The 144,179-nt window shown below is 40.2% G+C and overlaps 1 protein-coding gene across 2 annotated transcripts; it reads right to left on the bottom strand.

Moving 5' to 3' along the window:
* Positions 1–77,049: 77,049 nt before the first annotated feature.
* On the bottom strand, positions 77,050–142,604 carry GPAT3 (glycerol-3-phosphate acyltransferase 3). 2 transcript variants are annotated; one of them, XM_058547428.1, is made up of 13 exons: positions 142,569–142,604; positions 142,132–142,418; positions 133,214–133,280; positions 96,181–96,451; positions 93,017–93,091; positions 92,406–92,495; positions 90,560–90,653; positions 86,628–86,743; positions 85,173–85,228; positions 84,308–84,393; positions 83,645–83,773; positions 83,060–83,139; positions 77,050–78,357 (listed from the first exon to the last, which is right to left on the bottom strand). In XM_058547428.1, the coding sequence occupies exons 2-13, from the start codon at positions 142,270–142,272 to the stop codon at positions 78,246–78,248; spliced, it is 1,317 nt and encodes a 438-aa protein (XP_058403411.1). In that variant the 5' UTR covers positions 142,273–142,418; positions 142,569–142,604; the 3' UTR covers positions 77,050–78,245. The 2 variants fall into 2 exon arrangements, with proteins under 2 accessions (XP_058403411.1, XP_058403410.1); XM_058547427.1 differs by lacking the exon at positions 142,569–142,604 and having other exon boundaries at positions 142,132–142,559.
* Positions 142,605–144,179: the final 1,575 nt, after the last annotated feature.

Genomic DNA, 144,179 nt, shown 5'->3' with positions numbered 1-144,179 from the left:
CAATCCTGGAACCTTTGGTTCAGAGCTACGATAACACACATGCATTCAAATAATCCTTCTTTGACTATCTTTTGGGCTGGAATTGTCATTTTATTTGTCAATGATCTATGTGGTAACCTACACAAAAAATCATACAGAGCATTGTTATGTTTTCCCAATTTAAGTACTAAAAATACTTATATGCTCTGCTTGTTGTTTTTCATAGTTTTCACCACACTCTATTGGCTTACACTTGGCATTCTATGTAACAGAGATTGCAACCTTGGAAATGCCAAAAAAGGAAAAGGGGGTACAAGAAAAAGGAAAAGATGAGGGAGAGAGAGAGAAATTATAATTTCTCAACATTTACATAGTGTTAGGAGAAAGACTGTTATTTTGTTAATGTGATGTATCACATTGACTAATTTGTGGATGTTGAACCATCCCTGCGTCCCTGGAATAAATCCCAATTCATTGTGGTGTATGATCCTCATAATGTTTTGTTGTATCTGATTTGCTAATATTTTGTTGAGGATTTTCACATCTATGTTCAGCAGTGATATTGGCCTGTAATTTTCCTTTTCTGTGTTGTCCTTGTCTGGTTTTGGTATCAAGGTAATGTTGGCCTTGTAAAATGAGCTAGGAAGCATGCTGTCCTCTTCAATTTTTCAGAAGAGTTTGAGAAGACAGGTATAAAATCTTCGAACGTTTGGTGGAATTCACCAGGGAAGCCGTCTGGTCTTGGACTTTTGTTTTTTGGCAGGTTTTTGATTACTGTTTCAATCTCTTCACTTGGGATTGGTCTATTCAGATTCTCTACTTCTTCTTGATTCAGTTTTGGGAGGTTGTATGATTCTAAAAATTTATCCATTTCTTCTAGTTTATCCAAATTGTTGCCGTATAGTTTTTCATAGTACTCTCTTATAATCCTTTGTATTTTTGTGGTATCTATTGTAATTTCTCCTCCTTAATTTCTGATTTTATTTACTTGAGCCTTATTTCTTTTTTTCTTAGTGAGTCTAGCTAAGGGTTTGTCAAATTTGTTTATCTTTTCAAAGAACCAGCTCTTAGTTTTATTGATCTTTGCTCTTGTCTTTTTGGTTTCTATTTCATTTATTTCTGCTCTGATTTTTATTATTTCCTTCCTTCTACTGACTTGGAGCTTCAATTGTTCTTCTCTTTCTAAGTCTTTCCTGTGTAGTGTTAGATTGTTTATGTGAGATTTTTCTTGTTTCTTCAGGTAGGTCTGTATTGCTATATACTTCATTCTTAGTACTGCTTTTGTTGCATCCCACAGGTTTTGGTATGTTGTGTTTTCATTTTTATTTGTCTCCAGGTATTTTTTGATTTCTCCTTTGATTTCTTCATTGATCCAATAGTTGTTCAGTAGCATGTTGTTTAGTCTTCACATATTTATGACTTTTCTAGCTTTCTTCCTGTAGTTCATTTCTAGTTTCATACTGTTGTGGTCAGAAAAGATGCTTGATATAATTTCAATCTTCTTAAATTTATTGAGACTTCTTTTATTTCCCAACATATGATCTATCTTTGAGAATGTTCCATGTGCATTTGAGAAGAATGTGTATTCTGCTGCTTTTGGGTAGAATATTCTACATATATCTATTAATTCCATCTGATCTAGTGTTTCATTTAAGACCAATGTTGACTCTGTCTGAATGACCTATCCGTTGATGTTAGTGGGGTATTAAAGTCCCCTACTATTATTGTGTTGCTGTCGATTTCTCCCTTTAGGTCTGTTAATAGTTGCTTTATATACTTTGGTCCTCCTATATATATATATTAATATTAATTCATAAATGTTATGTCTTCTTCGTGTAATGTCCCCTTTATCATTGTATAATGTCCATCTTGTCTCTTATCTTTTTTGGCTTAAAGTCTGTTTTGTATGATATAAGTACGGCTATACCCTCTTTCTTTTGTTGCCATTTGCTCGGAGTATCATCTTCCGTCCCTTCACTCTGAGCCTATGTTTGTCTCTAGAGCTGAGATGTGTCTCCTGGAGGCAGCACATTGTTGGGTCTTGTTTTTTTAATCCATCCACTCTGTGTGTGTGATTATTGATATATGAGGGCTTAATACTGTCATTTTATCTCTTGTTTTCTGGTTGTTCTATATTTCCATTGTTTCTTTTTCCTTGTGTTTCTGTCTGCCATTTCAGTTTGTTGGTTTTCCATGACGTGTTTCTCAGTTTCCTCTTTTTTTACGTTTTGTGACTGCTCTGAGTGTTTGTTTTTTGGTTACCATGAGGTTTGTATAACAGATCTCATAAATAAGATAGTCCTTTTTCAGCTGATAGCATGTTATCTTCATTTGCCTAAGCAGGTTCTGTCCTTTTCCTCTTCCCCTTCTATTATTTTTTTCTGATAAATTATCCCTTTTTGTATTGTGAGTTTGTGACCAAATTGAAGTGGTTATAGTTATTTTTAATGTTTTCTTTCTCTTTAGTTTTTGTGTTATAATTATGTGTTTACTAATCTAGTCAAATGTAGAGTTGCAATTTTCTGATTCTGTCTGTCTATTTATCATCTTGCTCAAAGCTTTATATACCTTTGTTTTTTTGTTTCAAGTTGGAGGGCTCCTTTCAACATTTCTTGTAAGGCAGGTCTAGTGGTGACTAACTCTCTCAGCTTTTGTTTGTCTGGGAAAACCTTTATTTCTTCTTCATATCTGAAGGATAACTTTGCTGGATTTCTGGCTGACAGTTTTTATCTTTCAATATTTTGAATATATCATTCCATTCTCTCCTAGCCTATAGGGTTTCTGCTGAGAAATCCACTGAAAGCCTAATGGGGGTTCCTCTGTAAGGTATTGTCTTCTCTATGGCCACTCTTAATATTCTTTCTTTATCGTTGACTTTTGACAGTTTTAATATAGTGTGCCTTGGAGAAGGTCTTTTGAGATAATTAGGTGTTCTCTTAGCTTCATGGACTTGTATATCCAGTTCCTTCCCCAGGTTTGGGAATTTCTCAGCTATTATTTCTTCGAATAAGCTCTCTGCTCCTTTCTCCTTCTCTTCTCCTTCTGGGATACCCATTATCCTTATATTGCTTTTCCTAGTTGAGTTGGATATTTCTCATAGAATTTCTCCTCTTTTTTTTTTTATCTTAGTTCTCTCCTCTTCCACCTGAATCATTCTATTTTTGACCTTACTAATTCTCTCTTCCACATGGTCTGCTCTATTTTCAATGCTTTCTACTTTATTCTTCTTCTCGTTTACTATTTTCTTCAGCTCCAGAATTTCTGTTTATTTGTTTGTTTGTTTGCTGAGTTTCAATCTCTTTGGTGAAGTACTCCTTGTGTTCATTAATTTTATTACTGAGCTCATTGAACTGTCTTTCTGAGTTTTGTTGTAACCTGTTGAGTTTCTTCATGACAGCTAATTTTGAATTCTCTCAGTTAGATTGCAATCTTCTGTGACTTGAATTTTGGTTTCTGAACAGTTGTCATTCTCTTTTTATGCTACCATGTTTTTGTAGTTCTTCATGGTGTTTGACAAGTTGTTCCTTTACTGGTGCATTTGTGGTGGCAAACACCCTTGTTATTTGGGTATGGCTTTATTTACTTTGATTCTGAGCTGCTTCTGATTGTATTTGAGAGCCTGCACTTTCCACCCTCCACTGCCTCTGCCAGAGGCATTGTCAGTGCTCTCCTTGTGTTGCTTGTGCCTCCAAGGTTGCTGGTGCCTTGGTGCTTAAAATATCACTGCAGTTGTGGGTGTTGCAAGGGGGTGACTGGGCTGCAAGCACCTCTGTTGCTTCTGGGGTCACCTGGCTTGCATGTTCCCCTGCTGCAGTATGGGGGAGGGAACAAGTAGGGCAAAAGCTGGGATCACAGGCACCTCTGCCACATCTGGGTTTGTCAGGTCTGCAGGTGCCACTGCTACAGTTAGGTGGCCAAAGTTGTGGGTGCCTCTGCAGCTGGGGGGGACTGGGGTCATGGGCTCCACTGTCACTGTTACCTGGCCCTCCATGGGCTCTCCATGGGCTCATGAGCTGCTGCCACATGCACCACCTGCACTGATGCTTCCAGGTTATCTGGGGGTGCTGGCAATGCTAAGGCATTATGCCAGGGGTGCTGGGTTCATAGGTTTCACCACTGCTGGTGGGGTCCCAGGGTCTTGTATTCAGCTCCCACTGCTGGCAGGGCCTGTGTCAGGAGTGCCATCATGGGGGGCCGGGTCACGGGAACTACTGTGGTCCCTGAAGCCTCAGACCATAGATGCCATCCACCACTGCTGGGGGAGGGGAGAGCTGAGCAGGAGCCTCTGGTCTCTGGCATTGGTGTGCTTTTTGGAACCTCAGGTCATGGGCACCACCACTCCTGCTGAGGGCATCACATCTTGGATGCAGCTCCCATTGCTGGAAGGGCCGGTGTTGGAGGCACCGCTGCCAGGGGAGGTTGCTCGATTACAGGTATTGTCCTGGTTCGCAGAGTCTCCAGTCACAGGCCCACAGTGATTCCTGGAGCCTCTGGGAGCATTGGCTGCCTGGATTCCTGGGGCCTCTGGTCACAGACATGGCCACAGATCCTGGAGCCCCCAATCTTGGGAGCTACCACCACTGCTCCCCTGGTTTCACTGCCTCCAGGAGGTCCAGTTCACCCACCTTCAGATGTACAGATATATGGATCTCTCAGGCTTTCTGATGTGCTGTGCAGAGTCCTTCATTGGTCTATGGGTGTCCTACTGGTTTTAACTTAGAGAGGAGTGACGAATGGAACAACTCACTCTGCCATGATGTCGATGTCACCTCCCAAGACTGTTATTTTAACAGTTGTCACCAGAGTGCTTCTTAGGAAGAAAAGTTGCCTTTGTATAAGAAATACTGTGAAAACCTATTAACATATGAAAAATAAAACTCGAAGATTAAGGATTGGCTAAGGACAGTGAACCAATTCTCTCTGCTGGAGAAAATAGGCCGATTTGGGAGGGCTTTAGAAAAGAGAGGAAAAGCAAGGAAAGGAAAAAGGGAGAGACTAGGGAAGGCTGGGCAAACTGGCTGGAGCCTACACAGGAAGTTGATTAGCCAGTATAGCTAAAGGCCTTTAAAGAATAGGATAGTTAACATCTAGATTTATGATGTACATGCCTCTGAGCTATAAAACCCCTCCTTCATTCTAAAACCTTTAGTAAATTCTGCTATAAACACAAATTCCCTGTGAGAGTTGTTTGAAGAGAAATTCAGGAAAAGTGGCCAGGTTCCATATTTGTAACTGGTAGAAAAAAGCTGTAGAAGATGGAATTTTCAGGAACTTGAAAGCTCAGAGAGAACAGGAACTTAGTCAAAAGTGAGTATGGCAATGTAAACTTACAGAAATTTGCTGAAATTGTGACTAAGTGTTAAACTTCTCAAAGAATGTTGGGAAGTCTGTATTTTATTTAAATCTCATAGACAAGGTGACTATAGTTAACATCTGGATCACATGTCTTTGTGTGTGCGTATATATATGTATATATATATTTTACGTCTTCCTACCACCAAAAGCACTGGAAAGCGTATTTGAGAAACACAGTCTTAATTGAAGATAACAAAGCTATCCTAATGTTAGAAATGAGTACTCTCATGAAGCAAATCAATATCCAGAAACCCTTAATAAATATCTTCCAGCTATCAATATTATCTCTTTGATTCCGCTTTGACTCCAATCCCTAACACTATGCTTTGTACATAGTAGGTGCCCAAGAAACCATTGTTGAACTAAATAAATCCATAGACTAAGAGCTTGTTCTTTTTAAGATCTTTTCCTCAGTATACAATATTACTACATTACGTAGGGTTTTCATAAGAGAGTTGGTATTCATGCAAGCAGGCACAGCTAAGGTCTTTCAAACTTCTTAGAGCATAAAAATACCATTTTAGAAATTGCTTCTTCTGGGAATAATAATTTTTTAAAGAATCATCATTGAAAGCTTGAAAAAAGTATGGTATGGTATCTGGAGAAATGTACTCACTAAAGTAGAGTGTGAATGCTTCTGAATATTCACACATGTGCATAGTGAGTAGAATTCCAGAACTGGTGAATACTCCTTCTCACTAAATTAACATATTGAATGTAAATGGTATAAATGAGACGATTGAAAAGGAAAAGAGATTAAGTAGGTCACTGTATAACTGATATAAGAATAACAAAAAATACTGAAGAAAATTTTAGAAGAGAAGACAATAACTTAGAAAAAAGCTGTTTCAACCACTGCTAGAATAATTACCTTTGCGTATAAAGCTGTGTTCTGCCCCCAAATACCTGTTCATTGAAACACTTCTATTATGAAAGAGCCCAATGAAAAATATACAAACTAATCAAAAGTTTATTTCAAAAAGCAATCTCCTTATGTAGCAGGAAAAAAAAATTATAATCTCACAGCTGTATAAAAAGGAAAGATCATGTTAGTTTTAAGGCCTTCCTTCAACTGAGCTACTCTGTAGAAAAGAGAGAATTTACACCTGGGAGTGGAGACAAAAGGTCAGTATTCCGGGAAGGAAGAAATGAGAGAGAGAGAGATGGAAGGAAGAGGGAGGGAGGGAGAAATGGGCAGATGGTAAGAGGCCACGTGCTCTGCAGTGACTCCCCATCTTGTAACATCTCCTCAAATATTTAGTCAATGTTGATAAAACTTATTAGATCTCTGTTGAATGTCACCTTATGGAGAGGAGGGGAAACCTCTGAAATAGGGTGAACTTTGTGTTTGGGATATGAAAGTATTATTTTCAAAAAGTTTTTTTAAATTCTCATAAAACATATGTCAATGACTTATTCAACTTATTGATGAGGGGACCAGCAGGATGGAAAGCTGGTTCCAGGAGCATTGGGGGGATTGGATATCTATAGCCATGTGAAAGAGAATGCTAGAATAAGATTGTTAGGTTAGATACAAAACTAGTTAGTATCTTACAGGGTAGTAAAAGCATAACCTTAGAATATAAACCATTTGCATTCCAACTAGAAAGAACAAACATAAGCTAACATTAATTTCACAGTCTGGGCTTTGAATTATGACAAATAGTAAGTCGAAAAACGTACATTCTCCTTTTGGGGGGATGACAAAACGATGGTCTGTAGGCTAGCCACTTCATTTTATAAATAAAAGCTTTTTTGGAACACAGCCACACCCATTGTAGCTTTCAAGCTACAACAGCAGAGTTGAATAGTTGTGACAGAGATTGTACAGCCTGCAAGTCTAAAATATTTACTATCTGACCCTAGAAGGAAAAATTTGCCAACCTCTGCCCTAAATGATTAAATAAATTACAAAGATGGCCTACAAAAATTACTCCAATAGGATGTTGAAAGGACATGCCACTCACTCTTTACCTTGTTTCAAATTTTGAAAAATTTTTCTTAACAAGAAAATTTAAGAGAGTAAAGCATAACTTTTTGGATCAAGATCCAGACCACAAAGACTAAAAAGCCTAGAAATTAGCAGAAATCAGGAAAGAGCTTTGAACTTTCACAGACAATGGAATTGACTGGGGCCATAATCCAATTATACTTGCAATTGGCAAGATTGCTACAGATGGCATCTAGGTAATATAGTGACTATGGTAGAGTCAGCATAGATTCTGTCAAATCTTCTATGCTTTCTCCTTCTCCTTATAAAACACAACGATGATTGTTCGTAGTAATAATCTTGGGATACAACACAACCCTGAAGTCTGGCAGTGTTTCATGAAAAGTAATCTAATCTTGTTCAGCATAGTTTCAGTGATAATGAGCGTTCTCTTGGTCTGAATCTTACAGTACAAGCAATATTTAATGCGTGTCCTATGCAGTGGTTTTCGAATTGCACTCTGTAAGGCCAGGTAGAAGCAGGATAGAGGAGTCAGCAATTAAGATTCCCAATCTTCCTCTCTTATTTTAATCCCAGCAGCTGCCTTTTACCAATTAAAAAAATCATGTCCACTTTGAATTAAGGCCTATGTGAGGAGAAAGAAAATTGTTCTAAAAACTGCCCACAGATGCTATTTGGTTGTCAAGAATATTCAATGAGAAGAGAGGGATACATAGAAATGAGACAGGGGATATCACAGCAGATCCTGCAGCCAATAAAAGTATCCCATTAAAAGTACTTTAAAAGTCATTAAAAGGACTATCAACAACTTTATTCTTATAAATTTGACAATTTGGAACAAATGGACAAATTCTTCAAAAACCACTAACTACCAAAAATCAGCCAATATGAAATAGGCAACCAGAAAAGTCCTATGATCACTAAAAAGAAGTTGGATTCAAAATTTTAAAACTGCTAAAAAATAAATCTCCAGGTCACAATGGTTCTCTTAGAATTTCATCAAAGATTAAAGAATTCACACCAGTTTAATACAATCTCTTCCAGAAAATTGAAGAGGAGAGAACACTTTCCAACTCATTTTATGAAGCCAGTATTGCCCTGATACCAAAACCAGAAGAAAATACTACAAAAAAAGAAAACTATAAACCAATATCTCCTATGAACTTGGACACCAAAATCCTAACAAAATGTTAGTAAATTAAATCCAACAATGTATGAAAAGAATAATATACTATGATCAAGTAGGATTTAGTCCAGGTGTGCAGGCTGGTTCAGTACCCAAAAATCAACCAGTATAATCCACCATGTCAATGGGCTAAAAAGGAACACTCTATGATCATATCCATTGACAGAGAAAATAGGGAGAAACTTCTATTCCATTTAGACTGAATCATGTGTCTTACCTCCAACATAAGCCATGCCTGAGGCTAGGCTCAGGGAACCAACTCTCAGCCTGTGACTATTAGTCATAAAGAGTATCTCCAAAAAGCCCACAGCTAACATCATACTTAATGGTGAAAGACTAAATGCTTTCCCTCTAAGACTGGGACTAGGACAAGGACACCCACTCTCACCAAAATATTCAATTCAAAATAGTGCTAGATGTTTCTGTCACTGCAATAAGGCAAGAAAAAGAAATAAAAGGCAAGGAAAAAGGATTAGAAAGGAAGAAATGAAACTGTCTCTATTTGCAAATGACATAACTGTCTATTAGAAAATCCCAAAGAATCTACAAAAATAACTCCTAGAACTAATAAGGGAGTTTAGTAAGGTCACAGGACACAGGATCAACACTCAGAAATCAATTGCATTTGTATATACTGACAATGAATACACAGAAACTAAAATCTAAAACTCAATACCATTCACAATTGCTCCAAAGAAAATGAAATACTTAGTATAAATCTAATGAAACATGACAGGATCTGTATGATGAAAATCATAAAATGCTGATGAAAGAAATCAAAGAAGACCTAAATAGTTGGAAAGATGAACTGTGTTCATGGGTTAGAAGATTCAACATACTAAAGATGTCACTTCTCCTTAAATTGATCTATAGATATAATGCATTTTCTACAAAAATCTCAGCAAAGTTTTTTGTAGACTTCAACAAGCTACGCTAAAATTTATATGGAAAGAGAAAGGCCCCAGAATAGCTAAAACAACTTTGAAAAAAAGAATAAAGTGGGAGGAATAATTTTTCCCAATATTAAGTCTTACTATATAGCTACAATAATCAAGACCATATAGTATTGGTGGAGGGATAGATACATAGAGCAATGGAACAGAATCATGAACCCAGAAACAATATCATGAAAAAGTACTCAATTATTTTTTAACTAAGAGGCAAAAGCGATTCAAGATAATCTTTTCAACAAATGGTGCTGGACCAGCTGAATATCCAGAGCCAAAAAAAAAAAGAAACAACCTCTACGTAAACCTCACACCTTATACAAAAATTAACTCAAATGGATCATAGTCTCAAATGCAAAACATAAAACTTCCAGAAAAAACAACTAAGAAAATCTTCAGGAGCTAGTCCTAGGCAAAGAGTTCTTAGACTTAACAAGAAAATTATGATCCGGGGCCGGCCCCCGGATCATATAAGCCGGGGCCGGCCGGCTTAGCAGTTAAGTGCACGTGCTCCACTGCTGGCGGCCCGGGTTCGGATCCGGGGCGTGCGCTTATGCACCGCTTCTCCGACCACGCTGAGGCCGCGTCCCACATACAGCAACTAGAGGGATGTGCAGCTATGACATACAACTATCTACTGGGGCTTTGGGGGGAAAAATAAATAAATAAATAAAATCTTTAAAAAAGAAAATTATGATCCATAAAAGGAAAATATTGGTGAATTTGACCTCATCAAAGTTTAAAACCTTTGCTTTGTTAAAGCCTATGTGAAGAGCATGAAAAACCAAGCTACAGACTGGGAGAAAATGTTTGCAAACCACATATCTGGCAAAGGAGTACTATCTAAAATACATAAAGATCTCACAAAATTGAACAGTAAAAATTCAAACAATCAAATTAGAAAATGGGCAAAAGGCATGAAGACATATTTAAATGAAGAAGATATACAGATGGCAAATATGCACATGAAAAGATGTTTAACATCATCAGCAATCAGGGAAAAGCAAATTAAAACCACGATGAAATATAACTGCACATCTATCAGAACGTCTAAAACTAAAAATAGTGATAACACCAAATGCTGGCAAGGATGCGCAGAAACTGGATCACTCATACATCACTGCTGGGAATGTAAAATGGTACAGCCTCTCTAGAAGACAGTTTGAGAATTTCTCAAAAAACTAAACATGCAATTACCACACAACTTAGCAATTGCACCCTTTGGTATTTATCTCAAAGAAAAGAAAACTTATGTTCACAAAAAAATCCTATACACAAATGTTCATAGCTCCTTTATCCACAATAGCCAAAAACTGGAAACCACCCAGATGTCTTTCATTAAGTGAGTGGTTAAACAAATTAAGGTACATACCATGGAAGATACACTCAGCAATAAAGAATAACAGACTATTGATACACACAAGAACTTGGATGAATCTTTAGGGAATTGTGCCGAGGGAAAAAAGCCAAATGTTACATACCATATGATTCTATTCTTATAACATGTGTGAAATAACATAATTATAAATGAAGAACAGATTAGTGGCTGCCAAGGATTAAGCATGAGGGGTTGGCTATAAAGGGATAGCAGAAGGGACCCTCACAGTGATGGTAAAGTTAAGTATCTGATTATGGTGGTGGTTCCATGAAGCTATACATGTGATAACATTGCATAGAGTTACACACACACACAGACACAAACACCCAAATGAGTACATGTGCACCTGGTGAAATTGGAATAAGCGCTGTGGGATGTACCAATGTCAGCCTCCTAGTTTCGATATTGTACTATATTATCTTACGTAAGACGTTAACACTGGGGGATGCTTGGTGAAGGGGGCACCGGACCTTCTTGACCATTTCTTTGCAACTTCCTATGTATCTACAATTATTTCAAAATAAAAAGTTAAAAAAATAAACTACCCAAAGATGACGCTTACTTGTCTAGAATATAGCAATACAGCAAATACTCAAGATGTATCCAGTGTGAAAAACAGAAACTTAAGGTGACACATCTTATTAGACAGCTATACTTGCCATTTTTCACTTAAATTTACTGTTTCCCTTATAGTTTATTTACTCTGGGATCAAATTAAAAAATCTACATGTGGGATAGAAGCATTTTACATGATAAATTTGTACTCTGTCTTCAGCCACCACCCAGACTGAACGCAGGTAGAATGCAGTGTTATAAGCAGGCCTCTGCACCTGTAGAACCAGGGTCCAAATCTCGACCATACCACTTACTACCTCTGTAATTTGGAGCAAGTCGTTCCGCTTCATTTCTGCCTCAATTCCTTACCTGTAAAACTGGTGTAATAATAGTATCTCCCTGAAAATGCGGTATGATGAAATGCGTTAGTGCATGGAAAAAGCTTTGAACAGTGGCTGGCACACTGCAAGTATCCAAGGAAAGTTGACTCTATTACTTATGTCCTTATTAACATTGCCATATGAGAATTTGCTTTCTCTCTTAATATCCTTTATCAGATGGCAAGTGCAAAATAGTGGGCCACCAGAAATTCGAAGCCATAAATAAAATCTCTCATATGATTTTCACACTGAAAATCCCTCACGTTCCATACAGTATTTCTCTACGTGGTTCTACTGAGAAGCATAAAACGTCTCCAGGAAAACAATCACTGTCAAGATTCCCAACTGAACCAGAAGTGGGAAAATCCTAACGGAGAAAATCACCTGTGAAATTGGTCTGATTTCTGCTTCAAAAGGTTTTGGATAAGACACAGACTTCTGGACAGTTATTGGACCTGAATCTCATCTCTCTGGATTTTTATTTTTTAAAAATGACTGATTTTTATAAAAGGAGGGTTGCAAACTGGAATGGATATTTTCCTTCTGAAAAAAGTTAGCAATACCTTCCTCTCCCACCTGACGTCACTTGATTCAAGCGCTCGCCATTGTGTTTTCCCAGTCAAAGCAATCAGGTGAGCATGCAAATATAGTTCCTTTGGGGGTGGAGGTGGGGGTAGGATGGGAGAGTACCACAGGGTAAAATGGTTAGCCTTATTAGAGGAAAAGTCTGTATCTCTTCCTCTTTCCTTAGTCCATTTATTAATTCATTCACAAATCTTTTACAAGTTCCTCTCTATGTCAGGCACTCTTCTGGGTGCTGAGAATATTGTATTGTAAAGATTAAGTAAAAAGACAAGGTCCCTGTGCTTGCTGAGCTCACAGCCTAATGGGGAAGGCAGACAACACAAAATTGCACATTGTGTGCTACCTTCCACGGAGGGCAACTGCAGGATGATAAAGAAGCACAGAGGAGACTCTTACCTCGGCCTGTGGGATCAGAGGACGCTTCCTGAAAGCAGGGATAGCTACGCTGCAACCAGGTACAAGTTAGGGTGTTCACTGCAAGACGCCCAGTTAGAGCACCTTTTAATTAGAAAGACTCCCACTTTTTAAAAATACGGACACGCTGAAACATTCATAGGAAGGAGCCAATGGAGAGAGACAAGTTAAAAACTCAGACGAGAAAGGGGAAAACCAACCAAGTTCCCCAAAGCAGAGGTAGGGGTAAGATGCAGAGAACATGTAGAGATTGGCCTCAGAAGAGAAAGCTGGAGGTTTTAAAGGGTCTGAGTGAGGGTGGAGAGAGAGCGGCCCAGAGGAACAAACAAGGCTTTCCCAGCAGCAGGAGCACAGCTGGGGTTGGAGACCGCGAATAACTGAGATGAGACCACCTCTCCTTTTCTGTGCCCCACGAAAAGCAAGGGGAACTTGGGTGCTGTTTGCACCTGTAATAGAGTGTTCTTAAAAACGCTTTCAGGAAGCCAATCTGAAAAGGCTATAAACTGTATGATTCCAATTATATGAGCTCTGGAAAAGGCAAAACTATGGAGACAGGGAAAAGATCACTGGTGGCCAGGGATTGGAGGGAAAGTGAAACTTTCTGTAGGATAACTTTCTGAAACTATTCTGTATGATACCATAATGATGGATACATGTCATTATACATTTGTCCAGACTCGTGGAATGTACAAGAGCAAGAATGAACCCTAAGGTAAACTATGGACTTTGGGTGATTATGATGTGTCAATGTGGGTTCATCGACTGTAACAAATGTACCACTCTGGGAGGAGGTGTTAATGGAGGAGGTTGTGCATGTGTGGGGGCAGAGGGTATATGGGAAATCTCTGTACCTTCCTTTCAATTTTGCAGTGAACCTAAAACTGCTCTAAAAAAATAAAGCATTTTAGAAAAACAAAAACAAAAATACTTTCAGGGCCTCTGTATCAATGCGTACATAATGAGGAATTCAGGAAAAAAAACCTGAATACATCCTGACACTTCTTTTAAAGAAGGAAACCACCAATAAATCATCTGACCTAAATATCATAAGACAGAACTATAAAACGTGAGACCTACGCCTATAAAAGAGGCGCTGTTTCATTCCTTCATTCTAGATACAGTTTTGAGACCTATTATTTTCCAGACACTGTCCTAGGTTTAGAAACAACAGAACGTATAAAGCAGTCCTTGACATCCAGTAGACTGCGATCTAGTAAAGACAGATCACCACACAATCTGACGAATGTTGTTTTAGTAGTGTGAATAAGGTGCTTCAGAGTAACAGCTAATGGTGTCTGGCCCAATTAAGGAAGGCTTCATGCAGGAGGTGTCCTTTGAGGGAAGTCTAGCCCTAAGGTGAAGAAGGAACAGGCGGGACGTTCCAGGCAAAGGAAACGCCATACGTAAAGGCTTGGGATTCAAATGTGCAGACCTACCAGGGCCAGTGAGAAATTCAGAGAGGACACATTACAAGGAGCCTGAAGGAGAGAAAGCTGGAAAGATGGACAGGAATGGCATTGGAGCGGTCCCAACATACTAAGTCAAGAAGTCTGAATCTTATCTTTGGAACAGGAGAGAGGGGAAACAGGTTTTTAAACAGCTGCGTGGAGTCCTGTGATTCAATCATTTTTAAGACACTAAACCTAGAAGATGATAGACTAGGCTGGGGACACGTTATTGGCAGGACATCCAATTAACAAATGGTCAAAATTGTCTAAGAAAGACTTTTCCAAATGCAGTTATCATTAAAATGCCCTGAGAAGTGTTTTTAAAATATGGAGTCTCAAGCCCCACCCAAGATCAAATGAGTCAAAATCGGCAAGGGTGGACTTGGGGAATCTGTGTATGTGTTTGTGTATATGGGTGTGGTGTGTGTGGTGTGTGTGTGTGTGGTGGGGGGGTTGTGGTATTGAGGGGGGGGTGTGTGTTACTCTCCAGCTGATTCTGAAGACAAGCCTAATTTGGGAACCACCGATCTTGAAAGAGACCCAGTAAGAGTGCAATGAAAATAGTAGCAGGGAGGATAACAAGAGGCTGGATAACGACACGATTCTAAATTAGAATTGTCAGGATTTTGTGGGGAGTATAGCTGATGCAGGGTCCTCTTGTGCGAGTCCCAGGAGATATAGGGGAGCTGCCTCTTGGGACCCAAAGTAAGACAAGAGGGCCCAGGCAGTCAACATGACATCTGTAAATTGTCACCTAACCTCTAAAGGCACATAGTCAAGATTTACATTTATATACTAGGAGAAACATTACCTGCCCTCGCTAACACTGCTTCACTCACGCTTCCATCCTTTCTCCTGCTTCTCCGCTCCAAGTCCAAATCAGTGTCCCTACTAAGGCCCAAATCTTGTCCCTGAAATATTGCCATGGCTGCTAAAACTTGGTTTTTTCAAGCTGTCAATTAAAAAAATCCAAATTGGAATGAAGGTATTATTGTCCCCAGCATACTAGCTGCTTCTATTCCCTGACCTATTTTTCCTATCACAGCCTCGTTTGATTCATTCCAAACAGACAAGTCTATTTTCCTCCTTTGGCAAGCAGATGAGGAAGGTGGGATGGAAGTTATATTAAGAAAAAAGTAAGTGCACTGTAGTGCATCCTTGAAAGCCTTTCTGCGATAAAAGGACGGAACTTCGCCCGGGAAAGTCACAGTGTCAGGCTTAAATGCTTTCTCTACCGGTGTGCTGTAGGGGAAAAAAAACACATAACCTGGAAAGCTGGTCGGGCAATTATATTACTGACAGAGAGTTTTATGAGACAATATCAGAGGGGAAGTGCAATGAGGCTATGTCAAACCACAGACTGCACAAAAAGAAAAAAACCATGGGATCGTAGAAACGGGGACAAATAAAGTTGGCAATGAAGAGGGCATTAGTTTAATTGCTTAACCTTTCCTTTCAACTGCATCTGTAAGTGGAGCAAAATGTCCCCTCCAGTCTCCTGAAGGCACCAGGTGCTTAACGGGAGAACACGGACTCAGGAGGCACCCTCAGGCAGGAGAGGGAGCTGATCCCCCAGGGAGAAGCCAGGCCTAGTCTGCAACGGGTGAGCTAAAGTGGATAACCCCTCAGATGATGTATTTCAGCCTTCCACCAAGTCTGAAATGGCAGGTGGCAAAGCTTTGACCCCAAAAGAAAACAATTTACACTGTTTGCACCGGTGGGAGAATTCACGGAAGAATGGTTACTTGTGCTTCATGCTTTGTAGGCACCATTAGAGCTCACTGGGAACAGACGCGTGGGGGAAGGAACGCTGTGTTTGGTGGGCAGCTCAGTGCAAAGGAGCCTTGGGGACCTGAGAGGTGTGAATTCTAATTCTGGCTCTGCTGTTAATTTCCCGTGGGACCCTGAAATTATGCACTTAATATCTTAGAGCTTCAATTTTCTTCCCCAGAAAGATGGACCTGAACCTTATCAATAAATGATTATGAAGTATGCATTTTATTCACACCCCCAGAGCAGCCTATCACATAGGGTTATTCCCAAGAGTAGCAAATTAAAGTGTTTCTAAGTCAAATTAAGCTATAAGAAACGAAATATTAACATGATGGTAGGTATGTTTTACTTAAATCTAATCTTAAAAGAGTGGCACTTTTTCCCCAAAACAATCAACCATCAAATGAGATAAAATGTCAAAGCTCTTTGAAGAAACATTAAGCACTATTCAAATACAAGGGTATGTCATTATTATTACTAAGCCCAAAAAACAAGAAAAAAATCAACGTGTTAAATCTTGAAGGTCCATGCTACTCCCAACCTTCAACTAAGGCTTTCATTTATTCCGCATTTTTTTATCAACTACCTTTCTTGTGCCTGGCATTAACCAGGCACTAAGAATGCAAAAGTGAACTGCAGCCAGACACAAAAGGACAAATATTGTACGATTGCACTTATAGAAAGTATCTAGAATAAGAGAATTCATAGTGACAGAAAGCAGAACAAGGTCACCAGGGGCTGAGGGGAGAGGGAATGAGGAGTTATTGCTCAATGGTTACAGAGTTTCTGTCCCGGAGGACGAAAAGTTTTGGAAATGGATTCACATTTTGTGAATGTACTTAATGCCACTAAATTGTATACTTAAAAATGGTTAAAACGCGGGCCGGCCCTGTGGCTTAGCGGTTAAGTGCTTGCGCTCTGCTGCTGGCGGCCCGGGTTTGGATCTCGGGCGTGCACCAACACACTGCTTCTCCGGCCATGCTAAGGCCGTGTCCCACATACAGCAACTAGAAGGATATGCAGCTATGACATACAACTATTCACTGGGGCTTTGGGGGGAAAATAAATAAATAAAATCCTTAAAAAAAAATAGTTAAAAAGCTAAACTTCATATTTTATCACAATTTAAAAAAAAAAAAGAGTTGAAACAAAAAAAGAAGTGAACTGAACATGTTCTTTCTTCCTCCTGACAGAGACAGGACTTTTACCTCCCAGTCAGAAAACTCTGCTGGTGTGGGCTCTGTTGCTCTCTGCTCCTCGGGAAGTTTCCCCAAGGGTCTTTATCGTCTTGCATTCTGACACTGAGAACCTACTCGATTCAAGGTTATTTCCAGAATATTGAGTATTATCAAACTTTCATTATCTTGGATGTTCACTGAAGCTCTCTTCTCACAGCTGAGTAAATATTCTTCCAACAGGAAGCCAGACAGGTGAATTGTCTTGGCCCCGAAATGTATTTTCATGTCAGAACTCAAACCAGTGTGACAGTTTCTTCTTCTAAGCTTCTCTTTTGAATAGTTAGCATGACTCAAGGCTTTACCACCTTCCCTCAGCTTCAGGAAATTCTTTTCCAAGAAATTTCCCGTTAGTGGAGACCATCTCCTCACAGGAGAGGGAGCAGCGTCCTGGCATGGAAAAGGGAGGGGGTTTAACTTGGAGAATCAAGCCAGACACTCAGGAAAGCTGAGTTCTGGTTCTGGTTCTGTTTCTAATTTAATTCACCATAAGACCAAAGCCTACCCCTCCAATTCCTCTCTGTGGAAGAGGAGAAATTGTAACACCTCCTAAAAACTTCACTGTAACTCTATGAATCAATTCCTCACGGAAAACGTTATGAAAAATATTTATACAGCAAAATCATTTTGGTACTTCAGGAATTAAATCGCTTTGGATGGGATCCAAGATTAACCCAACTTAAACTATATTCTGCTTAAAGTTATTAGTATTACAGTCAAGTTGTTGAATTCAAGGTTCATTTGGCATAGTATTGTCTGATGTGTTTGTCATGTCACTTTAAGAATATAATTCAGACTTAATTTTTATATGTCAGCCTTGTAATTCACATTAATTCACTCATCTTCACTTACTCACCAAGTTCACTAATTTGCTGTTCTTTAAATTCAGGCCTCACCCTAGACCAGAGTTGTTCAACCTCATCTCTAGTGACATTTTGAACTGGATAATTTGGATAATTCTTTTTTGTGAAGGGCTGTCCTATGTATTGTAGGATGTTTAGCATCCCTGGTCTTTACGCAGTAGATGCTAGCAGCACCGCTTCCAAAGGTTAAGACAACCAAAAATGCCTCCAGACATTACCAAATGTCCACTGGGGGCAAAATTGCCACCACCACCTGCCAACTGAGAACCACAGCCCTAAACTTTGTTTCTAGCCATATAACTAACACTGAATAACTACTTCTGACAACACCACCATTCATTCCCTTCAGAACTACTAAATGGCCTCAGCTTGTCTCACTTAAAGACACTTAAAGACAAGCCACTTTGTCTTTAAGGACACCACCCCTGCATTCTTGTCCAAAAGTCTCATCTGTGTGTATAGCCCAAGCATGAGATATTCTAAAAAGTATCTAAAAGAGACTCAGTCCCTTAAAAGCCTCATTGTTCCTGAAAATATTAAGCTAGGAAGGCTTAAACAGATTTTGAAGTAGGGCTCATAGATGAGGTATAGATAAAATTAAAACTGACTAGAAACCTTCACAACTCAAAATGGACCTTCCCAAAATCCTTTTAGAAAACTAAAAAAATAAAGTTTTTAACCTTTTCAGAAACCGTCACTCACTTCATATTGCCTTAATCTGATTTCAGTGAGAATTAAAGAGCAGAGAAATACTGCTTGTGTGTCAGATGCTATATCATAACCCTCAAGAACTTTTCTAGCAAAAGTGAATTCTTTTTATAAACCATTCCTGACTCTGCGTGGCAAACTTGTCTAATTTCAGTCTGACTGGAAATATTTTCCACAGACTTTCTCTCCCTGACCCCCACACCAGCTTCGTAAATCTCAGATGGTCCTTGAGAGACTACGATGTGATTTAAAATATTGGAAAACTTGAGATTTCAGGAAACTGATGTAAAATGTTTAATGTTTATCCCTCACTTTCAAATTTCTCAGACTGTCTAGTGAGCTTTTTAGGGTATTTCTTCCAATCGATGGCCAAGGTCAACACGGCTACATTTGAGAGAGGGAAAGAGGAGAAAGATATTTCTACAATTTTGGGTGCTTTCCACCTCTGCCACCTGATTAGGCCCCCAAATGGGGAGAAACATCCATTTTGGGGAAAATAAGATAAATCTCCCAGTTTTAAATACGATTGCTATATGGCCTGAGGAAGCACAATTTTTATTATGTAAAAAATAAATTCCATAAATTCTTTTAATTCAGTTAGTAAGTATCCACTGTGTTTTCCAAGGAAAGATGTAAGCAGCCACAAGTCCAGGAGCTAAAATTTCAATTCTTTGGTCTCAACTACCTCTCACAAAGCATTAGCGAACAGGAGCGGAAACTGTGTGCTTAAGCCCAGACGTGTATTGTTAAATGTGACATGCTCAATTTATCATTAGTTATGAAGTGAAAACGGATGAATACACATTCAATTTAGTTCAGCTGCTTTCTTCATTTATCACACTCTTTCATCATCCATCATCTTCCCCCACCCTTTTGATTTGAACAAATAACACACTTTCATAAGTTTAATCTAATTAATCATAATTGTAAGGTAATGTTCCCTTAATGAACCATACATCTGATTTTATAAAGTTTGTTGCAATTTTAATAAAATGTGCTCCAGATAGAATCTACAAATGTTCTCTTTGAAGCCCAACCACCTAATCGTTCCTCGGCCTAACTCATGTTTCTCAACTCTGTGTGGATGCGTGTGCACGCACACACGAACACACACACACAAGCACACTCTTCTCTCTAGGGTTGATGAAGATATAACAATACTGAGAGTCATTGGAGCATGTTGGTCTTCTACAGAGCAACTGTTTCAGTAAATTGGAAAGTGTTCATCGTTTTATGAGGTGAGATAGGAAGTTAAGAAAATTAATTGCAGAGTGGAAAAAAAAGTAATGAGGAATGGAAAGGAGTTCTCCTCCATTATTATTATGAATATAAAGTCAGACCTAGATGGTAATTACAAGATAGAAATATAAAGAAGAAATTGTCATTTGTGGGCAGTAAATTATGCTACAAATCCCCAAATCCCCTCTCTCTAATATGACTCCAAAGAGAATCTCGTAGGAAAGATGATAGTCTAAAAGCTGTAGTAATCACATATTATTTCCTGTATTTGAGCAGGTAGATCTGCTGCACAAGCTTTGGTTTAGGTAACAGTGTCAGATTTAAACATTTAAAGCCATAAGAAGCATTAAAGCCATTTTGCTCAAATCCCATGCTTTACAAATGACGAGACTGAAGCCACAGAGCTTGAGGGACTTGCCCAAGGTCACTGAAGTAGGTGGCGGTAGGATCAAGACTACAACAGAAACCCCCTGACCTGCAGTGCAGCATCATTTCCACCAGAGCCGGCATTCGCCTCCACGGCACCGAAAACTCGCAAGCCCCATCCCTATTTGATACCAGTTGCTTTCCATTTTGTATGAAAAAAAAGTGTGGAACATTTAAGAAAGAAAAACAGAACCTCTTTACAGCCTAGACCATACTATTAATATAAAGTAGCAACCTCATGGCACTTTATAAGCCAAATGCCACAATGATAGTATCAGAGAGGGTACAAAACTCTTTTATCGTATCTCTCTTGCCCTCTTGCAGAGGATGGGAGCACCTTATTTACGGGGGAGAGTTGCCTCCAGCCACAGCACTTTGATTTCCCGCCTGGGAAAGAGCTTCTCTTGACTGGCTAGCCGCTCTTCACAGTGCTTCTCGTGGCTCCGTGGTTGGCTTCTCCTTCACAATCTCATTAGTGACACGGGCACCATTTGCCCTAGCTCTCCCCTTGCGCTCCTGACGTTCTAGCCCAGGACATTCCTTAAATGCGCTTTCTCCATGTGACGGCAAGACCATGGCCAAACTGAAGAATCAGTTAACATAAATATAAAGAATAGGGCCTAGTAGTCCTTCCTTCACTTTATGGTTTAAGGGCTGAAACGGTCCAATAGTCCTGACATCCACCTTGGCAGAATGTTTCTCTGCCCTAACACTGATTACAAATTTCATTCATTATCTGCTTCGGAGCCGATCTCAGCGATCAATGCGCAAGAAACAGTCACACACTCACAAACAAAAACACCCAGACAAGGTTAATTTCTTTTTAAATGAAGAAAAAAGCTAATATCTGTCCTCTCTGATGAGGCTAGTGAAAGCGTAAACTGGCAGTTGTCAGGCGGAGCGAGGAGGCAACACAGTCACACTCATCAAAAGCTTTACATTTTTGCAGACCCTTTGATAGAAAAATTCAAATTCCAGTCATTTCTTCTAAGTAAATAATCAATGCATCACAGCTTGAAAGTTTGGAACATTGCTAAAGAAAATATTAGCAGCTATTTAAAATGATATTATAGAGTAATGTTAAAAGACTTAAAGAAATAGTCACAAAACATGTAAGGTAAAAAAGGCAGATTAGAAAACAGTATTGCAGGATTCTCATTTTTAAAATTTTTATGAATATATTGCTTCTATAGATGGGATAAATATACACTAAAGTGTTAGCATTAACTATCTTCATGTATAAGAATTATGGAAATTATAATTCATTAATTAACTGTGAAAGTTATAATCATCTGTTTCATTCCACTCCTCTGTGAAAGCAGATCTTGGCCTGTCTTGTTTACCGTTATCTTCCCAGTGCTTTGCATGCTTCTGCAGAGTCAGAACAGCTCAATAGACATTTTTGGAATGAATGAAAGTGATTTTTACTTTCCTGTTTATGCTCATTTACATTTTCTCAATTTTCTACAGTGAGGATGTACTCTTCTACAATGAGAAAATAAACAATAAATGTATTTTTATGGTTTCCAACGTCCGTTGTTATTCCCTCCAAAACTCTTAACTTTGGAACGCTTTCCTAAGAAACAGTCACAATGAATGTCTTAAGGAAACTAGTGAAAACTCCATTCATCCGGGAAGTCAATGGAAATTAGATAAGAAACTTACATATTTTCAAATCAGATATCAGCACTGATGAGCATGCTTTAAAGTGTCTGTCTTTCAATCAATAGTTAATTGAACAGCTACTGTGTACCAAGCATTCTGAAGTTCCTGGGCATGGAGGGAGGAGATGAATACAGTGAAGAACAGAGTAAAAAAGAACCTCCCTGCCTCCAAGGAAATTACAAATTTTACAGGAAAAACAGAGCCTATAAGCACGTAATTCCATATAAGACAGAATGAAATGCAATACAACAGAGCTGTAAATTAAATGCCATGAAAGAAGAGAAAGGAGGGATTAAATGCAGTTGGGTGGTGGGAGGTCAGGAGGCTTCAAAGAGGGGCTGACACCCTTAAAAGATCCATATTTGAATTTTGATAGATGGAGAAGAGGGAGGTCTTTCCTACATTTAACCTTGAATTAGAATAAAACTAATTCCCAATAGCCTGGCATTTAATCACTGCAGAATCAAAAGGCCAAGCAGACTCGCTAAACATTCAGGGACAGGTTTTTTCCTAACCCAGAGGGCATGCAGCAGCGACAACAAATTACAAACTTTGCCCCAGAGTAGGATGCTTGTCCAGCCCTCACCTGCCTTCAGAGGAGCAGCGACAGGTTCTGGGCATTCAATTTGCTTTATTCCGAAGCATTTATCACCACCTGATTAGCATATCTTTATATGCTTATTGTCTGCTCTCCACACTAGAATGAAAGCTCCAAAAAGGCAGGGATTTTTGTCTACTTTGCTCACTATTGTTTCTCCGGCACCTACAACAGTGCCTAAGATAGGGTAGGCAGTCATTAAATATTTGTCAAATCGATGAATACCCTGCAGTGTGGTGTGGCACATGCAGTGTATGCTGCCCTCTGGGGGAACACTATTGCCACCATCACTACCACACCCAGTTGAAGAGCCAACTAAGACCCTGAATCCGGGATGCAGGACCACTACAGGCACATGGATTTGGACCAGTAGATTCAGGACACTTTAAGGATGGGGTACTCTCAGATGTTCCCAAGTTCATTACTCTAGAAAAGACCTTAGAGGGCCTGGTTCAAATCCTTCAGAAAGCCCATCAAATTCATTCAGTTCCTCATTCATTCCTCCATGTGCTTATTTAATAAGCATTTATTGATTCTTGACCTATATGAAGTATTGTTTTAATAAAAAATTTGTCTTTTGTCCTGGGTTCCTGGGAGAGAACTCCGAAACCCTTGGAATTTCCTGAATGATAGGAGTTCCTTGTTATTCATGGTGGGTCCCTGGACCACACCTGGGTTTAAATAACTCAGGATGGGGGTTGGTCATGCCAGAAAGACCAGCCATGGGATTAAAGGGCTGGGGCTTTGAGCTAGGTGATATTGTCCCAACCTCCAGAGAGAAAAGAGGGGTTGGAGATTGAGTTCAACCACATGGCCAATACTTCAATCAATGAAACTCCACTAAAACTTTAGACACTGAAGTTTGTGTGAGCTTCCCGGTTGGTGAACACATCAATATGCTTGGAGAGCGATGAGTACTGATTCCATGTGTCAAGGACATGGAAGCTCTGTGTTTGGAACCCTCCCAGACTTCACTTTATGTGTATCCTTTATAATAAAACTGCAATCATAAGCATAGCACTTTCCTGAGTTCTTGAGTCATTCTAGAGAATTATCAAACCGAAGGGGTCATGAGAACCCCCAAATTTATAGCCAGTTGGTCAGAAGTGCAGATAGCCTGCAAACTCCAGACTTGTGGCTGCCATCTGAAGTAAACGCAGTCTTGTTAAGTACTCCCCCCTTAACCTCTAACCTCTGACCTAACTCAGACTTAAAGAGCTTAAGGTACTCTCCCTTTATCACCAGTAAAAACCCAAGATAGAAGTAGATCTTGGTGATCGATTAGTTGTATTTGAAAGTAGGAAGACTCTCTCTGGTAGAAGCATGCTTTCTCCTCCTGGCACCACCATGGCAATAGGGGGACAGGGGCACTGGGAAGCCACTCCAAGTTCACCCAAAGGCCAACAACCCATGATTTGGCTGAGGGCTGCAGCTCCCAGCATTCCCCTTGTGTGTGTGTGTGTGTGTGTGTGTGTGTGTGTGTGTGTGTCTATTTATATCTCATAAGATATAATCTCTTGCAGAAGAAGGAGGTTCTGAAGAATTGGTTATTGGAATACTAGGGGAAATTCCAGAAACTGAGGCTTTTTCAATTCTAACTGAAGTATTTCTCCCCAACAAAATTTTTAAGTACCCTCTTCTAAGTAGAAAAGACAAAATGCTCTCAGAAAATTATATCTGATGGTGATGTCAGTCCAACATATCAGACCCAGAAATTGACATTCTTATCTTAAACAATGATACATATGATGTGATAGATTGTGAGATAAGAGAACACTTCTGACATTAGTTTCCTAGATGAAACTTTAGGCAGCTTCTTAAACTTTAGGAGCTCCAGTTTTCTTGTCTGTAAAAGATGACAAGACCCATGCCCCAGATGCCTTAAAAGATGTTGTAAAGGAAGTGGAAGCTATGTGAAAAGTGTGCTCACTGTCATATGTGGGTTGTTATTATAACACATCCCAAGGAACTATTGAGCTTGAGTTGGTTATAAAAAATAGTTATTGCATACCTAATCCACTCACAAAGCCTTCCCTACTCCCTGATCAAAATTTATAACATGTATTAAAAGTCAACAGATAAGACTGGAATTGCTTTTTTTTCTTTGAGATCTCAGCAAAAAGAAAGAAAAGAAACCTGGAAGATTTAAGATAGAAACAATTGAGTGAGTCCTTAAGCAGTTGTTGCCTTTGCTAGGCTATTTTGGTAAAATTTTCAAGAAAAAGTGGAAATGTGATTAATAACAAGGATATACTTGAACAATTTAATATTAATCCTCTATACTTATATAAGTATTCTTATACTTATAAGAATAATAATCAGTGTCGAATTCTACAGTGATTACTCTCTTTTCAGCCTTCTAACAATGCTATGAGTCTTTTCAAATATGATGCTGTAGATCAGAAATGCAAATAATTTGCCCAAGGGCACTGAGCTAGCAAGTACCACCTGAAAATGCTGATCATGGACCAAAACAGCTCATATTGACTGAGTAGTCACTGAGGGTCGGACGCCACTCTATGCATTTCGCACACTTAATTCGTCTAATCTTCCCTCACACTCTATAAGGTAATACTCTTGCCTAGTTAAGGAACCTGAGAGAGAGAGAGGTGGAAACTTCTTCACAGTCACACAGCTAATAGATGACAGAACTGGGATGCAAACCCAGAAACTACTTGCTTACCCACCACCAAAATGGGAATGATAATATCCATCTTGCACGGTTATTGTAAGGATTCTAAAAGGTATATGCAGAAGTAGTGAATTCCATATCTGGCACATGACAGATCCTAAAAAATGTTAGTTGAACCTGCTCTTGTGGAGGCTAATCTGATTCCTGACCAAACTCCTTCCCTGCCACTATGCTATATCTCATCTTAAGGAGTGGATGGAGTTCTAGGGTTCCAAGAAATACTTATCAAATTGTAGGAAAATTACTAAATTAGAATGTAATGAGAACTTCTAATGAAATCTTAAACCAAACCCAGCCAAAACTATGGGGCATAAGAGCTATATGGTCTAGTGCATATTTGTACATGTATAATGAGTGGGAGTCAAACTCTTAGGGTAAAATGATGTTACCTCGTCATGTTCCTGTCGATCCAGGATACCTGAGCAACTCAGAGTTAAGAGGTGGTTAGCTTTATTAGCTTTATAATCTCCCTTCTCAATAAAATACTCCAAAGTAAAATAAGCTAGGCTTCCTATAGATCTTAGGATGAAAGAAAAAATGTTTTAAAGAGTCTAAAATTTATTTGTGAGTGTATCATTTACAACAATATCTGGAATATAGAAGATACTCAGTATGAGTTGAGTTGAAGGAATGAACGAATGATACAGACAAAATTACCATCCTTTATAACCCTCTACTGGTATTCTTCCTTATATGGAAAATGACTAAGGTTTTTTTTGAGTGGACTGATTTTTTTTTTAACTTTTAAATTCTTTGATATTAGGATATTTAACATCTAGATGAGCTCAAATACATGGCTATCTGTGCAAAATTACTATAAATATATGAACAATTCCAATATCTAAGAAAAATGTATTATCTTTATTTTTGGTCCATGCACTGATTTTCTCAGCAAGAGGCCACATTACAGAAATTAGGAGAGTTTTATATAGTATTACACCTAAATATTCTAAGTATTCTTGAGTCTGAAGTAAGTCTACAATTTTGTTTACTTCTACCTAATCTAGATATTGTTATTATATAAGTCAATAATATCTTTTTTCTGATATCTGGAAATGTAGCCATCACCAATTTTAGCAATAGTTATTTCTGGATGATGAAATTCATGGTTGTCTATTGCTTCTGTTTTGTATTTTTCTGTTTTGCTGGAATTTTATGATGAACCTTTTTATAAAAACAATAAATACATTATTTTTAATATCTTCCAAATAGGACTATCATTTCTTCAATCATTCAAAAATCCTTCCTTAAGCACCTACTATAGGCAAGGAATTTTGTTGGATACTCCCTATCTAACAAAGATGAATAAGACAAGGCCCTTGACCTTAACGTGCTTGCAGGATAGCAGAGGGGATGGAGACCTATAAGACAACAAGATCAATAAGGTGTGATAGGTGCCCAAGAGAAAAATGTACAGGGTTCAGTGGGAGGAGGGTCCAGAAGATGGAGGGTCAGTTTACCTGGGAGAGGAGGATGGGAGAAGCTTCATAGAAAAAGTGACCTTTCATCACAGAACAAAGCCTACACCTGACCACCCTCTGAATTCTCCCAATTTTTATAAATTTATCCATTCTGTGAACAGGCTAAAGTTCTTCTGAAGGATCTGTAGAATAACTTCAACCTAAGAATCAGTTAAGATTCCAAATTGGTGTGATTCTAAATTAAAGAAAGGCCATTTGGCTTATGATTGTGTTCTGGGTTCTTCACCATAACCCAAAGAAGCTAGTGGGAGGTAGACAAGACGAGGCATAGTTACCAAGAAATTGCTGTGAGAAAACAAACGAGCCCTTTTTTTTCTTTTTCATTCTCCTAAAATAATCAATTACCAAAGTCAGAAACTGAAGACGACTAAGATTTTTGTCCAGCAAGTGATGCAGAACGTGCAATGAAAAAGCAAGTCATTGGGAGAGAAGCAAAGAGAACCCAGCCCAGCTGAGATGGCGTGACTGAAGTGTCATCCTCACCATTTACAGTTATTCTGCTTATCGTTTTTATCTTCATGAAAATTTTGCAAAATTTTTCAGTGCTACCTAACAAATAGGAAACAAGCGCAGGCCCATACCAGCCTGAATCCTACTCTTTACATCATCATCTCAGGGCCAACTACAGGTTGATGTGGTGAGGGCAAAGAGAGAGAAAAGGAAAACCTAAACCCCAAGACTTCTCCCCCAACCTCGCCCAGCACAGGAGTTACAGGCTACATGCCCAGTCCCTATTCCTTGCCACACCACTCCTCAGAGTCACCGTCTTGTCCTGCTTGGAGGGACAAAGTACTTAAGAAACTTGCTGAGTCTGGATTTACCTCTGAGGTATAAATGAATCTTCAGTTTTTTCATGTATCTGAAAACTCATTGTCAGCTCCTATATTTTCTGCCTTTTCTTACTGTAAATGAGCAGTGAACGAACTGATAAGGGTTATGGTCATAAGTAAGAGGTTTTGTACCCTCCGTCTATTTCTTCTTGTTGCTGGGATTAAAAATCCTTAGAAAATTTAAATAGCTCTGTGGTGGATACAGTGGATAGGCACTTAACATTTATTCCGCCCTCCTCTTGGTGAGTCTTTCTGTACTGCAAAGCCTGAAAAGCTAAAAAAGCATGGCTGACAAACATCTGGAGTTCTAGGTGCAATTTTGGTTTGATCCATCCAATGAACTTGCTCAATATCTGGATGGCTGAAGTAGGTAGAGGCCGTGCTACTGCTTTCTTCCGCCATTTCCACTCTTTCTGCAGATGAGCACATCATGGGGGTTCAGCAAAATGCCCCATAATGTGAATATGGTATCCAAAATTTTCAATCCAAAAAATGCAGGCTGGTGTTGTGAGATTAATGTGATGACTGGAGCAAGCTCATACAGCTGGCCAGCTGAAAAGCGCTGAGGCTCTAGCTGCACAGTTAAAATTTGTTCTGTCCCAGCTCAGGTTTAGTGTCGACAGTGGCACTTGTTTCTTTAGCTTTAATATCAGTGAAAATTCTAAGACAGTGGCAGCAATTTCAGGAATTTCCCAACTAGTTAGTACCCATCTTTGTCAGCTCCATCCAGAGAGACTGGGTTGGGACGAATACTGAAGATGTAGGGACCATTCCTGCACTTCCTACCTTCTCAAGATAGGCTTGCCTGGATTTCCCTACCTGGGCTTACCCTCCCCTCATCTCCACCTGCCCCAAGAGTGAATGAAGACTTTAGCCCACTCCTATTCTCAAATACGGCTGGGTGGAGGATGACAGCCAATCACATTACAGCCATATTTGCATTATCATGAGCTGCATCATGGCTGGTGTTATTGGATTTGATTTTTCCATGGCTGCATTAGCAGAGGCCCTATCTCTAGCTTTTTGGGACTTGAGAGGTAGGGCATGGGCATCTGTTTTGCTGGTGTGAATCAAAGCAGGCACAAAGCAGTTCTGGAACTAGCGATAGTAGCAATGACGACACAATCACAGGGCTTCATCACCAGTTACACTTACAGGAGATCCTAGCCTTCCTCACTGAACCGTTTCCTCATCTGTTCCCTGTCCAATTTCTTATTCCCACTATTTCACCAGCCTTGTTAGGATCCTTGCCCTAGGAGAGCAGCAAGGCAAACTCCTATTTTAACTATCCCCCAAATGGGAACATCCATGAAGGTGTCCCTTGTTTCATTCCTAGGCTTTCAATAGGAGGAGATAGGTTTCTGGACACATTTTCCCCATGTAGTCATTACAATTCGTTGTCATTAGTCACTCTTGATTTTATACTTCAGTAAGGTACGTTGCTTTACATGTATATTAGGATGAACCATATGAAGTTGCCATTTTCATGGGGTAAAAGTGGTGAAATATTGGCAATTTCATATGATTCAGCCTAATTAATAGACTTTTGTGGTCTAGGCTATGAAACATATATAATATTGTCTATATAGTTCCAAATAACTGACTTACAAAAGGATTTCTGACAAATATTTCTATACTAACTGGTAAGATGCTTCAGAGCAGCTACAGCATTTTACTCATCTTTGTATCCCCTACAATACTTACCATAATACCTTACACATTAAGCTTCTCAAATGTCGAATGAAAGGAAAATGTGGTTATTTAGTTACATTTATACTTTGTTCCTCAAAGGACATAAGGTCTCACTTTAGAGACTAGAACTCATACTAATAAGGACTAATAATATCCAAAAATTGTATACAATAATTTCAAAAGAAATGTTTAAGAGGGAGAAATTAACATGGGACTAAACCATTTGGAAAGATTTTAATCATAATCAGTTCAAAACTCCAAGCTCCTCTATCCACACAGAATGACCTGTCAAATGCCTCTACTTGCTTAAGTGTCCCAAGCTTTGGGGCAACCAAATCAGGCTGAACTTCCCTTGTCCATTCCTCTAGGGTTGTGGCCAATCTGGACCAACTCCGAGGTCTGAGAAGTGGAAGACAAAGATGGAAGGTATCACTCACCCACACTGAATTAACTCATGGAGAACTTACAAAACATTGGAAGATGGGTGGATGGATTCAAGGATGGATGGATAGATGAAAGTATAGATAAATGGATGGTTAGGTAGAGAGAGAGGCAAATAGATGGATAATATGCTCATGTGAGGAAGATGAAGGACAGAAGGATATGATACATCTCATTCTCTACACATGTGTATACACACTGTTGTCTCCGATCTGCACAGAGATTTCTTTAAACATAATAATAAAAAGTATTATGCGTGGTATCTATTTGCCCAGCTGAAGTACCTATTTTAAAGCATCCCTGCCTTAGCAAAGCCCAATTCTGCTGAGTACGTTCTCCTGCTAAGAAACAGGCTGAACCCTGATGATTACTAAATAAGAACATAATTAATTATTTCTTCAAGTGAATAGTCCTGAATTCTACCACAAATCAATCAGTTCTTCTAGCCTAAGAAGCTCTGACTCTATTTTAGCTCAATGAAAACAAAATCAATGAAGGCCAATTATAGCCCATCTCGTTAGAGTATGCAAATGGTGTGCCACACGAATGTTCAGCCATTGCCTCCGGAGCCTCAGAGGAGGGTAGAGGTGCCAACTGTGGGCTGCTGCTGGCCCCTAGCTGTTCAGGCCGCACAGTACGGCCATAGCTGGAGTCTGTAAGTGGAAGACCAAAGGTAAACTTCCTTCCTTAATTCCTTTAACAAATATGTATTATGAGGCTGCTATGCAGAAGGTATCACGCTGGGTCATCAGGGTGCAGGGAGCAAGTCTAGGCAGACACCTAATGTTCAAGGGTATTGATCTATGTTCTAGTGTAACAACATTCTGCATCTGAAAGCTGGTTTCCTTACAATTCATAAGCTTGCAGCCTGATTATGTAGTGCCCCAAATTTTCGAGCAAGGATGATATATATGTCACAAAGGGCCAGCAAGCCTCAGGGACAGACACAGTGTTGATACGCACAGAACACTGAAAGGATGTAAAATAAAGCTCACCTGGTCCCCAGGATTCCCCACCACAACCCGGCCACAGGGCTGAAATTTCTACTACCCCTATCACTCTTTGGGGCTAAGGCTTTGCATCTCCAGAGAGCGCCTATTAAAATACAAAGGCATCAGATGGAACAAGTAGGTCACTAAGCTACTGTTTCCTAAACTTCAGGTATTTGCACACCAAATCTCCATTTCTTCCATTCATATTTATTTACCATATTTCATTGAATCTAAAATGCTCTGATGTTGATCTTTCTTGATTTGACCACAGGTGTCAACTGAAGGTTTGTACTGCCTGAGCTAGTCAATGAGCATCAGAAGATGACACCAATTGCATGATGCATTACGACTTCAGAGAGATTAAAATATTGGGGGAAAATGTGAATCTTCAGAATTTATTAAATAGAGTGATATTTTTTCTTTAAATCAACTCACTTTTTGTGTGTGTGTGTGAGGAAGATCAGCCCTGTGCTAACATCTACCAATCCTCCTCCTTTTTTTTTTTTTTTTTGCTGAGGAAGACTGGCCCTGGGCTAACATCCATGCCCATCTTCCTCCACTTTATATGGGATGCCGCCACAGCATGTCTTGCCAAGTGGTGCGTCGGTGCGTGCCCAGGATCCGAACCCGCGAACCCCAGGCTGCCGCAGCAGAGCGCGCACACTTAACTGCTTGCGCCACCGGGCCAGCCCCTCGACTCACTTTTTTTTACGTAATAAATTTCTTTTTAAAGGAAAACTTTTTTATCACTGCCTTAGAAAACCAAGATCACTGACATAAATAAAAGAGAACTGTGTAGATAAATGAAATGAGAATTTTTTAAATAATTTTAAATTTTAGCTAATATAATTAATCATGGTGTACATTTTTTATTTACGCCCCTTTCTGGTGTATATACTATACTTAAATACAAAAAAAAAAAGTCTGAAAAATAATTCTACCTCCCCAGGCTTTGAGCCTGAACCCTACATTTGCTTTATTAAAAAGGGAGATCAGCAATTGTTAGAGGATTAAAACCACTCTAGCACCAAAATGAAACTTTCCTTTCATCTTAATTAGAAATATTTGAGAAGAAATTGAAAAGGGAATAATTTTCACTCTACACGATTCAATGTTATGTAATGCCACGTTCATATGCCACCTAAAGTGTTCCCCTTCATACCATTAGTCCCACAGAGCCACTCGTTAAGAGACGCTGAAAAATCACCATTACCCCTTTTAGAAAGGGTTATCAGAATTAATTAACTGTCAATTTGGAAAGCCAGGTAAAGGATCCTGGATGATGGGACAGAGGAAAGGGAAGTTTTGACAAGCACGTGGGGAAGGAGAAACCCAAAACGTTAAGGGCCGTCACAGAGAAAAGAGTTCAAGGGAAAATCGAAGTGAGCTAGGAGGAGACTACTGAACTGCCAGGGAGAGGCAACATAAATGCCCTGGGCATCTGGGAAAGAGACATTCTGGAGTGTGTCCATGAAAAAAGGAGACAATTAAAGAGTGATTAGGAAGAATAAGAAACAAGTCTTGCCAATTTAGCAATTTCGGAATCCTACCAGAATTCCCATTGAAAAAGGCACCTGTTTATCGTTGACTCTTGTCAGAATGTTGCTCCTCTACTAAAGGAAGGAACAGAGGGTTCTACAACAGCACAGGAAAACAGCATGTACTTCAGGACCCTGGATTATTGTGCTAAGGATTTGAGGGGAAACGAGCCCTCCATTCTGGTATTTAATCACTGTTAGTTCAGTTCTTTTTTGATCTAACTCCCTTAATACCAATATATACCAACTCCCTCATGCTCTCCTCTGGAAAATATGAAGAACAATTAGCCAGAATGGTTTCCCCAATTATCCTTCTTATACATTAGCTGTCTCCTTTCTAAACAAAACAACCCACTTCCTTTAACCTGAGCTCTGGCTACTGAGATATCCATCATTTGAGACGCAAAGCCTGGGTGTTCCAAGTCCGTGTGATCTGGAAGTTGGTATTCTTAACCAAGATGACATAGGAGTGGAGAATTTAACCTTTTACCCCCGCCATTGGTCTTTCTCACTTATTTTTTATTCCATTCATCATTTTGCCCTACTTTCCTTTAACCCACTCATCTCTTTTAATATACAGCAACCAAAATGGTAATTGTATTCTAAATAAAGGTTGATCAATGCCAAGTGTATCCTTGCCCTTTTCATGTCATAATCCTGTTAATATATCTCTCAATCATGCTCCCTTTTTTAAATAATAGCATTACAAATTGCTGACTCATATTCAATTTATGGTCCACAATACTTCAGCCAATTCTTTTAGTACCCTTGGATGCAAATCACCAGGGCCTGCACACTTAGATACATATCTCACTTATTTAAATTATCTTCCTCCAAGTCTTCTTTTTGCCTTTTCATTTTCTTAAAGTATGCATTACCTATTTCCAGAGCCCCATTCACTTGATCATGCAGGAAGGTTTTTTAAAAAGACATTGAATGCCCTGTGGCCTTTTGATGTCATCACTGAGTCTCTTTCTTTCTTGTCTAATTAAAGGACAACACTCTGCTTTAGTCTTTTCTTGCTCCTGATAGAGTACAAAAAAAGAATGTTCTATTTCAACTTTGGAAGTTGCATCTCATTTCCTGCTTTAATAATTCTGACCTTACTTCTGTGAACCTTTCTACAGGTATTCGTCCTTGAAGCCTCAGCTTTCTCTAGAATTTCTTCTGTATCAGAAGCTTATGTAATTCTTTGATAAATCAATTAGATCTTTTTTTCTATCTTCCCAACTTTTTTAGACATAGATATGAACCTGTTCTCTCTCTTGCCCTTGACAAAGTTCTGATAATGAACTTTAAGAAATCCAATCTCATGTTTAAGTAATTAATTAAAAAAGAGATCAAAGGGGGGCCTGCCGGGTGGTGCAAGCGGTTAGGTGCGCACACTCTGCTTCGGCGGCCCGGGGTTCGCAGGTTCGGATCCCGGGCACGCACTGACGCACCACTTGGTAAGCCATGCTGTGGCGGCATCCCATATAAAGTAGAGGAAGATGGGCACGGATGTTAGCTCAGGGCCACTCTTCCTCAAGAAAAAAGGGGAGGATTGGCATCGGATGTTAGCTCAGGGCTAAAAAAAGAGAGATGAAAGGAAGGAACACAGGTAAGTAAAATGTTTCTTAAGAAAACATATCATGTTGTTGCGGGGATGTTTTTCAACACCGAAGAATACATGGTCATTTTTATCTGAAATATTTTTCTTCCTTTAAATCCTCAATACTTCTCTTTTCTAAAGTATCTCCAAGAAAGATATTCTACATTATCTTCATCTAACCAATCCAAAATTTGTCCTTGCCACTCTGTTTTCTGCTCTTAAACTAAACTTCTCTACTTGTCACCTGAGCCCATTTCCTCCTATAATGTCCTCAGCACAGTAGGAATGAAAACTAGATTGTTCCTATTTTTCATATAACCCCAAATTTTATTTAATACAGTTCTACAACCACTTCTCAAAACCCACACTGCCAGTACAATAGTCCAAACCACCCGGGTAACTGCAATAGGCCCCATTTGTTGGCCTGCTGCCACCCTCACCACCTACCATCTATTCTCCATACTGTAGCAGAGCCATCTTTTAAAATATAAATTATGTCATTAAACTTCTATTTCTGCATGGATTACATCATGTTCTCATGTTCACCACCCAAATACTAATTACAATCCATCACCACACACATGTGCCTAATTATCCCTTTCCCCCTCCTCCCTCTCCCCTTCCCCTCTGGTCACCACCAATCCAATCTCTGTCTCTATGTGTTTGTTTCTTGTTGTTATTATCTACTACTTAATGAGTGAGATCATATGGTATTTCACCTTCTCCCTCTGACTTATTTCACTTTGCATAATACCCTCAATGTCCATCCATGTTGTCACAAATGGCTGGATTTCATCGTTTCTTATGGCTGAGTAGTATTCCATTGTGTATATATAACATATGTTCTTTATCCATCCATCCCTTGATGGGCACTTAGGTTGCTTCCAAGTCTTGGCTATTGTGAATAACGCTGCAATGAACACAGAGGTACATGTATCTTTACGCATTGGTGTTTTCATGTTCTTTGGGGAAATACTCAGCAGTGGAATAGCTGGATCATATGGTAGTTCTATCCTTAATTTTTTGAGGAATCCATGCTGTTTTCCATAGTGGCTGCACCAGTTTGCACTCCCACCTGCAGTGTATGACCACAATAAACAAAAAATTAAAAAAAAGAACATTATAACAACCACCACCAAAATAAATAAATAAAAGAATAAATAAATAGAAGATTTGTTTTCAAAAAATAATAAAGAAATAAATAAAGTAAAATATAAATTACAGTATGTTGATCCTTTACTCTTAGTGCTCTGCTGGCTTCCCTTCACACCCAAAATAAAACCCAAACTCCTTATCATAGCCTACAAGGCCTTCCCTCATCTGACCCCTGACCACCCTCCTTCCTGCTCATTTTGACACGGGGAGCTTTGCACCTGCTGTCCCCTGCCTGGAACACTCTCTCCCTTCACATCATTATCTGCTTAAAGTCAGTCCTCATCACATTCATCTTGACCTGCTTTATTTTTCTTCATTCCACTGACCACAACCTGACATCCTATTTATTATACATGTGTGCATTTGTTTCATATGTCTCCTTCCTAGAATGTAAGTTCTGTGAAGGCAGGGATTTTGTCTGTTTTGTTCTCTGCTATATTTCCAGCAACTGAAATAGTGCTTGTCATACATACAGCAAGTACTCAAAAATAATTTGGGGATGGTTATTGATGAAATAATCCCTAGTGTTGATTGATTGATGAAGGACGAAAAAATCCCTAAATTTACCTAGTAATTTATCACTTTCCCTTAGGCACGTAAATTAAACACCATGATGAGTACAGATTGCTTGCAGCTCATGTCTTTGCTCCTATCAGAAGGCCCATACTAAAGAAAGGTGTTTGACTTTATCATGATAATGCGGCTTGGAAATGCTTGTTGTGGAACTCTATTCTGAGTCATTCATTGCAAGCTCACTGGGGAAAATAATTTGCAGTTTAGCTACAGAGGAAAATTTTGCTTTGCCCACAGCTCTTTGCAAAGGTCAAAAAGGACAGCATTGATCAGGGTTCAGGAGGGGTAAGAAAAGCTGAGGAAACAGTCATTCTGCGTTGAATTATGAAATCTAGGAAAGCATGAGAAGCATGCTCAGTAGGGAAAAGAAGGCTAGCATGAAGAAACCACTGGGAGAATGTGTTCCCTCTGTTGTGTCCACAGCTACATCTTCCAGGGAATGAAAAGCCCAAATTACAATCACAATGTGAATTTCAGTTAACATTGCGTCTATTCTGGAATAAACACTTGAGGAAGAAAAAGTTGTCTATGATACATATGGACTGTTTTCATAAGCATTCTTGTAAAAAAAAAAAAAAAGGCTCAATTGCGAAATCAAAAATACTTTTTTCCAAACCAGAAAATTCCTATTATGTTTTCCAATGTTTCACCACCATTAAAAATCAAGATGTGATCTATTTAGCAATTATTCATTCATACATTCCATTGTTCAATTAAGAAATTGTCAACAAATACTTGTTGCATGCTTACTCTGTCCATGGTACTGGGGAAATAGCATTAATGGCAGTGGGAGAGGGACCACAAGGGGATTGAAAGATGTGGTCCCCGGCCATTGCATTTGTCAATTAGGCTTCAAGCTCTACTGTGTATGGTGCTCTTCTTTTTTTTTTTTTTATAAAGTATTTTTTCTTTTCTTTTCTTTTATTTATTTATTTATTTTCCCCCCAAAGCCCCAGTAGATAGTTGTATGTCATAGTTGCACATCCTTCTAGTTGCTGTATGTGGGACACGGCCTCAGCGTGGCCAGAGAAGCGGTATGTCGGTGCGCGCCCGGGATCCGAACCTGGGCTGCCAGCAGCGGAGCGCACACACTTAACTGCTAAGCCACGGGGCTGGCCCTATGGTGCTCTTCTTAAAAAGAGAGTTGATTATGATCCAAGCATCCAGGAGCAGCCAAAGGGTCTAAAGAGAAATGATTTGGGCACTTGTTTGACCATTGCCACTGGAGAAGTGATGGTTTTCCAAGTATATTACAAAATAAGCAGCTCCATTAAATTCACTGTTATTAAATATGCTTGTCTGTGCGTGAGAATTTGAGTTGTTATTTATTTCTTAATGAGAATTTGAGTTGTTATTTATTTCTTAATGAGATAAAACCCTTAATGTGGGTTTTTAAAATAGTTTTAAAGGACAGAGACTGCTTTTTCCAGGGATATTTAAATCGCTTTTTCTCTCTACGTGTACCTGGTGTTAGCAAAGTGCTGAATTCCAAGTAATTCAGGTTCTGTGTTAGAGTTCACTGGAATTAGCAATATGACCGAGATAAGGCGAATGCGTGGTTTATGCCTACAAACACTCACATGCCATTCTTTCCATACACACACAAAAACAAGCTTAACAGAGAAGAGAAAACTGAAGCCTTCCCAATTTCCCATTGTGGAGGAAATAGCAGATGGGCTTGCTCAACATTCACTCCAACTTCTGTCGATTGTGCCTTCCTGCACTGCAGAAGCTGGAAAGATAAAAATTCTGCTTCCCCGCCTTGTTTGAAGGTGCACTTGGGATTCAAACCTGAGTTAATTGGGGAAGGAGATACTTATTTTGCTGGTGTAGATTTACCAGGCAAATCATGGCTTCAGAGCCTATGTTGGAGGCAGCTTCCTGATCGCTAGATTTTGTCTCAGGTGGTGTGTTTCTGAACCAACAGTGGAGGTAGTGGCTTCCCGACCCCAGACTCACAGCTAAGGTAATGTGACCCCAGAACCAATAGCAGGCCCAGTGGCCTCTTGATTCCCCAACATCCTGATTGTGCTGAAATCATGGTTCCTTTGCCAGGCCAGTTTTGGTTGCCCTTTGGTGATAGTCCCTGGAGGGCCAGCCAGGGCCTGCTCCTCCAATCCTTCCAACGTTTTGTAAACACACACATTCTTTGTGTTAAATCTCCTTCTGCTTGAAATAGCTGAAGTGGTTTCTGCTACATCCAACGAGCCCTGACTGATAGAACCCCTAACCATGAATCTGGCGAGGAGTTAACTTGGTCAAAACCAGACAGCCTCTGCTTTCCATCTGTCTATAGAAAATGTTCTCTGAGTCTTATCTAAACACTATTTTGTGTGATATTTTAAGGTTTTTTTTTTTTTTTTTTTACACTACTTTAATGACTCCTAAAAAAGAACATAAAATTCCTTTTATGTCTCCTTGTCCTCTCTCCTCCTCCATTTTTAGTCAGTCTCCATTTCCTGGGTCACGGTAAGCTCCCCGAAGTAGATCTGTTAATGCAAGGGTAATAAAAACAAGACGTGCCTTGAAAACATTGGAAGTGGGCCGGGTGGGGCAGGTAGGAATTGAGAAAGTCTATTTTTGTTTTATTAAAAATTATTTTGTTGGGGGCCGGCCTGGTGGCGTAGCAGTTAAGTGCGCACTCTGCTGCTGGCAGCTCAGGGTTCGGATCCCGGGTGCATATGCCAACACATCGCTTGTCAAGACATGCTGTGGCGGCGTCCCACATAAAGTAGAGGAAGATGGGCATGGATGTTAGCCCAGGGCCAGCCTTCCTCAGCAAAAAGAAAAGTATTGGCATTGGATATTAGCTCAAGGCTAATCTTCCTCACCAAAAAAAAAAAAAAAAAAAATTATTTTGTTAAAAAACTTTGCACCTGAGAAACATCAAAATCTAAGATTCCAGGGGCTGGCCCGGTGGCATAGTGGCTGAGTGCTCACGATCCACTTTAGCGGCCCAGGGTTCGGGGGTTCGGACCCTGGGCACCCACCAATGCACCGCTTGTCGGGCCATGCTATAGCGGCGTCCCACGTAAAGTAGAGGAAGATGGGCACAGACATTAGCCCAGGGCCAATCTTCCTCGCAAAAAGAGTAAGATTGGCATCGGGAGTTAGCTCAGGGCCGATCTTCCTCACACACACACACAAAAAAGATTCCATGCTTAGGTGTAAGACGAGACAGTAGAGATAACGTAGTCAAGCCTTTTAAAGCTGACTGAGAGAATGAGGCATTTAGTTCTTCTTTGCAATTTTTAAATGAACCACCACCTTCCAGCATATGGAGCAAAATAATAATAATAATTGTAATAGCTCCTACTTGTTAAGAGCTTATGCTGTGCAAGACTATATGCTAGTTCAAAGATTATTTCCAAACCTTGCATCACCCCTGAGACATCATTTCCTTTCTATAGATGAAAAATTTGAGGCACAGAGAGAGTAAATTGTCCAGGATTTTACTCTGTTTAACTCTAAATACAATAATCTTTCCAGTACATTCATTCAATCTATCATTGAATAAATCTTTTTTGAACAGCTTGAAAGGGCTGTGCCTCCCTGGGGGCCACGCCTTCCCTAGGCTAGGGAAGGAGATACAGCTGTGAAGAGGTTGGACACAGTTCTACAGCACTCACTTCTGCAAACAGAAGACGGCCAGTCACACCCACTGCCATTGCTCAGGAAACCACACGTGACCTGTTCTCGAGGCACCAGGGACCATCTCCTTTAAAGACCACTTCGCTTTGGTTCTGACCTTTTCATTTTTGCTTTTCATGCCTGAGTTTGCAACCCAGCACTGCGACTTATTAGCTATGTAACCCTGAGCAAGTTGTTTAAACTCTCTGAGCCTCAGTTTTCTCATCTTTAAAGTGAACATAATAAAACTGCCTCCCTCACAGAGGTTCCTGCAAGGATTCCATATAAGATTCTGAATAGTGCACTTAGAAGACTGCTGGCATGTGGTGACACTCACCACGTGTTAGTTATTCTTGTTGTCACCATTACTGCTCTTATTACCATAGCATCACACATTAGAAGTACACAGAGTATTTACTATTTACTAGAGTCTGAGAAAATCTTAGGGTATGCTCTTCTCAGAATGAGAAGGCCACAGGAACTGACTAGAGCTCATTCATTTTAATCTGACTTGGTTTAAAGCTTAAAGACATAAATCAGTTCTGATTCCCAAATCCAAGGGTTACTATACTTTGCTTTGACAGTCCACACTGATTTCCATCTCCCCAAGTCAGAAGTACTTCAGTACATTCCACTGGTCTTTCAAAAATAAGTACCCTTGTAATAGACTATGCTATACCACCCAAAGCCCAACTTCAGGACTGAGGGATGTATTCCCCCAATTGCTGGGCGTGCTGCCCTCCAACAACCCTCAGCTCTCAGCCCTTGGGAATCGCCTCCAGCTGGCTGAATGCAACCCCCTCAACTAAAGTCTTGCCCTCTTTCCAAGGTCAACACGCATTCGATAACCAGTTGATGCAGGGACATGAAAGTCCAGCCTCTGAGCCCCACCTGGGGACAATTCCAAAGAGCTATTGCAGATTCAGAGCTCCCCAAGGGGTCAGCCACATTGTAGCCCAACTCCTCCTTCTGCCCAGTCCCTCCCTAGTAAGTGTTAATCTCAAGAGTATGCTCTAATAATCCCCTTGCATGCCAACCTCTGATTTAGAGTCAACTTCCCAGGAATCCAACTCGCAACATCCATTCTGTGGATGTAAACTCTCAAGTCTGCTACATGTCAAAACTGCTCTCTTCACAGATACCATCTTAACTCAGCTCAACAGAGTGGGCACCACCCAGCTTCTGTGCCTCCCCATCATCAGTACGGTCTTATTGGGTCCTATGCCTCGGGAGTTCTAACCCTCTTACATATGATTTGTCGTTGAAGGACTTCAAAAGCAGTTTGCTTACAAACCTCGTGTAACAATTCTAGTATTGTGAGTCTGTCAGCTTCTTCTCTATAGCTTTTTTTTTCCTCCATTACTCATCCATGGACCTGAGGTAGAACGTGTTCAAATAACGTTCCTCCCAAAGCTTTGTGCTTAGGCGAGGATTGGGCTCATGAAGCCTGGTTCCTACCTTCCTTAGAGTGAGTTCTTTCCCATGAGGCTTCTCAGCATTTTATGCAAATAGACTTCTGTCAGGCCCCCGAACCCCAGCTACCAACACAGCTGATGCTCACATGGCTTGCCCAGTCCACAGGATTTACCATTAATTGCTTAATGTTGTTTTATGATAAGAGATTAGCATAAATATTTACCTTCTAAGCAGAGAATAGTCCAATTCAGCTCAGTTTGTAGCTGTAATTTTAAAAAGACCGAACAATTCGTAGTTTCCTCTGAAACCAAAGGCATCATCTTAACAGCAGAATTGGCCCATGTGAGGGTGAATTCAGCACATTTACTATCTGGCCTGTGTACAGTTTCCAGCTGCCCAATAAGGAGGACATGACATAAATTTGCTTTGCTGCCCAGGGCAGGTGCTTCAAACGTGTCTCTCTTCTCCTTGAGCACAAACCTCGCCTTAGCTGTGTCTGCTTCCTGCTCTCATCTCCGCCAGGGCACTTGAGGAGGATTAATCCTCGACACCAGGGTGACTTTCTCTTGTGCAGAAAGTCCGTGGGACTGCCGCATGGGGAGGAGAAGGGCACAGCACATTGGGCCGTGTGGGTCTGTGTGGACAAGGCTGGTTTACATCTCGGCTGTTTCCACTGTTGGTCACATGTCTGCTGTGCTGACAGCTACCCACGGTGCTTTGTCTCGAGTGCAGCGAGCAGGCCCTTCTACTTTCCATCCTGGTTCTCAGCCGAGGACAGCAGATGGCACATGAAGGAGAGGATAAACTATATCCCAGAGGAAACCCAGGCCCTCTCCCAGGAAGAAACTTATTACTTCTGAAGAAATCCTGGATCAGCCTTTTTTAACACAGGTCAAATTTCAATCCTAAGGAATTCATCATATGGATGCTTTATGCTTTAAATCTGTGTATCAGCTAGAAAATGGTTGTCATAATTACAGTACGTATCAATAAAAGGATGGTTTTAGATCAGAAGGAAAAAAACACAGGATAAACTGACAACAGAAAGAACTACCATGTGTTAATTCTTCATAGCAAATGAATGAAATGCTATCCTACTATTAATAATGATAATATTCTTAGTATTTATTGGGTACTACGTCCAGAAATCGTGCTAAATTTCTTACATTGTCTCATTTAATCCTAATGACTAAACTATAGTGAAGGAATTATGCCCCCGTCTACAAATAAAAAAGCAGAGGTTTGCAGGGATTAAGTAGATTGCCCCAGGTACACAGCTAGAAAGTAGTAGAAAATGGATTCCAATAAAGGGCTGCCTGACTCTGCCCTTAATCTCTACCCACTGGCTATTGGCTGTTTTTCACATTCATAACAAAAACCAGGATAGACATCCTGCACTTAGCCACGCTTTCTCCTTCTTCCGTTAGTAACTATAGTCTATGGCAGGGACAGCCTGTCTTGAGACTCCACCGGCGCACTACACGGCTTGATTCCCGAGGACTCCTGTCTGTAGACCCTCATCCCCCAGCCTGGCTTCTCCACAGGTAAGATGCCTACCTGGCCACATTCCCTTCCCTCACACTCAAAACCACTTCCACCCGGACACACTTCTCAGATATTACAGGCATGTTCCCTCAGGCTGCTCCTCACTCTTGATATTAAATACAGAAAGTTTTCAATATGGCCCATCAAGCTTTCAATAAAGCCCAAGACCCGTCTTGAATTGAGGACAAACCCTTTCTGACTCCAGGGCTTACCTACATATTTTTATCTTCTTAGTCACTCATTGAACACTGAGTCATTTGCATGGCATTTCTGAACTACAGGTATTTTATTTTTAATTGGAAGAGGAGTTTCTGAGTACTGATCACCTCCATTCTGAAGTGACCATTCCCTCATGTACTCTCAAGTCCTGTGTTAATGCTACTCTGGCACTTCGCTGGCGCCATCTTGACTTGCAGCTATCTGGATGGAGACTTGACTCACCAGTTACTCCGTGTAGAAAGCTAACAGGGAGCAGGAGATTTCTTTCGCTAATCTTCTGTCCTTGGAGGCCCTTTTTACATAGGACGTGCTCAAAAGACAGTTGTTGGGGCCGGCCCTGTGGCTTAGCGATTAAGTGCGCGCGCTCCGCTACTGGCGGCCTGGGTTCGGATCCCGGGCGCGCACCAACACACCGCTTCTCTAGTCATGCTGAGGCCGTGTCCCACATACAGCAACTAGAAGGATGTGCAGCTATGCCATACAACTATCTACTGGGGCTTTGGGGAGGGGGGGAGAAAGGAGGAGGATTGGCAATAGATGTTAGCTCAGAGCCAGTCTTCCTCAGCGAAAAGAGGAAGATTAGCATGGATGTTAGCTCAGGGCTGGTCTTGCTCACAAAAAAAAAAAAAAAAAAAAAAAGACAGTTGTTGAGTGGAATTTTACCTTTCTTTCATACAGAAAAAAAGTCTAGAGAAAACCTGTCCTCTAGAATAACCAGTTCATCCTGATTTGCCAGAGACTGTCCCAGTTTGGGCACTGAAAGTCTAGTGTCCTGGGAACTCCTTCAGTTTGGGGCAAACTGGGGTGGTTGGTCACTCTCTCATCCTCTCTGGTATATGCACACCTACTTAAAAGTCCATCCTCCTCAATAATCTGAAAGAATATTCCAAGAAAAAAACAAAATTATCATACACACACATTTGGTCTTTTCCAAAAAACATAAAATGGAATCTAACACGATGGGCGTAGAAACATAATTAGCTGCAAGATAAACTTAAAAAGAAAACAAGATTTTAGCCCTAAAGATATTTTTTGTGTATTTTCTTTTAAAGAACTTCATAGTTACATCATAACCATTGAAAGATACAATGGGAGGAGTAAAATGATGGCAGAAAGAAGCCAGACCCTCAACATGTACTGTCATCTATTAGAACACCAATGTAATGTGAACTAAGCTGCACTTGTGTAATTTTAGCAGCATCCTGTGCACATGTTTAAAAAGAATCAATTTTTCTTAAGAGCCAAAGGGTTAAGGAGAGGCCGCAGGCACAACTGGAAAGCCTAAAAGCCAGACATTATTTTTGAGAGACTATAATAGCCTGGTGATCAGTTCACGAAAATCACAGTCATTCAAGATGATGTCTTACATGTACTGGCTTCTCTGTAAAATGAATTTACCTTTTCATTATTATTTACTGAGTGAGCCAGTATTTCATTTGTATGGATTTTATCCAGCAACTCGGGAGAAAAAAAAACACAGAAAATCTAATAAAAAGATGAAGCTGCTGTACAATATTTTGAGTCTGTATCTGCCTTTTGAGGTCACATTTCTGTCTTTTTTATGATGTTCATTTTAGAAAATGAAAAAAATGTATACATATGGAGGTATGCATTTTACATATTTCAACTGACAGTAAATTCGACCTGACAAGTATGGAGACATACTTATCAAGAATGATAGCAATAAAATAGTGGCAAAAATAAAATCACAACCTCACAAGCAGGTTGGTCTCATGGGTTTATCATTTGAGTAATAATGTATAATCTTGTCTGCCTGGTACAGGCATTACAGTTCTGCCATTTCAAGATGGGAGGTGGGAATATAATACAGTTAGAGTTGGCACGTGGTACCATTCTCCATGCAGAAAGTTGAACCCCTGGAAAGCATGTTCATTAGAAAGTACCCTCCTCTTAAAAGGGACCTTCACTAAACCCCCAACCTTTCCATTTCTCCTCATCCACTGTTAACTCCTGGGCAGTATTGCATCGTGCTGCCATCCAGGTCAGAGTTCACTAAAAAGTCTTTAAAAATTAGAATCTTTTATGCAATGATTTTTCAACCTGTGCACCCCAAGGAGCTGCAAAGCCACTGCAAAGGGTCTATGAACCTATTTTGGATTTTCCCAATCAATAGATACTAAAAACGTAGCCACTGAAAGAAACCCAAGTGTCTATCAATGGATGAATGGATAAGCAAAATGTGGTATATACATACGATGAAATATTATTCAATCTTAAAAAGAAGGAAATTCTGACACATGCTACAACATGGATGAAACTTGAAGACGTTAGGCTGAGTGAAATAAGGCAGTTACAAAAAGACAAATACTGTATGATCTCACTTATATGAGGTACTTAGAATAGTCAAATTCATAGAGACAAAAAGTAGAATGGTGATTGCCAGTGGCTGAGAGGACAAGAGAACAGGGAGTTATTGTTTAATGAGTATAAAGTTTCAGTTTTAAAAGATGAAGAGAGTTATGTAGATGGATGTTGGTGATGGTTGCACAACATTATGAATGTATCTAATACCAGTGATCTGTGCATTTAAAAATTGTTAAGATGGTAAATTTTATGTTATGTGTATTTTACCACAATTAAAAAATTGGAAAATATGTATATATAGCTACTCTCATATAAGGGTTCTTAAACTTTTTAACACAAAAACAGAGTCCTTATATTCAAACAGGTTGGGAACCACCAGTCTAGTGGGAAAAGTATGGATGGGAAACTCACAGGAAGTCGGGTTTTTATCCTGTCTCAGACACTAACTAATTTTTAGAGCTTAAGCAAGTCCTTTGTCTTCTCTATTCCTCAATCTCTACATCAGATAAATGAGAAGAGGTGATGGAAGCTCATTGAGAAGTTTAAAAATACCCTTCAAAGGAAGTAGTTATGACTTATCCAGCTTTCTGCCCCATTGCTAATAACCATGACCCCAGATAGTAAATTAGCAATATGCATTTCTCTAGTAAGTACCAAATCCACCTGGAACCATAATTATGAACCCCAAATTCACTGATTAGGGTTATCCATTCCAGACCTATCCTTGGTTGTCAATATTTCACCACACTGTGGTTCCCTAACCCTTCAGCTTCTTTGTGAGCAGTGAAAAGTTTACCTGTCAAACGACTTTGCTTACAGCATCCAAATGTTGGCACCACTCATGTAAACAGTAATCTTTACTACACAAATTAAAGATTTTGTTCTTGTTATCTTTAAACTATATCAGGGTATAGGGTGTTGCTTGCATCTCTGATGCATATCCAGTAAAACAAAAGATTATCAGGAACTAAGACCAGATGTCTGCCCTGCTTGGAGACCAGCCCCTATATAAGTGGCTTGTAGTCTTTGTTCTGTAAGATGGGCTTTAAGGACACTAGTCCACCATCTTCCATCTTTGCTGACGAAAACAAATAAACTCTTTCTATTCCACTGACTTGCCTCCTGGCTTTTTGGCTAAGTCTTGCGGCAAGCAGAACAAGCTCGTTGCTCGGTAACACAAATACATGAAGCGATATTCACTTTTAATCAATGAACCATCTGGGTTTCTTCACCATCCAGATCTAGAGCCACGGAGGCAGCCCCAAACCTTACAGGTCCATCAGGGGATAGTCAACAGTCAGTTGGTACTCGTAGCCTGCTGGAGCAGAGGAGAAAGCTGGGCAATATGTCACTGGGGTGGGGAGGTGGGATAGGTGTGGGCTTGTTTTCCACACCAGCTATTATAAAATCTCCAGTCTCTTATACCTATTCCTGATTTCCTCTAACTTGAGAACTCAGACTAAACATGATCTTAGCTCGAACTGAAAATCAAAATTCAAGCTAAAATCAACAATAAAACCTGCAGTAATTCTGAACAATAGTGGTCTCTGAAGCAATGTAGCTTGTCCACTTTAAAGATAAGTTTCAGAAATTGAATAATAAAAACCTATTTGAAACCACAGCTCTGTGGCCCATCTTGATGGATATAAAACAACATTATTGTTTGTATGAAATAACATTAAAAAGGAAAAATGGAATATAAAATGGTATTAAGACAAAGTAGTAGATTGATTATAACTATACAGAATGCTTATATGTACATTAGTAAAGATAGATTATTTAGAATAATATAAACGGCTTAATATTTATTATTTTTGGTAAATTTGTTTAAGTTTGGAAGGAAATTAGAATGGAAGAAAGAGATGTGCAGAAAGATTCAATACAACTTAAGTGGAACCAGTTTTAAACAAGTGACCCTGTGATACTAGCCCATAAAAAGCTCCCTTAGAGACCTCTGACATCCTCAGGGTCAAATGTCCAGAATTCAGTGGCCATTTCATTAGCTAAATCCAGTGGGTACCATCCTAGTCACAAGCTCTACCACCACCTTTATTTTTGTTGTTCTGCACACTCCCCAGATTAAAAGCTGCAAGTTATTAGAGAACCACAAGTACAGCCCCACTGAAAATGGGTAAAACCCTCCAAATGTTTGGTCAATGGTATTATCTCTGAAGGCTGGAGGGACATGAAGCCAATCACAAGAGAAGAGTCCCTGCTGTATGTTAATGCTGACCTTCTCCAGAGCGACGTGCTCTTTTTAGCTTCTACACATGTCTAATCACTAGGGAGTTGTCTAGCTACACGAATTTTTCACATTTGTCAGCTAAATCAGCGCTCCAAATGCACAATGCAGCACTTAGGAACATTATGTGAATTTATTAAATTCTCTGGAGGACTTTGGGTCCATAAAGTAGTAAATTGATTACAGGGAACCGAGGCCATAATATTTTCATCAGCAACTAAAGCAGTCGTGCTCCCATATTGTCCATGGCACGTGAAGAGAAACTGTTCCTCACACCATGGAAGCCAGCAGGCTGAGAATCGTACAGCAAACAAGGGAAGGCTCTGGGATGCGCCAACGTAATCTGTCGCTTAATCGGTTCTTTTAGAATGCCAGCTTTCCAGTGCGCCAATTATAAGAAAACATGTGAGAAATAGAAATGGCTTCTTCCTACTCTGAATTTGCCTGTGAGTGCTTTCAGAATTAGCCATTGAGATCACAGCTTCTCATTAACTTTACCATGAAATTGCCTGTTGACATTGCTATCAAAATGAGGGGCAATAGTAGCAAACCAAGAGGAGATGATGGGTCGATGTTGATGACATAACTTTGATACAAAACATCCTTATATGGTGTTTGATGACCGCTAATACCCCCCTTCCAAAGAGGGAAGGGACAATCCTAACAATTTCTAGGATGCTTAAAATGCCAGGAATTATTATAAGTGCTTTCCCATATGTTATCCTATGTCAAGCATAGCAACAACCTTATGAACTAGGAATTATATTTCCTGTTTTTAAGTGAGAAAACCAAAGCTTAGAGTAGTTAAATAAATTGCCCCAAACCACAGAGCTGGTATGTAGCTCCGTTGGGATCCAAACCAGGACTACGTGTTTCCAAAGATGTCCTTGTTCTTTGACCCCACTTCAAAACATTTGCTGCTCACTTCTTCTAAAGGCTTTGACTCTTACAGAAGGTAATCAGGCATCTTTCTGCTACTGCATGGGGCAACTTTCACCATCTTGAATCTTTCTGGATAACGAAGACAGGAGAAATCTGGGGGCAATCTCGTTAGTGTCTTGGCACCAGAGGTGTCACTTTAGAGCCTTCTCCTAGAATATGACTTTGGCCATTTCACTGGGTGTTTGAACCTTCTGCAGGCATCCTGGAAAAGTGTGTGATTATAAAATTCGGGTATGACGAGTGATAATTTTTTTAAAATCTATCCACTAGATTTATTTTATTTTATTTTGTGAGGAGATCAGCCCTGTGCGAGCATCTGCCAATCCTCCTCTATTTTTGCTCAGGAAGACTGGCCCTGGGCTAACATCCATGCCCATCTTCCTCCACTTTATATGAGACGCCGCCACAGCATGGCTTGCCAAGCAGTGCGTTGGTGCGCGCCCAGGATCCAAACCGGCGAACCCCAGGCCACCACAGTGGAGCGCATGCACTTAACCGCTTGCGCCACCAGGCCGGCCCCAACCCACTAGATTTAAATAAATATCTAAAATGACCCTAGTTCTTCCCTTTGTTTGAAGGGTGGTGTACAAGTGGCATAATCAGAGAGTTGGCAATTCTTACTCCTCTGTAGCCTCCGACTACACAAGGTCTCTGTGTGAGAGGAGCAGGGAGCTTGCTACAGCAAGGACCACAGATTTAGGAGCATCAGTTCCTCTCCTTGCACAACAGGCCTTGGACCGAGACCCTTAGCTGTGATGGAGAAGCAGCAGGGTCTCCATAGGCCTGAAAACAGCTGGGTCGAAGGCTAACATGGAAGGAAGGGCTCTGTTTTATTAATTTGTGGATTCCCAGTGCTTGGCAGACTGCCTGGTACATAGTAGTCCCCCAATAAGTATTTATTAAATTCCACTGAAATATTAAGACAGCTCAGCAGTGTGTCAAGTTATATGTATCACAGTATTAAGAAGTACTTTGTGAGTTGTTTTTAAATGTAGTAATTTGCAAGCATAAATGTATTTCATACGTGGTAATTCACAAAGCTGAATCCAGCACCTCCCAGTTCATCGTAAAGCTATACATTCAAGCAACTCTGACCCTGTAGCAAAACATATCTATTACATCTGAATTTTTCCTGGCATACATGCCCATCCAAAACAATCTTTCAAAACTGGAATTATCCAGGCCACGCTAGGGCATATAACCAACTTGGAATTAGCCATCGTTTTTGTGTATTTCTTATTTCCCATACTATTGGTTGCAGTTGTATGAATTGCCAAGACTGTATCTCCTTCTGACTTTTTTGCTTACGGAGAGTCGTGGCTGATTTTTTTTTCCCCTTATTGCTCGTCTGATGCTAAAAACCCTATCAATCATTCAGAAACTAATCTAATTCATTTTGAGATTAATGTTCTGAACGCCATTTATTCAGTTGAAACCCAAAAAGCCTCAGTTGCTACATGAAACACCACCACCTACTGGCAATATTTTCCCATTACACCCTCACATTCTCAGTCCTGAAATCCACTTAAAATTGCTGAACTCGCTCCCTTTGGGAAATTTTGACAAGTAAATTCACAAATAGAACCGATTAGAAAGACTTCAAATATAATAACTTTCTTACTCTATTTTACCTTCATGGAAACTACTCCCTGCTCACAGTATTTGTTTAAAAAAGGAACCTATCTGATCTCTACCTTTTTTCTTGGACCATAAAGTTGTAAAAGATAAGTTTCCTTCAAGTCTGACACCAGTATCAAATGGATTCAAACCAAGCATTTCATGTCTTTGTGCCAAATGAGTTCAGCAGTACTATTCTATGTATAGTAAATGTTTTTTCTTATAAAACACTAAAACTAGCTTTAATAATAATCGTATAGTTGATTTTTTCACTGTGAACATTTATTTATTCCTGATCAGAACATGCATTCAACAAATATATCTACTGATGACTTAGGCTTGCGGACACCACAGTGAACAACGTGGATCTTATCCCTGCCCATATACAGCTTATAGCCCAGGAGAAAGAACAGACAAGCTGTACAACGTCATAAGCTTTATAATAGAGGAAATAGGGGGCAGTGCAACCATACAGCAAGGGCACCTAACATAGTCAAGGGGGATTCAAGGACAACCTTCTAGCAGGCACTGTTGGTACCCCATCCATATCCCCTCAACCCATGCTGAAAGTCACTTGTGGCTTCAACAGATAGTTCTAGTCACACTGAAGCTTTCCTACACCAAGTACCTGCATTGCCCTAATGGAGGACTTTTGCTAGGCACAAAATGGGACCAACCCTCAACCAGCGAGGGAGGGGAGTTGGTGGATAAATACCCCAGCTTCCTTGCCCCTCAATAGATAATTCTGAAGTGTATTCTACTCAGGCTCTTAAGAGGTCCCCAGTGGAACGTATGCAATTAGTCTGTTGACAGGACTGTTGGGATCTCAATAGGCTTCATCTGTCCTTCCAACAAATGTTGTGGGTTAAGAAATAAGACCAAAGAATAAGGCAGATAGGGGCCTGGATATCATGTTAATATTGGAGAATGTGGCTCGTATCTAGGCAAGTACATTCCACTATACTCAATCTAAGAATTAAACTACTTGTCTTCTGAGTCACAAGCACCACCAGAGCGGGGCAAGCCTCCGAGGGACAGGACCCGTCCTTGGTATATTTATGGCAAGGAAGGTCAGAGTAGAAGGCACGCTTCCTGTAGACAGGCTCAGTCCCGAGAGAAAAAGAGGACAGGCTGGGCCATACAGTCATAGTTACTCCTTCCACATTCGCCAGTCAGATAAGTGACTGCTCCTCCAGCAAGGAACAAAGCAGGGCAAGAAAGTCCAAAAGTATTATACTAGCAGAGTTCCTTTCATCTAGAACAAAACATCAACAATGGCAAGAAGTGGCCCCAACACCACCAACTAAGGCTCCATCCCCTGTCAACACACTTTAATGTAGTTTTGCTAGTCCAATGATTCCTCCATAACACTGCTCAATATAATAAATAAATAACTTAGTGGTTAAGTGAGCGGGTTTCGCTGCTGGCAGCCTGGGTTCGGATCCCAGGCCCGCACCGATCCATCACTTGTCAGGCCATGCTGTGGCGGCGTCTCATATAAAGTGGAGGAAGATGGGCACTGATGTTAGCCCAGGGCCAGTCTTCCTCAGCAAAAAGAGGAGGATTGGAAGATGTTAGCTCAGGGCTGATCTTCCTCACACACACAAAAATATATATATATATAATAAATAAAAACAAAACCTTTTAATTTCCACACTCTCAGTACTCTTTCCAAATGATATTGGCCCCCAATTAAGACCAGAGTAATCAATTATATGACTAGACAATGATCATTAAATCAATGGTCTCTAAGACATTAATAAATGGGTTTTAGCCATGTAATGCCTGTGTATAAAAGGCATTTAGGAAAAACTTTGCTTTTTTCTGATTTTTCTTTTACCATTTCTTGTACTCTTACTAGGTGCTAATACTATTATTTATTTAACCCTCACAATAACCTTATGAGGTGAGTACTGGTATTATCCCTACTACTCAGATCAGGAAACTGAGACTTAGGTTAGAAAACTTGCTGAAGGTTGCACGGCCAATGAGAGTGGAGCCAAGATTCAAACCTTGGTCAATCTTATGCCAAAACCCATGCTCTTAAGCACTACCCTATCCTTCCCCTGTAATCGTTAGACTAAATGTAGGTCTTAAAATAAGTCATTCAATTTGCTTTAAACTAGAAATGCCACCAAGACAATGAGCTCTGAAACTAATTTATGAATAATGTAAATTGATTCCAACATTGTTTCATGATTAATTAGCCCGCAAGTACACGACAAAACTCTGCTGGGAAAAAAAACTAGAAATACTAGAAAGAGGAAGAAAATGCTTCCATCTTATTAGACAAACCCTTGCCAAGTGTCTTCCAATCTGAAATTAATCCCAGTAATACTTCCAACTCTTTGAGATTCTATTTGTCCTATTCTCTATATCAATGAGACTCTCTTGTTTCAATTTTTCATAAGCATCACTTGTGAAATATATTCAATTTTGAAAAATGCTACGGGCTGGCTCCATGGCTTAGTGGTTAAGTGCGCGCGCTCCGCTGGCGGCCTGGGTTCGGATTCCGGGCGTGCACGGACGCACCGCTTCTCCGGTCATGCTGAGGCCACGTCCACATACAGCAACTAGAAGGATGTGCAACTATGACATACAACTATCTACTGGGGCTTTGGGGAAAAAACAAAGGAGGAGGATTGGCAATAGATGTTAGCTCAGAGCCGGTCTTCCTCAACAAAAAGAGGAGGATTAGCATGGATGTTAGCTCAGGGCTGATCTTCCTCACAAAAAAGAAAAAAGAAAAATGCTACAAATAGAACATATGCATAATTCATGCTGCAATTACAGCCACGTACTACTTAGTATTGTAATTATTTTTCATATCTTTAAGTTCAGAGAAGTCAGAGATATATTCCTAGTACCTAAAATGATACCTGACAGATATTAGGGGCTCAAATGAGTATTTATTTGAAGAAAGGAATGAATGCCTTCGAAGTGTTTGACTTACAGGATTTTTCTCTTTTGGAGATTTTCAAAGGTATGTTAAGTGAACACAAAATAGATCAATTCAAGTGAACCGACCTTGTGGTCGAGCTTTTTGTCACAACGGAAACGGATTGTTGGATCAAGAGTAGCCACTATATCGGGGCCTAAGCCGAATACACATTACCCAGAAATCCTAAGTTCAGTGTTGAATTCATCGACTCGATGTATCTTTGTGTGGTCTTCTCTTGAGGACAGGTGAATTTGTGTTGTTGTATTGTACTTGGGAAAGTTTAAATATTTTGGCACTTTCAGAATTGCATGCATGGGGAAAGGGTGTGGACATGTTGTGGTTTCTCTTCTGCTTTGCTCATTTGCCCAGCAAGCACTCCCACATATTCTGCCACTAAGGTAACATATTCATGTCTCTAAAGTCCCTTCTCCTGTGCCCCCCACCACAAGGGATGATCACCAGACTCAAGCTGGCTGTTCATGGTGCCCCATTCCCCATATCACATGATTGGCACAAGGCTTGGCAAGTGACCCAAATCAGGCCAGAGTCCTTCCTTGAGATCCTTCTATTTGAACCCGAGTCATAATGCAGAAATGATTCGAAATCTGGACTTCTGGGAAGAATCTTTCCCAAAGCATGAAGGAATAAAACCAAACAGAGATAAGAAACAGAGGGGGCAGGTCCTGGTGACACTGCAGCCTGGATCAAGCCTCCAAGGCCTTGGTTCCTGCAGTAACTCCAGTTCTGTGAGATAACCCCTTCTCTTGCTTAAGCTAGTTTGAAATAGGTTTCTGCCACCTGATTAACATACCAGGGCCTTGCGTAGCTGGATAATATAACCTCCCTTTATGACGTTGGTTCTGTGGGGAGATATACTCAAATCCAAACAGTCCAAAAGCCCTCATAAACTTTTTAAACACAATCTTTCTGGCAAGTTGAGGATGGGTTGAATTCAATACATTCATAATGCTGACCACAAGATGGCACCTAAAGCATTCTTTCAAAGCCAGACACCTAGCACGATTGTCAAATTCTAATGTCTTATTTATGCCCCAGATAGATCCTATCAGGATGCAAAATCATTTCATTCTAGATGATTCCATATACGTTCTGGTAGTTACGGTGTGCCTCACAGAGCGTCTTGCACTTAATGGTCTTTGGTGGATGGTGAAATCACCAAAATGTTGAACAAACGTGAAAAGGTGAAGTTTGGTCATTTCTCAGGATAACAGATTTACCTGCAATGTGTTGAGAAAATTTAGTCCTATCAACATGCTTTGTGACAGCTGAGATCACCAAACCCCTATTATGCACCCATGAAATTAGCCTGATTATCTGCCCTTTCTTCATGGCCAAACACAACTTTATATTATTTTTAAATTATTTTCCCCGTTGACAATTTAGAGTCCCTGTCTCTAAACCAGATAAGACTGTCCACTGATTGGCCCAAGAAGTCTTCTTAAGCCCTGCCTTTGATTTTCAATTACAACCTACCATATATAAGGTAACACAGAAACGTACTGCGTCTTACAGGTTCTATCTTTGAATTAGGTTTTAATGTGAGTTTATGAAAATGGAAGGACAAAGCCTCTTGGAAAAAATACAAGGGTCCTACCCCCGAAATAGAAGTTTGTGAACCTTCTTTATGGGGCAAGTCCTTTTCCGTTGCCCCTCCTTTGATAGTAAAACACCATCACATGCTATATCCTGATCACAGTCTGCAATTTTCCTTTTCAGCACTTGGCACAATTTATAGTTATATATTTTTATTTAAATATTTGCTTCATATTTTTCTCCCTCTCTCTACAGTTACTATGTCCATGAGGAAGGAACTGTACCTGTTTTTTACCACTGTGTACTTAGCACCTATAAAACTAACACTCAATAAACACTTATTGAATAAGCAAATGAGAGCATCACAATTCTAAATCAATTTCCTGAATGCAAAGAGTTACTATAAAACAGGTGCAATCATTCATCAGGATATGACCTATGTCCTGATAAATGATGGCAGGTACATAGAACAGTTCCAGAGTCCAATCCCATCCAGGTTGGGAGAAAAGCCTTACTCAGAGAGCCCAGGGTCTCTACCAGTCACTGGTATCCAATCCATATCTAGCATATACTCTCCTTTACCATGGGAAGATGCTGACTAAGAAGTTCTAGATCTATTCATGCCCCAACTAGAGGTCTCCCTAAACTCTCTTGGCCATGGATGGATCACACTTAATGTGGTCCCCAACTCTACACAGGGCTCTTGGCCGATTAACATCTTTCTAACCAACTTCTCTTTCTTGCCTTTTCTCTCCCTATACTCACTGTCTCCCGGTGGTGGCCTCAGTCAGATTTCCCAAGTTTTATTAACTGTTTAACCTGGCTCCAGCTTGTCTCCTGGCTAAAAAGGGCTTTTTTTTTCACATTTTGCATATGGACAGAAGTATCTACATAGAATATGGAGACTGCCCACAACAAAGGAATACTGAATAATGCTGTACTCCCTCTGTACCTGTTACGAATATTTCATTTTAAGCAACAAAAATTAAGCCCGGCAGACTTAAACTAGAAAGAGATGTATTAGGACATCTGGTAACTCATAGAATCAGAAGAAAAAGTGTAAAATCAGGTCTCAAGGAGGAAAACCAGCAGCTTTGAGGATGTGGGTAGCAGGAAATAATAGATTCTCTTCAAGATGCCTCCCTCAAAGCGAACCAGCTCAGTCCATGTTCAGTCCTTGTGGACATTTCACTCCAGATTCCAACTTCAGAGAGAACATCTGATTGGCCTAGAATGGATCATATGACCAACCCTTGACCAGAGATGGGTCACCTTGATTGACAGGCCCATCCAGAACCCCTTCAGAGGGGACGCTTCAGTCACTCAAAGAAAAGGAAATAGATGATGTCCAGATGTCTGTTAGAGCCTCTAAACCTAGTATAGATTCCTTTGAGTCCTAAAGTGTGCCACGTACCCTCGAGAAAAGTGAAGCATAATAGAGTATATCTTCCAAAAGAGCCTCCACAGAAATGGGCTTGAGCTCTGCCCCTAGAAGTTTTCCTCCTAGGTCATTTTGACCAGTAACAGGTAAGTAATGATGTCAAAAGGATGTCAGAAGGAAAATGGGAATCAAAATGTCCATTATCCAAATAGCCAAAGCCAGGTCCAGGCAAACTCTGAAGCAAGCCACTCTATTCCTTCGTTCATCACATCTTTATTAAGGGACTGTGCTCTGCTTTTTTTTTTTTTTTTTACCCTGTTTTTAATTGCTATTTCTCTCCCTTTCTCCCCTCACCCCAATACGCGCACACACACACGTCTCTAGGCACTGTCTTTCCTGCTTAAAACAGCAGTGGAAAGAGCTTCAATCTAGAAATCTGAGTGTCTTCTTTTTCATCTGTAACAGCCTAGCTCACATGGATCTGTTAAGACATGTATGTAAAGGTGCTTAGTAAGTTGCTACATGCATAGAAAATAAGATAGTGTGTTTATTGCTAATAAAGTGTTATTTCAAAACTGTTTCTCCCCTTTCGGGGCTCTTCTTCCCTCTCCACTTCCCCTCCCTCGAGTCCAGCAGCCTGATGACTAATTGGTTTAGAAGGGTTCTCTGACGATAGAACCAAGAGCCTGATAACCCAAATCCTGAGAGGGAGTTACAGACTGAAAATAGCTTAATATGGTAAACTTTTCTCAGGTGTTGGGAGACTAGCCTCTCAATGAGTCTCCTTGCCACTGTTGAACCTTCGAGGTGGTCCAATAAATAGCACCCCTCTCCTCTGTCTGACTCTTGAACCAAGCCAGAAGTAAGACAAATGAGTCAGCAGACAGAGAACCGAAATACCAACTTTATTCATGAAGTCTGAGTTGGAGAACAAGACCTATTGTGAGAGTCAAACGGTCTTCCTAAGCTCAAAGTCTTGATCTCAGAACCTCCTCAGAGGGAAAGTTGAGTCGCACAGTGGGCAGACTCAGGCACTGAGGTCAGGGAAGGGCAAAGTGACCAATCCCCATTCTCAGGACTTTTGGTGGGTTAGTTCCTACCAATCCAGAAGTGTGTCTATCAAACACTTGGCGTCTTTATTTTCAGTAACCTCTAACAGAATTTAGTATTTCCTTCAATTAAGAGCGTAGGCAACGAACCATGTAGTATTAGCGGTATCTGTGACTCAGTCAACAGATCCATATCACAAGTATTTTCATAACACTTAACAGTTGTTACAGATATCATGGAATATTATACAAATTCATCACTACTTCCAAATTACAGTAGTTATTAGACCAATTCACAGACCTACTGAAGCTGTACATATTACAAATTTTTAAACTATTTTAATAACTATATTTCAATTTAATTGATTTCCTTTGTGATTCTACTTATTTTATTTTATTTATTGAAAAATATTTTTCTAGGGGCCGGCCAGGTGGCACAAGCGGTTAAGTGCACATGCTCCACTGCGGAGGCCCGAGGTTCACCGGTTCGGATCCCGGGCGTGCACCGACGCACTGCTTGGCAAGCCATGCTGTGCCAGCCTCCCATATAAAGTGGAGGAAGATGGGCACAGATGTTAGCCCAGGGCCAGTCTTCCTCAGCAAAAAAAAAAAAAAAAAAAAAAAAGAGGAGGATTAGCAGATGTTAGCGCAGGGCTGATCTCCTCACCAAAAAAAGAAAAGAAAAGAAAAATATTTTTCTGAGCTTTATCAGACTAGCATATGATTACATGGCACAATAAAAGTTAAGAATCCCTGTTCCAAGGGAAGTCAATATAAGTTTTTAAGTTGAATGACATGATTAGATTTTTCTTTCATAATGAAAACTCTGTAAACCTTTATAGAACGACCTGGGGTTAGGGGAAATTAACAGGTCATACAAAGTCCTTTACAATCTGGCATTCAAGCCCCTGCCCTGCCTCTTGTCTTGCCTTTCTCCCTCAGCTATCTGGCCTTCTGGGCACCTGGTCTTCTCACTGTCGCCCCTACATTTCATGCTCTTTACTTCTCTAGGACTCTGAACATGTTGTTCCCTTTCCTCTGAATGACTGTCATTCTCTTTTCCATATCTTGAGCACCTACACATTCTTCACAACTCGGTTCACATCACTCTCTCTTTGGAGATACCGTCTGTCCTATTCCCATAGCCGTAGCACCTTGGACATAATCTAGCACAACACATAACACATGGCATTCCTGGTAATCATGTCGATCTGTCTCCCAGGCTAAGCTGTAGCATCTATTGTCCTAGTATCCACAGGAATACATTCTGCCAGCCCTTCTTGATTTGTCTCCTCTCATGCTGGTTTTGTTGCTTACATACTTCATTGCATCTTTCTTTGCTTCAAAGCCCTCTGTCCCCTCTGCATGCAGAAGTGTCTTGTGCCTCTCCCCTTCCCTTTGGCCACCATGCCCATGCAAGTCATCCTGGGTCCTCCTCATCCTCACTCCAAGGCCTTTCCAAGTTCCTAGTTGGCTCCCAGTCAATTCCATACCCTGTTGGTAACTGTTCTGTGCAACTTCACGCATGCATGTGAGTCAGCAGGGAGAGATTCTGTCTACACGTGCCATACCACCATTTCTGCTCTTCTTCAGCTGTACCATATTAGCGTGGGGGTTGGGAAAGAAGGACTTTTCAAGGCTTGCTGCCTTCAGGCTTCACCTGGGAAGTGAGTGGCAAGTCCTCTCTACCCTGACATCCTCCAAAACTTATTGAAAGTGTCTCTCCTTTCTCATCCCTTACCTCCACCACCTGGCTCAGTGTAGGAGTCCCTCTCAGGCACTTACCAGCATCAAAGCCTCAGTCACTTTTCCCTCTGAATCTTGGCTTCCCACCACTCACTTAAACTTTAATGCCCGTCAGATGGGGAACAGCTCTCACACCTTTGTGCACCCTTCTCCAGACCACAGTTAGAAAGTAAACTCAGTGCTTAGGGACTCCTTTGCTATCTCAAAAATCTGACTCTTCCAATAGGAATCCTAGTTTTCAATATAATAATGAATGCTGCGATGTGTTTTTTTAAATCATTTCAGAAACTCAATTTTCACATTTTTCAGGGCCACAGCAATGAATGTTGCCAATAGGCAGAAGTCTAAGGAGCAACAAGAAAAGTGCAGTAAGAAAAGCATTTGCAATTTTACCTACCACACTAGTTTGTGTGTTGTGTGAAGACCTGGAAATGAACAAGAAAGGCATTTGGTTTTCTAAAGTCAAATAATGAGTTAAACTAAGCCAGTGGAAGTCTTGGGAACTAAATCTAGCATTATTAAAAGTCAGAGTCCAAAAGACCTGGAGAATTCTTCTTTGTCTAACACCCTCTACAAAGTCGAGGAACTGAGGCTTTGGGAAGGGAGAAACAGGTGTAATTAAATGACTCACCCGAGGACACGGAAACCAACACTCCCTTTTTGTTTTTAATTACCATCTATTCATTTCTTGCTCCATGCCCAGCACTCTGCCATCACTACATAGTCATTGTCTCATTTACTCTTCCCAGCACCCCCTGAGAGCTAGTATGATTAGGCTCATTTTACAAAGGAGTAACAGGGGTTTACAGAGGTTAATTTACTTGCGCAATGTCATTTAGCTACTAAATGGAGGGCCAGTTTTCAATCCCATAATGTTTGACGCCAGAGCCCAGGCTCCTAACCTGGACCTACTGTGTGTCAGTCACCATGCTGGGGGCTGGGAATACAAGGAAAAATAAGATATAACACCTGGCCCTGAGTTGCTGTATCTGCTGACAATACAAGCTACTGTTAATCTGCTGCCGTAGCCTGCAGTGCTATTTCCATCAAGTTAGGAATAAGAATTTCTCCTTTGAAATCTACTCAATAGCAGCTACTCACTCATAGTCAATATCATTTAGGGCAAAGATCACAGGACTTAGGGTCTGAAGACTCTGGTTCTAACCTCGACTCTGCTACCTACTTATCATTTATGAGTCCTGTGTTGGCCTCTGTTCTCTATCTGCAAAAACGTAAAATGTCCATCTTGGTGAGCTCACAGGACTATTGTCAATTTCAAAGAAGATCATAAACTCCAAAGCCCTCAGCCAAAGGCCAAGAATTATTGTAAACACTCATCTGAAGTCACGTTGCATATCCTACCACAAAGGTTTTCAAACCATTTCATAAATAATTATAATCAGTTCGTGAAAATTTAAGAAAGTAAGGCACAGTAGTGGTTCATAGTGGGAGGGGAAGGAAGGGGAAAGAGGGGAACCACAGAACAATACAATAGCATTGGTCTTGTTCTGGCTCTTAAGTCGATCATTAGTTCCATGGGTGTTCAATTTATTAGGATGCTTCTTAACTTAGATACGTGGTACAGACATTCTTTTTTCATATATTAAATATTGAATAATAAATGTTTGATTTTTTTAACAAAGAAAGTAAGGCATTACTGGGAAAACGTTGTAATGCAAGAGCTTAGAAACATGTGGATTCTCTGAAGGGGAACTTTCGTGTTTGGGGTTCTTTTATGGAGGGAACTTAAGCTCACACAGATTTTATCAGTGAAGGGGGATAAAAGCAACATACCTAACCAACTGATTGTTTTAAACTCAGATCCCACCAAGTTTCAGCCTTAGAACAGTTTAGTGCCCACTTTACCCTTTTGAATAGTAGAAGACCATTTCCTCTTCCAAGAAAGAACGCTCATCTAGTCTAGAGATATAACACATTTGTCAGAACTATAAATTTATTTGGAAGAACAACTGGGCTTTATACAGGCCATCTGGAGAAGACAAATGTTTCATGTAAGCATGTGGGAAATTTCACTGACAACATATGTAGCTAAATGAACTGTCTTCAGCATTGCCAAAAGGAGAAAATTCCATTACACACAAGGAAGGTATTTCAACAATCACCTCAAAATAAATACACATCAATCTCTTAATCTAACTAAAACATATGTAAGGTGTAGCTATGTTTCTTTTCAACGTACTGACAACCAAATATACAGCCTCTGCAGAGAGATGCATTGGGTTCAACTCCACAGGGACAGCCTTGAATTCACCGCATTCATCTGCTCATGTTTAAAGAAATATGTCTTCCTGAAACCTCCCTTGCTTTGCACACCTTCCACTCCTCTGAACACTGGATGTGATGTCATGGAGGAGTATCAGACAGGACATCAAAAGTTCTCGTCCTGCCCCAGTCACTAATTCACAGAGTGACCTCAAACAAGACCTATCACCACTCTGCTTTAGTTTTATCTCCTTTAAAAGGAAGAAACAATTCCTTCCCTACTTACATCTTTTTTTGTGAAGATATTATTAACACCTCACGTTAGCATAATATCTTACAGTTTAATAAGTGTTTCAAATAGATGGTTTCATTCAGTCACAACTTTATCCCCATTTTATAAATAAGAAAATTGATACTGTATTAAGAAAAAGGAGCGCTACAATAAATAAACCCCAAAAAGTCAGTGGCTTAACACAATAAGGTCTATTTTCCATTCACTTAACAGCGTAATGCAGGTGTTCCCCGTCATTGAGTAGCTTTCCTGCAAGAGAGGATTGAAGAGCCCAGGCTCCTTCTGCCTGTGGCTCCACCAGGCCCCAGGACTTGAGCATCCTCAGCCGCCAGCTGGCAGACAGGCAAAGAGAGAGTGGAGAGAGCACACCCACTTCTTAGCAACCTCCTCTGGCAGTGATCCAAATGACTTCCATTCATATCTCATTGGTGAGAACCAGTTAATGGCCCCACATAGATGCAAGGAGGCACTGGGATATGTAGCCCCTGTCTGGCCAGCCACTTCTCAGTGATAACGTTATTCTGTAGAAAAGGGAACATAACTTTATGGTGAACAGTTAGTCATCTCAGCCACAAAAGAGTGGTTATGTAATTACCTCAAGGCTACACAACTAGTAGATAAGTGTACCTATCTATTTTTGCGTAACACACTACCACAAGCCCGATAGCTTAAAGCAACACATGTTTGTTTTCTCATAGTTACTCTGGGTCAGGAGTCTGGACATGAGTTAGCTGGTGTCTGTTTCACAGAGTCTCATAAGGTTGCAGTCAAGGTGTCGGCCTGGGCTGAGGTCTCATCTGGAGGCTCGACTAGGGAAGGATCCACTTTCCCATTCACGTGGTTCTTGGTAGCATTTGGTTCCTTGCAGCTGTAGATTCATGGCAGCTTTCTTCTTCAAAGCCAGCAATGAAGAGACAAAGACTCTAGAGTGAGTAAGCTAGCAAGAGAGAGTGATATAAAATGTCATGTAATCATGGGAGTAACATCTTACCACCTTTGCTATATTCTACTGGTTAGAAGCGAGTCGCAGGTGCACACATACTCGAGGGGAGGGGATTACACAAAAACATGAATACCAGGAGATGGATCATGGGGCCACCGTAAACTTCGTCCATTACAATAAGAAACTCAAACCCAGATTTTCTGACTACAAATCCAGTGTTCCTTCCATTTAATCATTTGTCTAGCTTTGAACTCCATAGTTCTTATCTGTAAAATGGGGATAATATTTGCACATGACATACTCAGTTGTTATGAGGAACAAATGAAATAGTGGATGTGAATGCACTCTATAAGCTGCAAGGTACAATGTGAATTTAATAGGGATTTATTATTATTTTATCCCCTTGCTTATGATATTTATTTACTCTTATTTCTAGCTAAATCCTACTCTTCCCTCAAGGACCATCTCAATGTTATCTCCTCCATAAAGCATGTATATTAGTTGGGATTAGGGTCAGTTTCATATAATAAGAAAACAAAATGATAACTCAAATAACGTTGAAGGTAGAGCTGATAAGATAGATCCACAGAGTCGCTGGGACCCAGATTACTTCCATATCTGGAAGCATGTGGTCTTTGTCCTCAAGGTCCAAGATGGCTACTGGAGCTCCAGCCATCACATCCCAAAACCAGGCAGCTAGAAAGAAAAAATATTTTTATAGATACCTCCCAAAAGTCCCACACAATACTTGGATTCATGTCCTTTTGACAAGAACCTGGTCCTAAGCTATATCTGGTTGCAACAGAGCCTGAGGATATAGTTTTCAGCTGGGTATGCTGATATCTTGAATAAAAGTGGGGCTCTGTTACTAAGAAGGAGGAAGAGAATGAATTTGGAAACAATAAATAGTCTCTACCATGGGATGTTTTAGAAAAATCAGGTATACACATCTACCTAGAGGAAAGAGGATAAGTAGGAATTCTAGTGGTTTAGAACCAGATTGTGGAGAGCCTAGAATGCCATGCTAAGGAGTTGGACTTCATGTGGTATCTAATAAACAACTACGACATGATGAAAGAGGTGTTTGAGAAAGCTCAGTCTAATGGTGGCTGCAGACTTGGAGCGTTTTAGTTCTAAGACTGTTGTAATCTAGCAAGAATTGAAAGGTCTGAATGCTGCTTGAATGGTGATGACAGAGAAGAAGATAAGAGAGATATTTTAAATTTTTTTATTTATTTATTTTCCCCCCAAAGCCCCAGTAGATAGTTGTACGTCATAGCCGCACATCCTTCTAGTTGCTGTATGTGGGACGCGGCCTCAGCATGGCCGGAGAAGCGGTGCGTCGGTGCGCGCCCGGGATCCAAACCCGGGCCGCCAGTAGCGGAGCGCACACTTAACCGCTAAGCCACGGGGCCGGCCCAAGAGAGATATTTTAAAGGAAGAATCCAACTATGTGTAGAAAGCCCAACACTGGGGAATAAGCAGAGCACCACAGTCTCTCTCGCCCCTAACTGAAATCAGGATTCTTGCGATGCCAACCACCATTACTAGCCGGCTACAAATCTGCCAACACAGAGGGGCCACGTGCAGCCCCTCCGTGAGGGAGACAAGGAGCCAGGGCTCAAAAACTTGACTCAGGGCCAGCCCCATGGCTTAGCGGTTATGCCCAATCAGACGGTTGTCAGGAAAGGTACTCCTTTAGTGACAACTGAATGAATGAACGGATGAATGCTCCAAAGTTTTTGTTCAGAAGGTTAGGATACAGAACAGGTGATTAATCCACAAAGTATTTTGAACTGTTACCACAAGATCTACTTTTTAAATTCCATCCATAAATAGGACATAATAACAGCAGAACAAAATCTCCCAAATTAGCATTTATTAGGAAGAGCAGAGAGAAGAAAGAAATTTAAAACCTATGGCCACGTAGCAATTTCCCACTGTAAAAAAAAGCTGCTACGATGACATTATTTACTTTCTTAGTAGAAGATGAGGTTGAACTTTTGGCCTCAGACTTTGGCTTATGTCTATGAATTTTCTTCTAATGATGTAAGCAATTATTTGATGAGACCACTGTAGAAGGAAATGAGATCAGTACCAGGAAATAAATGCTTCTTGCTCCAAAGCAAATCTCATAAGAATTCATATATCCATGTGGAAACACTTTAAAAAGTTGAACACTTCAGAAAAAAATTCTGATTTGGTCAGCATTTCAGGGATTACTATGCCTTGGTTAGCTGAATGACTTGTGCTGCCAAGACACTTGATTTTGATCCAAAACCACGTCAACAACGTGTTAAAAATAGCAAGCTAAAAATGAACCGAGCACAAGCAACAAAGCCAGATGAGCGCTGAAGGAGTCGCACCACAAAGAGAAGGAAAGAGACCATCGAGAGAAAATAAGGTCAAAGAAACAACCAAATGCTTTTGTTTAATGCAGACTAAGATTCCCAGGATGGGACACAGTGAGCAAATGGGTTATTTCTTACATGTTTTACTGAGGGCTGCCATGGTTCCCACAGTCTGAGTTTCTGAGAGTTGTTTTTCTGAAGAGCAGTGTTCTCTCGCAACAATATGGTGCGGTCACAGAAGACCCGCACAGCGACTGCTTTCTCGCGCTCCCCCAAGAGCGGGACTATGCATGATGGAATCTCCAACTCCCGGTATTAATAAAGCCCTTTGAGAGTCTGTTAAAGTATCCCTGCTATGCTCAGCTGTCAGAGTGGTGTGCTCTGTGCCAAAATTTACTGTTCTGCAGCTTTAGCCAAACACACGTGTTTAGTGTTGAACATGAGGACTTCCCTTCGACTACAGAGGGTAGAATCAAGTATAGATTAACAATGAAAGATAATTCACATGCTTTTCTTCTCCATCTTACTCCAAAACGGGGGACGGAGACTGCTGGAAAGTCTTCCTCCAGTTCCTACGAGTTTGCAATCACTCCGCCCTGCCTGAGACACCTGGCTGTCAGCTCTGGCATCAACCGGGGATTTTGTGCTCTACAGCTGCTGAAAGAATCCGTGCCTCTGCGGGCTCCCTTGTCTGGGGCGACACAGGCCCTCTGCACCAGGCAGGAAGCTTCCAAAGGCTCCTGGGCACAATTATCTGTCTCAGCTAGACTCAAGTTTAATTACATTAATATTTAACTTAGCTTAATATTTGATGCTGTCCAAAAAGCTACTTTGAAGGGGACATTTAGATTCTGTAAAGGTTCAACAAGGTTTTTTGTAGAGACTTTATATTTAAACCATTAAAATTGAGTCCTACCATTGAGGGGAGGAAATCTTTTAAAATGGCACATTCATTGCTCTAAGGCTGTGCTTCCATTTCTGCGTTGCAGCACCCTAAGGTCCATAGGGGGCCCTAGAGAGTATCGCCAGACGCAAAGGGATACCAAGGGAATCCGGCTCTGGCCTTTGGAACTCCATCCCTGATTCAATGTTATGTTTTATGCCTTATGTTTTAGAGTTCTAAGGAAAATTTCATTTGGGGAAGAAAAAGAATTCCTTAGCTAGAAAAAAGGTGCTTGTGTGTGTGTGTGTATACACATATATGAAGGTATACATACAAGTATATATACTATATATATATATGTTTATAAACCATTTGTTTAAGACTGTTTCATTTGCAATACACTATTGCTGTATACTTAATTCCCCCTAAATGCACACCCACTCTAGCTTAAGTGGGAGGGTTGGGGGGAGATTTTGTGGACTATTGTATGTGGAAAGTCAAAGGGTTTTCTGGCTTCAGGCATTGGTGAATGAAAGGTATCAAACTATGTCATCAGGATGGGTCTCTCTTTTTCTCTCTGCTTTCCTTTGCGTTGGCTTCATTCTCAGCAGGTACTTTCCACGTGGCAGCAAAGATGACCCCCAGGATCTCTAGAGCTTCATGGTTCTTTCCATGTGCAATCTCAGAAGAAATACAGACTTATCTCCCTGTGTCCCTATTGCTCAATCAAAGACTCCGCTTGACTCTCTGAGATCATGTGTCCACCCTTGGACAAGAAGAACTCCTCTAATGGCCAGCCTAGGTGTATGTGCCAGCCTGTGTGGCAGGAAAGTCACTTGCTCAATACAATAACATGGCACTAAAAAGAAAGAATGTGGGAAGGAAAAAGGTAACATTTACCCACTGCATCAGAGTAATATCAGAACTCAGTTTTCAAAATGAAACTTGAAAGCTAGGCCTAAAACATTTTAATATTCTTTGTTTAATAAAGCAAATTAGAATTCATCCAAGAAAGTGACATAGTTATTAAAAGAGACTGTCTTAAATATACTTATCTATGTGTACTTTAAAGAAACATGTAAGATTGAAGGTAAAGTTTGAAAAAAAGATATACTCTGCAACCACTAATCAAAGAAAAAAACAAACAGGAATAACTCTTCCACTTCCCTCTTCTCGTCTCCACCTCCCTTCCCTGAACAATTCAGCCCTCAAGACATAAGTGGGGCAGAGTAAGGTGGGCCTCCACACTGGTCGTGGGAAGGCCACAGGGAACCAGAGCAGGTGTCCCAGCCTGTGCAGGGTGAGAACATCCGTGAAGAAAGGTTGCCAGCCCAGGATGTCACGGCCCACCAGGGTGAGGTGACAGAGCCTGCACAGGGTGATGAGGACATCCATATCGGAAGGGGATAGCCTGGCACGGGCAGTCAAGCCTAAGGGGATGAAGGAGCATCCACGTGAGGGCGTGGCCCCACCTGAGCAGGGTAAGAAAGGCTTTCATGGAAAGGGTGGTCCAGCATGAGCCGACAGAGACTGCGTGGGAAGAGGAAGGTACCTATATGAGGGACAGTTGACAAAGGCAATGGGAGATTGGTTACAAATAAGTAAATATATCAAAAATAGGGAGCCAGGCCCTGTGGCTTAGTGCTAAGTGCACGCGCTCCGTTACTGGTGGCCTGGGTTCAGATCCTGGGCGTGCACTGACACACCGCTTGTCTGGCCGTGCTGAGGCTGCGTCCCACATACAGCAACTAGAAGGATGTGAAACTATGACATACATCTACTGAGGCTTTGGGGAGAAAAAGGGAAAAAAAAAAAAAAAAAGGAGGAGGATTGGCATAGATGTTAGCTCAGGACCGGTCTTCCTCAGCAAAAAAGGAGGAGAATTGGCATGGATGTTAGTTCAGAGCTGATCTTCCTCACACACGCACAAAAAAAACTGCTAAAAAAAAAAATAGAGGGCCGGCCCGGTGGCACAAGCGGTTAGGTGCGTGCGCTCCACTGCGGTGGCCTAGGGTTTGCCGGTTCGGATCCCGGGTGCGCACTGACACATTGCTTGTTAGGCCATGCTGTGGCAGCGTCCCATATAAAGTGGAGGAAGATGGGCACGGATGTTAGCCCAGGGCCGGTCTTCCTCAGCAAAAAAGAGGAGGATTGGCATTGGATGTTAGCTCAGGGCTGATCCTCCTCACAAAAAAAAAAAAAAAAAAAATAGGAGCCAGATTCCTCACTGTCTAAGAAGGGACTTACAAATATAGAAAGGGAGAAAACTAAAATGAATCCTGTGACATTGGATTGGAAATGGAGGTATTGGAGAGAACTCATGGTTTTTACAATAGATAAACAGATATAGATGATGAGGATGATAGATAGATAGATAGATAGATAGATAGATAGATAGATAGATAGACAGACAGACAGACAGAGATAGATAATAGACAAAAATAAACATAGATGTAAATGCATGTTGGGGGGGGTGAAGCTAGGTACCTGAGGATTACTGTAAATATTCAATAAGATTACCTTTCAATCTTGTTATGAAAAGAAGTTAATCTTGACAGTTTGCTGTTTTCTCATTTAACCTGAGGGGTAACTCAAGGGTTATAAGGATTTATGAGCTTGTTTTACAGAAGAAAGAGAATGCCTTCAAGGATCACCAGATAACCAGCCCCCAGCTGCTGTTGACACCCAGAAGTCAGATTGCCCATCGGCTTATGGGGGATGAAAGAAACACAGATTGCCCCTTTGTTTCTCCAAACTCCTCCTGCCAAGCCATTTAGCTCTCTTCTCTTCTCTCATTAAGGTGGATTTGAGAGAACCCATGCTCCTGCTTTCTCGTCTTGGCCAATTGGAATAAAACTTTCTCCATCTCCAAGCACTTACGTCTCAGTGTTTGGCTACTGCACATCGGGCACACGAACTTGAGAATTCAGAGGTTCAGTATCAGGAGGGTGTGTATATATATCTATTCCCTAGCTCTGTCCACTGGAACGTCTGGGAGCAGCAATACCTCAGGAATAATACACATACCCAGCACCCAGATCCTGGCTTCAAAATAGAGTTCTCCAGTGAAAGAAACCAGGGCTTCCTGGAGAAATTAATTTTAGGGCTGGGGCAAGGAAAGTAAAAGATGAGTCTGGAACATCTTATGCCTGTAAGCATAAGCACGGACCTAAAATGATGGGGATATGTCAGAAGGACAGAGAAGCCAGCCAGAGGGGTTTCCATGGACCAAATCTGGGACAAAGTCATCATCAAAATAAATAATGATGGTAATAGATTTTAATCCATTAAATTAAATAGGAAATAATGAGTCCCTACTGTTATAAATAAATAAATGAATAAACTGAAAGTTTGATGAGGAATGGGATACTTACATAGTTTCAAAAGTATCTCCCTCCAAATGACTCATTAACCAACAACAAAAAAAAAAGAGTAAGTTTAAGTGGAAAAGCCTAGCAGACATCATCTATTATGGGCTGAATTGTGTCCCTCAAAATTCGTATGTTGAAGTCCTAACCCCTAGTACCTCAGAATGGGACTGATTTGGAGACAGGACCTTTAAAGAGGTGATTAAAGTAAAATGAGGTAATATGGGTGGGCCCTAATCCAATATGACTGGTGTCCCTATAAGAAGAGGAGATTAGAAGAGAGGGACTACTATGAGAGGACACAGAGAGAAAATGGCCATCTGTAAGCCAAGGAGAGAGGCCTCAGAAGAACCACCCCAGCCAACACATTGATCTTGGACTTCCAGCCTCCAGAACTGTGAGAAAATAAATTTCTGTTGTTTAAGCGACCCAGTGTGTGGTATTTTGTTATGGCAGCCCTAATACAGCAACCAGTACACCACCTTAAGTACCCAAAGATCCTCAGTAAGGGGAATGTGCCCCTGACAGGATGCAATGAAAAGAGCACAGCATGTCCCTTCTCCTTATTCCTGCCAAAGACATATACCCTGGATCTAATCGTGAAAAAACATCAGAGCCATCCAAAATAAAGGACATACTGAAAAATGCCTGGCCTGTAATTTTCAAAATTGTCAAGGTCATGAAAGTCAAGCAAGGATTGAGAAATGATCACAAATCTACTCATTTATTTGGCAAATATTAGTCAAGCTTATAGTGTGGTTGGGGATGCGTAAAACAAACAAATCCACTGGGTTTGGAAATAAGTGCTAACGGGAAGAAGAAAAAAAAAAGGCAGGTTAAGGGAGAGAAGTGACAGGGGCTGCTCTGTTAGGCAGGATGGCCAGGGAAGGCCTCTGAGGAGCGGATATTTGGGCAGACAAATGAAACAAGAAAGGAGCCTCGCAAATATCTAGGAGAAAGTCATTCTAAGCCAAAGTAACAAGTGTCAAGACCCTGAGGAATATTCTGGTTGGTTTCTAAAAAAAAACAAAAAGCCCAGAGTGTTGAATAAGGTTGACCGAGGGAAGGAAGGATAGAAACCAGGCTGAAGGGGTGACCAGTGGCCAGATCGCAGGAGGCCTTGGAGGTCGGGGTAAGGATTCTGTTCTCAATGTGACGGGAAGCCACTGGTGAGTTCTGAAGGTAGAAGAGACATGAATCAATTATGATTTAAAATGATCACACTAGCTGCTCTTTACCAAATAGACTGTTGTGGAGACTAGGGTAGAGGCAGGGAGATTGGTTGGAAGGTTCTTACTGTAGCCCCGGTGAGAGAGGATGATGCCTTGGGCTCGGGTAGTAATGGTGGAGAAAGAGTAAATGGCTCCAAAAATAAGAACAGAGAACATTTCACAGGAAAATGTTCTGGGAGTACAAACAACCCTCTCCTATTTGGGTTTTTGTTTGGTTTGGGCGGAGGGAGGGAGGGGGGGCGTGGTGCATGTCCAGAACAAGGCATCCATTCACCTGCATTTTCCCTAATTTCATCAGAGAGCAGTTACTCATCCTGCACCGCTTGCTCAAATGTCCTTCCATTGCCAGCACGAATCCCTTCTCCAGACTCCCACAGCACTCTGCTCCTGGGCCAAAAAAAAGGCCTTGCCACTTCCTCGTGCGGCTCCTCGTGTTAGTGTCCACTTCCAGATTCTCAGCTCCTGCAGCGCAGACTCCTGTCGTGGCCAGCACCGAGCCTCAGGACTAACAGAGCCTGAGTCAACGTATGCATTTCACAAAATACATGTTAAATGTCTCAACAAAATCACCACTTAATGGAAGCATTTTTGACAGAAAGGTATTAAACCAAGGGATTTATTGGGTGAAAGTTTCACTCCATTGGTTAACCAAATTACTACAGAACCTACTAGACAGGACAGGGCTTCAAAGTCATTCCTCTGCCCCATCCTGAACAAAATTCTGGCTCTTCAGGAACAATTCCAGAACCTGCCTTACTAAGAACCAACACTGAAAATTCCTTCCAGTTAGGAAATTTGGAACTCTTTCCCTTACACCTGCTTTAGCAAGAAGCAGACGTCAGGGCTGCCCGTAACAAAAGAGGGTTGCCGTAATATTATAAACAGGCCTGAACCAAGGTCAAATCCTCCATTGACTCAGCAATGGGCACTGTTGTGTATATATTCCAGAGATCAGGTTCACTCCCTTCTCCCGTCACAGCTCCATTCCATTGACGCTCCACTCTAGCTGGGAGAGGGGTAAATTTTTCTGTAAACTTTTTCTAAAGAATGCTTAGGCCTTTACTATCCCAGGCTTATACGAAAAAATTAAAGGCCACTCTGAATCCCTTGGGATGGTTTTGTCAAAACATGTTTCTTGATTTTTTATTTTCCACCTACTTCAGTGGATTTCCATAAGCCCAGCAACTATGTCTTTCTTTGTCATTGCTGTCCCCAGACCCAGAACAGTGGTGGACACATAGCAGGCACCAAATATACATGTTTTACTTTATAAAGCTAGACAAACTGTAATTTGAAAACTTTCCCAACTCTAACCTGTGACTCCCAATTGACTTTTATAATAGGCATGAATGTATCTTAATGAAGTCAAGGGATACAATTTTCAAAGCTTTTCAAAAAAAAAACTAAATTCACTTATTTTTAAAAGAAATATATATCGTATTTCACCTTAAGAGGAGACTGGCTGTTTGGTCTTGCTCTCCCAGGCATCCCACTCCCTCAAAGGGATTCAAGATATTTTAGTTCCCCAAGGTAGAGCCATACATATTCTATTTTCAAAGCTATCATGGGCATCTTTTCCAAACACAGAGCCAAGAGGCCAGCAAGTAGCCAGAATCGCTATGTGCTTCTTACAACACCAGGGGACACCCATCACAGGGATTTTTGCCTCCCGTGAAGCCATCAAAGGCCCTGATGGGACCTCAGCCCAGGCTGCAACATGGGCAGTCAGAGAACTTGCCACTCACCCACCACGCAGAGAACACTATTGAACCTGTAGCTGCTTTCAGCTGCCTTCATGCTGTTAGGTTATTTTTTCTCTACAGACTCCAGAAATCTCGTAGCTTTCCCTGCGTCGGTCTGTATCTTCCAGTATATCACTTCACCTTATACAACACCCTCAGCAGAGAGTTTAATCTGCAAATTAACAGTTAATGATTCCAAACGAGTGTTTTTGCTCTTTATATTAAAAGAATGGCTCAGAAAAATTTTTTTGATGTAGAGTTGTCACTTTGTAGAACTTTTATTTCTACCAACATGTACCCACCCTCTTTCTATATGATAAAACAATTATTTTGAATGTTACTGTAAACTAGCAAGAAGGTTATGATAACTCAGGCCAAAGACTGAGGGAAGATAGGTTATCCCAGAAGAATAAACCATCAGCTTTCACCTTGAGGGCACTGGCTGAACCAAGCTAACTTGAGCCATTGTTTCCAGAGCCTCAAAGGCCTAAGAGACAATAGACAAAGCTGAAGGCCAGCCCAAGGTGGGAAGTCTAACTAGAGATCCTTCCCTTGAAGGTGGGATCTCAAAGGGCTTTTAAGTAAGGAGGAAGTTGAAATCACCCACCCCCATTCCCACCAGGTAAATTGTCTGTGTCATACCTTAGTGCTAAATGAAAGGGAAAAATAATTTCCCCTAAGGATTTAAAACCACTTGGCAATTAAAAGGAATGAACTACTTATAAACAAAACAACGTGGATGAATCTCAAAAACACTATGCAAGAATTCAAAACCACAAGATGGCCCTCATTTGGGTTTACAGGCTAAATTCTCACTATTCACATGGTTCAATAAATCTCAAGCCAGTGCTTTTATTTTAAGTGGTCCCAGACTGATAGTGCCCTAGAGAAGGGGTAGGTAAACTATTTTGGGTGAAGGGCCAAATAGTAAATATTTTAGGCTTTGTGGGCCATCCAGTCACTGTTGCAACTACTCACCTCTTCTGTTGTACAGAAGCAAACAGACAACATGTGAACAAACAGGTGTGGCTGTCTTCCAATACAATTTTATTTACAAAAACAGGCAGAGGGCAGGATTTAGCCTGTGGGCCCTAGTTTGCTCATCCCTGCTCTAGGGGCCTGAATGAAGATAAAATTCCAAAGAAGATGACAGATCATCATACAAATTCTTTAAATACATAAAAAAATAAGACTCTACTAATGAGAAGCCACAGGAAAAAAAGACTCAGACCCTCATTTGGAATTGTTGAAAAAAATATAAAATCAATAAGCATAAGATGTTTCAAAACTTATTTTGAAAAAGAATCAAATATAACTTATATACATGAGAAAAATAAAAATTGAAATTAAAAACTCAATGAAGCGGCATAATAGTAGATTAGATAGAACTGACGAGAGAGTTAGCAAAATGGTACAACTGAAGATTGTCCAGAAAGAAGTCTAGAGAGGCAAAGAAATGGAAAATACAAAAAAGAGATTAAGAGACATGTAGAATAGAATGAAAAGGTCTAATATGTGTTTAATCAGATGTCTAAAAAGACAGGAGAGGGAAAATGGGGCAAAGACATTAGCTAAAGGGATAACGAGAACTTTCAAGAATTGATGAAAAATACTAATTCACAGATGAGAAGCCAACAAGTCACAAGCAAGATAAATAACAAGAAATGCACACCTAGATACATCATAGTGAAATGGTAAAATAACAAAAACACAAAGAAGTGATCTTAAATACACTCAAAGAAATATCACCTACAAAGAAGTAATAATTAGGCTGGTAGCTGACTTCTCAATACCAACTATGGAATGATCTTTAATGTGCTTAGAGAAAAATAACTGTTGATCTGAACATAAACTTCTACATCCAGCAAAAACTTTCAAGAATGAGTACAAAATAAATATACTTTCAGAAAAACAAAAATGGAATTTACTACCAGCAGACTCTCAATAAGGAAAGTGATTCCAGATGGAAGGACTGAGATAAAAGAGGTGGTAAAAGTGTGGGTAAACATTGACTGTATAAAATAATAAGAATGATGATGACTACAACAATTTGTGCGATTACATAAGTAATTAAAATGCATAATATCATATAAATTGCAGGGGGAATGAATGACTGGAATTCAAGTTCTAGCACCATTGTATTATCCAGAAGGAGTGTAAGGATAGTGATCAGTTTCAGAGTTTGATAAGTATGCAAGTTGAAATTTATAAGGTAACCACAGAACAGATAGAAATAAGACCATTGACCTCCAATTTATGTAGAGAAAATGGAAAAAGGAAAGGTAATAAACCCAAATGAAGGCAAGAGGACAAAAATGAAGAAAGAGCACAAAATAAGATGATAAAAAATAAATCCAAATATGTTATCACTAAACAGAAATGTTGCTTTTGTATAGTGCTGATGACGCACGTAAAATGGTACAACCATTTTGGAAATAGTTTGGCTGTTTCTACACTAAAGTTGAACATGCTGATGTTGTTGTTGTTAGTGCCGTCAAGCAGATTCCAACTCCTAGCCACCCACCCATTCCAACTCCTAGCAAGCTTCTGCTCTGTACAGCAGAGCAGAACCCTGCCCCATCTTTTGCACCATCCTCTCACCTTCTGGCGCTGCATCAGACAATGCTCCACTGCTATTGTAAGGTTTTCATGGCCAATTTTTTCAGAATTGGGTGGCCAAGTCCTTCTTCCAAGTCACTCTTAGTCTGGAAGCTCCGCTGAAACCTGTCCACCAGGGCTACCCCTGCAAGTATTTGACCAGTGGCATAGCTTTCAGCCTCATAGCCACAGTTTGACAACCGACAGACAAGTGGTATGGTTCCCTGACCAGACACGAACCAGAGCCACTACAGTGAGAGTACTGAACCTTGACCACTAGACCACTAGGGCTGGCTGCCAATATCCTACCATGGAGCAATCCTAATTCCTACTAAACATACAAACTAGAGAAACCATTGTGCATAAAAACCAGGAGACATATACAAGCATGTTTACAACTAAGCTAAAAATAACCCTATGTCCATCAGCAGTAAATGGAATAACAAACTGTGATTTTTCATACCTTCCGGGATAGTCATGTTCTACTCATTGGCATGGGTAACAAGTACACAGATATTTGTTTTTATCATTGCCCTTAAAGTCTACCTGCACACTTTCATATACACATGTATGTATTCTATAATTTCACAGTAAATAAAAATAAGACAAGTGAGAATCAGAGAAGTAAATTATCAAAGGCTGCAAGGCCATTGAGTGCTAGAGCCACAATTAGAAAACGTCTTTATGACTCTTCATCTCATCATCTTAACCATTATTCCAAAAAGTAACACCAAATACTACTAGCATTAGAAACCAGTGTTAAAAAAACAAAAGCAAGGGGCCGGCCCGGTGCCGCAGCAGTTAAGTGCGCGCGCTCCGCTGCAGCGACCTAGGTTCGCAGGTTCGGATCCTGGGCGCGCACCAATGCACTGCTTGTCAGGCCATGCTGTGGCAGCGTCCCATATAAAGTAGAGGAAGATGGGCACGGATGTTAGCCCAGGGCCAATCTTCCTCAGCAAAAAAAAAAAGAGGAGGATTAGCATTGGATGTTAGCTCAGGGCTAGTCCTCCTCACACACACACACAAAAAAAACAAAAGCAAGCACATCGCTTTTGTTGAGATCCTTACTGGGGCCCCTTGTTTTCAGATCCCAGCTTCACGCCACCTCCTATCATGACCTACTCAGACCTAGCAGGGAGCCACATTTCAGAAACAAAGACTGAAAGTAACTCTGGCCAAGAGGCAGTCCTCATGACCACAGTACATTACCTGTAGTCACCAGAAACCAACAGCCCTTATCATATATTTTAAGGTGTCAAGAGAATGCCCAAAGTGCAACATAGACACTCAGAGGATGATGGCACATCACCAAGACGGAGCTGAATACACCTTGGAAAGTCTGCTTATCCAGGAAACCTTCCTCAAGACTGTTCCTTGCACCAGATTGTGATCCAGGACTCTTTCCTCTATGCTCTGAGTATATTTACGGTCTCATATGAGGCTGCTCACCCAATCCCAAGATGTGCAAGGATATTTCAGAAACCCTTGGCAAAACCCAGTGTCTGTAAATATGACTACAGTGTTGGAATAAAAAAAGGCAACGTTGAGTCTCAGTGAATGAATCTGTGCAAGGGTTAGATGAAAGGTCTTATCTAACGGTATTTTTCTACCAAATCCTGCCTCCCCTCTACAGGATATCCTATTATATTCCATTACAATTACAAAAGACTCAGAAGTTGCGAAGACCAAACTCTGGGCACAATATTTCTAGAGTGGGTATAAAATAACATTAGGGAAGGCAAATGCAAAAAAAAAGGGGTGGGGGGACAGCCCTGTGGCGCAAGCAGTTAAGTGTGCGTGCTCCGCTGCGGTTGCCAGGGGTTCACCAGTTCAGATCCCGGGTGCGCACCGATGCACCGCTTGGCAAGCCATGCTTTGGCGGCGTCCCATATAAAGTGGAGGAAGATGGGCACGGATGTTAGCCCAGGGCCAGTCTTCCTCAGTAAAAAAAGAGGAGGATTGGCAGATGTTAGCACAGGGCTGATCTTCCTCACAAAAAAAAAAAAAAAGGTGGGGGGGGTGGCGTGGTGGTATAGTGGTTAGGTTCGTGCACTCCACTTCAGTGGCCCAGGGTTCACAGGTTCAGATCCCGGGCACAGACCTGTGCATTGCTTATTAAGCCATGCTGTGGCAGGCATCCCACATATAAAGTAGAGGAAGATGGGCATGGATGTTAGCCCAGGGCCAATCTTCCTTAGCAAAAAGAGGAGGATTGGCAACAGATGTTAGCTCAGGGCTAATCTTCCTCACCAAAAAAAAAAAAAAAGGAGTTCTAGGGAGCCTAAGCTGAATCTGAGCAGTATTTACTTTCTAAAAACATGTTTTCAGTAACATGGCAATTCTTCAAATAACTTGAAAACTAGTTGTGTAAGTCAGGGACCTAGAAAAGTTCTGACTGAGACAGCATTCAATTTTCTAGTGAATACGTGACAGCGGTACTGCTTTCATAGGGACCTTGGAAAGAAACATTTTATCACTGTCCAAACAAAACAGTTGTTGAGCTGTCTTTCGGCTTTTCTGAGAACTCAGCTAATTAATAAAATGGATTTATGAGTTCAAGCTAGACTGAATATGAAAAGTAAAAGAAAAAAGAACCCTTCTTTCTGAGAAAAAAAACAAATAGGCCAAGAGTCACCCCAACATACATATTTGGATTTGCTGTTTCTCAGTCAAGATCACCCCCAGCAGAGTTTCAAGGGCAAAACTTAAATCAAGAACAAAGGAGGAAAGGATGGGAGGCGAGAACAGAAGAGCAGCTGACCATGAGGGTAACCTGTTTGCAAATTTTCCTTTGGGATCAAATCCATTGTTAAGAAGGCTATATATTGACAGTGCTATGCCCCGCATCCCTATAGTCAATTAAGAGACAGTTGTCTGAGTTTACCTGCAAAGTAACTGAAGTCTGTGACTTTGCTCAAAGTAGAGTCCACAGGGTCAGAGTCCAGATAACCAGGCTAAAAAAGAGAAAAAACAAACTCAAACCAGCGGTTCATATGCTTATTTCCCAGATGTTCCAGTCCAATAAAATCTAACCATGACATTGAAATGAAAAACAAACGATTCTTGCTCATAATAAGAAAGAATTTAACTTACTCAAAACCAGAAGAGAGCAGAGGTGCGGGAAAATAAAGCAACACACATTTAGAAATATAGAATTTATTTATATTCACTGTAAGACAGTTTCACATTCTGCACGTGGTTACCAGAAGAGACATAACACTCGCAGAGTTGAAGAAGGTATACTGCTATCAGACACTGCTTATGCTGTGCGAGTCGGGAAATACTTATTTTCCCATTTAAAAAATTTAAGGCTCAGTTTCCAAAAGGTAATTTTACCACTTATTTTTCTGTTGAAGAAACTGGGAAAGTTGTGAAATAAACCACAGAGAGGTGGAGGGTGAGGGGCTATGCACACGCTTCTCCCATTCATACTCCAGCTAAAGACACTCAGTGTGATGTTCTGTTGTTGTTAAAGGCTCCTCCTATTTTAAAATGTGTTTCGTTACAAAATCAAACAAATCAGTAGATGGGAGAGGCATTAGGTACAGATCTTTATAGCATACAAACGAGGAAAACTAAAAACCTTATCACCAGTTGCTGGCTAAAAAGTGTTGATTCGCAATCTGCCTACATATAAATGCACACACACAGTAACTCGGACTCATTTTTCTTTGGTAAAGTTCACCAAATAGTATTTCTCTTCTAACAAACACACTAGTAAAAAATATTTACATTTGCTGTGGACTTTCAGATCAAGTGGCCACAAATTCGTCCTTTCTCCTAAATACCGTCCTTCATTTTTCTTTTCAACACAACCTTCACCTTGTGTTCAGTAGAACACAGCCACGACAGTAACCTTGAACGGATCTGTGATAGGCAGTTCAAGTGACCGAAGGGAGTGGGAGGAAAGGGAGTGAGAAAGCTAATCATAAAAAAAGAGTTCGGGTTATTTTTTGAGAATTACCATGTCAACAAGTTCCAAACACAATGAGTCCCCAAAGTGTTCTAGAAGCACTTTTTCCTGAACAAATATTTCATTCAATCAACAATGACATAATCATTTTACCAAAGGCAGAATCTGTTTAAACTCAGTGAACTCCCTCACAATTCACGAGGCTAATGCTACAAGAACAACAACAAAAGCCAAAAGGGGCACTGGTGGGTTCTGCCTCTGGCTTGAAGAGGTAGAGACAATCATCCTGTAGAAAAGATTAACAATAAAAAAACAAAAACAATAAAATAAAACAACACCCTCTCCCCCTGCTTCCCCGAAAAAACCACATTCCACTTCTAAGGGCTAGTTCTGGGACGCCAGGTTTTATCTCCAGGGTGGTATTCAGTCCGATTCCGAGTTGAGAGATCCGTTGCCCACGATCATCTTGCTGTAATTCTTCTGTTGCTCCTCCCTAAAGGTGTCCTTCACCTTTGCTCTCTTCAGCCCTCCATCCCTGGGATGAGAAAGACAAATAAATAAAAGACTCCCAGCAATGATTCAAAAGGGCCACCTATCGGGCCCGGCCCCATGGCTTAGCGGTTGAGTGCGCGTGCTCCACTACTGGCAGCCCGGGTTCGGATCTCGGGCGTGCACCGACGCACCGCTTCTCCGGCCATGCTGAGGCCACGTCCCACATACAGCAACTAGAAGGATGTGCAGCTATAACATACAACTATCTACTGGGGCTTCGGGGAAAAAAAAAGGAGGAGGATTGGCAATAGATGTTAGCTCAGAGCCGGTCTTCCTCAGCAAAAAGAGGAGGATTAGCATGGATATTAGCTCAGGGCTGATCTTCCTCCAAAAAACAAAACAAAAAAAAGGGCCACCTAATACATGGTGCGTCGTGCCATGGTGCTTAAGTGGTTGGCCAGCAACGGGACAAACACTGGATTTGGAAGCAGAAAGACCCAGATTTCAGTCTCTGCTCTACCACTTATCAGATGTGTGTTACTTTGAGGAAGGAACAATCTCTCTGATGCTTGGTTAAAAAAAAAAATAATATCTCCACCAGTTTCTTTTTAGAAGTTAAGGCTGCTCTATTCAGTATCTGGACTCTATATTAAACTAGGATTTTTTATCTATCTTTTTGCCCAAGGAAAGCAAAATACTGGTTTTTTTCATCCAATCGACCTGTCTTACCAAATGGAAAACTAAATACACATACAAGAAATGGTGAGGGTACTGCACATGTGTGGGTAAATTCTTTAAAGATAAATGAGTTAATCATTATTCGAATCTAATCCTACATCCAACCAAGTGTATTTTCATTCAAAGCACTATATATTTCAAGTATTTATAATCTTCTGTATTCCAAAACAGACTCAGAATAAAACAAACAACAAAATCAAAAATTGCATTCCACCGGCAGCTGCAGCCTATGGAAGCAGCATTCCTTCGTTCAGAGCCTGTGAATCTCTGAACTCTCTCCAGGGTGGTGAAACCACAGACCTGCCTGGGTTATAAGGACTCCCTCCGCATGCCTTTCCTTCTTCGGACTTCACAAGAAAAAGCAAACTGGAGCAGCTGGGAGGAGACTGGACTATCAGGGGCCACTGTTTCTCTCCTAATCTAATGTTTTTTATTTTAACTCCCAGGAGAGCATGGACTGAGAACTTGCTTACTTTATACAGTGCCTGTTTAGTTTCAACCCAGTTACCCACAAATGTTTACCAAGTGCTCTCTGATGATAATGAATGGATCATCGTTTAGCCAGTGAACTCGATGCCATGAGGACAGAACTTGACCTACAAACACACCTGCCTGAGCCCACTGCAATGTTCTGGCCTCTGGAGTCAAATCTAAGACACAGCCCACCAGTAAGTCCTCAACCGAAAAACAGATTTTGGTCCACAAATCTTCCAGGGGGTCAACTGTAGAAAATTTCCATGAAACGAGGTTATAAATTGTTGTTAGGTCTCCAGAATTGTCCACAAAAGCCTCCCTTATCCAAATGAGCTGTGTCTAACTATTCGTAGCATTTACATGAATTCTGATTAGCAAGAACTAAGGAAGGGAGGGAGAGACAGGAGAAAGGCCATTCCTCCTTTCCCCAGGTCCAGGCCAAAACTGGCCAAAAGTCGAAGTTAGCAACATTGCCTTTCAGCATCCTGACATTATTTTTATACAACTCTCCTTCCCAAGCCCCCAGTAAACCTCACACTGCTCTAAGCACCCCAACTGTGACTTGCTACCCCTAGAGACTTCAAAGTTTTACCCATTTCCCCTGTGCAATGGCAGCAGATCTCAGTTCTTAAGGAGGGCAGCAGTCATATATAAAAGCCAGTTAATTTACTTATTTTTTGTGTGTGTGAGGAAGATCAGCCCTGAGCTAACATCCATGCCAATCTTCCTCTTTTTGCTGAGGAAGACTGGCCCTGAGCTAACATCCCTGCCCATCTCCCTCCACTTTATCTCCCTCCCACGCTGCCACAGCACAGCCTGACAAGCGGTGTGTCGGTGCGCGCCCGGAATCCGAACCCGGGCCGCCAGCAGTGGAGCGTGCGCACTTAACTGCTACGCCACGGGGCCAGCCCCTAAAAGCCAGTTTAAAATAATGCAATTAAGGTCTCATTTAATCTAGGAAAAAACCAATCTAGACATGTTAATTTATACCCAATGAGTGAATGACAAATACATCCAGAAAGGCAGTGAGTCTATTTTCTTTTTAAAGAAGAGGTTAGGTAATTAAAAATAATCATTTATTATAAAATTGCAAATGGCCTTGATAAAAGGAAACTGAAAAATTCTGAGGATCATTTGGGACAGATTTCCTGTAAGCCAGTCTGTGGGAGTCTGCCCTGCAGCTGACTTTCTTCTGTTTTATCTCTCAAGGCTTTCTTCCTTTCCTAGTGCCTGAGGCTATGGAGCCAAAGCTCCCAGCTTTTCCTAACGGTCCAGGGCAGGAGCAGGGCTGGGATGTTAGGTAAGAGGCTGGTAAGGAATAGAAAACAATCAAGCCAGTTACACAAATGAACATGATCACTGGGGCATCTCCAAACAAAGGCACTGTAAACTAGGACATCGGTCAGCCTGTCGTTTCATGATGTTACGGCATCTGTAATTTAGTTTCACATATTCCAGCTTAGATAGTGAAACATAAAGGTTAGTCTTAAACCTATCTGAACACTAGTCTTGACCTTAGGGCCAGTCAGTTGCCCTAAAACAAGAACTCATACTCCAGGGCTGGTCAGCCAGGCATCTAATCGGAAAGCCACCCTCTGAAGGTGGCACTACAAGGCTTCAGCTGTCTTTATCTCCCATCAACTTCCCAAGCTTTGTCAATTAGCATAATGAATTTTAGAAATGGATTTTCACTATAGAAATCAGTGGCTTGTTAATTAGCAGAATGGATGCCAGAAACAGGATTTCCTGGGTGAAATTAATTGTATCCAAGATAGGAAAATGGATAAAATATGTTAGAGACATTCCCCACCCTTGCACTAAAGTGTATAAGAATCCAGTGAGCCCTTCTTCCAAGACGCTTAATCTCTCAACAGTCCCAAGTCCCTCTGAAGGTTCAGAAGGTCTTGGCGGTCTGGCTGACAGCCTGACTCAGTTAGCCAAATCCTGCTCCTAGAACATTGCTACAATTGCCTCCAATGAACTCGTTTTCAAAACACCAAAAAAGACAGACAGCAGGGACTTTATTACACTTATAGGACTTTAAGTATGGGCTGTTTTGTGCCAGCTTGCTAAAATAATGTCTGTGTGTAAGAATTTAATCTCCCATTATAATGTAGGTATAGTTAACCCTCACTGATACAGACTAAATGTTTGTGTCACAAAATTCATACACTGAAGCCCTGCCCCCCAATATGATGGTATTTGGAGATGTGGCCTTTGGGAGGTAATTAGGTTTAGATGAGGTCATGAGGGTGGGGCCCTCCAGATGGGATTAATGCCTTTATCAGAAGACACACCGGAGAGCTTGTGTGCTTGCTCACACTTGCTCCGTGAGCTAGCTCTCTCTCTCTCTCTCTGTCTCTCTATCTCTCTCTCTCCGCTCCCATGCTCGCATTAAGAAGAGATCACACAGCAAGAAGGAGACATTTGCAAGCCAAAAGGGAGAGAGAGCTCTCACCAGAAACCCACCATGCTGGCACCCTGATTTCAGACTTCCAGCCTTCAGAACTGTGAGAAACTAAATTTCTGCTGTTTAAGCCACCCAGTCTATGGTAGTTTGTTATGGCAGCCCGAGCCAATTAATACACTCACCTACATTCAATCTTTCTCAAACAAATAAACAAAAAAAACTAAAACCATAGTTATCTATAATTAAAATATTTCATTTATTTCAAGTTTTTAAGTTTTCTTTAATATAGTTATAGCTAGACTTAAATATGAACAACCTATAAGTTGCCCCTTGCCTCCCAGGGTCCATTCCCTACCCCCAAATCCATTCTCACTTTCTTCTTCAGTAAAAGAACCCTAAATTTTAGCTACACACATGGCACCCAGAAGAACCACTACATTCTCCAGCGTCCTTTGCAGCTAAGCGTTATCACGTGACTTGAGTTCTAGCCAATGGATACAAGTGGAAGTAGCTTGTCCAACTTCTAGCCTGTGTTCTTAAAGAGATGGGTATGTTTTAATCCCTCCCAGCTAGTCATTTGCTGAACACACTGGGTAGAGTTGGAGCAGCCAGCTTGGACCATCAAGTAGAAGCACATTGAGGACAGTAGAACAATACAGAATGAGCTGGGTTGTTTTTTTTTTGTGTGAGGAAGATCAGCCCTGTGCTAACATCTGCCAATCCTCCTCTTTTTTTTGGTGAGGAAGACTGGCCCTGGGCTAACATCCGTGCCCATCCTCCTTCACCTCACATGGGAGGCCGCCACAGCATGGCCTGCCAAGCAGTGCATCGGTGCACACCCAGGATCCGAACCGGCAAACCCCGGGCCGCCGCAGCGGAGCGCGCGCACTTAACCGCTTGCGCCACCAGGCCGGCCCCAACAACGAGCTGTTATACCAGCCTGGGCTGCCTATGTTTAAGTGAGAGGGATAAACTTCTATCTTATTTAAGCCATTGTTATTTTGTATAAACCATTGTCACTTTCAGCTAAACCTCCAGCTAACTAGCATAATAAATGACATTATTAAAAGTGATTTTTTTTCTTAACTAAAAAAAGTGATAGTACCTCTGAAAAATTTCTTACCAAGGAAGCTCAGTCAATCCTCCTTGTACAGCAATAGCAGACCTAACCCTATTAGCAAACTGGACTGCATCTTCTCCTTCCTGGGGAAAAAAAAATTACAAGTACATCTTGGGGAAAGAATTTTCAAATAATGCCTTAAAACATCTCATAATCATTTAGATTTGTTTTAAAATATAAGATTCACATTTTAGCTCAAATATGTTGTATTCTCAGTCAATCATAGCAAATATCATTTGTTCTATCAAGAAAATGCAGTGCCGTCTTGTTTAATACTTTTTATCATGTGTATATACTTATTATGCTCTTTATTAGTCTCATCCAAGATATAACATTCCACAATATCTGTAGGTTCAATAAACCAACAGCAATTGTAAAAACTATTATGGAAAAGAGTCTTTGAATATAAAATGATTTGAAGAAAGCTAAATACATTTTTTAAAAATGACTCATTTGCTGAGAAAGTAGAAAGTTAAGTCCAGCTCTAGCTGATGTGAAGAAGGGAGACAGCCAGGTTTTCAGGTGAAGGTTCTCTGGCCTTTATCTGATTAGATAAAGCACCAAAGACCAACCATCATGGAAGGATACCTCTCTGGTCATGGGGGGCATGTACCAGACGTCACAGACGATGGCCCAGCTGGTCATTATTCGAAGCAGGTAGCTCACCATGTTGTATTTACTACTGTTCCAAAATGCATCACCAAACTGAGGGTTATACTGAGAAAAAAGAACAAAAACACATCCCAGTTATGAACTAAGTGGTGGCTTCTCTTATCCTGCCAATGTTTTCAAGGTGGCAGGCCAAACAACTCTATCAGATTCCAAGAAAAAGATAAGCTACTTTACTTCACAGAAATAACAAAAAAGTAAACGAGCCAGCTAACTCCTCTGACTAGAGCCCCAGAGCACTGCAACAGAGGGCTATTTATGCAACTCTTAAATATCTGTCTCCCACTTAACTGGAAAGTGGGTGGAAGTAGAGACGGTATCGGTTTTGCCTTTGACTGTGCCCTCAGCACTCAGGCACTGGCCTGGCACACAGTCACCTAGTACATATCTATACATATTATCAATAGAGAGAGAGAGACAGAATGATCAAGTAAGTGGGGCAAAATGTAAATAACTGGTGAATCTGAGAAAAGAGAATACAAGTGCTCCTTATTCTTGCAAATTTTAAGTGTGACGTTATATCAAAATAAAGTTGCCAAGTCACTGTCCTCTTTTTGGACAGGGGGCAGATATCTGTTTTACCTTAATTGCAACTGGATGTATGGTTCCTCCAATTTCAAAGCTTCCCTTTTTAAACATCATGACTGAAGTGTTGTTGATGCAAGTTCCTGCAGGGGAATAGGAGTGGGGGGTGGGGGTGGGGTGAATATTTTTAAAAGTAGTCATTTTTTAAACAAATTTTTTGTGTGTGTGTGTGAGGAATATCAGCCCTGAGCTAACATCCATGCCAATCCTCCTCTTTTTGCTGAGGAAGACTGGCCCTGGGCTAACATCTGTGCCCATCTTCCTCCACTTTATGTGGGACGCCGCCTCAGCATGGCCTGACAAGCGGCGCGTCGGTGCACACCTGGGATCCGAACTCGGGCCACCAGCAGCAGAGCGCGCGCACTTAACTGCTATGCCATGGGGCTGGCCCCTAAACAAATTTTTAAAAGGAATTATTTTTATATAAAATAATCTTAAATATTCAAATCATATCAAAATGACAGACATTTTACTACCATTTCACTGCTTAAGTACTACTTCAACAGTTTCAAGCAGGTTTAATAACAAATTTTTACTTTATTATTGAATACTCTACAGATACACCTTCTTCGCAACAGACAACAATTTCAATACATTTAAAATAAGGACCTTTAAAAAGTTACAGACAATATCTTTCTAAGTTCATTACACAGAAATAATTTTTAAGATCGAAAAGGTACCATGACTTCCATCAACTCTCAAAAGAAAGCAGGGTATTACTAGCTCAGAAAAGCCCATCCCATTCTTATAGGACAGCAGAGATCTAGACTAAGAATGCTAATTCTAGAACAATCCAATTCCTCACACACTTTGGGTGCTTGTTGTTATCAACTATAGTTTAGGAGGCAGTCTCCCTTCTTACCTTCAGGAAAGATTAATATGGGTAATTTTTTCCTATCAGCAATGTGTTCTTTTAATCTGTGAAGAAAAACAAAGGCTCAAAATTCCACCTTTAGAAAGAGAGAGGTGGGAATCCTCTTTGGTATTCTTTACGCTTTACTAGCACGAAGATATTGTAAAGCAATAAGGAGAACAGAAATAAGATATAAGTAAAGGAAATAAACTCAAATTGGTCCCTTTCTAAAAAAGTGTAAGGATATCTGCACTACTTCAACTTCTCTCATCTCAAAGTGAGTGATGTTTCAGTGCCTTCTGCCTACTCTGAAAAACAAATGCTAGGCAGTCATGCGACCCAAGCTCTGGAGCCCCATGTCATGAGCTCTATGCTCTTCTCCATGTACTTATATTTCCTCATCTGAAAAATGGGAATATTGATTGCTGGACCCGTCTGCCTTATGGCCAGTAAGTATAAGAAGACTCCTTAAGTGAGTCAGGCTGAACTTGCCTATGAAACATGCACCATAAAGCTGAGAACGACAGTTCTTCCAGACTCAGGTCCTGTCCTCCCTGCAGCCAGCCCTATATTCCCAACTGCTTCACCGGAGGCTGGTATGGCTGAGAGAGAGAGATCACAGCTGCCAGAGCATCCCACTGCTAAATAATCTCAAGACAGGGAACAGTTTTTCTAACCTTAAAGAGATTTCAACACATACTTTTCATTTTATTCTGAAGAGCATGGCCCACCTTCACGTTTACAGAAGCAATGACCAGAGTGCCTTCAGTTAACGGCCTCAGGCAAAAAGCTGTTTCCCAGCAAAGGTTTCTAGTAGCTTATCTCTATCCCAAGCCCCAGAGGTTCCCTCTCCTGTTCCATAAAGATCATCAGCTCTGTCTGTCTCTAGATAGATTTATGTGATAACGGTCATGCAGCAAACACTTAATCACCATCTATTTATTCAGCAAACACTTGCCAATTATTTAACTTCCGAGGCCCTAATTTTTAACTTTGAAAATTCAGTGGCTGGACTATACCTAAGTTACAGCAATATAAACTTGTGTGCCTTCTAACCTTATTATATGTCCCACTATGACCACAGAATTAAAATTTTTAAAAATCTAGCTAAGGCAAGTGATTCACCAGAAAAAGCCAACCTGAGCTAACATCTGCCAATCCTCTTCTTTTTGCTGAGGAAAACTGGCCCTGGGCTAACATCCATGCCCATCTTCCTACACTTTATATGAGACGCTGCCACAACATGGCTTGACAAGCAGTGCGTCGGTGCACACCCGGGATCCAAACCGGTGAACCCCGGGCGGCCGCAGCGGAGCGCGCGCACTTAACCGCTTGCGCCACCGTGCCAGCCCCTCTATGTTTTAGTTTTAATCCTTGGTACTGCTCTGCCCTCTCTGGCAGGAAGGCCAAGATTTATCAGATTTCATGCTACCCCAAGGAACACTGAGTAATGTCACTGCTTACCTCTTAGTAACCAGGTGCCGATCCTTCATTTCTGAGCGTTCAAACCAGACATGTGGACAAGCCTTGACCATAGCTCTCTGAATAATTCCCATCAATCCTCCATGAACCTGACCAACCTGGAAGGACCATGAGGAAAAGAGAAAAAAAGAGAAAAATGTAAAGGCACAGATGTCCAAAGAAAGCCTTTTTTTTTTTAGTACCAGTAACTTCCTATTCCCCACTCAGAGAAAGGATTGGCATTCTTGTACTGACTGAAGTTCTTAGTCTATTCAAAGGATATGAATAGCCAAATATAAGCAAAAAGCGTTCTCTGGCACTTTTGAATTTTAGGCTGTGTTGTTACGCTAGCTATCCTCTACCTTTAAAAAATAGAGTTCTTTCAACCTATTCAAGAGCAGAGAAATGCACATTAAAACTACACTGAAATACCATTTCTCACCCATCAGACTGACAAAGATTCAAAAGCTTGACAATGCCCTCTGAGCCAAAGCTATGGGAAAAGGGCATTCTCAGACATTGCTTGGGATGGGCAAGATTCTAACAGCCATGGAAGGAAATCGGGCAATATCTACTAAATGTATATCTACATATACATTTATGCTTCAACTCAATAATTCCACTTCTGGGAATTTACCCCAAAGATATACCTCCAACAAAATGAAAATACATATACACAAGGATTTAATTGCAGCATTATTTGTAATTGTGAGATATTGGAAACTATCTAAATGTCCAAACACAAGAAATTAAATGAATAAACTATGGTACATACACACAATAGAGTACTATGCAGCTGGGAAAAGAACAAGGTTGATTTCTATGACTGATAAGGAGTGATTTCTAGGAGATATTGTTAAGTGAAAAAAGCAAATTGCAGAAGAACAAATATAATATGCCACCTTTTGAGTAAGACAGAAAGGGAAATAGAGGCATATATTTGTTTATCACTACAAAAAGAAAGGATAACCAAAACCAAAATGAAGCTGGAAACTTGCAAGGGTAGGAGGCAATGGGGTAGAAGGGACATGGGAGAAAGGGATAGTTCTATGAGTATACATTTTTTGTTTAGTTTTAACATTTGGAAGCATGCTAATGTCCTACATATTCAAAAAATAAATCAACAAGAATGGGACTGGCAAACTGAAACAAATGAACCCAACTGTATTTCAAACAAATAAAAGAACACCACTGAAAGAAGTGGAAAAAATCCAAGAAATTTACCAAGACAGTATTTGACCACACACCCTCCATCTCTGGGTGAGGTACCAAGAAGAACTATAAAATATCCTGAATTCTTTTTACAACATTTGTTTTTTGTAGTGAAACAGGTGAAGCAATTCTGAAACAATTTCAGACATATTGTAGGATGGAGAAAATGAATAAATATGTTGATATTGTTGGAAAACGGAGTTTTCATTGTGAAAAAAGGAGATACAAATATGGATTGGGGGAAAGCAAGAAAGAACTTGATGAATGGATATAGACTCAGATTTCCAAGATTATATTAATATTATAAATAAATATTAAATATAAATATATTAAAAATATAAATATTTTACACACATTTTTACATAGAAAGAGAGGGAGAAAGTCAGTGCATGAGGATGCGAATGATAAAGTGAACGGGGCAAAATGTTATCAACAGGTAAATATGGATAATGGGCATACGGATATTCTATGTAACATTCTTATTACTACAACTTCTCTGTAAGTTGTAAAATATTTCTAAACCGAAAAAAAAAGTAGAAGTCTTTGTGTAGGAGGAAAAAGAGGCTTTAAAAAGTCACTGAGAAGAGATCTTGAATGTTTTCAGCTATTTAGTTTATGTTTAGCAAAAAGAGGCCAAATGTGACCTCTGGAGGTTAGCAGTACAGTTTCCTCCCACTTCTGCCCTACTGCCTCTGACTTAAATCCAGTTGGCTTTAGGTTTGTGATCTCTCAACCCACTGGAAAGTTCACAGGTACTATGCTTTTCTAAACCTTGGTTAATATTGTAACTGCAGTCATACACAATCAAAAAGCATGGCAAATGCCGACAAAATTCTGATGCTCTCAATCACAAATGAATTATACTCAACTCTTTGTTGACCAAGACACAGAATGACTATGGTCTCAGAAACATAAAATCGTGATTAGGCAAGCTGGTTAAAATGCCTGAACCTCTGCTTTCTCATCTACAACAAAATCTCGGCCCTCAACCTCAGTGGATTACAGAGAAGGTCAAATATAATGGATGTGAAAGTGCTTGTCCACATAAATGCAAGAAATTATTATGATACACCCAGAACCGTGCTGTGCATCTACCAAGAATTGTTAAAGTGGGGCCAGCCCGGTGGCATAGTGGTTAAGTTTGCGCGCTCTGCTTCGGCGGCCCAGGGTTCACAGGTTCGGATCCTAGGTGTGGACATACACCACTCGTCAGCCATGCTGTGGTGGTGACCCACATACAAAATAGAGGAAGACTGGCACAGATGTTAGCTCAGGGCTACTCTTCCTCAAGCAAAAAAAGAGGAAGATTGGCAACAGATGTTAGCTTAGGGCCAATCTTCCTCACCAAAAAAAAAAAAAAAAAGAATTGTTAATGTGAGCGTCCTTGGATTAGCTTTCCAGGGACCCATAAACATCTTGAAATTATACACAAAATTGTATGATGCACATGTATGTTGTTGTTGTTGTTGTTTTCTAAAACAACGGTACATAACTGTTAATTGATTTCTAACCAAAAGAAAGTTAAGAACTACCAATTCTCATAAGGCTTTTCAGAGAGGTGGTTAAAGTTTCCTTAGATTCAGAAAGAGCTCCACAGCTTAGAAAAATTTAATAATGTGTTAAAATGCAGTTGCCCAAGAGTTATATATCTGAACTTGTATTTTAGACAGATTAAATATCTGGCAATAAGTTAGTTTTTACAAAGGCCTTCAAAGCCCTCTCAATGATGGTATAACCCACGGATAGTCCAATACTGGCACATGTGCCAGCACCCCTCACTCTCCTACCTGTAGCAGACACTTAATCAATAATGGATCCCTTCAAATGTCTTCCCAGAAAAGCACACCCAACCAGGACTATCAGTCACCAGAGCTGACAAGTGGAATAAAATCCATCTACTCTTTCTGAAACCCAAGCCACCACCATGAGATATGAAAAGAAGATTCCCCAGGAGCCCTCTCCCATCATTCTATTCCGCACACAAGCTTAGGTCATATTTAACACCATGTAGGAAAAGACATCTTTAGCTATCCTCCAAAATCTACCTGACACATACATAAAAGAGAGGAAAGAAATCTTGACAAGTTCTTAGGGGCAATGGAAAACAAAGATTTAAAATATGTCAGAATGTGGTTCATCCCACCAAAAGATCTTTTGAGGTGTCTGATTTTATTGTGGGTTTTGTGGTTTGTTGTTGGGTTTTTTCATTTCTTTTCTTTTCTTTTCCTTTCTTTTGGGGCTGTAGGCAAAAACCAAGAAAGGCAATGTGGTATAAATATTTGCCTTTCTTGCTTGATCTTCATTAAAAAGATAAATTTTTTTTTAATTGCATATGACTCCTTGAAGGAAGACAGAACTAACTGCCTGGGAAAGGCTTTGTACAGCTCTAAGGAGGAAGACTTGAATGTCTCAGTGTTATTAAACATTGCAGGGATTTTAGAAGCAAGATGAAATCAACTTTATAAAGTCCTATCAAGCTCAAATATGTCTACATCTCAGTAAGCTAATTTTTTACTACCCTAAATATAACGGCTATTGCCTTTCTTTTTCTTGCACTATCTATTCCTTATGTAAATACATTACATAACTTATATAGCTACAGTAGTATAACCCAGTCACTTTCTAATATAAAATTCACTTCATAATTTGTGCCAAAATAAATTAAGAGTTTGCACAATCCAGAAAACATGCAACAACTTGAAATCTCAATGAGCTGCTCTTACCATAGCATAGCATCCATCCGTTGTCAAGATCAAAACATCTATTGGGGAGGTATGGTTGGCAACACAAATGCCTCCCCTCTGGGGTCTATACTGCCTGCAATTACAAACAATGGTAAATGCTAAACCTTGAAAAATGCCCACGACTTTGCAGAACAGCATGTAGAGATTCATCCTATTTTGTTTTAGAAAGTACGTTAAAAAAATAGTTTCAAAGTATATGGCCCATCTTGAAAAGCTTAACTCTAGGCAGTATGATGGGAGTGGGGTAAGAGCACAGGAGAAAGGACCCACGACTTTCCCCTTACATATATTTATGTTGCATTTTTGTAATGATCATATTTTCCTTTTATATGAAAAAATAATTTTAAAACATTAGACTGAATTACAAAGATTCCATAACTTGAATAAATTTTGTGATACGTAAATTCCACTTATTTTATCATAAGTATTTTCATATTATTTCAATCTTCATAAGCATCACTTTTAATGGCTTCATTGTGAGCCACAGAGTAAATGTACTATAGTTTCTTCCCTCCTATCCCCCTAAAGCAGAGGTTGGCAAGTTTTTCCAACCACAGACCAGATAGTAAATACTTGAGGCTTTGCAAGCCAGCCAATCCTTGTCAAAACTATTGGACTCTGCTGTTTTGGTACAAAGGCAGCCACACACAATATGTAAATGAATGAACATGGCTGTGTTCCAATGAAACTCTAATTACAAAAAACAGACGGCAGGACACACTTGGCCTCCAGGCCCATAGTCTAGTTTGCCGACCTCTGTCCTAGAGGTTCAACCAGTATTTGACACTAAGGAAGCAAAGCAGTTTTCTTTGGGCCAATCTAGAGAAGAAAGAGAATCAAATGCATCACAACTTTAGCATATTTTCCTTACAATTGGAGCAATTCTATAAGAAGTTATGAACTTCTCTCTATGTAACTAAAGCACCTTTTCTGTAGAAGATCTCTCCTCTGATCACACTTCTACCAAAATATTCTCTTCTACTCCTCATGCCAAAACTCATAGCCCAATCACAAAACATTAGAAATTTAAGGGGCCTTTTATGTTAACACATGGTAAAGCCAAATGACAAAATGTTTCCCTTCTACAAATGAGCCAGGAAGATCCATTCAGGAAAAAAGAGAGGCTTGTCCTAGAGCTCTTAAAATAATGATGTTATATGTAAAAAAACCAAAATTGAGTTAAAAGAAAAGTAATTCAAAAACAATGAAAATTCCCTTCACTCAGCTAATAAGTTCACTCAGCTACCTTTATCCTCTGTGACTAGGGGTGAGGGAAGCAGAATGTCGTGCTCTGTTTTAAGGCTCACTTATGGAATTTTAGAAGCGGCACGACTGAGACTAGAAAGACTAGAAACCAGCCTCCAGACTCCAAGTCTATCCTCCTTCCACCACCCTAAAGGCCTGTCAACTTCACTATTTTTTAAATCAGACAGACCCAGTTCAAACCTGACTCTGCCACTTCCTAGCTGTATGACCCGAGACAACCAGTCCCAGCGTTTCCACTGCTTTACCTGTAAAATGGGATAACAGCACCCACCTCAGAGGGATGACCTATGAGAAGCACAGGCCTGGCCTGTGCACCACAAACGCCCAATGATGAGTGTCATTACAGATTTATTATCATGTTCCTTCTGCAAATGGATTGCTTTTTTAAAGTGTTTCTGGGCATTGTTACATCTGTGACACTCTAAGCAGCGGGGATGAACACACTGGAAGTACTCTTACTTCAACTGCTTCCTCCCACCCACTTTCAAGGCTCTCCTGTCAATCACACGCTGGATTTACCTAGAGAAAGGCAGGCACACACAAGCCAGCAGACACTCACTTGTTATGATAATGAATGGTACCAGAGAGGGCTCGCACACAGATCCGGCAGCAAGTCAGGTGGACCAGTTCACTCAGCCAGTTTTTGAGGCTGAAGAAAAGACAAAACATTTTATTCTGCAGTTCTGGGCACTCCTAAGAAAAAATACAACAAAAGCTTCAATGTGCTCCTTCACAGCAGCACTCTGTGTTCTGAAACACAAGCACAGGTCAAGTCTTATAGTCTCATTGAGGCATTTAGGACAAAACTTTGGTGGAAAATAGCTCCCATCATATTAGACTATCATGATACATTCCTGACCAAGATAAGCTGAAGTTTCTTTGGTCTCGGCCTTACGAGCTTGACAACTACTCTCTTGCCCTCCTTGAGTTCCTCTGTCCATTGCTTTCTTCTCTTCTTTTCCTCCTTGAAAAACAACTTCTTAAGATTTATATGAAAGTATGATGGAAAATCAAATAAAGACTATGAATATGAAGTCAGCAGGATTTTAATAAGTGTGCTGAGGCCATAAATTGGTGCAATACATAGGAATCAAATAAATATTCTCTTTGTGGACTCAGCTAAGAAAAGGGACAATCCTATCTATGGCTGGGTGGAAGGAAACATCTTACCTGCTGTCTGGCAGCTGCCCCACCAGTGTAGTTCCCATAACCAACAGAGTGATCCCAATGAAAGCCAAGGTAACCCTGAAAAAGCAAAGAAAACATCATGCACAAGTTAGTTAAACAGTAGAGGAAAAGGGAAAGAACCTAAAAGTTCATAAATAATGAACTTGTAAATACGGTATGGAGCATCCATGCTATGGAATATAACGCAGTCATTTAAAAAAATGGGTAAATCTATAGATTCTGACATGGAAGATGGTCCTTGGTACATTTTGAGAGGAAAAAAGCAAACTAAGTTTCAAAATAATATATAGAGTATGATACCATTTTCACAATAATAGTAAGCACATAACTCATCTATAGACGCACAGAGAAGGCCTGGAAATCTGTTCACAAAACTGCCAAGTTCAATCTACGTAATGATCAAAGGGTTAAGCGGGCTCGTGAAGGGAATAAATTAAAAGTCTTGCCCTTCTGCTTTTCTGAATTACTTTAGTTTTTATTTAAATACACACATACTACCTTCTTGTATAATATAAGAAAAAAGCTTCGTGTTGTATAAAGGAGTCATTTCAGGTTGAAAGTACTTATTTTGTTCAAGATGCTTTGGTGTGGTGTGGTATGGTTGTAAAAGGAAATATCTTGCAAAGGTCTGAAATTGACTTGTTTTTCTGTGTTTTTTAATGATGGGAGTGCAAAAGGGTATAATTCAAATTTTTCTCAAAGGAATTTAAAATTTATAGCAAATGGCAAAAGAGTTATACTTAAAGGCTCTTTCATAATAAGAACACGAAATCATCTCTCCAGGTAGGAATCCTTTAATGCAAATCTAACTGTTGTCCCCTTGTAGGTTCAAGGTAACTCAGAAGTTAGCAAACAAGGTATCTGACAATACCTCTAATCTCCGCATACACACTTCCTCATTTTTGAAAAGTGCTTTTAATATACATTCTAATCACTTCAAAAAGAAAATAGTCATTTTTAGAAATGTAAACAGAATTACTCAAAAAGAAAAGGCTGAGATTTAAAATCTTTCAAAATAAATAGGGCTTCCTTTTTATAAATACCTTGGTAAGGTGTTAAACCTTCTTCAAGTTTTGGTTTAACACTTCTAACAGCAATTTGAAGGTCAGATTCAGTTTTCTTTAGATGTCATATTTTCACGTCTCTGATGCAATAACTAAATCACTGTTTAATCTCATCCATCAACTCTGCAAAAGTTTTAAAATAATGTTTTGCCCTCTTGCCCTAATGAGAATCACTTGTTCTTACACATTAAATCAGAAGGGGTTACATTTTACTGTGTTTAACATTTGGGTTCAAAACTATGGAAAGTTTTTATTTGCTAGATTAAGAGATCAGAAAATTCTGTTTCCCAGTTTAAGTGAGCCAACATGAGAATTCTCACGGATGATCAAGTTTTCAGCCACAATCTGTTTTTTTAAGAGTTTTACTGAGATGTAATTCACATATCATACAATTCACCCATTTAAAGTATACAATTCAACAGCTTTTGGCATATACACAGAGTTGGGCAACCATCAACACAATCAATTTTAGCACAATCTGTTTTTTAAATGTTCATTTTGTAGCAAATGCTTCTTTTAAAAAGCATTGACAAAGCAAGCCTTTCACACTGAAGGGTATGAACTAAGAGTAGGAGTCTCAATTCTGCAATTTTCTTCTTATTGTTGGGTACTTCCATTACTGGATTATCTTAAATCTGTTGTTTCTTTGCAAGAATCTTTTATGTCACTTATCTATTTTGTGACTGTTAGCTTAAACTAGATAATATAGTCATAACACCATCTGCTGGGCAACCAAAGCAGGTGAAAGCTAACCAACAAATGAGGGCATCTCAAGTACTCTGTGTTGTAAAATTCTCACTCTTCTATCAGGTTGCCTTGGATACAGTGCCTGACCCATGGACCAAGTGAAGATGCAAGAGCTAATCTACATATTCAACTTTACTAAAGTTTCATTTCTTTTTAAGAATAAAAACAGAATAAATGGAAGCTCTAATTATAAATTGACTAGAAACTTGTAAAAAATAAAAGTTCAAATATTTTCTTCCTGCACAACAATGGATGGATAGTCTTGTGCATCCCCAGAGTACATGAACCCTACTTTGGGAACACTGGCTTAAGGTTCAAGCAAAAGTTATGTGAAACCCTGAATTTCACTTTGTTATCACAACTGAAATGATCCCAGATGACATTCCATGCCCCAACGTCTAGACACTGGCAACATGAGCACAAGAAAACAGAAAGAGCTTCTTAGAAATCTGCCTTTGCCTATATTTGAGCAATCTCTTCCCTTACAATAAATCTGAATGAGGCAAGTATAGACCACCCTAGGGATGGTAAAGAGGTTTCAAAGCACACGCCAATTTTAGTTGGCTGGTAGCAACTGCCTAGAAAGCTCTACTGAGAGGATGCAAAGGCCATGACCAGGGAAATGAAGTAAGACAATCAACAGCAATGCTATGGCTGGTACACATGCCTACTCCCCACCATCACCATGTTAAACACACCTTGGCCACTCACACTTCGTCCAACTGCCCAGTGCCACCTCTTTTACTCTTATGTTCCACACTGTGGTTCCAGTAAACTGAGCTTTACTGGGTACCTCCTCATCAGGCAGCACTCAAACAGAACCAGAAGGGGGCCCGGGTGGGGAACTCTTAATAAGAAAAGTGAGTGATCATAATGGAATTGGATGGAACAAACTCCCTCTTTCGAATGGCTCTCTCCCATGGGGGTAACCACTCTCAGGAATTTTTCCTCTCCTGTGCAGTAGCTACGAACTGCTACAGACCAGCAAAGAGAGGCAGCTATAGTTTGGTTGACACACAGGTGAATATGAAACTGTAAATCCTCTTTATTCTTTTTTCTAACTTCCTTTTTCTATCCATCCTCAAATTATCTATGACTGAAAGAGCAATGTGGATCCACATTGATATCTATTGGATTCTGAATACACACCTTCATTTGGGAAAAAATGTGAGAACAGATATTAATATGTTCCTGTAGGGTTCACATTTGGTGGTGTTTTCTAAGTGGGAAAGGATAGGATTAGCTCCATAGTACTCTCATGTGGCCATTACATACATGATTAAAAAAAGAAAGTCGAACCAATGATCCCATCAAATTACAGGGCAGGAGACGTACCTCAGAGGTAGGAGGACACAGTAGCGTACTATGACGCCCAGCCCCCACACCATGGTGAGCCGCAGACTGATGTAGTGGAAATTTACATTGGTCCTTGTGAGGAGATTCCATGACACTAGCTCCTCTGAGGAGAACCTCTGGGTCACTTCATCTTCCACAATGGCTTCCAATCCCTTCTTGGAGAAATAAAACACGTCAGACAGCTCAAAGTCCCTTCCTCGAAGACCAGACAGCCCTTTCTCCATGGGTGACTCATCTCTCTGGATAATACCTTAAAAGAAAGCATCAGGACATGAGAAAACACCATAGGACAGAACAACAACTGAGCAATGGGGCAACTTTGTGCAGAAGACAAGTAAATAAATTTAATTGGCAACATGGAGCAGATTTCAGAAATAAAAGACAAGCAATTGCAACGGGAAAAGAGGTGGCATCACTAAGTCTGCATGAAATGGCCTCCACCCAATGATTTCAATTCATTTCGAAGGAATTTAGCTCCTTAATAACCCTCTTTTTGCATTTCCTCCCAACACACCATTAGCAAAGGAATTCACAGAAACAAACTCTTCCCAAATATAGATCTAGACTATATAAAAATAAAGACTTCTGTTTTACCCTCATAAAAACCATAATGTCAAAAAGCAAGCAAAATGACAGAAGATATTTACCACAAATGGCAAAAGGTAGATGTTTTTAATATATAAAAATTAGTTAATATTGAAAACACAGGCTCCTACAGAAAAGTAAGCGAAGTTCATGAACTGAACTTATAGAAGCAACATAAATAGTTAATGAATATATCAATACCTCTTTACTAGTAACTAAGGAAATGTGAATTAGACAAAGATTGGTCTATTTACATGATCAAATCAGCAACATTTTTGTTTAATGATAGACTTCAGTGACAGAAATGATAAAGGTACTCTCAGACTCAACTTGCGTGAGTGTAGAACTAGCAGCAACTTTGTCAAAATAGGTTTGGCATGAAGAGACTAAAAATAGTTTTGCTGATGATTCAAGAATTCCAATTCTAGGAATCTGTCATAAGAAAATAATCAGAAATGTAGGAAAGTGTTCACTGTAGCATTTTCCATTATAATCAATCCAGATAATGAGATATAATGCATCCATTAATAAATATTGTAATGTTAAGTGAAAAAATGCAGGATCTAAAACTATAGCTTAATCCAACTCTATGAAATACATATACATAGGAAAAATGTCAAGAAGAAACATTAAGTGGTTATCTCTGGGCAACAGGATTAGATTTTCCTCTTTATACTGTTATTGTACTTTACATAAAGAAAATAATTCAAAGATTTTTAAAGTAGAATAAATTTTTATAAATTGAAAAATGACTACTGCCACCCAGTTCTAACTACTAAAAAAGAATAATAAATGAGAAGATCTTAACAGGAATAAAGAGTGGCTATATACATAGTGATAGGACTATTCTTTTGTCCTTCTGGGGTGTATCACAACGGAATTTACTTCCTACAGTGGAAAAGGCTTTTCTTTTGAGATGGAAATTAAGATGTTAAATTCCCTGAAAGAAGCTGTCTGATTTTCTCACTTTCCAGTTTACTAGGAAATCAATAAGGAAAGTGGAGAGTGCTATATTATCTATCCTCTGAAGACCTTGTATGTACATCTGCAGCAGGAGCTATAACCTGTCAGTTCTTTGGAGGAATGTCAGCATAAAGCACAGAGTAGAAAGTGAAGAGCACCTGGAGTCCCAAGTCAAGTTCTGTTTAGGACAACCTCTAGCTCTATGACTGTGGGTAGTAGAGAAGTCACCTAACTTGGTGTCCTCCTTTATAAAATGGGGCGGAGGAGGGACATAGTCTTTTTAGTTTCCTTACAAGGCTGAAGTTGTATGATTTCAGTTTTGGGGCGGGGTTGGTATTGTTTGTTTGTTTGTTCTCACATGAGAAGCTAATACCAAATCACCTTAAGAATTAGAGCAATAAAGTTCTTGAATGATCATAAGATTATGTTTTTCAGTAGTCAAGTATAAATGGTTTCACCTTTCTTCACCATCTCTGTAGAGGGTTTAATTAGCAGTAGAGGATGAACCAAGATAGTGCCCCTACTGAATTACCCACTTGCTCTGTAGGGACTGTAACGCCACTCAGAGCAGATTACTCAATCCAAGCACTGGCCACTAATCTAGCAGTGCAAGAGTTTCATTACTTAGCAAGATACAGATTTTTTTTTTAAGTCTAGAAGAGGAGGAAAGAACAAGTTATTCAGCAAATCTTTGAATGAAACACAATGGAGACAGTGGACAGCCCTTCTAAAAATAACCGTTTTCAGAGGGCCCAAAGATAAGAAAGCAAGTTCAAACTGCCTCATATTATTTAACTTAGCCAGGAGAGAAAAGACGTGTAAACAGAAGCCAGCCCCCCAGCCCCTACACACTTGATGTGCAAGTTTCTCTGCCTCCTGACCTATTTTATTCTGTGTAACCCAAGTAATATATAACTCAATTTATATTTTTAAGCCTCTTTCAAAAGTATGTGGGTAACTGCAATGCATCTAATTGATAAAGGATTAATCTCCAGAATATATTAAGACATACAAAAAATTAATAAGAAAAAGTCAAAGAACCCAGTAAAAAATTTGGCTAAGAATATGGCAAGCAATTCATAAAAAGAGTAAGCCTTAATGACTAAACATTTAAAAGATGTTCACCTTCACTATAATCAGAAAAATGCAAACTAAAACCACAATGAGATACTATTTCATAGCCACGAAGACTGATAAAAATCTTAAATTAAATAATATCAATTGTTGGTGAAGATTTGGGACAATGGGAATGTAATCATTACAACCACACTGGAAAAAATTTGGCACCATCTAGTAAATTTAAACATAGTCATAACCCAAGACCTAGCAATTCCACTCCCAGGTATACTTTAGGAAGATTTTTAACATTTTCAAATATACAGAAAAGAGGCAACAATGATTCACTTCACCCAGATTTACTAATTGCCAACATTTTGACACATTTGCTTTATTGTTCTATGTCTATATGTATAAAAAGATATTTTTTGAGCCACTTGAGAATAAATTGCAAATGTCATACTCTTTACCCCCAAATATTTCAGCATAGATTTCCTTAGGACGTGGAGCTTCACTTAATTAACCACAGAACAATTATCAAAATCAGGAAAATGTCAGTAATTGACATTACTGCAACACTTGTATCTAATCTACAGACCTTATTCAAATTTTGACAATTATCCCAATAATATCCTTCATAGCGTTTATTTCTGGTCCCTGGATCAAACCAGGATCATACATTACATTTACATGTCAAGTCTCTTTAGTCTCCCTTAATATGGAAAGCTTCCTCAGCCTTTCTTTGTTTTTCAAGATATCGACATTTTTTAAGAGTACAAGCCACTTGTTTTGTAGGATGTCTCTTAATTTGGGTTAATCTGATGTCTTTTCATGACTAGATGCAGGTTGTACACTTTTGGCAGGAATTCTACGTAAACGATGTTGTATCCTTCTCAGCGCATCATATCAGGAGGCACGTGATATCAACTAGTCCCATGATTGATGATGTTTAACTCTGATCATTTGGTTTAAGGTAGTTAGTACTTACCAGGTTTCTCCACTGGAAAGTTTTTCTCTTTTTGATTAATAAGTAGATAATTGTTGCTTATAAGTATCTTTTTTTTTTTATTTTTTTGTGAGGAAGACTAGCCCTGAGCTAACATCTGTGCCCATCTTCTTCTACTTTATATGGGATGCCGCCACAGCACGGTTTGACAAGCGGTGCATTGGTGCGCACCTGGGATCCAAACCTTCAAACACCAGGCCGCCGAAGTGGCACTCTTGAACTTAACCCCTATGCCACCAGGCTGGCCCCTACAGGTGTCTCTAAAGAAGAGATCCTTTGAGACTACGGAAATATCCTGCTTCTCAAACTTTCACCCAATGGTATTACCATGTATTGATAATTCTTGCCTGAATAAACTGGTACTATGTGTCTTTTAAAATAGTATTTTCTCACTCCTTCCTTCCACATTTATTATTTGGCATTCCACTTTAAGGAAGAGCTTTTCCCCTATACTCTAGAGAGATTCTTATAAAACTGTGCACAAGTAGACATATATAAGAACATTTTGCCACATTGTTTGCAATAGCAAAAAAATTATTTGCAGTAGTGGAATCAATCTAAAGGTTTATTAAATACACAGATAAATAGCAATATATACAAATATCGAATCATTATGTTGTATACCTAAAACTAATATAATGTTATATGTCAATTATACCTCAATAAAAAGTTAATTAATAAATAATAAAACGCAGCTCATGTTTTTTTAAAAAGATGGATATATACAGTGTGTACTACACAAGAGTTAAAATAAATTAAGTAGAACACTTACCAACTTATACAATTCACAAACATCAGAATGAACAAAAAACTCAGAATGATATATGGAAGGTGATGTTTTTATAGAGTTGAATAACACAAAAACAATAAATACTATGTATTGTTTAAGGATACACACATGTATATGGGAAGTATGAAAATATGCATAAAAATAATAAACATCAAAATCAGAGTAGTAGTTTCAGGGGTTGGCAGGGTGATGGAATCAGGGAGGGATACACAGAAGAATTTGATTGTCTCCATAAAGGTTTTTTTATTAACCTAGGAGTGGTGGCTACACATGTGATATAAGCAAAAAAAAAAAAGTGACATGGCACTGACAGTTGTTCCTACGATGAAGATGTCTACTGTAAGAGAGCAGGTGTCAGCTTAAGAGCTCTTTAATAAGGCACACAGAGTCTGAAAAGGGGTATTATTATAAATTAGATGTCAAAAGAAGCACTACTGAATATATAATGTTACTTCCTTCCTGAAATATATTGACTATTGAGGGTCAGAATTACTGATTCAATTCACCTTAAATATAAACTTCTAACAGAAAAAAATATCCAATTCAATCAACATAGAGGGGACACTCACTATGTATCAGGCATCAAAGCACAGGTTAGAAAGAAAAAGAGGAAATATTTATTTTGGCACCAAGAAACGTTCTTAAGTAGACCAAAAGTCTTCAAAATATAGATATAAATACATATTAGATTTAACAAGCACAGACACAATTTTTATACTGGTTTTTATTGTCATTAAGGAAATCCAATTATTATTAATAAATCAATCCTGATCCTTCAGAGCAAGCAACAGTTCTCAAACTGGTAAAATCCTGAGTCTACGAAATATTTCCTTTTGTTTCATAAGTCAGCTTTAAAAAATTAAAGCCATAGGGGCCGGCCCGGTGGCGCAAGCGGTTAAGTGCGCGCGCTCCGCTGCGGCGGCCCGGGGTTCGCTGGTTCGGATCCCGGGCGTGCACCGACGCACTGCTTGGTAAGCCATGCTGTGGTGGCGTCCCATATAAAGTGGAGGAAGATAGGCACAGATGTTAGCCCAGGGCCGTCTTCCTCAGCAAAAAAAAGAGGAGGATTGGCGGATGTTAGCTCAGGGCTGATCTCCTCACAAAAAAAAAAAAAAAAAAAAAAAAAAAAAATTAAAGCCATAAACATTCGAACTTTATCCTTATACTAAATGCTTGGCCAACCTGACAAGGTCTACACTTGGATCAAAATAAAATTAGAACAACTATCTCTTTCTAATGCAAGAGATTTATCACACAAGCTGCCCTGTGCCCCTGAGCCTTTAGCAAGTCACTGGTACATAAATAATACCAGCTATGAAAGGCCTGTTAAAAGAAATGGAGGCTGAAGTTAAAACCATCTCAAATATAATTAACTCTAAATTAGCTGAGTGGACTCTTGGAATAACGGCCCATTTATAAATCAAACTAGTTTTTCCATCCTCCATTTATAAAGCATGCTTTCTAGGTCAGCAATTAGAGGAAAATCAGGGTCCTCTACAGACCAAAAGTGGATATAATGGGCTTATAGACAGAAGTTGATCCTTAACCTACCAATGGGCTATATTCCAAAAGTCAGAAGCTCAGAATTCAAAACACCCTCTCTCATGGAAACTTTGTTTGAATTAGTCTGAGTTAGAATCTTATCCAATCCGAAGCCTAATTAACCCCAAAACATAGGTGATCATATAGCAGCAGTACCATGAAATAGAAATCTCCTTTAGCACTATTTCTATAGGGAATTTTTTTTTTTTTTGTGAGGAAGATCAGCCCTGAACTAACATCCACGCTAATCCTCCTCTTTTTGCTGAGGAAGACCGGCTCTGAGCTAACATCTATTGCCAATTCTCCTCCTTTTTTTTCCCCCCACAAAGCCCCAGTAGATAGTTGTATGTCATAGCTGCACACCCTTCTAGTTGCTGTATGTGGGACGCGGCCTCAGTATGGCGGGAGAAGCGGTGGGTCCGTGTGCGCCCGGGATCGGAACCCGGGCCGCCAGTAGCGAAGCGTGTGCACTTAACCGCTAAGCCACGGGGCCGGCCCTCTATAGGGAATTTTTAAATTAAATCGAGTTTGGAATTAACAAAAATATATTCCCTCGTCCTGCAGTGACTTAGAGGGGGCATTAGGGGAATTTTCTGCAGTCCTGGTCTCATCCATTTCTTGATCTAGATGAGAGGTACATGAGTAAGTTCACTATGGGAAATTCATCAAGTTGTACATTTATAATTTTACACTCCTGTCTATACATGTTATGCTTCAATTTTTTAAAAATTCTACTTGGGATCTGCTGTACAATATTTCCTATAGTTAACGATATTGTATTGTACACTTAAAAATTTGTTAAGAGGTTAGATCTCTGTTAAGTGTTCTTACCATAATTTTTTAAGAAAAGAATTGAAGCAGGCAATACCTGTGAATCTCCTATTTCAGGGATTTACCCTTTACAGGATTCAATAAATACTACTTCCCTTTAAAAAAAAAAAGAGTTTATATCACCCTACCCAATTATTAAGCAACTGGCCATGGAGGAGTCTACCTGTCCCAGACCTACTGTCAGTAGTGAGGTCCTTTTTCCACCATGAGGAGCACCTCCGAGGGGCCTGGGTCCTTGGCAAGGCAGCCAGGCCTACATTCTTCCCTCCTATGCCCCAATTTCTTTCCTGATCCATAAATGTGATCGGCCTGATTAAAGAAGAGACCAAGGTAAAGTAGCTGTAAAGATAAATTGTATGTGGTTGGCATTAGGGAGTGGGGCAGACCAGTGCTGCTGGGATTAAGGAAGAACAGAAATACTCAGTGCCCAACTCCAAAGAGACAAGACCCATATTTCAGCAATCACTTAGATGTAGTTAAAGATGGAAAGGTCTTTATACAATTCTACAAGCCAGGGCCAACGATGGATCCCTGAAACATACCACTGATCTCTGTCCTCATTCCCCAATCCATTAATCACCACACATATTTATACATTAATCAGTGCATCAATTACATAGTTACCTACCGCACAGGTTTCCAGTACACTTTTTTTCCCACAATAATTTAGCTGTAACACTGCAAGGCTAAGCTCTAAATATACCATGTTCCAAAAATGCCCTGGGCCATTAGTCAAGTTACAATTTCCAGCACATAAATTAGGCGATTTGACTATGCTCCCATCACGGTAAATCCTTCGTGTTCCTGATTACCACTGCTTTCCTTTCTAAGTCCTTTTTAAAAATCCACTTTACTGTTATTAACTTAGTTAAGTGTAATAATGGTAACAAGGTTAAGTTTTAAAAAATTCAGTTTTTTGAGATGCATACTCAAGTACTTAAAGGTAAAATGACATAAAATCTAGGATTAGTTTTAAGATACTTTCATAAAAGGACATTCAGTAAGGTGAGAATATGCTGTTTCTAATTGCTTACCTGTATTCTATAACTTTCTACTTTGCTCACATACTGTAATTAAAATTTTAATTAAAAAAATACTTCCACAAAGGAAAAACTGAAAAAAGTATACATGAAGCAAATTCTTGTTGAATTTGGGTGATGGGGATAAGGGGATTAATTGTACTATTCTCTTTACTTTTTAATAATGAATGCTATGTTTTTAAAACTCCTTTTAAGAAATTCATTTGAAAAGTTAATTTAGCTGAGAATCCGTTTCCTCATCTAAATCAAAAGCATTCATTCAGTCAGTCAGTCAGTCACTATAGTCATTCATTCATTCAGTCACCAAACACTAAAACATAAGGGAGAGGGAAAAAAAGGAGTTGAACCAACTCAGTAGTTCTCAAGCATGGCTGCATATCAGAATATCTATAGAATCTATAAAAATACAGATGTCAGGGCCCAACTCCAGATCTACTAAATTAAAATATCAACTACATTTTTTAAATATACACAAATGGGGAAAAAAACTATAAGGAAATACATCAAAATATTAGGTCTTTTCTGGGTAATAGGATTTCATATGAGTGGTTTTTAATTTTCTTATTTATACTTCTACAATATCTAACTTTTCAATAAGGTATATGAATTATTTTATATAGTAAGAAAAAAGTACTTAAATGCTATTTTTAACATCAAATTGAGATACTACTACACACCCACCAGAACAACTAAAATTAAAAAGGTCAAAAATACCAAGTGTTGAAAAGCCTATGGAGCAAGTGGATGGAACTCTCATCTGTTGCTCTGAGAGTGTACAACCATGCTGGAATACCAGTTAGCAGTTTCTAATAAACTTAAACATACTGGCTTATGCTATGACCTGGCCATTCCACTATAAGGTAAGTACCCAAGAAAAACAAGTAAGCAGGTTCACAAAAATCTGTTCAACAATGGTCCTAGCAGCTTTACTCCTAATAGCTAAAAACTGAAAATAACGCAAATGTCAATCAACATAATAATGGATAAACAAATTACTACATAATTGTAAAAGGAATACTCCACAGTAATTTTTAAAAATCCACTGATTCATGCAACAACATGGAGAAATCTCATAAAAATTATATTGAGTGAAAAACCCAGATACAAAAGAGCACACACTGCATGAGTCCACTTATGTGAATTTCAAAAACAGGAAAAACTGATGATGACAGAAATCAGAAGAGAAGTTACAACAGGGACCAAGAGATGCGTGATATTCACTGGGCAGGGGCTGAGAGAACTTTGAGGTCATGGGTATGTTCTTTAGCTGGATCTGGGTGGTAGTCATATAGGTCTATAAATATGAAAAAATTCATCTAGTTGAATACTTGATATTTGTGCATTTTAATGTATGTAAACTACACCTCAATTGTTTAGAAATCAGAAAAATGTTGCTTTTAAGAGTCTCCCTGGGGCCAGCCCCGTGGCCTAGCGGTTAAGTGCTCACACTCTGCTGCTGGCCGCCCAGGCTCAGATCCCAGTCGCGCATCATTTGTCAGGCCATGCTGTGGCAGCGGCCCACATAAAGTGGAGGAAGATGGGCATGGATGTTAGCTCAGGGCCAGTCTTCCTCAGCAAAAAGAGGAGGATTGGCATGCATGTTAGCTCAGGGCTGATCTTCCTCACAAAAAAAAAAAAAAAGAGTCTCCCCAATTTGTAACTATAATCCCAATTAGAGACTGTAGCCAATCATATCTCTCCTTCTCATGAATATTTTAAAATCTTCTTTCCTCAACTAGAAGGCAACTGACATTTATTGAATGTTTCCTGATGCCAGACTGGGTGCTAAGCCCTTGATGTATACACGTATGTAACCCATAATCCTATGAGGTATTATCTATCATCCCCACTTTACAGATGAGGAAACTAAGATTCAGAGGGGTTGAGTAACTTGCCTGGGGCCACAAAGAGCATAAACAACAGAGCCAAGTCTGTGACTCCAAAACTAAATGCTTCCTCACACCCTAAATTCCACATCACTCTGCCCAACCCTTGCTCTTTGACAAACCCCAAATGCATAAGATCTTTCCCATCAACTCCACATCAGCCCCAGTTCTTCCTTGCTAAATAGAAAGCCCTGTGTAGCAGTTCTTTCTAGTATTTCTCCTACCTTTGAGGGAAGAAATGGAACTCTAACTGATACAGGAAAACCTATATGTGGCCTTCATCCATCATTAATCTGAATATGCACTTATCACTAATTGACTTAGACTTGATCATCCTTCCCAGAAAATTGCAACTCAAGACATCATTATTATTTTTTTTTTTTTACTGGGGCAGGAATCTTTTTTTTCCAGTTTATTGAGATATAACACTGCATTAGTGTTAGGTGTACAACATCATGATTTGGTATGTGTATATATTGCCAAATGATTACCACAGTAAGTTTAGTTAATATACATCACCTCACATAGTTAACTATTTTTTTTTCTTGGGGTAAGAACTTTTAAGATCTACTCTCTTAGCAACATCCAAATATACAATACAATATTGTTAACTATAGGCACCATGCAGTACGTTACATATCCCGGACTCATTAATCTTACAACTGGAAGTTTGTACCTTTTGACCTTTACCCATTTCTCCCACCCCCATCCCCTGCCTCTGGCAACCACCAATCTATTCTCTTTTTCTATGAGTTTGGCTTTTTTTAGATTCCACATATAAGTGACATCATACAATATTTGTCGTTCTCTGACATATTTCACTTAGCATAATGTGGGGCAGGAATCTTTTATAGCCTGGAACACATCTGATTTCCATTTGGTTAAGTCTCGGGGCCTTCCTACTATAAGCCCAAGAAAAACCTGTCCCTGGGCAGTGGTCCACTCAGTGCTCCCCGAGTTCTGTAGTTCAGCCAAATCCAAGTTGTCCAAGGGGGCTGTTCTGTCCAATTCATGACTCTATAACATTAGCATACAGATGACCTGCCAGTATCCTTACTGTTCAAGTCCTCTCCGAGGCAGAAGCAGCTTCCCCATGCATCTTGCAGGTTAGTCAAGGTTTAGAAAGGAGAATCACCTTTAACTTTTTTGTTGTTGTCGCTCTTAACATATATTCTAAAACCTTCCACCTCTTTTTCATATTCATTAACCTGGATGGTCACCCAGCCAAGATTTGTAGACAACAGTCTCTATAAAACAGCCTCTGGACCCAACTGTCGAGTAACCCTGTTATAACCTCAGCCCTGACTCCAGGTTTGAGTTCAAGGTCTCTGAGCAAAAGACAGACTGACTGTGAAGCCAACAAGGTTAAGCTTCAGGTTCTCACCTGCATGGCCCCTTCCAAGGTCTCGCACCTAAGTGTGTGTGCTCTTTTTCTTAAAGAGGGCCTCAAATTGCATAAACTTCAGGCTCCAACAAAACCTAGATTTATCCCCACCTCTGAATCACATTAACATTTTGTTGCTACAAGTAACAGATCTATGTTAAACCATCCACCTTACAAATTAAAACTATTTAGAAGAAGATATACTTAGGATGAGAGAACCAAGCTATTACCAATAAGTATTATAACATTCGGAGTTCACAGACACCGTTAACATCTTTCTGCTTAATTTCACCTATTAATAAGATTTTATCTATTTGATGGTCAAATTAGCAATGTACTCATAAGAGGGGTTGCTGATGGTTAGGTTGTTCTGTTGTTGTTGTTTTAGCGTTTGAAGTTTCTCTAGTCTTAGAAGTGAAGAGATTGGAAAGCATGAAAACAGAAAATGTGAATACAATGTAAAATGAAAAAAACTCCCTAAATAAAAGTTTCACAAGTGTCCCTGTAGCAGCTAAACTGCTTTAGAAGACTCGATTATTATATACCATATGCAGGTCCACAAAAAGAAAATGGGGCAAAATCAGCACAAGTGTCCCCACCTGTCATATACATGAAATGTGCACAAAATAAATGCTGACTTAGCATCTCCTTTGGTTTCCTAAGGGCTGCTTAATCATGATTGCCTAGTTTTTAAAAAGCATTAGAGGGGCCAGCCCCGTGGTATAAGTGGTTAGGTGCACGCGCGCCGCTGCTGGCGGCCCAGGTTGGGATCCCGGGCGAGCACCGAAGCACCGCTTGTCGGGCCATGCTGTGGTGGTGTCCCATATAAAGTAGCGGAAGATGGCCACCGATGTTAGCCCAGGGCCAGTCTTCCTCAGCAAAAACAGGAGGATTGGCATGGATGTTAGCTCAGGGCTGATCTTCCTCACACACAGAAAAAAAAAGCATTAGAGTTATGAAACTACTCATGCTCCCTCCAGTAATGTTTCCCCAGTTGGCACATTTGAGAGCTACATTCAACTTTTTAATTTTATTTTATTTTTTTTACAATAGGATAAAGTTTACTTTAAACACCTATATACTCCACTACTTAATCCAATTAAGAAAAATAAAATAAGGGCAGGAGAGGAAGTCCACATATAATACAAAATAAGAATTTACAAAAGCAAAATAACATAAACAGAAAGTCATAAGAAATAACTTTACACAAAGTCCTATGCAAATGAATTCAATAAAAATCTAGACAAAAGGGACAGTTTTCTAATAAAAAAACTTTAATACTGACACCAAGAGATGAACACTCTAAAGAGAACCATTTGCACAAATGAAATGTTATAGGGAGCAAAAAAACTTTACCTGCTCCCAATAAGCACCAGACTCAGACTGTTTTAGAAGGAACTCTACCAAACCCTTAAATCCGAGAAGAAAGGGAGAAAGGGAAGGGGGGAAAGTGAGAAGAAAGTGAGTAGGTAGGTAATACACTAATCTCAAGTATAAGGATCAATTGTAAAAATCCTAACTCCAATTTTGGCAGACAGTTTCCAGCACTGTATTATGACCACGCAACGTTTAGTCCATTAATGCAAAGATGACTCAAATATTAAGCTATTAATGTAATTTACCATAATATGCCTAAGGGGGGCATATATATTCATCACCAAAGATGCTGAAAAAGCATGAAAAATTCAACATTCATTCTTGATTTAAAATAACAAAACAAGAATCAACAAGTACTTAACATAAGATGGAGAGCCGGATCGAAGCCAACACGATGCTTACTGGGAAGCCTCTGAAGGCACTACAGCCTCCCTCTACAGGAATGACAACTAGCATCACTGCTATTTCACACTGTACTGGAGCAGCAGCCAGCACCACTAGACAGTGAAAGAAATGAAGTACAAACTGGCAAAGAAATAAAATATAAACAAAAGCTGAATAAGATGTGGTAAAACTATCAATATTTGAAGATAAAATAATTGCATACCTGAAAAAAAGACAACAAGGAAATCTGAAAATCTACGGACAGTATGAGAATTCCTACTTTTAAATCCTTTATATCTTATATCCTTCTACATTACAAAAATCAAAGCTTTGCTACATACACACAGCAATCAGTTAGATGTGATGAAGGAAGACATCCCATGGACAACAGCAAGCGGAGACACAAACTTAAGAGGAAATGTACAAAACCTGAGGAAAACTTTAAAACATCTCTGCAGGATACAAAAGAACATCTAAACAAACAGAAAGATATAATGTCCTTGGAGAGTAAGACTCAACATAGATAATGTCAAGCTGCCATCAGTAAATTTATAAATTTAATACAACTCCAATAAAAATAGATAGTTGTATTTCCTCTGGATCAAAGACAAACTGAATCTCAAGATCATATGGAAAAACAAGCAAGCAAGAATAAACAGGAAAATTATGTGAAGGAAAAGCAATGAGAACAACAATACCTACCAGATACTAAAACAATCTATTAACATCAGTAATTAAAACAATATGATACTGATACCGGCTCAAGACAAGGTTGACATAAGGGAAGCCATATTGTAGAAAAGAAACCCTATTGTAACTTTGCATGACCTCTGACAAACTAACCCAGCTGGATATGCATCCTCCAGGAGATCTAATTGCTTTGTAGGTTTTACCACCCGTGTTTGTGCATGTACCTCCCAGCTGCACTAAGATGATAACTTTGGGGGCCGGCCTGGTGGTGCAAGCAGTTAAGTGCGCGCACTCCGCTGTGGCGGCCCAGGGTTCACCAGTTCAGATCCCAGGCACGCACCAACACACCGCTTGGCAAGCCATGCTGTGGCGGCGTCCCATATCAAGTGGAGGAAGATGGGCATGGATGTTAGCCCAGGGCCAGTCTTCCTCAGCAAAAGAAGGAGGATTGGCAGATGTTAGCTCAGGGCCGATCCTCCTCACAAAAAAAAAGAGATCATAACTTTGTTCTTTCGAGTTCCTTAGGAATGTGATGACCCCCGAACAGAGAGTCTATGCTGATAGCCATCATCAATGAAAACTGAAAGATCTGGTGCGGCACTCTCAGTCGGTAACACCAGAAGGTCAACATTCCTAACCCCCTCTCTTATAAACTACCAGCCTATATAACTGCTGTAAGATTTTGTGCCCCCTGAAGATGGTTCTTTGAGACATTAGTCGGCCATCTTCCCCCTTGCTAGCAAGCTGTAATAAACTGCCCTTTCTTTTCCACCATCTTGCCTCTTGACGAGTGGCTTTTGTCTCACGGCAAGCAGATCGTGCCCTTTGTGTAGTAAGAGAAATCTGGCAACTCTGGTGGGACATTAAGTCCTGCTTGTGGCCAGCCAACCTTGGACAGGCAACCTGTCAGGTAAGTCCCTAGCAGCTGCCGAGGCTCTCTTTGTCTCGAGGATGTGCCCTACCTGCTCTCCTGTGGTGACACCGGCTGCCTCCCAATGCTCCCTATGGTGGAAAGAGAAATGGCTACTTCTAGAGGGTCAACAGGCTCACATCTGGAGTAGGGTAAGTCACCTTGGTGGTGCGCCATGGAGAACTTTCCTTCTCCTCCATCTGGAGTCCTCTCTTCAAGAGCAGGGACCATCTGGTTAACAGGGTGCCCTGCCAGAGTGGGAAGAGGTATAAGACTTCACCCGGAATCTAGGAACCGGTTCAGTGGTGTCTCTGTCTGTGTCTGTGTCTGTAAGAGCTCCAGGATCAGACATCTTTTGGGTTTGGGTGAGTGACCTCGTTGAAATGTGCCTGTGCTTAATTGTCTAATATCTCATCAGGATAGTGGGTTAGAGGCCCCACTGGTGATATTTGGTTGCTGGATTAAAGTCCCAAGGCTAGGATTGTGGGAGACAATATAAAGGTTACACCCACTGGGGCACTCAAGAGGATTGGCTTAGAGTCTCGAGCTCTGGGTTAGAGTCCCAGAGTATTGGATTTTGGAGTCTGTTCATGTTTGTCTATGTCTGACTGTCTTATTTGTTAAAATTGGCTGTTTGGAGACTGAGTTTCTTGGTGATCATAACAAACTCTCTTTAGAAATTACCTTGTGTATTGCAGCCACCTTGGGAAAAGCCCCCTAAAATGGGGATAACTGTAAACAGCTGGCAAGATAACCTGGGATAATTTAAAATTACATTTTGGGCTCTTTTTGAGCCTCCAAACCAAGGAACAAGGAAAAAATCTTTTATCTTTAAAGAGTCAAGGGCTCCACCTTTCAACCAAAAGTTTCTAGAAGATGTAAATGTTTACAGAGAACAGCAGAATCTTGCCAAGCTTGTTTTGTGTCCTGAGGGCTTCGCTTGATAATTGTCAGGTTGTGGGGGGATCCCAAAATACAGCTGGACAAAAATATGGTTGTCCTTCATTCTGTGGTCAGAGATGGTCGGACAGAAATGAAGGTTGCACTCCTGTTTGTGGCTAAGAGTCTACCAAACCACCGTCAGCCTCAGGGGAATTACATTGGCCATTAGAAGAAAGCCTCAGCTTGGACCTTCATTGTAAGGGTCCTGATTTTAGGGATGCTTGAAATTTTCACGATCTAATTCTAGCTGCAGCATAAATATACTTTTGACCAGCAATGTCTAAATTCTGAAACAATGAGAAACGTTAATTCGATCCCCACCTGAAACCCCTTAGGCTGCATTCTGAACTGGGCGACTTTCAGCCACAAGTAAGCAGTACAAGCTACTGAATACTCATTGGTTTATTGATCCTTCTCCTCCCAGAGACAGTTGCTATTTTTCCTTGTTTCTGTTTTTTGTGTCATTTGTCATAAAGGAAAACCCCTAGAGCAAGATGCAGGCATCTCCAGAAGCCTGTTGTCTGGGCGGGCCCACAGTAGACTTTGCCGTAGGGCCTACCTATGGAGTATACACATAACGTGGAAGCTATTGCTAACAGGGCCTCCTGGAGGCCAAAAGAGCCGAAATATTGGTGGGCGCAAGTCGAGCAGTTAAGAGCCATTAGGCTGCTCGCCACCTCAAGAAGTCTCCTGTGAAAGGATCAGTTGGTCATGGAACGGGGTAGATGACACAGGTCCCCCACGAACTTTACAAAAATGTCCATGCAACAACGAGGTACTCTGGAAAGCACACACAATCCCCAACCCTGCAGCCCCTCCCCCCTAGGTATTAGTCTGGCTCTGAGAGACCCAAAGCATAGGTAAAGCTGTTAATGTGCATATAAGATGAAGTGTTTTTTTTCTTTTTGTCTTGTTCTATGTCTGGAGAGCTTGGCTTTGTGACCTCTTTGGTCATGAGGGGTCCCAGTCCATCAAGGGCCTTTGTCATCTCAACCTTTGTTGTTTGTTAGTGCACTCCCACCTGTGCAGTGGAAGCCTTTGCTTTCTTGGGCTATTTTTCTTTTTTTTGAGTGAACTTTCTGAATCTTGTGAGGGCACTCCTTTTGCCCTCTCTTTTAGGGATGCCTCTTGCATCCATAGTTAAGCCATAATGCTTGTAGATATTGGGACGTTAAAAACTGACAAGGCAAATATCCCCCAGGAACTCCATCTTGGAGAAAACTTGAGTGGTTTCTCTGTGCCTTTGTGATGTAGTTGGACAGGCAGATCAACCTATAATGTCATTTCAGTTACAACCCAATTTCTGAGAAATTAAGAGCAATTGTCCTAAAAAAAAAATACTTGCAAGACTGGAAATGCAGCTCTGCAGGCCCGCGGTAGACTTTGCCATGGAATTTTCAAATTCCACCCAGTTCCTTTATCTCAAAAAGGATTATCATCTCACTTCTCTGTGAACTGTTATCTGGCCCATCACTAATTCCTAGGACTGAAGGAAAAAAAAGTAAAAAGGCCATAAAAACGGCCATAAGAGCAACTTTGCCAAAAATCTAGCATCTTGAGCGTCTTCTCCACAAATATTAGTAAAAAGGCTTAAAACAAAAATTTGGATTCATAATTAGGGAGCCTTCTACCTGATTCATGGCAGTAATAGCTGTGCAGTTTCTATGTATGTCTATATGTGCATTACATATGTGTGATATTTTACCTCCGGATGCAATGGTCAAAATTAAGAGCTCTATTCAATTAGCTTAAAGTAAGTGCTTATAAAAATTATTTCTAAATGCAGTTAACCCAAATGTCTTTCAAGTTAACATGATATAAATTAATCTTTGGTAAATGAAAGCTGGTTTAAGTTTGTTGGTTTGACTGACAATTGTTGGAAACAAATGATTTAGATAGATGAAAATAAGTAAGAGGTTTTAGGTACAATAATTATGATTTATGGTCTGAATACTTGAAAAAACAGCTTCCAAACTCCTTTTGGTAACTTAAAACTTTAGAGTTTTGCTAAATTAAGTTAATGATTAAAGTCTGTCGAGTATCTGGGTCATTTTCAAATAAGATAAAATACTGAAACATTATTGCTAAACATAGCTAAGTTTACCTACTTTTGGCTTAGCACAGAAAAACTAAAAGGTGTTTTGGGTCTATTAGTAAACACGTCTTGTGTTTTATTAAAAGATTGTACTATAAAGTAACAGGTTTCCAGAAATTATGAAAAGTGTTTATAAATTTATAAATTTAAATGTTTATAAATCAAGCCACAGAATGCTAATGTATAACAAAGTTTATAATTGCTTACTTAGTTTTTACTTAGAAGTCAAAGTCTATAAGGGTTAAAAATTCTAATTAATATATGTGATTAAAGTTACTAAAAATTAATAAGGAAAACAGCTCTGTATACAAGGAAAGTAAGATGTATATTTTCAGTAATGAACGTACAAATAATGGAAATATTTTGTTTGCTTGGTTGGGAAAGATAAATTTGTCCCAAAGTACTAGGAGGAAAAAGCAAGGCATAGAACAAATTCTGAATGTAAAAAGAAAGTTATAAAAGGAATTCTGGAAAAAGAGTTTTATGCATGGTCAAGTTGGCTAAGATTAAAATGAATTTAATTAAGTAAATAAGGTTTAATATCAAAAGTAAGCTGGTGCAAAATTAAAATCTGGTCTTCTTTCTCTTCAAAGGATAATTTTCTTGAACTTGATAAAGAGGTTATAAAAAGTTTTTCTTTACCTTTGCGTAAGTCTACCTAAAAGACAGAAAGACTATGTTAAAATAATTTCCTACGTTCAAAAGGACTGAGGTCTCTCTATTAAGGTTTTTTTGACTATTTTAACTCTGTTTGCCCTTGACTGTTTCTGTTGTCACTTTGATTGAATGGATAACTGAGCATTGTTTTGCAGTGAGCATTGTTTCCTATTTGATCAAACGATTCAAAACCTTTTGATATTTCTGACAAGCTCCCCGACCCCCAAAATATTCAAATCCTGAATGAATTCTTTCTTTTGACCTGGAAGAAGGAAAAACAATTTTTTTTTTCTCTGAGAGGTTTCAGAGGGCCCCTGGGACTTCTCAAAGAAATTTTCTCTCTCTTCCTATAAGAAATATTTGGTGTGTTAAATTACATGGGAAGCATTCTTAAATAAGTGGTAGTAAACCTTCTTAGGTGGTATTATGTGGGTAAATCTTATTGATATGTTTTAAAAATTATATAACATTCCTAAAATTCTGATCTCTCCTGGTTGTCAGCCATAATTCTAGTTATTATCTTGAAGTGTTGTATGTCACAGAAATAGCCAAGTTTCTTTGTCAATTGCCCTTTTTTCAGTCTTTTGTTATTTGCAGACAGTTGTTTTACTCTGATGCTTTTGCAAAATATATTTCATCTTCAGAGAAATTCCTGGAAAGGACTCTGGCACTTCCTCTAGAATACAGGCTTCTGATAAACCTTCAGATCATAAAACTTAACTGGGTAAGAAATAACAGAAATCTAACAGAAAAACTGCTGGCTTCATGAAACTGCTAACAGAAGATTAAGATCAAGAATTGATTACACTGGACTGAATGAACTGATGAGGATGATTATAATTTTTATGACTTTTGTTTGAAATATTGCTGATTTTTTTTAATGTTTTGTCTTCAAATTTAAGGAAAACTTTTTCTCTTTTCTCTCAAGCTAACTGTGGCTTATAGCAATTTGGTAAATTATAACTTTGTAAGCAGAATTGAAACATTTATCTTTTTCACCCTACCTGATCCCTCCAGGATTTGGAAACTCTTAGTGAGTGAGTATTGTTATTTTCATAGCAATATAGTTATTTGCATAAGTTCAATAAGAATCTGTTCTCTTTATGACAGGAAACATTGGTTATATTACAAAGGCTTTGACTGGAACATCATATTTGAGAAAAACATACAGACTCAGATATAACAAGACAGCTTTTGAGAGACAAAGATTGGACTTTATGGAATAAAGCCACGTGGAAATATTGGCCTGGTACCTTATGTTCAGCATTCCAAGCAGCACTTACTAGATAAGGAAGGAAGGTCACTTATCTGGCAGGTGCAAGGAACCTCAAAATATTTTGGGGAACCTCGAAAAGAGAGGAATTCACCCAAATCTGTAAGTATTGCAGGTGAAGTCTGATGACAAAATCCTTGGATTGGCTTTCCCGGCCTCGAGAGGCCTGTGAAGTTCAATCTGAGATTCCTTATAAAGAGTTCCAGCAAAGCAGATTTAAAAGAGCCTATTTGATCAGTTGCTATTCTTGCTGCACTTATGTAAAATAATTGAATCAAGTTTTATTGAAACTACACTTACTTTGCAAACCAGTTAGTCTTAATTTGGCTACCTTTGGAAAAATGAGGGTGATTTTAGAGGGAAAAACGTATGTTTCAGTAGAAACTATAGTAGACATTCATGGATATTAGGTTCTAGTTCTGATAACTGTCTTTGAGGTTTCTGTTTTATATCTGTTAACTGGACTGGATCCTGAATTCTTCTCCTTAAATATCTGGCTACAAATCTCCAAACTAATATTTTCAATATTTTTCCATCATTTTCATTTGGAATCATTGAGAACTGAACATGCCCTTTTTTTTCCTGAAGCCTTACAAACTGAAGCTGGTGGACTTGATATAAACTTAAGAAAGATTCATGTGTGTTGCTGTGTAAACCACTTAGAAAGGTACCTGAACGCCTGATGACATCATCAGAGACATTTCAAACTGCAAAAGATGCTTTGACTCTGACATCTAGAAATATTTTTGACTGGCTGCCCCCTGGACTCAGAACCTGGTTTATAATTTGCTCCCACCATTAACTTTGTTTTTCTTTTTGTCTTATTAATTACTCGGTTACTTGCTTCCACAATATAGGCCTAACTTTGGGAGCCCACCTGTATCACCATCTTACTAAGAGACTGGTTCAATAAGACAAAACAACAGGATATCTCTCAAGATTGAGGGATTAAACAGCAAAAGGGGGGAACTGATACCGGCTCAAGAAAAGGTTGACATAAGGGAAGCCATATTGTAGAAGAGAAACCCTATTGTAACTTTGAATGACCTTTGACAAACTAACCCAGCTGGCTATGCACCCTCCAAGAGATCTAACTGCTCTGTAGATTGTATGATCCCTGCTTGTACATGTACCTCCCAGCTGCGATAAGATGATAACTTTGTTCCTTTGAGTTCCTTAGGAATGTGATGACCCCCGAACAGGGAGTCTATGCTGATAGCCATCATCAATGAAAACTGAAAGATATGGTGTGGCGACTCCCAGTCTGTAACACCCAAGGGTCAACATTCCTAACCCCCTCCCCTATAACCCACCAGCCTATATAACTGCTGTAAGATTTTGTGCCCCCTTAAGGTGGTTCTTTGAGACATTCCATCTTCCCCCTTGCTAGCAAGCTGTAATAAACTGCCCTTTCTTTTCCACCATCTTGCCTCTTGACGAGTGGCTTTTGTCTCACGGCGAGCAGATCGTGCCCTTTGTGTGGTAACAATACCAGTGCATGAGAAGACAAGTAAAAACGGAACAGAACAGAAAGTTCAGAAACAGATCCAAACATATACTGGAATTCAGGAAATTATTAAGTATGCATCGTAAATCAGTTGGGTAGAGATGGACTTTTTAATAGAGAGTGTTGCAACAACTGAATAGCCATCTGGACAAATACACCACAATAAATGAATCAAAGATTTAAATTTTTTTTTAAAAACATGAAAGTAAAGAAAATACTGGAGAATTTTCTTAAAACTTGGTAGAAGGAAAATCTCTCTACTAAAAACTCAAAATCGAGAAGCTATGAAAAGAAAATATTGATAAATTTGACTACATAAAAATGAAAAGTATCTCCATAGAAAGAAGCATGATAAGCAAAGGAAAAAATACAAATTACAAACTGAAAGAAATATTTGTATCTCAGCACAGACAAAACTAATCACTTCAATATATGAGAAGGTCCTAGAAATCAAAGCAAAACAGAAATCAAACGGAAATAGAAAAACAGCCAAAAGACGTGAGTAGACAGTTCCCATAAAAAGAAATACAAGTAGCCCTTAAACGTGAAACGTGTACAAAATCACACTCTTTATAAGAGAAATGGAAATTAAGACTAAACTGACTTTCTACTTCTCACTTATCAGTCTGGCACAAATCCAAAAGCTTGACACATATTTACACCACTGGTGAAGCTGTGGGGAAACAGGCACTTGCGTACCTACACTCCTAGGGGAAGTATAAATAGTACAACCATTAACAAAGGGCAATTTGGCAATATCGATCAAAATCAAAAATGCTCTTTGACGGAGCAATCCCATTCACGTCACAGATTCATGTTACATGTAATTCATATTACAGATATATGTAGTGCAGCATTTTTTTTTACAGCAAAATGTCGAGAACTACAGGTAAAAAGAACGATTTGCATTCTTATAATGAAATTTCTTGAAGCTATTTAAAAAGAAGAAACTTGATAAGTAATAATATGGAAAGGACTATAGGATGTAAGTGAAAAACACAAGGCTCAGAATAATGTTTATTCTAAGTCATCTTCAGTGTTAGCAAGTCAAGAAAATAAATATTTGCATTACAATAGCATGTCTGTAGTAGCATAAAGAAACACTGGGATGATCCATAAGAAACTAACATGGCATAGATGTAGACTGTAACGGTGGGGAAGCTACACTTATCAAAACATATGTTTTTAAATTGTTATGATTTTGGAACCATATGAATATATTACTTATGCAAAAAATAAATATTTTTTTAAAAGATGTGTAAACCCAATTTCAAATGTTTACACAAGAACCTGCACACACATAATCCTTTGTGTGTTCATCTGCTAGCTCTCCCAGAATCACATCAGTCTGATGGCTCAGCATGTCCGCAGAATTGTAAAGAGGGAACAAAGTGAAACTGTATTAGATCACTTTCCACATAACCAATGTCATGCTTACATTTCAAATCTTACCAAAAATACTTAATTTCTGGGTTAGCTTTAGAAGTCCCTAATAATCCCCCACCTCATATTGTATACACTCACAGGAAAGCACAATTTACAGATAAGACATTCAATGTTTTTATTTCTAAAAGATGTTGATAACATCTATTAGTCTTGGAAGAAAAATATAGCACAAAAGAGTTATCAGTGGGCAGAGAAATGAGGAGAAAGAGAAAATATAAAGTTAGAAATCTCTCTTCTCTTAGTTTCCATTCCGTCTGCTCTTATGCTCTTTTCTGGTTGATCCTTGTCTGGTTCATTTATCTCCTCCTGCCCTTTCCTATTATTTTTTTCTCTAGCCTTTGTAAATGTCTTCAACTCTCTGTGAGTTCATTAAATCCACCATTTCAACTTTCACCCTCTGCAAATAACTCCCAAATGTGCATCTGTAGTCCTGACTTCCTCCCCAAGGCTCACATTTTTATATGGCTGCCTAGACCTTCCAACTCTCCACCAAACCCACTGCTCTGGTTCAAGGCCCCATTACGTTCCAGAATGGCTTCCCATCTACCAATCCTCCTTTCTCCACTTCCCCCATCCTCTTCCTGTCTAATCCTACTTCCACAAAGCTACTAGATTTGTCTTCCCAAAACTTGGAGATCCCCTCATCTAAGGAAGCAACTTCTTAACCTGGCATTCAAGACCTTTTAGGATTTGACTTAAGCCTAAATATCCAATCGCAACTTCTTCCACCTCCACCCATCTTTACTCATCCTAGCTCCAGCCAAACTAAATCAGTTCTTGGGCCCTTAATATCGCCTAGGCTCCCCTACCCTCCTGCTTTTGCTTACAATTTCTTCCATCTGATACCCCTTTACCTAAAATCATTCAAAATTTTTCACATCAGCAGAACTCTATTTCCCACTTGTTTGTTTTCCGTGAGCCCATGAACCACCAACTCCATTCATTATATGATGCTGGGGTTGTCATAACTGATTATAAGCAAAGATCAAAAAAAGAGCACGTTACATCAAACTTATGAAATATCATTTCTAAGTTTCTAAAATTAAGTCAGGCTTGTACTAAAGGACACAATGGGTGACTTGTCCTATGGGAGTAAGGGTGAAATGTCAGGGCAATGCCCTCCCTTAAAAAAAAAGGATGTTAGTTCTTTTTGTTGATTACAAAATGCCTGTTTTTCTCTCCTTCTTGCACACATATCCTGAAGGCACATGGTACACGTGCTTCTCTATCAGTTATCAATCATGGGCACGTGCTCATTGTATAGAATGCCAGATGAGCATCTGAGGGGGACACCACAGTCACATACTGGGATTTCACAATGCCAGCTGGCACCACACACTTGTGGAAGGGTCATGTGGGTTGGCCACTGACTAGCAAGTAAACTCACTGTTTTGAACACAAGTCACTGAAAATGAGGATGTTCATTTATTTGAGCAATTTGTGCCAATGTCATTGCAGAGGCAGGAGGAGGAAGGAAGATGCATGGTACACTAACAGATACCAACTTAAACAAAAACCTTACCAAGTTTGGAAAAATAGGAACAGACACGTACCTTTTGCAAAGACTTTAAGTACTTTACATAGTCTATCAAGCAGGTGAACGTTATTAATGACACATAGCCAAAGTCTGTACTCTCTGTCTGGTCTTTTTTTTTTTTTAATTTTTTTATTTATTGCAGTAACATTGGTTTATAACATTGTATAAATTTCAGGTGTACATCATTATACTTCTATTTCTGCATAGATTACATCATGTTCACCACCCAAGTACTAATTACAACCCAGCACCACACACATGTGCCGAATTATCCCTTTCGCCCTCCCCCTTCCCCCCTTCCCCCCTTCCCCTCTGGTAACCACCAATCCAATCTCTGTCTCTATGTGTTTATTGTTGTTATTATCTACTACTTAATGAAGGAAATCATACGGTATTTGACCTTCTCCCTCTGACTTATTTTGCTTTGCATAATACCCGAAATGTCCATCCATGTTGTCACGAATGGCTGGATTTCATCGTTTCTTATGGCTGAGTAGTATTCCATTGTGTATATATACCACATCTTCTTCTATCTTGGTTTTTCTGTGTGTTTTTTTTTAAAGGGATGGTCTCCGGAATTCATTATCGATTTCCTCTCTGCTTAAACCAAGAGAATGCCAATGGCTGCAAAGGGATACCAGAAATCACTGCCCATAATGCTGTTTTCTCTTTAATGTGAAGAAGGATGTCATTTGCTATGTATAGGCACTGTCCCCAAAGTACTTTAACTCTTCATAAAGGCCTGAAACCAATGTTCCTCCAATTTGCTGTCTTCTGCAGACACAGTACATTTTTCCAAATATTCAAAGGTAAAAGGGTCAAATGATCTCACCCACAAAGTTTGTCCACAGCATCTCCTGCATCCTTGGGCTTCGGGGTCCACTCATTTCCCAGGTGAAATGAGCAGGTGTGGGCTGCCCAGCACTCAACACCAGAGAAGCACGGAGGCAAGGCTGATCAATTCCAGAGAGAAACATCGAGGCCAGACAGGGTGAAGGCTCCAAGGCCCTAACAGAAAAGCAGGCCACGTCCCTTTCTTTCCTGTAATTCACCAGGTGTCCACAGGAGATATAAGGGGTCCCCTAGTTCTGCTCCCTGAGGAGCCTTCAGAAAATGGAATAGGACTCCAGGGAATTTAAGTTCTTCTCTAGCCAGCCGAAGCTTTGGAGGAAACAGAGCTTTGAGGAAGAAAAGCAGGGAAAACAGGCACCTGACCTAGAAACGTTAGTGAGGGTGTACAGAGTAGAGCTTTCATCACACTGTTCTGGGGTTGGCACAGAAAAGGGAAGGTCCCTGCCCTCAGGACATCCAAACGTCACTGGCTTCTTCCCACCCTAATCCAAGAAAAAGACTGTCTAATCACAAGTCCAATGGGTTCTCTCCTTTCCCTGAGCCCCAAGAGCCTATTCTCACCAAACACAAAACCACCACTGTCTGCTCTCCATCTCCTCAGCCTCCTGTGTACAAAGCACGCTTTGGCGCCCTGGCCCCTCACCTTCTTGTTCGTTCAAGAACTTATGCTGCCCTGAGAGCTTCAACAAGAAAACGGAGAAATTGGGAAATGGCATTATAAAACCTCCAGGGAAAGGAGAAAAGGTTAAGAGGGCTTGAAGGGTTGTTGCTACTTGCTGTCAGAATAAAAGAACTGATGAAGAGCTTTCTTGTTTTCTCTGCCTAGAGAGCCAGTGACCCACAAACAGATACCAATGTTACAGAGACAAACACGACATAAAGACAGATGAAAAACCGAAATACTTAGAATTTTTATAGGGAATTTATTACAACCAAGATGACAAGGCACTGCTAAAAAATAAAAAGAGCTTTGTTATGTAATTCACACCTCTCCCAAAATTCCCAACTGTCTATCCTATTTGTAAAAAATCTCTATATAATCTACCTAGTAGCCTGGTCCAGTTTTCTGATCATTTTTGCTATCATAAAGTTCTTTCATAAATATAACAATTCTTTTACCTCAATTTAAGCCCATCTTTTTGTTCCATCTTTTATGGATATGAAGGAAAGTGGGATGGCTTCCTCCTTCTAATAATCAACTGTGATATGAGGCATCCCTTGTTTTTTTTTTCTAAATTCAATAATCCACCTTCACAGATCTCATTTGTCACTATATCAACCTTTCATACGGGCTGCAGAATTTTCTCTTTACCACCCTTAATATAAACAGTAAACCTGGGCTTATCTATGCTTTTATATCACATCTAAACTGCTTTGCTTTTGAAGCCTTTCATAACCTAATCTTACCCTCTTAGCCAACCTTATTTCTATGTTTTGTCCCTTCTATAAACTAAGCTCACTCCCAATGCTATTTAAGCTATTCCCTCATCCCCCCAGTTTAGAAAGCCCTGTCACCTGGGTTAATCCCGATCCACCTCCACATGGCCCGTTCAACACTAACACGCCCACAAAAAACCCTCTCTGATGTCTCCCATCCAAAATCACCTCCTTTCATGAGGCACTTCTGAATTTTCTTCCTCAAATTAATTGTATTTATAAGTTTGTGGAATTCAATAACATCAACACTGCCTGGTTCTCAATTGCCACATAGATACATGCATGACTTGGTGATGTCTCCTTAACTAGGCCAGGAGTTGCTTGAGGACATAGTTCAGCATATAACTTAGGCACACAGAAGACACTCAGTAAGTTACCCAAGGCAGAGACCAGGGTTAGGGTTTCAAAGCAGCTCATCACCGTGTAGCTGAACATGCTGGATCTGTTAAGCACTACAGCATTTTAGGTTCTGTGTTTTGCCTTGCTTTCCACTGCCTGGTTGTCTAAAACTCTGCCTCTGACCTTCTGGGCAAGTTTTTCCTACCACATAACCAAGTCTGGTTTTCCTATCCCATTTCAGAGCATCCTCCTTGGGTAAATGATCTTGAATGTCATCCCTCTCTCTGACGGCTCATTCATCAAAACCGTCAAGATTACTTTAAATTCTATTCCTGTTACCTAGGTTGTTTAAAACTCTGACTAATTTAAGAGTATTCAATCAACTATATTGCACTTTCAATTTGTCAAAGTCATCAATACAACCTCAAACAATAAAACCCTCCTTTTCAGTTAGTGATTCTGGTACACAGTGTGAGAACCCCTTTCTATGCTTCAGATCAGGAATAGTGACAAGGTTTCATCAGGAAGCCCAACCCCAAATCAGTTGGTAGTGAGACGCTGTCTGCAGGCTTGTGTTAAGGAGGACTTCTGAGGCCACATCTCTGTTCAGTGACAAAGACGTCATCAACTAGTGATGTCTGCCAGGGTCATGAGAGGGGTAACAGGTAGAATGGATTTGTTGACCCTGTTATTTGGCATTACGATAGAATCAAAATCTTTACGGAAATAAAGGTACCTTCTATTTTCCTATTTTCTACATAGTCTGTATACCTGTAATAGAATAACTTACCCTCTTTTTATTTTGAGCAATTTTCTCTTAGTGTCTCTCAGTTATCAAGACCAAAAGTACTAAGCTAGAAGGACTGGAGATGTACTTTTATTCTCTTGAGAAAGGCAGATGACAAAGTGACTCCCTTTTTCATCATTATATACCTCAGTAGTTCTCCAGAACTTACAAAATAATCAATGCTGATTACAAAATGGGAATATTTTAACCCCAGATATAAATACTAATCATGGAATTAACCATGTGTTTATACCTATTTGAAGCATAAATGGGGTGGAAGTATGACATTGTAATCGGTTGTCAGTCAACACTGCAGAGCAATCAACAGACATTTAGAATAATAGGCAGAGTTTCACTGTTAACAACTAACATTTTAACATCCCATTCAACATACTGTTGACTCATATCTTGGCTGACAGCCCACATTAACTTTGTTGACTTGGACAGAACTAATTTGATTAAAGAAATCCCACAACACAACAGCCTCCGTAAAACTTCATCATCAAATGTGCAATCAATTCAATTAAAATGTCAACCTTATGGTTTGGTATTTATGAATGGTATCTTTGATTATAATGCTAAATATTCTTAATAGATACATTTCTTTAAAAATTTTGTTGATGATTTGAGATTGAAATGTTATGGGTTTCCTAGTATGTGACAAAGCCAACATTCACCAGAGGAGTTTCCATTTGTGGAAGAGTTACCTCAACCTTCAAGGGGAGAATCATAAGGCATTGACTAGGGGCCAGCCTGGGGGCGTAGTGGTTAAGTGCACGCACTCCACTGTGGCGGCCCCGGCGGCCCAGGTTCGGATCCCGGTGTGCACCGATGCATCGCTTGTCAAGCCATGATGTGGCGGCATCCCATATAAAGTAGAGGAAGATGGGCATGGATGTTAGCCCAGGGCCAGTCTTCCTCAGAAAAAAGAGGATTGGTTAACAGATGTTAGCTCAGGGCTAATCTTCCTCACAAAAAATAATTAATTAATTAATTTAAAAAATTTTAATAATAAAAAATGAAAACAATTTAAAAAAAAAGAAGGCATTGACCAGAGGAGCTGGTAAGGAAGGTATGGTTTAGGGTAGGGAGTGGTGGCAAGGGATTTTGTGTAAGAAAGACAAATTGGGATTCCTTTTCAGTCTGCCTCTGACTAGCGATGTGATCTGAAGCAAGTTACCTGACCTTCACGTGTAGTTTCCCCATCAGTAAAATGAGAATTAATAAGATCTTAGTTATGTAAATAATTTTGCACAGTGGAGTCAGTGTTCAACAAACGGTGGTGGTTATTATTATTATTATTGGTAGATTCTTGTCTATAAGGTAGAAACAAAATAGACAAGCTTTGGAGTTTTGATTGGGGTTTTCTCTAGGGGGTAGAGTGGCCAGAAGAGGTGTGGTGGGTGGGGAGGTTGGTTTTGGGAATACTTCTAAAATAACAAACTGGTTTTTGAATTTGATGGGTGCCTGATGAGATGTCTGTTCCTCCCAATGTTAAAGAGAACTTTTCTAAATAGATAGGAGATGTATTCTTGAGTTGACCATCCTACCATCTGATCCTATTATCTACTCACTCTCAAAGAATCTTTGAGTCTCCATTCTCACCCAGGTTCAAATCTCCACAATTCTGAGATGCAGGTACCCTCTTCTAAACTGCTGAGGGGTTTGGAACTAAGAGAGCTAAATCACCAACAAGATCTTCAACAGCTAGTTAGTGCTGGGGATGGAAAGGTTTAGAAGCTGCTTTTATTAGTTATGTTTTAAAAAAAGGAAACTAATTTCACAGAAAATGGGGATAGGGCACAGGGTATGGCATCCACTTTGTTACTGCTATATGAAAAGAAAAATAATCTGAAAAATAATATAGAGTATATTTTATGAACTTCATCAAAGCAGGGTACCAGGGTTACTGTAAACATTCAATAAAATTACCTTTTGACCTTGTCATAAAAAGAAGTTAATCTTGTCCATTTGCTGTTTTCTTGTTTAACCTGAGGGGTGACTCAAGGATCACAAGGATTTATGAGCTTGTTTTACAGAAAAAAAGAATCACCAGATAACCAGCCCCCAGCTGCTCTTGACACCCAAAAGTCAGATTGCCCAGGGGCTTATCCGAAGTGACCCAAAAACTCCTTCTGCCAAGCCCCTTAGCTCTAAAAAACCCCCTGGTTTCTCCTCTTGTTAAGGTGGGTTTGAGAGAACCTATCCTCCCACCCTCTCATTTTGGCCAATTCAAATAAACCTTTCTCCATCTCCAATCACCAATGTCTCAGTGATCAGCTTACTGCACACCAGGCACACTAACTTGAGATGAAGAGGTTCAGTATCATCCTAACTGGTTTCTTAGGATGAGAGCCTTCCTTTCTGTGATTTAGGGCCTAAATTACTCTCTTCCCACCCATCACTTCACAATGCAGTCAAGACCATTCGTCTGATCTGACCTCTACCTTCTCCTTCCCCGCCAGAACCACTCCATCCTGCTTACTCATTGTTGGCCAGAATTAAATGCTAAATCAACTACTTTCAGAGGTTAGAGCTCATAGTTATATGCAAGTCTCTAATCTACTCTAAAGTAAGGGTCCCTTCAAAACAGACTATATTTTCATTGAATTATGAGGCAAAGTTTGAAGGAAGATTCCATTCTCGCCTCTACCTTTCCTTTAAGGAACATGCCTCCTCTCTCACCATTCAGTGTTCTCTGCTAACCCTGTTGTTCACATGCCTTACCTTGCATTTCAACCTTCCCCAAACCAGCCAACTAAAACTACAGAAATCAAGTTCTGCTCCTCCAAGGGCCTACTGTTAGAAAACTAAAATAAATTATGCTAATGATAGTGGATACCAATAATGCAATTAGTGCATTATTCTATAAGAGCAGTGGTACACAAAGGAGTGGAAGGAAGGATGGGAGAGAAGAGAGGAGGATTTTGCCCCACAAAAGACGTTCAGCAATGTCTGGAGACACCGTTGGTTGTCACATTAGGAATGTGCTATTGTCATCTAGTGGGTAGAGGCTAAGCACACTGCTAAACGTCTTACAATGCATAGAACTGCTCCCCATGACAAAAAATTATGCAGCCCAAAATGTCAGTAGCACTGAGGTTGAGAAACTCAGCTCTAAGAGATAATATATTTCAGTTAACGACTCCTCTGTTCCGTAGGTTTAAGTTTAAATTCCAGGCTGAACGGAGACAGGTTTTGAAGTACGTAACTATCAACCACACTCCTGAGACAGCTACTTATTTTCTATTCATATAAAATTAGTTCCATTTGTCAAACTAAAGACTCTTGCTGAATGATTATTGATTTTATTTGGTTGGGTTTTTTGTTTTTGGTTTTGTGAGGAAGATCAGCCCTGAGCTAACATCCATTGCCAATCCTCCTCTTTTTGCGGAGGAAGACTGGCCCTGGGCTAACGTCCACACCCATCTTCCTCTACGTTACACCGCCACAGCATGGCCTGACAAGCAGTGCATGGGTCCACGCCCAGGGTCCCAACCTGCAAACCTCGGGCCACCGAAGCAGAGCGTGCGAACTTAACTGCTATGCCACTGGGCTGGCCCCTGGTAGGGTTTTTTTAATTTTTATGTTTAAAATATAATATAAGTTTAATAAAAAATATGAGTTTAACAAAGAAAAAAGATACCCATTGTCATATTTGCTTCAGATATTTTCTAAAGAAAAAAATGATAGATACAGTTAGAGCCACCCTCCCCACTTCTCCTCCCTTCAAGAAGATGCGACTATCCTGTAGTATACAGCATTTCCACATATATTTTGTCCTTATCTACATATATCTACATAAATCTATAGTATCTGTTTACGGCACTAAATAGTAAATAAATACTATCAAACTATTCATTTTCTTTTCTCTCGTTTGAGATTTGTCTACTTTGTTCTCTCCATGTAAATCCAGTTGATTCATTTTGACTGCTATATAGTATAAATAAACCAGCTTACATATTAATTTTCCTCCTAAAGGGTGACTAGGTTGTCTTTACATTTTCACTACTTGTAACATGTCTCCTAACACACACATGCTGCGAGTCTGGGTAGGTCGATGTTTTAGCAGAAGTGAAATTGTAGGATGATAGTGTAATAGGTCTTCAACTTTGCTACAAATTGCCAAAATGCTCTCCAAAGTGGTTAAACTAAAGTTTTCATTCTGTTGCACTTAGAAATACAGATGACTCATCTTAACGGTTTTCAAACAAACAAATAAGCAAAAGAAACAAACCTTTGCCTTCTACAGGGCTATATTAAGATGTGAGGATAAACACGTACAGTATGTTAGTGAATTTTTTCAGAATCACCTGTGATGAAGTAATTTTTGTTCTAAGAACAAAAATGTGTACGCCAGCCCCCACAAAAACTTCCATATGTCCAATAAAGCAGTGTCCAAAAATAAATAAACATACTTGCGGACCGTGACTGAATCTCAATTCAAACAAATCAACTGTAAAAACATCTTGAAACTATTAGGAAAATTTAAATATGGACTGTATATTAGATGATATTGACAAGAGATTCTCACATATTGAGGTATATGGGGTAACTATTCCGGTTCAAAACTGATTTGGCTTGAACTAAAAAGCCTGACTTATGGCCTATCAAACATACACTGTACATACATTTAACCATTAAAGCAAAGAATGCACTCTCTTAAGATAAGAATGCATACTTCCCCTCCTAAGCCCTATTGCAAATGCCCTATTGGTAAGGCCCGATTAGTCCCTCTCCTGACATCAGGGTCATGTTGACCTGCTAATTTGCAACAGAGTACCTCTTTGAAATTTTGATGAAAGTGTATCCTGGGTGTGTTTAACGTATGTTCTTTGTTCTAAAAAGATATAAAACTGTACTGAAAACCATGCTTCTCTGGAACGCTTTCTAAGGCCTTCCCGGGTTATAATCCTCACTCTCTCAAGTAAACTGACCTTATTTCTCTTATCCATAGAATAGTTATTGGTTGTTTTGCGTCAATAACATTAAGAAATCATTAAAGGGATAATAGTATTGCGGTTATTTTTAAAAAGTCCTTTTTAAAAAATGCAGGAAAAGATATGAAATCTTTTTTGACTGAAATATAATTAACAAGACATAAAATCTTGTACCTGTTTTAAATACTTCAGCAAAAAATGAGGAGTGATAGATGAATCAAGTGTGGCAAAATCTTGACAAGTGTTGAACCTGGCTATATGGGGCTCGTTATATTATGTCTCTACTTTTGTGAACGTTTGAAAATTGCTGTCATCGTCATCATCATCACCGTCAGGCACAATACTTACCAAGAGGAGTAGACTAATAAAAGCAGGTAGACATTTGGCTGTGATAGAGAAAATCTCAACCTATAATCCTTCCATATCCCATTTCTCTCTGCAAGTAGCTAGATAAGTTCCAGTATTTATCATAAGATAACCCCATTAAATGCCTTATACTCCATATCTTTGAGGACAGCAGATTCCGATATGTATGCAAAGAGTTTACACCAAGACAACAGTACTAAATCAACGCAGCTGATTTAAACAGACTATCAAGAACAGCCTGCCCAAGACAAAAATGAGCATAGAAGAACAATATCCCTCAAATTTCTGTGACAAAATATTATCCCACATTTTCTGTGAATTCAAGAGATTTGATTAATGTTGATATAGCCAATGCTGTACAAGTATCAACATAGTTAGTCAAGTCTCACAGACAGAATTTCAAAAGTAAAATTAGAGAGAAATGTTTGGCAGCCTGAATTCTCTCTGAACAGGTATAACATCAGAAGCTTCACCACAGTATTTTGGCCTTTGTGTGTGTTTGGGTGGGGCAAGGGGCTGAGGGGCAAGAGATAGGGGGCAGAAGGGAAATTTAGCACACGGGCTTAATTAACAGTAGGCCACATGACCCAAAATCTTTCTTTGTGGTGCTGCTGGAGTAGAGCAATGTGGAGGCCCTGAGGAGGTGCAGGAATTTCCCACTGCCGACAATGCTGAGTCAGTCCAGCAAACACTCCAGGGAACGCTGCCAAAATGACGGAGCCATAGCCTCTGTTTATTTGTATTGTTTGTGACTCACTCCTCAGGCAAGGGCAAATTTGGCCTTTGATCCTGCCTGTTGACTTTTGGTTGGTAATCATTCAAAATGTCCTGGTATCATAAAGCAATGGCAGTGGAATTCATCTTGAGTCATGAAAATGACAATTAATTACATTCATTATAATTACAATCAACATTACTAACTGATTCAAGTCTGATAGCACAGTAAGTGCTGGAAATCAGTCAGGTACCCAAAGAGTTAGGCTGGTGGTTCTTAACAGTCAAATGGTCCCTTGCACTATTCACAACAGAGTAAAGTAAAAGTTGCTAAATTCTCAATCAGACCACATCCCAGGGTCCAAGGAGATGCATTTGTCCTGTGGCTGGAGATGCGAAAGCACAGCAGACGCAAAGAAGCAAAGGAGCCAGTACCCTTCTTCTTTCTTGTTTTAGCTTTCCAGCACATCAGCTCTCAGGAAACAAAAACTAGGGCAGAGGGTAACTCTATACTCTCCATTGAAATTGAATGTTCAGTATAACACAGTTACTTAAGCAGGGGAAAAAGATTTTTCTTCCTCATTGTTAATACAATGAGGAAAAGTCCTTAAACCTAGAAGAGTAAAGTGCAGTAACAGAGCTTCTTTTTTTTTTTTTTTTTGGTGAGGAAGATAGGCCCTGAGCTAACATCTGTGCCCATCCTCCTCTATTTTGTATGTGGGATGCCGCCACAGCATGGCTTGATGAGTGGTGCATAGGTCCACGCCCGGGATCTGAACCTGCCAACTCTGGGCTGCAGAAGCGGAGAGCGTGAACTTAACCAGTACGCCACTGGGCCAGCCCCCTAGAGCTTCTTTTTTTTGTGTGTGAGGAAGATCAGCCCTGAGCTAACATCCATGCTAATCCTCCTCTTTTTGCTGAGGCTCTGAGCTAACACCTAGAGCTTCTTAAAGAGATCTTACTCATGGTCATATCTGAAGCTCAATAAATTAGACATTTTAGTAGAAGACACAATAGAATATGGCTAAAGACAGAAGAGAACTATTTAACCACAAAGATAATATTTCCCTAGGTTCAGCTTGCAGTTGGCTTATTCGGTAAAAGCACAGAAGAATTATAATCAAGAGGGGTTTATAATCAAGTGGAGGGGGAGACTTAAAAACTGTTTCAAAAAACGTGTTTCACTAAATAAAAGCACAGCAGAAGGAATTTATTGGTGCAGAAAATAAATGTAACTCTTTTCCCTGTTTAGCTAATCTCTCCCTCTCCATTTCCCAAACCTATCATCAGCACTGTATCAGTCAGACATCTCAAAATCACACCCACTCTCCTGGGTCCCTTGGCCTGCCTGTGACCCTTGCCTAAACACTGACCAGTTCAACACTGTCTTGTGCTACATCATTGGCAGCAGTACAGAGACATGATGCTCCGAAGGCAGAAGATTGCACCAGCCCAGCACACAAGTGCTCACTGTGTTTCATCACCCTCTGCCAGTCTGTCTAGGATTGAGACACTGTCTCCCTGCTGACTCCAAACAGCACACACCCTGGAACAGGGCTACCCGAGCAACATACGTCAGGATGGGCGTGGAGGTGCAAATTACGCACAGCTGTGAGATTAACAGAGCTGAAAGCAGCAAATATCAGAGCCTAAATTAGATCTCACATTGTCCTTTCCTTATGCACCTATTTTAGCATTCATCACAGTGGCGTGTCGGATGCCTGTCTCCCCAAGAAACCACGTCTTTACCATCTTTGGATCCCCTGTCAACCATACGGGTAGCAAATGTTCAAAACTGCAATAGTCAGTTCCCAATTTCACAGGCTAAAAGGAAGGGTAGCCATTCCGAATGAAATATGACAAATTTTAGGCACCAGCCTTACTCTAAACCATTATGATTTATATTTTCTCCTCCTGTTCACTTCCAGTATTTCCTGGAGGTGCCATGGAAGACAAAGACCAAAAATAGAAAAGACGATGCACAACAAAAAAAAAAGATCAAAGAAGTGAAAATATTCACTTCCATACAGGCTAAAAAAACTACACCAAGACTCCTGAACACCCTCCCCTAGTGACTTTTTAATCCTCTTAACCTACCAAATTGAAACACCTTGTGCCCTTTTAAATTTCTGGACCAACACATGCACCACCATGACCCCAATCCATAGGGCCCTGTAGACTCTCACTCAAGATCAATGACAGCCCAAAGTCTCAAGTACAACAGAAAACCAGCAATTAAGTTTGTTCTCTCCTTAAATCATAAAGACACACGTTAAAAAACGTACCTGGAAAAATAAAAAATTAGTAGATCTGCTATAGCTGAGAGAAATCTGGCAATAACAAGAGGAGAGGATCAAGTATAGCCAGAAATATCCAATCTGTAAAAATGTTATCAGTGATAACACTTTGGTGTTTGAGTAGACACCATGAAGCTCGACCAGTTGCTTCAATCATTTGAACATAATAATCCAGTTACACAAAAACACACGTTTTCACTCCAATATGCTATTTCCAAAACGTGATACAGTATACAATTTCTACAATTCCTCTTAGACAAGCCCCCAGAAGATAAATTCCTTCTAGTGAAGTGTTCAACATTTTGATCTTATTTAATCTCAAATTAGATGGGCATAAAATTGTTTCAACAACTATTTTTGAAAAACACATAAAGGCTTAGTCTTTTCATTAAATCTAGTGATTTATTTCTTCCTAATTTCATAGTCATCACTCCCATAAAATTCTACTCCCCTATAAACCCAGTGTCTTAATTCTTAAAATTTTTACCCCAAGTGAAAGGGTTTATTGAGATAAAGACAAAGTACACAAATAGAAGCAGGGACTGGTTAGCTCCGTTGATTTGTTAACTCACTTCTAACAAAACTTAAACAAGTTCTTTACACAGGACTTTTCTGAGCCTTTGTTACTAGGCAATATTACTCTCCAAAAGGAAGGTGTAGTATGTGGTGACTCCCAAGTTTGTTTCATGGGGAAGTTATTTTTTTATTTTTTTATTTTTTTTGAGGAGATCAACGCTGAGCTAACATCCATGCCAATCCTCCTCTTTTTGCTGAGGAAGATTGGCCCTGGGCTAACATCTGTGCCCATCTTCCTTCACTTTATATGGGACACCGCCACAGCATGGCATGACAAGCGGTGCGTCGGTGCACGCCCAGGATCCGAACCCGGGTCACCAGCAGCAGAGGGCGAGCACTTAGCCGCTAAGCCACGGGGCTGGCCCCGGAAGCTATTTTTTATTTCATATATTACCAATTAGCCTTTAGCAGGAAAAAGTATTCTAAGGAACATTATTTGAGAACCACAAATTACAATAAAATGCTAATGAAACCTCAAAAATAAGTTTAACTCCCAGGTAATCCAGTTGACCCCCTTTTCTTTAACCATTGACTACATCTTTAAAACCATGGTCAATCACCTTTAAATGCATGTCTTTAGAAATACCCTGTAAGAACACACAGAGGAACAGCACATATTACCTCCTTTACAGCAAAACTCATTCAAAACTCAGGCAGCTACTATTTTGCATATAGGACAGAATTATGAACAATCCAAGGCCCACAGAATGCTCTACTCTCTGCATATTTGAAGGTCACATTGGGTAGATATAAATCTACCCAATTTGGATATTTTAACCATCATAATGAAAAGGAAGACTTACCAACAGGAGCTGAGTTTTTAAGAACAGACTCCTTTGGGACTCCTTTTTCAATTCGTATTGTGGCCCACTGTTGAAAAAGTAGAAGTGTTAATTTAAACTGTTCCACAGACACAACACAGAATACCTAAACTATGCTTATATGGAAGTGAAATTAAACATTAAGCCCTGACACTCCCTGAATTAGAGAAATACCCCAGTGAATGTCTGATGTAGCAGTATGCCAAATCCCAGGCATACTTATATTATATCTCTTATATTAGTTACTGATAATGCCCTAATAAAATGAGGAAAAGATTGTGTTGACTCTATTTAAACCACTCACACACATCTGGTACCCTCCAAAAACTACTCCTTGAAAAGGTTGTGAAACATGTCAGGCACAGGTTATGGCATCAAGACTATCTGGGTTTAAAGTTACTTAATCCCTCTAGGCCTCAGTTTCCTCACCTGTAAAATGAGGATAACAGTTTCTATCCCATAGGGTTGCTAAAAGGATTAAACAAGATTAACACACATAGAAACCTAAACTCGAGGCCCAAAGAATCACTATTATTTTCATAACAAATCAGGCATTTGAGGGTGAGACACTCAAAGAGGCCTAATTGCCTGCATCAGAGAGAAGCCTGCAGAAGGAGGCAGCGGGAGACGTGGAAAGCTGGAAAGGAATCAGTGAAATCACTAACTCAAGAGATCACATGCCCACCTGGTCACTTACCTTTGAAGATACAGACGGAAAATGTTATGATTATGTGGAAAAATCAACCCCCATTTGTTCTGACTGCACATAGGAGTGTAAAGAAATATACCGAGATGTGATTTGTTATTTTCTTCTTTATGCTTTTTTATGTATTTCCAAAATTATCTACCATAACATCAAAAATGGTAAGTGAACTTTGCTGACAGCATTCCAGAAAATCTCAATGGCTACTTTTCTAGTTTAGAAAAGGAGTAATTCAAATATTATTTAGATGCTTACAATTCCAGAAGCTAACAACGTCTAAATTGACTGATTGGGTAGGGGGATGAATAAGAGGTATAAGGCATTGTAATAATTATAATTAGAACTTAAGCACCCTTGGAGGGGTAAAAAGACAAAATTTATTAAATATATCAAGGCAAAAACCTCAGTTATTGCTAGACTCGGAGGGATTAAACAGAGAGGTAAAAAAAGAATTTCAAATAAATAAAAAAATAACTGTTAGAGAATAAATAACCTAAAACACAGACATGAAAGTCAAGGAGTAAGGCATGATCTGACTACATCAGGACTCCTGTACAACATCGCAAAGAGAAAAAGCGGAAACATGCCATTTGCATGTAGAGCATGCCCTATAAATAGCGGCCTAATCTTCTGGGCTTCAAGTGGCCAAGTCACAAATGATAATAAGACTCGTCTTAATCTGCTTGCGTCCTTTTCTCTTCCTTGCTGATTTAGTGCAGGAGTTCTCCAGCTCTAGACTTACACCTCCCATCTTTTCTCAATAGAGGGAAAGGTTTATTTCCATAATTTTTCACTTTAAAGCTTTGGTACTTATTTGTAAGTAGACCGAAGATATGATTAAAATAAAATATTGTAAACAATCAATCATTGTTAACCTTGGAGCTCAGTTTCTTTATTGCAGGCATGTGATTTTATATTTTATATAAATAGTAATTACCTTAGACCAGGACAATTATTCCATGCTCATATTATGGAAAATATTGATATTTTATGGCTGTTATGGGCTGAACTGGGTCCCCCCAAAAAATCACGTTGAAGCCCTAACCCCAGTACATCAGAATGTAATTGTATTTGGAGATATGACCCTTAAAAAGGTGACTAAGTTAAAATGAGATCTTTAGGGTGGGCCCTAATCCAATCAGCCTGGTGTTCTTATAAGAAGAAATTTGGACACAGAAAGAGACACCAGGGGAGCCGGCCCGGTGGCATAGTGGTTAAGTCTGCAAATTCTGCTTTGGCAGCCCGGGGTTCACAGGTTTGGATCCCAGGCGTGGACCTAGACACCACTCATCAAGCCATGCTGTGGCAGCGTCCCACATATAAAATAGAGGAAGATGGGCACGGATGTTAGCTCAGGGCAAATCTTCCTCAGCAAAAAGAGGAAGATTGGCAATGGATGTTAGCTCATGGCCAATTTTCCCCACCAAAAAACCAAAAACAAATAAAAAAAAACCCAAAGAGACACCAGGGATGTGCACACACAAAGGAAAGGCCACAGCAAGAAGGCAGCCATCTGCAAGTCAAGGAGAGAGGCCTCAGAAAAAAAACAAACCTGCCAACACCTTGATCTTGGAATTCTAGCCTCCAGAACTGTATGAAAATAGATTTCTGTTATTTAAGCCCCCCAGTCGCGGTACTTTGTTATGGCAGCTTGAGCAAACTAATGCAGGAGCATTCCTCAAATAGCATGATGTGCTAGACACAGCTCCATATTCCGTGACCAGAGAAGTCTCAGAATGCATAACCTCTCCTGAAATGATGACTCCAAAGGTCTGTCCTACGAAATGCAGTTACAGTGTTCAAGACTAGAACATTCTAAGGTTGGAGAAGTCATTTAATGCCAAAGGGAAGCTGTACCGGAAAACCATTTTCTTCTTCAGGCTTACTCTCCAGTGAAAGCGAAAAAGTGCCCATGCTTTGCAGCCAGCTATACACACGAACTACACTTCTGCCACTTCCCTGCTGTAATCATCTCAGACAGAAGACCTGAATCTCTTGGGGCCTCAGTTTCATCATCTCTAAACCAGAGAAAGTATAAAGGGTTGTTGTAAAAATTAAAGGAGATAATCTATCCAATGTGGCAGTAGGCCACAAAGTAGAAAAATGTTGGCTTCTTCCTCCTGCCCCACACCCCACACTTCAGGTACCAAAATGATCAATTTTTTCTGGACCATCAGTGCATCTCCCAATAAATAGCTATTTCTTTTTTACCGTGCCAGCTTCTCTAGCTGATCAGGTAGGCCCAAATACAAAGGTAAAATACCACTTTAGAGGTTCTTAATCTCTTCCAGAGGCATCTCAGAATACATCCGCCTCAAGGCACCACGAAAGATACAGCTGTGTCTGCAAGATGGCCCTGAAGCACAATAGTGTCTTCTAACAATCCCTGTTCTACTCCCCATCTCACTCTCCCTACCAAGGAAAGTTGAAAGACACTTTCAATCAGGTTCTCACTCCACTTAATTTCAAAATCCTCTTGGATGGAAAAAAGTAGCTGTCTACAAGTCATCAAAAAGAAAGGGTTAAATCTGATTTTTCAAGTTTAGGCCAAAAGCTTGCAAAAATGTGACACTGTCACCTAGACTATTCACTCTTCAGTTTTTACACTAAAAACACATTTAAGAATTGACTAAGGAGAGGGAATGAAATGAGGAAAAATGCACAAAATTATATATAAATTCAAAATATTAGGCTTACTCAAATAATAGCTGGCCAACATCTGTAGCAAAATAAAAGTTTCTTGGCAGAGGCTGTCATCTTGGCGGAGTAAGAACTCAGGCTCTAGATTCAAACTAAAATTCTGCTTCTACCACTGACAGCTCTATGCCCCTGCCCAGATAATTACCTCTCTGAACCTTCATTCCCCAATCTATCAATGAGAATAATAATAGACCCTATCTCAGAGTTGTTGTGGAATTAAGTTAAAAGAAAAGTACATTGCTTTGGTAGCTTTTCTTTATTATTACTTTTCGTCATACTTTCTGTATTTCCAACACTAAGGATAATACGTAAGTATTATAATAACAGAGGTGTTACAACCATCTGCGAATTATTGACGTGCCTTTTAAAAAAGATGGAAAACTAACTGGTGGATGGAGGAGAGGGTAAAAGGAAAGAATAATAATAAAAATAAAAGGCAGGAGCAGTCTGCTCTGAGTATGGGTGCTGACAGCAAAGATCTGAAGGTAGGTTAAATCTTAGCCACATAGGAGCAGAAAAACAAAAAAACAAGACCAAAATTGTTCCAATTCAAACTCCACTAAGACCCGAGCACCTATTATGTATCCAGTGCTTTCATTTACTTCTCCTCATTTAATCTGCACAATAACTCCATGGGGCATATTCCTATACACACACATAGAAACTAAGGCTGAGATGTTAAGTGACCTGCCCAAAGTTACATAAGCAGAAATTTGGAGGAAGCTGTTCATGCTTCCAGCTTCTTCTCAAAAGTTGGGGGCGGTGGGGGGTGGCCAACCCTGATGGCCTAGTGGTTAAGTTCGGCACACTCTACTTCAATGGCCCCAGTTTGGTTCCCAGGCACGGACCTACACCACTCGTGGCCATGATGTGGTGGCGACCCACAAACAAAATAGAGGAAGATTAGCAACAAATGTTGGCTCAAGGTGAATCTTACTCAGCAAAAAAGAGGAAGACTTGCAATAGATGTTAGCTCAGGGAGAATCTTCCTAAGCAAAAAAAAAAAGTTTAGGGCAAACTTAGTCCACTGACATTTATTATCTGTCCATTACCTGTATTATCTGGCTAGATAAGATCACTTACACAGCATTCCCCTACCTTCTTCACCATCAATCCTACATTCTCTTCCCACTCTTGATTTCCCTCTAATCATGAACCTTAGGCCAACAAATAGCAATCCTTCACCACCCTTATCCCCATCATTAACCTTATAATTAACTTTCACGGTTGAGAACCGTGAAAGTTCATATTTCAATCTCTAATCCATGCTCCTGTTTGATAAACATAAAAACTTCACACATACCCTCCCAGAGATTCAGATACATACACCCTACCATCTAGATGGACTACCCTCTACACATCCCCTCAGCCAGTAGTTTTACTTTTCATAGTTTGTATTTCTAAAACAATTTTCCCCACTATATAGTTATAATGTTGACATATATACTCCTAAGAAATTATTATATACCCCTGAAAATCACTGGTTTAGAGACTCACTAAACTTACTCTAAGCTAAGAATTCAAGCCTTGTTCTCAAGTAGCTTGCCATATCACGGACTTATGAACACATCTAGAGATATTCAGCAATGCATAGGGTGGCATGCAGTAGGTGCTCAATAAATAACTATTACCTGAACTGGTGAGCTAAGCAGGAGTAAAAGACGAGCATAGAGCTGAGTGAGTTACTTGACAATCTGCAATTACCACAGTCAGCTATTCAGAAGGTACCCCACACACATTTCAACCTCCAGAATTTGAGTTTTTGGTTATGAAAAAGCCACCCATTGTCAACAAAACTTATCAAACTAATCACATAATGTACAAAACTAAATGACCTTTTTTTTTTTTCCGGTGAGGAAGAGTGGCCCTGAGCTAACATCTGTTGCCAACCTTCCTCTTTTTTCACTTGAGGAAGATTAGCCCTGAGCTAACATCTCTACCAATCTTCCTCTATTTCATATGTGGGACACTACCACAACATGGCTTGATGAGTGATGTGTAGGTCCGTGCCCAGGATCCGAACACACAAACCCCAGGCAACCAAAGCAGAGCATGAGAACTTAACCACTATGCCACCAGGCAGGCCCCTAAGTGACCTTTTAAAATGGTATGTAAAAACAACAACAAACAAACACATAGAGACAGAGATTGGATTGGTGGTTACCAGAGGGCAAGGCGGGAGGGAGGAGGGCGAAAGGGATGATTAGGCACATATGTGTGGTGATGGATTGTAATTAGTATTTGGGTGGTGAACATGAGAACACGATGTAATCTATGCAGAAATAGAAGTATAATGATGTACATTGAAATTTATGCAATGTTATAAACCAATGTTACTGCAATAAAAATATTTAAAAAAACAAATAAAAATAAAAAATAAAAATAAACTAAAATGGTATGTAAACTGGGGGCCAGCCCCATGGCGTAGGGTTAAGTGCACACACTCTGCTGCTGGCGGCCCGGGTTCAGATCCTGGGCGAGCACCGACACACTGCTTGTCAGGCCATGCTATAGCAGCGTCCCACATAAAGTGGAGGAAGATGGGCACGGATGTTAGCCCAGGCCCAGTCTTCCTCAGCAAAAGGAAAAGAGGAGGATTGGCATGGATGTTAGCTCAGGGCTGATCTTCCTCACAAAAAAAAAAATAAAAACAAACAAACAAACAAAAAAATAGATGTAAATTGTAACCAAGGAGACCTGAGAAATATCCAATTCCAATCAAAGAGCCCAAAGAACATTCTTGGGACTGGAATGCAAAAGAAAGAAAGAAACAACCAAATCAGTTGAGAATGTATAAGGAATAACAAGTAACAGAAGGGCTAGGCCTTGAATGGAATCTACAAAAAGATAGGGTATTCATTTAGAACTAAAGATGTTCCGGGGCCGGCCCGGTGGCGCAAGCGGTTAGGTGCGCACACTCCGCTGTGGCAGCCGGGGGTTCGCCGGTTCGGATACTGGGCGTGCACCAACGCACTGGCTGGCAAGCCATGCTGTGGCGGCGTCCCATGTAAAGTGGAGGAAGATGGGCATGGATGTTAGGCCAGGGCCAGTCCTCCTCAGCAAAAAAAAAAAAAAAAAGAAAGAAAGAAAAGAGGAGGGTTGGCAGATGCTAGCACAGGGCTGATCTCCTCACAAAAAAAAAAAAATGTTCTAACACTAAACAATCAGCACAATTTTTAAGAGAATTATACCTACAATAGGAAAAAACAATCCACAGTACTCCTAACAACCCCCTCCCCCAGAGAAATGTCTTTGAAACATCTAACGCTCTTCTAGTTGAAAGATGAAAAGCCCTGGATTGCCATTTTGCTCTCCTGTGCCTAAAGCAGGTATCACTGTGGGATCACAGCTCCTTCCTGATGAGCCCAACTGCTCCCAAACACAGGCGCTCCAGGCAGCTACCACACCTAGAGTTGGCTCACAAAATGAATCCCCATACTAATTCCATATATGCCAAGCAGCTCTCTGACCTAACAACACAGTCTTAGCAAAGAGGCTGGTTCCTTATGCTGCCGTCTACCTGGTTTCCAAGCTAAATGGTGTATCTCCCACTACAATTAGAAAATTGGCATTTTTGAGAGTCTAATTAACAAGGAGTGTATCTCTGAAAGCCTCTTCAAATCTAGATGGACAAAAATTAAAACAAGAGACCCAGCCAAACTGAGGGCCAGATCCTGGACTGGAGATATCCCATCAAAGCATAGTAGGTACTTGCCAGGCTGACAGCAAGTAGCTGGCCTCTCTCTACATCTCTTTAGCTGAAACTTGAATTACTAAAGCAAGAATACGGGAGTCAGCATCTGGGAGCCAGTGGGTGCGATCTACCTTCACTCCATTCTCACTTGGGGTATAAATTCCAAAAGACATTGCTGTATGGGAGAACAGCTGAATCATTTCAGAATTCCCCCAAGCTACAGGAAGAGTATTCTGAAAAAGAGCTAACAGTAAGAAGCAGCTAAGAAATTCACAGCATAGTGTGACCAAGTTCAGAGTGTGAAGTCAATAAGAGAGGTTCAAAACTGTGAAATATCTCCCAAGTAGAAACAACAGAACTCTTAAAATATGAGGGCTGAGGATGAAGAATCAAACATAACTTCAAAGACTAGACAGAAAAATAGCCACCAAGAGAAAGTGCAACAAAAATCTGGTAAACCAGAGATTAGCAGGTAGAAGAGATTTGCAGGAGATGAGTAGGTGGGAGATTGGCCAGTTAGAGGTGTATATCTGAGAGCCACCCTACTAGCTGTGGGAGAAGAACTGATAAAGCCAAGTTCTGGGGGCCCACAGAAAATAAGGGCAGAAAAATGAGAACCCATATTACAAGTTAGTGTAGAAGTTAGAGAAATAGGATGCTAGAATCTAAATAATAATATTATTCTTTTAATAGCAGCAAACACTTAACGTCATACCTAACATATATAGGCACCCTTCTAAGATGCTTGACATGTTTTTAACTCACTTAAACGACCCTACGGAAATAGCTGTTATTGTTATTTCTATTTTATAGATGAGGAAAATGAGGCACAAGAAGTAGGTGACTTCCCTAAAGTCACATATTGAGAAGCAGAGCTGGGATTTTGGTACCAAATCTAAGCAAATCTGTACCCAGAGTCTGTACTCCTAACCACTAGGCTACAGGCCCTCTCCTCAGTTAAGACTTTTGTCTCCACCACTTAATTCAAGCAAACCACTGAACCTCTCTGAGTCTCAGTTTCCTTACCCGTAAAAGGGGGATACACTTGCCCTCCCCACCTTCCAAGGCTTTGGGGAGCATCTGAGGAGAGAGTAAGCGGGAAAGCCCTCTGTAATTTCATCAAGCCCTGTCTAAGGGGAAGCTGCAGTTGCTCCCACCAGACTCACTTCCATCTAACACTGTTCTTCGCAGAATTTGGAAAGAAGAGTGTAGGGAGAGCTGAGGTCAAAGAATATACATTTTCAACGACATCTGAAGTGCCATGGATTAGATAAAATCTCCATGACTCCGTTAAATATAATCAGATTTCTTTCTACCATCCAGCAATTGCCTTCTTATCTTGAGCATAAACTAGAACATGATGCCTTTCTGGACAGGATGACTTAGGACAGGAAAGGACCTCTGAAACTCAGGGCTGATAAGACTAAAGAAGGTCAAGTGATGTCTGCACTGCATCATGGATATAAGGAAACGGATATAAAAAGTGGTCGCACTGTTATTGTAATCGGTAAAAATAATAATAATAGTAACAGAACAGGGGTTGGGGTGGTTCTGTCTTCAATGAGAGGAACAAAAGCGTGGCCCAGTGGTCTCAGCTGGGATCCCTCCAGCTCTACGGGAGAAGCTGGGATGGTGTCTTCGCGCTACTGCGGAGGAGAGCACACCCCTGCGGACCGCTGACCTTCCCAACTGGTCCCCTCGAGTCAACTCGGCTCTCACAACTCTATCCTCGGCCCCCACTACCCCTGGTTCTCCCTGAAGCCCTCCGAGGTGCGGGGGCGCCCTATCCCTCCAGGCACTCACCTCTAAGATTTTCACCAGGATCTTCATGTAGATCTCGGAGATGCCCAAAGACACGCCGAAGGCCGAAGGCAGGAGGATGAGTCCGAGCACCAGCGTCAGCCATGTGGAAAGAATCTTCCCGGCCAGCTCTGCGCCCTCCATGGCTCGGGGCACCTTCTCAGAAGGGGTCTACGGAGGAGGCTCGAGCGCGACAGTTGTCCCTGTCCCCAGTCAGGCGGCAGCTCCGGGAGCAGAGGCGCGGAGCCAGGCTCCGGAGAGTCAGCGCCGCCGCCTCCCGGCACTCACCTCTGCAGGGAAAAGAACAGAGGAAGGAAAAAACTTTCAGAACGACAGCAATTTCCTTCCTTCCTCTTCGGGCTCCTCCTCGTCCCGGCCGGTTAACTCTTTCTCCGCTGGAGGCCCAGGACCGCGCGGAAGCCCCCGCAGCGGGCGCAGACCTGGGAGCGCCGGCCGCAGGACGGGAGCGCGGGACGAGCGCAGGGACACCGCGACGCGGGCGGGGCGCGCGAGCGCAGCCGGGAACGCGCCTCACCCTGTGCCTGCGTTCCTCTGGGTGGCGATTGCGACACTCAGCGGGTGACTCACCAAGGCCCTCCCGGAGCGAGGATCCCTGCGGGCTCACCGCACCACAGCACACGGGCCGCCGGCGGAACTGGCCCCAGGCCGAGGACTGGCTGGTGGCTGGCTGCGCTCGGGCGCCCGGCGCCCTATTTCTGCACCCTGCCCTCGCCCCACTTCCTCCGCCACCCAGCGGGGAGCTTCCAGGCGGGAAGTGCACCGAGAGCGCCGCAGCCTCCTGGGCGGCCGCCCGTCTTCCCCGCGCCCCGCCTCCCCCGGCCATCTCAGCAAGGGTCTTTTAGGGAGCAGAGTTTTCATCTGTAAATGTTAGCATTTTCTTCACCCCCAAAATGAACTATTGACGTGTCCGGGACGCTTGAGAAGGTCTTGTTTGTGTGGGTGTAAAACGACCTCTCGGAAGGGCTTTCAAGGAGAAGGAAATTTCTGGCTGCTGAGCCGCTTCCACGTCTCCCACACCTCCTACCCCTCCGTCCCCTACGGAGCTCTGGGACTCTATCTTGCTTATCCGGAGAGTACAAAGCTCTCTCCACGAGTCGCCTACTTCTCTCAGCTGCCATCTCCCTGGCACAGAAATCCTTCAGCTGAGGGTCGCTTACTTGCTGGGAGAAGATTCCAGCCACAGCTTCCCTTACCACTCACCCCACACTCTCAGCGCACGGAAGCTGCGGGAAACGCCAGACCGGCTCAAGCCTTCGCCAAGCTGACGCGCGCCTCCTGGTATTCAGTCCCGGCACTGCTGCGGTGCCAGCCCTTACTAGAACAATGAAGGGCAAACCCTATATGGGTATTGACTTCACTGCAGTTCATGTCCCTTAGAGACTTGATTCGTTTTTAAGAATGAGCATAAAAAAGGATGTTGAGACTGTAGTAAAGAAAATCAGGCTGCCCAGGGTTTCCAGATCATCACTGAATGAGACCCAAATCTCGTACAGGTCTCTTTTGGGTATTATTTCAAGCTGGAAAAACTGGGAGGGCCAGCGAACTGAATTGAAACAGTGTTGATAGTAAATACTGCAAAGAAAGCTGCCCCTGCCCAGGGTGTGAGGAAGTGGAGAGCTAAAGGGAGGAGAGCAGCCCCCCGCAAAGAATGTAAATATTTGTCCTCTGCACATCTTGCCAGGTAAATATCAAAACTCCCCTCTCCCACCAAGAGGGGAAAATAATTATAACTTGGTCATAAAAACTAACTTATGAACGAAGAAGTTTCAGGCACTTGGCTTTAAAAAATTAAACCTATGAAGAGTCTGCCAGTTTACAAAAACAAGGAAAACACAATTGCCAAAATCTGTCCAAAGTCTTTGCTGAAAACAAACATATTGAGCACAAAACCTCAAAGATTATATTGACTCATTTAACACTATACATTCAGGCAAAACTCTTAGCCTCCTTTTATTTCCTCAAAGAAAGATGACTAAGGAATGCTGAATGACTGTCCCAAAGTTTACCCAACCAAGTCCCAGTGCAGGCAA

The sequence above is a fragment of the Diceros bicornis genome, chromosome 8 (assembly GCF_020826845.1).
Source record: "Diceros bicornis minor isolate mBicDic1 chromosome 8, mDicBic1.mat.cur, whole genome shotgun sequence".
Lineage (NCBI taxonomy): Eukaryota > Metazoa > Chordata > Mammalia > Perissodactyla > Rhinocerotidae > Diceros > Diceros bicornis.
Note: the sequence above shows the minus strand (reverse complement) of the source record. Positions and strands in the feature narration are given on the sequence as shown.

Excerpts from the sequence above, each read along its gene's own strand:
- GPAT3 (XM_058547428.1), bottom strand. The coding sequence starts at position 142,272 with ATGGAGGGCGCAGAGCTGGCCGGGAAGATTCTTTCCACATGGCTGACG. Across the intron at positions 133,281-142,131 it reads TCCTGGTGAAAATCTTAGAG|TGGGCCACAATACGAATTGA; the intron begins GTGAGTGCCTGG and ends CTTTTTCAACAG. Across the intron at positions 85,229-86,627 it reads CGGCACCTGGTTACTAAGAG|ATTAAAAGAACACATTGCTG; the intron begins GTAAGCAGTGAC and ends TTTTCTTCACAG.